This window comes from Salmo salar, chromosome ssa11, assembly GCF_905237065.1.
Source record: "Salmo salar chromosome ssa11, Ssal_v3.1, whole genome shotgun sequence".
NCBI classification, from domain to species: domain Eukaryota; kingdom Metazoa; phylum Chordata; class Actinopteri; order Salmoniformes; family Salmonidae; genus Salmo; species Salmo salar.
Window position 1 is genome coordinate 47,235,584 of NC_059452.1, and position 144,179 is coordinate 47,379,762.

General features: G+C 38.5%; 5 protein-coding genes across 6 annotated transcripts in view; 4 read left to right on the forward strand and 1 right to left on the reverse strand.

The window, feature by feature from the left end:
- LOC106592245 (photoreceptor-specific nuclear receptor-like) overlaps positions 1 to 8,804 on the forward strand; it is a 9,287-nt gene extending 483 nt beyond the window's left edge. Inside the window, exons 1-8 of the mRNA XM_045689680.1 lie at positions 1 to 192; positions 1,112 to 1,262; positions 4,258 to 4,361; positions 4,549 to 4,824; positions 5,039 to 5,217; positions 5,525 to 5,768; positions 6,029 to 6,134; positions 8,270 to 8,804. The exon at positions 1 to 192 is cut by the window's left edge and continues 483 nt beyond it. Coding sequence (XP_045545636.1) covers positions 102 to 192; positions 1,112 to 1,262; positions 4,258 to 4,361; positions 4,549 to 4,824; positions 5,039 to 5,217; positions 5,525 to 5,768; positions 6,029 to 6,134; positions 8,270 to 8,402 — 1,284 coding nt within the window. The 5' untranslated portion in view covers positions 1 to 101 and the 3' untranslated portion in view covers positions 8,403 to 8,804. The remainder of the gene's footprint in view (positions 193 to 1,111; positions 1,263 to 4,257; positions 4,362 to 4,548; positions 4,825 to 5,038; positions 5,218 to 5,524; positions 5,769 to 6,028; positions 6,135 to 8,269) is intronic.
- Positions 8,805 to 17,484: 8,680 nt separating this feature from the next.
- LOC106562793 (receptor for retinol uptake stra6) lies at positions 17,485 to 37,718 on the forward strand. The gene is made up of 18 exons (XM_045689681.1): positions 17,485 to 17,922; positions 19,810 to 19,876; positions 21,954 to 22,039; positions 22,544 to 22,683; positions 28,800 to 28,966; positions 29,165 to 29,278; positions 30,223 to 30,290; positions 32,224 to 32,306; positions 32,403 to 32,464; positions 32,650 to 32,812; positions 33,201 to 33,276; positions 34,021 to 34,154; positions 34,362 to 34,479; positions 34,732 to 34,833; positions 35,306 to 35,469; positions 36,261 to 36,395; positions 36,610 to 36,746; positions 36,854 to 37,718. The coding sequence occupies exons 1-18, from the start codon at positions 17,825 to 17,827 to the stop codon at positions 37,013 to 37,015; spliced, it is 2,076 nt and encodes a 691-aa protein (XP_045545637.1). The 5' UTR covers positions 17,485 to 17,824; the 3' UTR covers positions 37,016 to 37,718.
- Positions 37,719 to 38,326: 608 nt separating this feature from the next.
- LOC106587927 (immunoglobulin superfamily containing leucine-rich repeat protein 2-like) lies at positions 38,327 to 42,238 on the reverse strand. The gene is made up of 2 exons (XM_014176586.2): positions 41,985 to 42,238; positions 38,327 to 41,139 (listed from the first exon to the last, which is right to left on the reverse strand). Exon 2 carries the CDS (start codon positions 41,128 to 41,130, stop codon positions 38,959 to 38,961), a length of 2,172 nt encoding a protein of 723 aa, XP_014032061.2. The 5' UTR covers positions 41,131 to 41,139; positions 41,985 to 42,238; the 3' UTR covers positions 38,327 to 38,958.
- A 5,419-nt stretch (positions 42,239 to 47,657) lies between these two features.
- Positions 47,658 to 120,418, forward strand: LOC106562852 (gamma-secretase subunit Aph-1b). 2 transcript variants are annotated; one of them, XM_045689682.1, is made up of 6 exons: positions 47,658 to 48,008; positions 48,672 to 48,842; positions 114,140 to 114,213; positions 114,790 to 114,912; positions 116,896 to 117,023; positions 117,449 to 120,418. In XM_045689682.1, the coding sequence occupies exons 1-6, from the start codon at positions 47,896 to 47,898 to the stop codon at positions 117,614 to 117,616; spliced, it is 777 nt and encodes a 258-aa protein (XP_045545638.1). In that variant the 5' UTR covers positions 47,658 to 47,895; the 3' UTR covers positions 117,617 to 120,418. The 2 variants fall into 2 exon arrangements, with proteins under 2 accessions (XP_045545638.1, XP_045545639.1); XM_045689683.1 differs by lacking the exon at positions 48,672 to 48,842.
- A 6,216-nt stretch (positions 120,419 to 126,634) lies between these two features.
- otog (otogelin) overlaps positions 126,635 to 144,179 on the forward strand; it is a 108,997-nt gene continuing 91,452 nt past the window's right edge. The window contains exons 1-9 of the mRNA XM_045688871.1: positions 126,635 to 126,720; positions 130,236 to 130,375; positions 131,663 to 131,761; positions 131,999 to 132,156; positions 133,357 to 133,478; positions 138,326 to 138,534; positions 138,910 to 139,040; positions 143,428 to 143,534; positions 144,157 to 144,179. The exon at positions 144,157 to 144,179 is cut by the window's right edge and continues 87 nt beyond it. Of these exons, the coding sequence (XP_045544827.1) occupies positions 126,635 to 126,720; positions 130,236 to 130,375; positions 131,663 to 131,761; positions 131,999 to 132,156; positions 133,357 to 133,478; positions 138,326 to 138,534; positions 138,910 to 139,040; positions 143,428 to 143,534; positions 144,157 to 144,179 (1,075 nt within the window). The remainder of the gene's footprint in view (positions 126,721 to 130,235; positions 130,376 to 131,662; positions 131,762 to 131,998; positions 132,157 to 133,356; positions 133,479 to 138,325; positions 138,535 to 138,909; positions 139,041 to 143,427; positions 143,535 to 144,156) is intronic.

The window sequence follows — 144,179 nt, forward strand, 5'->3', positions numbered from 1 at the left end:
CAATATCAGAACTTTTAAAGCCGTTTACAGTAACCCTCTGATAGAGGTGGGGGGGAAAAGTGACCAGTCCACAAGACACCGTTAGGACATATTGAGAAACCATGATGGAGGAACACCTGTCTAACATCCATCCTTCCTCCTCTCCAAGTGAATCTTCAGGGAGCAGTGGCACCGACTGTGACAGCAGAGGAGGTAAATGTTTGGCTGATATGGATTTTTCTTAAAATCATCATTTCTAAAAACTGGTGCTCGGGCCAAAAGCTCAGAGAATAAAGGAAGTGAAACCCAGCGCATGGTAAATGCTGCTCCAGAGTTTCAGAAACCAAGTTGTATATTATTGATTGTGTTCCGTAATGAAGAGCTTGGGATTAGCATTTACCATGTGTGGGCGGTTTGCTTCTTTACTAGCAGAACAGGTACAGCCCTCAGTGCAGCCCTCAGTACAGCCCTCTCTCCCATTAGAAACAACAGGTTGCTGACCAGCTTGCTGGCAGCATGGTGAGCCTGATGGAGTTGTTACTGATAACAGTGCTTAGTTTGTGGCTCCACATTTCAAACATTTTAAACATGTCAAATGTTCTTTTTCTATCAGATCTGACATTTCACATGTATTTTATTTAATTGATCCAAATAATAATTTTCAATTAGTAGAACATATATTTTGGGGGAATATTAACCAGATCTTAGAAAAAAATATATTATTTATATTGGAGAGAAAAAAGTAATGCTGCTTAATTTAAATTGTAAATAATTTGATAGTTGGATCTTTAATGCAACACTACCCAGCATACAGCAGCCAGCAAGCATTCCTCGTACAGTCTCTACCTACCCCACCTCTCTCTCTCTGTTGTCCCCCAGCATACAGCAGCCAGCAAGCATTCCTCTGTTTCCCCAGCATACAGCAGCCAGCAAGCATTCCTCGTACAGTCTCTACCTACCCCACCTCTCTCTCTCTGTTGTCCCCCAGCATACAGCAGCCAGCAAGCATTCCTCGTACAGTCTCTACCTACCCCACCTCTCTCTCTCTGTTGTCCCCCAGCATACAGCAGCCAGCAAGCATTCCTCGTTCAGTCTCTAACTACCCCACCTCTCTCTCTCTGTTGTCCCCCAGCAAAGAGTCCATCCCCGGGTAAAGCCCTGAGTCCAGCACTGCTCTGTAAGGTCTGTGGGGACACCAGCAGTGGAAAACACTACGGCATCTACGCCTGTAACGGCTGCAGTGGATTCTTCAAACGCAGCGTCCGACGAAGACTCATATACAGGTGAGTTGAAGTGGTAACAGACACTCTAGCCCAGTGTATCGTCAGCGTCCGACGAAGACTCATATACAGGTGAGTTGAAGTGGTAACAGACACTCTAGCCCAGTGTATAGTCAGCGTCCCACAGAGACTCATATACAGGTGAGTTGAAGTGGTAACAGACACTCTAGCCCAGTGTATAGTCAGCGTCCCACGGAGACTCATATACAGGTGAGTTGAAGTGGTAACAGACACTCTAGCCCAGTGTATAGTCAGCGTCCCACAGAGACTCATATACAGGTGAGTTGGGGTGGTAACAGACACTCTAGCCCAGTGTATAGTCAGCGTCCCACAGAGACTCATATACAGGTGAGTTGGAGTGGTAACAGACACTCTAGCCCAGTGTATCGTCAGCGTCCGACGGAGACTCATATACAGGTGAGTTGAAGTGGTAACAGACACTCTAGCCCAGTGTATAGTCAGCGTCCCACAGAGACTCATATACAGGTGAGTTGAAGTGGTAACAGACACTCTAGCCCAGTGTATCGTCAGCGTCCGACGGAGACTCATATACAGGTGAGTTGAAGTGGTAACAGACACTCTAGCCCAGTGTATAGTCAGCGTCCCACAGAGACTCATATACAGGTGAGTTGAAGTGGTAACAGACACTCTAGCCCAGTGTATAGTCAGCGTCCCACAGAGACTCATATACAGGTGAGTTGAAGTGGTAACAGACACTCTAGCCCAGTGTATAGTCAGCGTCCCACAGAGACTCATATACAGGTGAGTTGGGGTGGTAACAGACACTCTAGCCCAGTGTATAGTCAGCGTCCCACAGAGACTCATATACAGGTGAGTTGGAGTGGTAACAGACACTCTAGCCCAGTGTATAGTCAGCGTCCCACAGAGACTCATATACAGGTGAGTTGGAGTGGTAACAGACACTCTAGCCCAGTGTATAGTCAGTGTCCCACAGAGACTCATATACAGGTGAGTTGGACTGGTAACAGACACTCTAGCCCAGTGTATAGTCAGCGTCCCACGGAGACTCATATACAGGTGAGTTGGAGTGGCAACAGACACTCTAGCCCAGTGTATAGTCAGCGTCCCACAGAGACTCATATACAGGTGAGTTGGACTGGTAACAGACACTCTAGCCCAGTGTATAGTCAGCGTCCCACGGAGACTCATATACAGGTGAGTTGGAGTGGCAACAGACACTCTAGCCCAGTGTATAGTCAGCGTCCCACAGAGACTCATATACAGGTGAGTTGGAGTGATATAACAGACACTCTAGCCCAGTGTATAGTCAGCGTCCCACAGAGACTCATATACAGGTGAGTTGGAGTGGCAACAGACACTCTAGCCCAGTGTATAGTCAGCGTCCCACAGAGACTCATATACAGGTGAGTTGGAGTGGTATAACAGACACTCTAGCCCAGTGTATAGTCAGCGTCCCACAGAGACTCATATACAGGTGAGTTGGAGTGGTATAACAGACACTCTAGCCCAGTGTATAGTCAGCGTCCCACGGAGACTCATATACAGGTGAGTTGGAGTGGCAACAGACACTCTAGCCCAGTGTATAGTCAGCGTCCCACAGAGACTCATATACAGGTGAGTTGGACTGGTAACAGACACTCTAGCCCAGTGTATAGTCAGCGTCCCACGGAGACTCATATACAGGTGATTTGGAGTGGCAACAGACACTCTAGCCCAGTGTATAGTCAGCGTCCCACAGAGACTCATATACAGGTGAGTTGGACTGGTAACAGACACTCTAGCCCAGTGTATAGTCAGCGTCCCACAGAGACTCATATACAGGTGAGTTGGAGTGGTATAACAGACACTCTAGCCCAGTGTATAGTCAGCGTCCCACAGAGACTCATATACAGGTTAGTTGGAGTGGTAACAGACACTCTAGCCCAGTGTATAGTCAGCGTCCCACGGAGACTCATATACAGGTGAGTTGGAGTGGTATAACAGACACTCTAGCCCAGTGTATAGTCAGTGTCCCACAGAGACTCATATACAGGTGAGTTGGAGTGGTAACAGACACTCTAGCCCAGTGTATAGTCAGCGTCCCACAGAGACTCATATACAGGTGAGTTGGAGTGGTAACAGACACTCTTGCCCAGTGTATAGTCTGCGTCCCACAGAGACTCATATACAGGTGAGTTGGAGTGGCAACAGACACTCTAGCCCAGTGTATAGTCAGCGTCCCACAGAGACTCATATACAGGTGAGTTGGAGTGGTAACAGACACTCTAGCCCAGTGTATAGTCAGCGTCCCACAGAGACTCATATACAGGTGAGTTGGAGTGGCAACAGACACTCTAGCCCAGTGTATAGTCAGCGTCCCACAGAGACTCATATACAGGTGAGTTGGAGTGGTATAACAGACACTCTAGCCCAGTGTATAGTCAGCGTCCCACAGAGACTCATATACAGGTGAGTTGGAGTGGTATAACAGACACTCTAGCCCAGTGTATAGTCAGCGTCCCACAGAGACTCATATACAGGTGAGTTGGAGTGGTATAACAGACACTCTAGCCCAGTGTATAGTCAGCGTCCCACAGAGACTCATATACAGGTGAGTTGGAGTGGTAACAGACACTCTAGCCCAGTGTATAGTCAGCGTCCCACAGAGACTCATATACAGGTGAGTTGGAGTGGTAACAGACACTCTAGCCCAGTGTATAGTCAGCGTCCCACAGAGACTCATATACAGGTGAGTTGGAGTGGTAACAGACACTCTAGCCCAGTGTATAGTCAGCGTCCCACAGAGACTCATATACAGGTGAGTTGGAGTGGTAACAGACACTCTAGCCCAGTGTATAGTCAACCTACCCACTGATAGATCGGCTAACTGTGTTATCACAACTTCACTTTTTTTTCTTTTTTTAACTATTTGTGAGTTTAATACATTTAAGTTTGAACCTGACTTCGTAGTTGATGTTTAAATCTCTAGAATAGTTCACATACTGTAAAATATGTTTTCCTCTGCTCATCCCAACAGGTGTCAGGCTGGTACGGGCATGTGCCCAGTGGATAAGGCCCATCGTAACCAGTGCCAAGCCTGTCGGCTGAAGAAGTGCCTACAGGCAGGCATGAACAAAGATGGTGAGTCAGTGAAATGTATTTATTTGAAGTCAAAGATAATAATCCGTTTTTTTCAGTATGAATAGATGTGAAAGTTTGTATAATTGAAGTTAGAGTTGGGATATGTTTGTTGAGGTAGTCTGTCTCCTTGGACAGTGAAGTGTAAAGGTGTAGCAGGAGTCTGAGCTGTGTCTGACCTTTCCCCCAGCTGTCCAGAACGAGCGCCAGCCCCGCAGCACGTCTCAGGTGCGTCTGGACTCCATCGACGTGGACACAGACAAGGAGCATCTGTCCACCACACGGGATCCCACTTCCTCTTCCTCTTCCTGCTCAGTGATCACCCGGCCTCACATCACCTCCACCTCAATCAGCTCGTCCTCTGCCCCACCGCAGCGCTGTGGACCTCCCAGCCCACAGAACAACCACCGCTTCATGGTCAGTCTCATGACCGCTGAGACCTGCGCTAAACTGGAGCCTGAGGATGGTGAGGAGGGCTTTATTATGGCTGTTCGTTGGTTTTCCTCTGTTTCTCTCTTTCTTTCTCTCTTTTCTTCTCTCTTTATTTCTCTCTCTCTCTTTCTTCATTTCCCTCTCTCTACTTCTTAATCTTTCTTCTCAAGTATTTACCATTTCTCTCCCAGTTTACATAATCTCCAGGTTTGATCTATTGTATTTAAATAATTCCACTTCTTTCCCAGTTGATGAGAACATTGATGTGACCAGTAACGAGCCAGAGAGGGAGTCCTCAGACTACCACATGTCCCTGTACCCTTCCAGTACAGAGAATGTGTACGAGACGTCAGCCCGGCTTCTCTTTATGTCTGTTAAATGGGCCAAGAACCTGCCAGTGTTCTCCAATCTCCCCTTCAGAGACCAGGTAAGACGGGATACTATGATAGGGTTTACTTACAGTATAAACTGCTTATTTTAAACATATTGCTACATTGTTTGGTAACTAATAGTTAGTCAATATGAACGCTTTCATATAGATCAAATGGGTAAACAAGGAGTTTTTTTTTACGGTGCAAAGAATAGTTTGAAAGAACTTTCATCTGTTTAAAGACCCTTGAACTGCTTCTAAAACATGTTTCTGCATAGTTTGTGATGTCATGTTTATGACCTGTCACCCTTGACCTCTAACCTTGTGTGACCCCCACTGATCTGACTTCCTTGTTACCCTCCAGGTAATCCTGCTGGAGGAGGCATGGTCTGAACTCTTCCTGCTGTGTGCCATCCAGTGGTCTCTCCCCCTGGACAGCTGTCCTCTGCTGTCCCTCCCCGACCTGTCCCCCCCCACCATGCAGAGTAAGACATCCTACACCAGCGTGGACCTGCGCCTGCTCCAGGAGGTCTTCAGTAGGTTCAAAGCCCTGGCCGTAGACCCCACTGAGTTTGCCTGCCTCAAGGCCATCGTCCTCTTCAAACCAGGTGGGTGTCTGGGGGTCAGGGGGACGTTGGTTTGGGATTTTTGTTGCTATGGTGTAATTTTTTGGCCAGATATAATCTGTGGTGATGTTTTTGTGACCAGAGCTGAATGTAATGCGATACATCTTTCTGTTTGATGTGGATTAGGGCTTTCTGTTTCTGGGGGTGTAAATTCTACTTCCCCAGATTCTGTCTGGCCATGTGGATAAGACATGAGACTAGCCTGTTTGACTGATCGTTCATTCTTCTCTTTGTTGTCACAGAGACCCGAGGTCTGAAGGACCCAGAGCAGGTAGAGAACCTACAGGATCAGTCCCAGGTGATGTTGGGACAACACATCAGATCACATTACTCCAGTCAGCCTGCCAGGTAGGACTACTACGACCTCCCTGCACAACCTCCCTGACCTCCCTGCACAACCTCACTTACCTCCCTACACAACCTCCCTGACCTCCCTACACAGCCTCCCTGACCTCCTGACACAGCCTCCCTGACCTCCCTACACAACCTCCCTGATCTCCCTACACAACCTCACTGACCTCCCTACACAGCCTCCCTGACCTCCCTGCACAACCTCCCTACACAACCTCCCTGACCTCCCTGCACAACCTCACTGACCTCCCTACACAGCCTCCCTGACCTCCCTACACAACCTCACTGACCTCCCTACACAGCCTCCCTGACCTCCCTACACAGCCTCCCTGACCTCCCTACACAACCTCCCTGATCTCCCTACACAACCTCACTGACCTCCCTACACAGCCTCCCTGACCTCCCTACACAACCTCCCTGTCCTCCCTCCACAACCTCACTGACCTCCCTACACAGCCTCACTGACCTCCCTACACAGCCTCCCTGACCTCCCTACACAGCCTTCCTGACCTCCCTACACAACCTCCCTGATCTCCCTACACAACCTCACTGACCTCCCTACACAGCCTCCCTGACCTCCCTGCACAACCTCCCTACACAACCTCCCTGACCTCTCTGCACAACCTCACTGACCTCCCTACACAGCCTCCCTGACCTCCCTACACAACCTCACTGACCTCCCTACCCAGCCTCCCTGACCTCCCTACACAACCTCCCTTATCTCCCTACACAACCTCACTGACCTCCCTGCACAACCTCCCTACACAACCTCCCTGCACAACCTCCCTGACCTCCCTGCACAGCCTCCCTGACCTCCCTGACCTCCCCGCACAACTCCCTGACCTCCCTACACAACCTCCCTGACCTCCCTACACAGCCTCCCTGACCTCCCTACCCAACCTCCCTGGCCTCCCTACACAACCTCCCTGACCTCCCTGCACAACCTCCCTGACCTCCCTACACAGCCTCCCTGACCTCCCTACACAGTCTTCCTGACCTCCCTACACAACCTCCCTGATCTCCCTACAAAACCTCACTGACCTCCCTACACAGCCTCCCTGATCTCCCTGCACAACCTCCCTACACAACCTCCCTGACCTCTCTGCACAACCTCACTGACCTCCCTACACAGCCTCCCTGACCTCCCTACACAACCTCACTGACCTCCCTACACAGCCTCCCTGACCTCCCTACACAACCTCCCTGATCTCCCTACACAACCTCACTGACCTCCCTACACAGCCTCCCTGACCTCCCTGCACAACCTCCCCGACCTCCCTACACAACCTCCCTGACCTCCCTGCACAACCTCCCTACACAACCTCCCTGACCTCCCTACACAACCTCCCTGACCTCCCTGCACAACCTCCCTGACCTCCCTGCACAGCCTCCCTGACCTCCCTGACCTCCCCGCACAACTCCCTGACCTCCATACACAACCTCCCTGACCTCCCTGCACAACCTCCCTGACCTCCCTACACAACCTCCCTGATCTCCCTACACAGCCTCCCTGACCTCCCTACACAGCCTCCCTGATCTCCCTACCCAACCTCCCTGGCCTCCCTACACAACCTCCCTGACCTCCCTGCACAATCTCCCTGACCTCCCTGCACAACCTCCCTGACCTCCCTACACAACCTCTCTGACCTCCCTACACAACCTCCCTGACCTCCCTACACAACCTCCCTGACCTCCCTACACAACCTCCCTGACCTCCCTACACAACCTCCCTGCTCTCAGACTCTTCCTTTATGGCCTTTAATCCACATGGATCTGGATTTCACTGTATGTATAGTTAGCTACTAACCTGAAGAATGAGAGGATGTTAAAATGGATCCACTGTATGTATATCTAGCTATTAACCTGAAGAATGAGAGAATGTTAAAATGGATCCACTGTATGTATAGCTAGCTACTAACCTGAAGAATGAGAGGATGTTAAAATGGCCGGTGAAATCAAATTTCACTCTTATGGATCTGTAAATGACTTGATCTTGATATTATTTTGATAGCTGGTAACAGAATTGGAATCAGTTTCATTTTCTGTTTTTAGACACTTCAGGACTTTGATGGAATCTCGTTGCTGTAAATTCAAAGTGTATAACTCCCGACCCTCTCTGTCTCTCTGTGTAGATTTGGGAAGCTCCTCCTGCTGTTGCCCTCTCTGCGTTTCGTCAGCTCTGAGCGGATCGAGCTCCTCTTCTTCCACAGGACCATCGGCAACACCCCCATGGAGAAACTTCTGTGTGACATGTTCAAGAACTAATACACACAAAAACAAAATGGACGCTCAGTAATACTGCACCAAGACACACTGCAAGTGAACATGCTGAAAGCTAACAAACTGATGTGTGTAACAGGATGTTGTAAATATCTTATTGCTGTGTGTAAGAAAACCATGTAAATTTGTCATTGCTGTAAGAGAGTGTTGAAAACAGGCCTGCTTTTGAGCTTGATAATGTGTTATAATGGATTTTGCTGTGTGTTGGACACCAGACTCAAAATGTCCTTTACTGTGGACAGAATGTTTGTGTCTCATATCTTCAGTTACATTTCTGTCTAGCCGTCCATGGTCTATATTTTTCACGATGTAATGTAATATATTTATATAAAATCTGTTTCGTGTTAGATACTGTACATTTCTGCTATCATAAACATGTGTGCTGTATTTATGATTTCATGCCTTGATCAATTTAAACTTGTATTTTTCTTCTATCTGTTAACTGAAGGGGATGAGTAGAAACCAGGTTTACACCAAGCTATCTGTTAACTGAAGAGGATGAGTAGAAACCAGGTTTACACCAAGCTATCTGTTAACTGAAGGGGATGAGTAGAAACCAGGTTTACACCAAGCTATCTGTTAACTGAAGGGGATGAGTAGAAACCAGGTTTACACCAAGCTATCTGTTAACTGAAGAGGATGAGTAGAAACCAGGTTTACACCAAGCTATCTGTTAACTGAAGAGGATGAGTAGAAACCAGGTTTACACCAAGCTGTCTATTAACTGAAGGGGATGAGTAGAAACCAGGTTTACACCAAGCTGTCTATTAACTGAAGGGGATGAGTAGAAACCAGGTTTACACCAAGCTATCATACACCAGCTCAGAGGAAGAGAAAACAAGCTTCCCATCAGAGTATAGATGCAGTGGCAACTTCCAACAGTGAGCAAAGACAAAGTATAAATCAAATGAACAGCGCTACCTTCTGTCCACTACTAACAACAACACCAGTTACTCTTTCCTACCACTAGAGGTCCTCCCAGTCTGGCTGTCAACACTACTTGGACAATAGACTGGACTTCATCAGTATCCACATGTCATGGCAACCACTGTATGACAGCAGGGTGTATATGTCCCAGCCATTTCTCAGACTACAGTTCACCACTGTATGACAGCAGGGTGTATATGTCCCAGCCATTTCTCAGACTACAGTTCACCACTGTATGACAGCAGGGTGTATATGTCCCAGCCATTTCTCAGACTACAGTTCACCACTGTATGACAGCAGGGTGTATATGTCCCAACCATTTCTCAGACTACAGTTCACCACTGTATATTCAGTCTCTTCCGGAGGACTTGTAGGTCTTAGAATAAATGGGTTCCAACAGGTAAAGTTCATTATCTTGTATTAGTTCTCTAATCACAACAACACCGTCAAGTAGGAATCCCATCAACACCCTTCTCTTTCCCTCTGGACACACACACAGGTGCCTTCTGGGAATAATGAAGTGCTTCACAATAAAAGTCTTAAAAATGGTACTGTCAGTAATATTGACATAGTTTCAGAAGAAACGTATAATACTAGCCTAGGCTACAACAGTATGGGTTTATACAGCACAGGAGGTTGGTGGCATCTTAATCAGGGAGGACAGGCTCGTGGTAATGACTGGAGAGTTATCAGTGGAATGCTATCAAATACATCAAACACATGGTTTCCATGGTTTCTATGTGTTCCGATCCATTCGCTCCGTTCCAGCCATTATTATGGGCCGTCCTCCCCTCAGCAGCCTCCACTGGTATACAGTATGCCCCAGCCATTTCTCAGAGGATTACAGGCCTTGGTTATACCATAGATTCATTCATGATCATGTCCCAAATGGAACCTATTGCCTTTATAGTGGACTACCTTTTGACCAGTGCCCTTTGGGAATGGAGTGCCATTTTGGGACACAGATATAGCTCTTATTAGATGTGGGCTGTGGAGAAAGGGACATGGTACAGAAAATAAATAACAGAATAAATAACAGGATATAACAAGGCTCCATTTCGGAAACAATTTAAACCTCAGAATGACAAGAAGGTTTCATACTCTGTCTGCTTTATTCCTCCAATGACTGAAGGGACATTGGGAGGCCAGGTAGACAGCTGCAGGGAACATACAGTAATAATAATAATTAGTGAGTTGGGAGAGAGAGAGAGAGAGAGAGAGAGAGAGAGAGAGAGAGAGAGAGAGAGAGAGAGAGGGAGAGAGAGAGAGAGAGGGAGAGAGAGAGGGAGAGAGAGAGAAATACGTGAGTTGGGAGAGAGAGAGAGAGTAATACGTGAGTAGGAAGAGAGAGAGAGAGAGAGAGAGAGAGAGAGAGAGAGAGAGAGAGAGAGAGAGAGAGAGTAATAAGTAAGTTGGGAGAGAGAGAGAGAGAGAGAGAGAGTAATAAGTGAGTTGGAAGAGAGAGAGAGAGAGAGAGAGAGAGAGAGAGAGAGAGAGAGAGAGAAATTGTAATGTTATATTCTACACATTGTCACTGTCTGTAATGTTATATTCTACACATTGTCACTGTCTGTAATGTTATATTCTACACATTGTCACTGTAATGTTATATTCTACACATTGTCACTGTCTGTAATGTTATATTCTACACATTGTCACTGTCTGTAATGTTCGTCTGAAAAGGAGTTACTGTTCTCAGCAGTATTGATATTGATATTGACTTTGACTTTATTGATTCTTGCTCACAGTTTACAAAAAACTGAAGAAATGCTAAATTAATATCATAAACAGTTACATAGAAAATAGCATTGGGACACACATGTATGTAATGAAATCAGTAGTATTTATTTTAGTCCTTATCTCATAAAACATATGTTAACCTTTCACACATTCTGCAAAGCTGAAATATAAACTAAAATATCAGAGAGTCAGAGAGTTCAACCTTCAGCCCTCAGCAAACGAGTGTGAATTCCCATCAGACTTTCTGAGTCTTTTAGTCTCCGTCCCAAATGGAACCCTGTTCCCTATCTAGTGCACTACTATAGACCAGAGTCCTATTCCCTGTATAGTGCACTACTATAGACCAGGGGTTTTCTTGTCCACAAACTGGCCTAGTTTCTTACCTTTACAAAATGAAACACCTAAACATTGAGAAGTAGTTTGAGCCAGTTGTGGCCGTCTGGCCGAGCTCCCAGAATGCCAGCTAGATAAGGAATGCCACTCAGTATTAGTGGTCTAACACCAGCAGAAGGGCCTTTTGAAATAGTTCAGAAACAGGACGACACATCAGGGGCTATCCTGGACACCTGTGAGGAGACATCAAACAAGTGTTTTAGAAGCAGCTTAGCTCAGCGGCAGCAGCCAATGGTTAAGTCCCAAAATGGCACCCTATCCCCTGCATAGTGCACTACTTTTGACAAGATCCCTATGGGTCCTGGCCACAAGTAGTGCACTACATAGGGAATAGGGTGCCATTTGGGACAAAACCAATTGGAATACAGCACTGTCTCTGATACACACACACACACACACACACACACACACACACACACACACACACACACACACACACACACACACACACACACACACACACACACACACACACACACAGAGTATATTCTAGCAATGCTTAACCACTATTTTGAGTTCCACCTTCCTGCTCTGGTCATAGACACTATAAGCAGTACAGTAGCTTGGTGTGGGAACAGTATCACGTGTTACATTAAATACATTGAGACAACCATTACAATGCCACATGAAAACAACCAGTGTTGAAATCTACCACAATTTGAAAGCTTGGACAAACACATTGATCAGCTTGAGAGTCATTTGGCTCTCAAATGAACCAATGAACCCCATTGGCCCCTCAGGCCCTATCAGACCTTGTTTAACAAGCGGTTTCTCCTCCTCCAGAGGCCTAAGCCTTCTTAGCAGTGTCTGAAGGAACAGATATAGCACCCTTCTCAGCCTTCAGCCACAACCCTTAGCCATTAGCCTGCTGCGTGCCAAGGCCTTGTGAGACCTTCATCATCTAATCCACAAAGCAGAAAAGCTTAGGCTCTCCATCCTACCCTCCCCCTGCCCCTATCCTTCCTCTCTCCTCCCTCCACCTCTCCTTCCTCCCCCCTCTCCTCCCTCCCTCTCCTCCCTCTCCTCCTTCCCCTTCTCCTTCCTCCCCTCTCCCTCCCTCTCCTCCCTCCCACTCCTCCCTCTCCTCCTTCCTCCTCTCCCTCCCTCTCCTCCCTCCCTCTCCTCCCTCCCACTCCTCCCTCCCCTCCTCCCTCCCTTCCTTCTCCTCCCTCGCTCCCTCTCCTTCCTCTCCTCCTTCCCCCTCTCCTTCCCCCCTCTCCTCCCTCCCCCCTCTCCTTCCTCTCTCCTCCCTCTCCCACTCCTTCCTCCCTTTCCCTCTCCTCCCTTCCTCCCCCTCTCCTTCCTCTCCTCCCTCTCCCTCTCCTTCTTCTCTTATTGTATGAGCTGGCTCACAGGTTGAGATTATGGAACTCTGAACCCCTCTAACCAAACAACCCTCCTTTTGTCCTGAGTTGGAGAGAGTACACTGCTTTCTTCTTCAATGAGGGGAGAAAATGATGCTGCAGGAAAATCAACTAATTGATGTGTTTGATGTTTTATGGGAACCCAAAACGTAGATGTCTGACCCGGTTCCATTCATTAAAACAGCAGAGACAGCGGTAGATGTTCTGACCCGGTTCCATTCATTAAAACAGCAGAGACAGCGGTAGATGTTCTGACCCGGTTCCATTCATTAAAACAGCAGAGACAGCGGTAGATGTTCTGACCCGGTTCCATTCATTAAAACAGCAGAGACAGCGGTAGATGTTCTAGCTGCTTCTTTCCGTTGTCTGCTAGTAGTAGACCATTAAATACACAACTAGTAAACCATGGACTACAACCGCTATATTCTGGATGTAATAAATAATGACAGTTAATATTGCAGAAACCTCAGAAACAACGCTAACAGGATGCCATCATTTTCAGTGCAAAAATAAGTGAGTGTTTCAGAACCTTTCTCTCACGTATAAACTGTTAAACATTCTCTCTCTCCCCTTGCCCTGAGACCAATCCCCACAGCACAAAGCTAGCCCCTGTTAGAATAAGAGACTTTCAACCAGTGATTTTTCATCATATTAAAAGCTAAGCTCTTTGAGTAACAGGCAGTGTGAAGCGAGCAGGTTAAACCACGTTGCAGCACAGTCGTGACGTATTTCTCAATCTCACTGAGAGATCTGGTCAGCTGGAACATGTTGATTTTCAGAACTGTTTTTCTGAGCTGTTGTTCAATGTTGTCCGTCAGATAGAGCAACACAGGTACAGCCTTAGGTTGCCCGTCAGATAGAGCAACACAGGTACAGCCTTAGGTTGCCCGTCAGATAGAGCAACACAGGTACAGCCTTAGGTTGCCCGTCAGATAGAGCAACACAGGTACAGCCTTAGGTTGCCCGTCAGATAGAGCAACACAGGTACAGCCTTAGGTTGCCCGTCAGATAGAGCAACACAGGTACAGCCTTAGGTTGCCCGTCAGATAGAGCAACACAGGTACAGCCTTAGGTTGCCCGTCAGATAGAGCAACACAGGTACAGCCTTAGGTTGCCTGTCAGATAGAGCAACACAGGTACAGCCTTAGGTTGCCCGTCAGATAGAGCAACACAGGTACAGCCTTAGGTTGCCCGTCAGATAGAGCAACATAGGTACAGCCTTAGGTTGCCTGTCAGATAGAGCAACACAGGTACAGCCTTAGGTTGCCCGTCAGATAGAGCAACACAGGTACAGCCTTAGGTTGCCCGTCAGATAGAGCAACACAGGTACAGCCTTAGGTTGCCTGTCAGATAGAGTAACACAGGTACAGCCTTAGGTTGCCCGTCAGATAGAGCAACACAGGTACAGCCTTAGGTTGCCCGATGAATTTATATCAACTTTATATTTATATAAACTTTATATTTATATAAACTTTATATTTATATTAACTTTATATTTATATTAACTTTATATTTATATTAACTTTATATTTATGTAAACTTTATATTTATATTAACTTTATATTTATGTAGACTTTATATTTATATTAACTTTATATTTATATTAACTTTATATTTATGTAAACTTTATATTTATATTAACTTTATATTTATGTAGACTTTATATTTATATTAACTTTATATTTATGTAAACTTTATATTTATATTAACTTTATATTTATGTAAACTTTATATTTATGTAAACTTTATATTTATATTAACTTTATATTTATGTAAACTTTATATTTATGTAAACTTTATATTTATATTAACTTTATATTTATGTAAACTTTATATTTATGTAAACTTTATATTTATATTAACTTTATATTTATGTAAACTTTATATTTATGTAGACTTTATATTTATATTAACTTTATATTTATGTAAACTTTATATTTATATTAACTTTATATTTATGTAAACTTTATATTTATGTAAACTTTATATTTATATTAACTTTATATTTATGTAAACTTTATATTTATGTAAACTTTATATTTATATTAACTTTATATTTATGTAAACTTTATATTTATGTAGACTTTATATTTATATTAACTTTATATTTATGTAAACTTTATATTTATATTAACTTTATATTTATGTAAACTTTATATTTATATTAACTTTATATTTATGTAAACTTTATATTTATATTAACTTTATATTTATGTAAACTTTATATTTATATTAACTTTATATTTATGTAGACTTTATATTTATGTAGACTTTATATTTATATTAACTTTATATTTATATTAACTTTATATTTCTGTTGACTTTATATTTATATTAACTTTATATTTATATTAACTTTATATTTATGTAAACTTTATATTTATGTAGACTTTATATTTATGTAAACTTTATATTTATATTACCCTGTTAGGGCTAGGGGGCAGCATTGACACGGCTGGATAAAAAACATACCCGATTTAATCTGGTTACCACTCCTACTCAGTAACTAGAATATGCATATACTTATTACATATGGATAGAAAACACCCTAAATTTTCTAAAACTGTTTGAATGGTGTCTGTGAGTATAACAGAACTCAAATGGCAGGTCAAAACCTGAGAGATTCCTTTACAGGAAGTTGCCTGTCTGACCATTTGTTGAACTTCTTTTCCATCTCTATCATTTACTAAGGATCTCTGCTCTAACGTGACACTTCCCACGTCGTCCATAGGCTCTCAGAGTCCGGGAAAAAACAGAATGTCGTCATTCCAGCCCCAGGCTGAAACACATTATCGCCTTTCTCAAGTGGCCGATCAGGGGACACTGGGCTTATGCGCGTGACCCCGACCGCCCCCGCCTTTGGGATTTTTTCCTCTGTTTGCCGAAAAGGAGATTCCCTGTCGGCATATTATCGCTTTTCTACGAGAAAAATGTCGTAAAAATTGATTTTAAACAGCGGTTGACATGCTTCGACGTACGGTAATGGAATACTTAGAATTTTATTGTCACGAATTGCGCCAAGCGCGTGACACTTCTTTACTATTTCGGATAGTGTCTGGAACGCACGAACAAAACGCCGCTATTCGGATATAACGATGGATTATTTTGGACCAAACCAACATTTGTTATTGAAGTAGCTGTCCTGGGTGTGTATTCTGACGAAGACAACAAAAGGTAATGACATTTTTATAATAGTAAATATGATTATGGTGAGTGCTAAACTTGCCGGGTGTCTAAATAGCGAGCCCGTGATGCCTGGGCTATGTACTTAGAATATTGCAAAATGTGCTTTCACCAAAAAGCTATTTTAAAATCGGACATATCGAGTGCATAGAGGAGGTCTGTATCTATAATTCTTAAAATAATTGTTATGCTTTTTGTGAACGTTTATCGTGAGTAATTTAGTAAAATGTTAGCGAATTCCCCGGAAGTTTGCGGGGGTATGCTAGTTCTGAACGTCACATGCTAATGTAAAAAGCTGGTTTTTGATATAAATATGAACTTGATTGAACAAAACATGCATGTATTGTATAACATAATGTCCTAGGGTTGTCATCTGATGAAGATCATCAAAGGTGAGTGCTGCATTTAGCTGTCTTCTGGGTTTTGGTGACATTATATGCTGGCTTGAAAAATGGGTGTCTGATTATTTCTGGCTTGGTACTCTGCTGACATAATCTAATGTTTTGCTTTCGTTGTAAAGCCTTTTTGAAATCGGACAGTGTGGTTAGATTAACGAGAGTCTTATCTTTAAATGGCTGTAAAATAGTCATATGTTTGAGAAATTGAAGTAATAGGATTTTTAAGGTTTTGAAAATCGCGCCACAGGATAGCCGTGGCTGTTACGTAGGTGGGACGAATTCGTCCCGCCTAGCCTTTATATTTATGTAAACTTTATATTTATATTAACTTTATATTTATGTAAACTTTATATTTATATTAACTTTATATTTATGTAAACTTTATATTTATGTAGACTTTATATTTATATTAACTTTATATTTATATTAACTTTATATTTATATTAACTTTATATTTATGTAAACTTTATATATATGTAGACTTTATATTTATATTAACTTTATATTTATGTAAACTTTATATTTATGTAAACTTTATATTTATGTTGACTTTATATTTATGTTGACTTTATATAAAGTGAACTATCATTCATCATTATGACAGGAAGTACAGGACATAAGCAGGCTCTTCTTAGGTCTCGTGTGGCTCAGTTGGTAGAGGATGGTGTTTGCAACGCCAGGGTTGTGGGTTTGATTCCCACGGGGGACCAGTATGGAGAAAAAATGTATGAAATGTATGCATTCACTACTGTAAGTCGCTCTGGATAAGAGCGTCTGCTAAATGACTATAATGTAAATGTAAAATGTTCTAGCACCACATATGCCTGTCTTCCTGCTGCAGGAGGACCAACCTCCACTAAAACAACACCAACCCTGACGGAAACATTATCATTGGCTCCCTACTTCAATCATGAAACTGAGGTCACTAGAGGTCAAAAGGGTTTTCACCTTCATCCCTCTCGCCATCCTTCTCACACCCCTTGGCCCTGGTCTCCCTCCCTCCTGTCTTTGTGTGCTGTAGTAATCTGGGGTGTTATGTGGTTAGTGTGTGTGTGGAATGTATTGGGGTAAGGGTGCATGTTAGACTCTGTTAGGGTGTGAACTAAACTCCTACAGCAGGGACAACACAATTCGACACCTGACCAGAGTTCTCTCTCTGTACCTCAGATGCTGCACAACCTGAACTCTAAGCTACCCAACACACAGTGGAGAAAGCTACAACTCTCAATACAATTACAAACGGTCAATATTTACTGATCGGGAAGTGCTGCGCTGCGTTGGGACATAGCTGCGTTGGGACATAGCTGCGTTGGAGAGACAGTTGATGATCGAGAGGGGCTAGGTAGATTTCCCCTGGTTTTCACCCGTCAACGTGGACTATAGCAACTGAGACGAGGTCAAGATGAACCAGACTAAGGTGGTAGAAGAGGAAACTTATAACTACTATGACTACTCAGACTGGTACTCAAACAATATGGAACCCACCAGACCTCCAAAAGAGTAAGTATGGGGGTCAGTAAATAGTATACTATTTAACCGAACGCTTTTTTATCCAAAGCGACTTACAGTAATACATACATTTTCGTATAGGTGGCCACAGCACAGCGGGAATCACATCTTTCAATCCTGATGTTGCATTTGTCGTGTCTTTGGGTTACCATTAAACGGAAGATATGTTTATCAATTAGCTCCCTGTAATTATTATCACGCGATTAAACTGATTAATCGTTTAATTGTAATTAACTAGGAGATCGGGGCACCAAGGAGAATATTCAGATTACAAAGCTATAATTTTCCTAATATAACTTTCCTGTACTATAATATTATATTCTATTATAGTATAGGTCGATTATCTTCTAGTTTAAATGGTGTATTTACCTCTAGTCCAGTCTCATTCCAAAACATCGTAAATTGTTGTATCTGCACGAACCCAGTCTTTACTAAAATCATCCATACATCAATTGTCTTAAAATCATTTATTTACTACCCTAAGTAATTAACAGAAAAACATACAAACAGTAATTATCGTCACAAAGGATTGGTATCGGAATGTGCCCTACTGGCTAAACAGGCAGGTCGGCCTGTTGAACAATGGATCATAAAAGGTCGGCTGAGAAGTTACACAGGGTTCATTAATATTAACAATTGACAATTGAAGGCTCACTCATTCGGGAACAATTGCAATCAATATATATTTACGCTCAGTGTGTCGTTCTGATTCTTGTTGGAGAGTAGTTCTGTTGGGGAGTTTTGTCCGCGTTCTCTCTCTCTCTCTCGGTTAGAATGGATCTTTCAGAGCGACATTCATTAATGTCGTCATAGAATGGTTGTTTCGTCGGTCTTCGCGTTCAATGATATAATTTACTTAGCTGCAGACTAATAATTAATATCAAAGACTTGTTCTTATTCTGTCAGTATCGATAGTCTAAAAGTTAACCACGTGGTATGGTTCACTTTCAGTAGAGGAATTGGAAGGTAAAACCTATTAGCCAACGGAGTGTAGGCCTGGTCTGGGGAAATGTAAATCAGGGGGTGTTTTATAGTGCCCATAGAACAGCTTGTCAAATGACGCCTGGTCCTGTATAGGTCCCTGGGGGCGTGCCTATGACTGAGTTAGATTTGGTTACAGAATTACAATTCTATCACATTACATCTCAATGTCTTACAAAAGCTTTATCCTTATTAATACATTCCATACACCCATATGATGCAAATCTTAAACTGAGTCTATTATATAAACAGTTTTATGGTAATATGGCTATATTGTCTCTTCTGAGTATCACAAAATGGTACCAAGCGGATCAGTTCGTAGCTGGATTCTTCACCAATCTTCCATACCTTCTCCAGAACACAAAATGTCGCTTGGCTCTCCAATTCTATGAGTTGGAAGAATTTCCTGTGTCTCTCTATGGGCCATGTGGCCAGAGACTCTCCTGGAATTTTAGAGTTTTTACGACCCTTTACACACAGGGTCGATTGGGTGCAAAAGGGAGGGGTCAACTGTCCTCCCTGTACCAAAAGAGGCCAACGTCATGACACATTATCATGCTCTACCAACTGAGCCACACAGGATCAGTGCAATGAATTATGGGGGACTGTGTCATAATGTTATGTTATTTTGATTTAATTTAATCTAAGATCAGGGTTTCTCAATCACTGACCTGCAAGGGCCAAAGTATAGCTGGTTTTCAATGCTTCCAGTTTTTCCCATCTATGATTGAATGATCTATTACAAATGGCATATATTCAGTTCTTAGGTGAAACTCTTGTCAGATTCGCTACTGAGAGCACAGTCAAGATGAACAGGATTTCTAGGGAGTTTGTTTTTACTCTGCGCAAATGGTTTCTGACGGTCATTGCTCAGCTTGTGTTACATTACTGTTTCAGAGTTATTCTCCCATGTGACCCCACAGCAGATGACCAGCTGTTTCACATATGTATCGCTTCAGTATCTGTAAGTATCGGGCCTACTGACTATTTTCAATATTTACACCTGGTGAAAACATTTTATTGAACCTTGAACAGGAAGTCATGTTGAGACCAAGGTCTCTTTTACTAAGGAGCCATGTAATTACAGAGATAAACATCCAGTACACATTTACCAACAACAATAGGGGTCACAGGTCAAACGAATATCAAATATGAATGTTTGGAATGAATGAAGACAGTGAATGTTTATATAGGCCATGTTCTAAAGGGGATGTTCAGTCAGTACAGATGACTGTAGGCCATGTTCTAAAGGGGATGTTCAGTCAGTACATTGGTGCTACCCTCTATGACCTCAGAAAGCCATCTCCCTCAACATCCTCAGTGATACATGCCATCGTTAGGCCTTGTCCAATTTGTGGTAGAGTGCTCGCTCCACTTTTGAATTATAATTGAACTGACATACTGTAGGACTATTCACTTTGGGATTCTGTCAAAATAGAGGACACTCAGAGCACTATGTAGGGTCAACCTGGACTCAGGGGTACACGTAACATAGTAAATGTAAATCAGTGACACTCAAATTGGTATGATATGTTAAGTTTGGTATGGTATGTATTCATTTGTGGCAGTCCATTTTGTATGATATGTTCCGAATTACAATTCGTATGATATCTTACAAATTCCAATTTGTTTTGGCTAACGCTAGCTAGGTGGCTAATTGGGGGAAGGGTTAGCTAACATGCTAAATAGTTGCAAAGTAGCTAAAAATGTGTAAATAGTTCTAATTAGATAATTAGATAAAATGCTAAAGTTGTCTGTGATGAAATTCAAACACGCAATATTTTGGATGCTAGACATTCGTGTTCAAATCAAATTAAAATCAAATCAAATCAAATGTTAACCATACCCATGTTTAGCAGACGTTATTGGTCACATACACATGGTTAACAGATGTTAATGCGAGTGTAGCAAAATGCTTGTGCTTCTAGTTCCAACAGTGCAGTAATATCTAACAAGTAATCTAACAATTCCCCAACTACTACCTAATACACACAATCTAAAGGGGTGAATGAGAATATGTACATATAAGTATATGGATGAGCGATGGCCGTGCGGCATAGGCAAGGTGCAGTAGATGGTATAAAATACATTATATACTGTACATGTGATGTGAGTAATGTAAGATATGTAAACATTATTTAAAGTGGCTAGTGATCCATTTATTAAAGTGTCCAGTGATTGGGTCTCAATGTAGGCAGCAGCCTCTCTGAGTTAGTGATGGCTATTTAGAAGCTGTTTTTCAATCTCTCGGTCCCAGCCTTGATGCACCTGTACTGGCCTCGCCTTCTGGATGATAGCGGGGTGAACAGGCAGTGGCTCGGGTGGTTGATGTCCTTGATGATCTTTTTGGCCTTCCTGTGACATCGGGTGCTGTAGATGTCCTGGAGGGCAGGTAGTTTGCCCCCGGTGATATGTTGTGCAGACCGCACCACCCTCTGGAGAGCCTTGCGGTTGAGGGGGGTGCAGTTGCCATACCAGGCGGTGATACAGCCCGACAGGATGCTCTCGATTGTGCATCTGTAAAAGTTTGTCAGGGTTTTGGGTGACAGGCCAAATTTCTTCAGCCTCCTGAGGTTGAAGAGGCGCTGTTGCGCCTTCACCACTCTGTCAGTGTGGGTGGACCATTTCAGCTTGTCTGTGATGTGTACGCCCACGTTATATACGCCCATGTTATACATCCAAACACCCTCCTTCCTTCTTGCTGTAAGCAACCTTCTGTCCTACGTAACCATACCAAACGTAACATATCATACTCATTTGAGTGTGCCAGGTTTTTTAAGGTTTCCTATGTTAAGTCTAGTCTATGAGATCAGGCTGGAAGGGTGGGTCAGCGTCTCCACTTACCAGAGCTCATCAAAAATAATGAGACAATGTTGAGGTAGCATTCAGAGGGTTCTTTCCTAGGAGTATCCCCGCCATATTATTTCATGCCCTCTGGCTTGACAACAAGGTACATTAGATGATTTTTTTAGTTGTACTGTAGTTAAGGAGAGGAATTAGAGTTCCTATTGTATCACTTTATGGAATATCTTGTCTCCTAGCTCGTTGTGGTGCTGATTCTAGCAGTCCTGAAGAGGAGAAAGACTCAATGTGAGGGTTTTGCCAGTGGATCAACTGGTATCTCAAGGTAAAGTGCAGGTTCATTTACCAAACATATCAACATGAAGCAACCAGGAACTCTTGTCAACATGTGACAACCCAGTGGGCAAATACTGGTTGAATCAGCGTTGTTTCAATGTCATTTCAACACTAAAATTAAATGTGATGACATTGAATCAACGTGGAAAACTAATTGGATTTGAAAAAAGAAAGGGAACGTGGGGGAATTTCCTATTTTTTTCACCCAAACTTTAACATAAAATCCAATGACATGGTGAAATTCTTTGGTGATTTCATGTTGAATTCATGTTAGTTGACAACTCAGCCAAATGTATATCAAAACTAGACGTTGAACTGACGTCTGTGCCGAGCGGGAAACCTTACAAAACACACTGTTACAAGAACAACTCAGGCTGCCTCATCGCAATAACATACTATGAGACAATTTATAACAATGAAACATGTTACCATTGATTTGCGGGTGTTTGGTTGGTCTTATCTCTGGTCTCTTCCCGCTGTGTGCCCCCACCAGTCCAGTGAACTTCCTGGACCAGACGCAGCACAAAGCCCTAGCAGTAACTGTGTTTGGGCTGGTCTTCAGCAAGCTGTCTGTATTGGTCCTGGCTCCAGATCCCCTGCCCTTCTCCAAAGACACCCCTCAGGAAATCAAAGGTGAGCAGCTGTGTCCCTGTCCCATTAAAACCTCTTGAATGTAAAGTCCCCATATTTGGTGACCCTTTTTTAAAATGTTTTATTCAATTCAGTCTGGTATGAGAACGGTAGCCCCTATTGTCACGTCCTGACCAGAAATAGGGGTTATTTGTTATTATAGTTTGGTTAGGACGTGGCAGGGGGTGTTTGTTTCATGTGGTTTGGGCTATGTATTTAGGAAGAGGGGTGTTTGGTTTATGTGGTTCGGGGTTTTTTAGTCTATGTTCTATGTTAGTACATTTTCTATGTTCTATCTAGTCTTTTGTATTTCTATGTGTAGTTAATTGGGGTTGGACCTTCAATTGGAGGCAGCTGGTTATTGTTGCCTCTGATTGAGGGTCCTATAATTAGGAGTTTGTTTTCATGGGTTTTTGTGGGAGATTGTGCTTGTTTAGCTGTGTGCCTGACAAGACTGTCCAGTTTGTTTGTGTTTTGTATACGTTTATTGTGTTTCTCCTTCTTCACCAAATAAAAAGAAGATGAGTATATATTTTCCCGCTGCGTCTTGGTCTAAACCCTACGACACCCGTGACAGAATCTCCCACCTACCACGGACCAAGCAGCGGAGAAGGGAGCAGCAACAGTGCCCAGTAGAATCATGGACATGGGAGGAAATTCTGGACGGGGCTGGACCTTGGCATCAGGCTGGGGAATATCGACGCCCACCGGAGGAGATAGAGGCAGCCAGGGCGGAGTGGCGCTGGTATGAAGCCTTGTACGCGCCGAAGGGGAAGCACGAGAGGCACCCCCAATAATTTTTTGGGGTTGGGCACACGGGTAGTTTGGCGAAGCCAGGATTGAGCCGCAAGCCAACTCCCCATGCTTATTATGGGAAGCAACTGGAGGGGAGAGCGCCGGAGTATGCGGATGTGCGCACGATCTCGCCTATGCGCACGCACAGTCCGGTGCGAGCAATCCCAGCCCCTCGCAAGTGCCGTGCTAGAGTAGGCATCCAGCCTGGAAGGAGGATGCCTGCACAACGCATCTGGCCACCAGTGCGCCTCCTAGGCCCAGGCTACCCTACGCCTGCTCTACGCACGGCAACCATCAGGCCTCTGCACAGCCCAGTTCGCCCTGTACCAGCACTCCGCTTGTGCAGGGCTGCTATTTCTATCCAGCCAGGACGGGTTGTGCAAGAGGTGCGCTCCAGACCTCGAGTGCTTACCCATGGCCCGGTATATCCAGTTCCTGCTTCTCATGCTGACCCTGAGGTGTGTAGTCTGGCGTCTCCTAAGCCAGCACCACGCACCAGGCTTCCAGTGCATCAGCCCCGTCCAACTCATCCTGTTCCTGCTCCCCGCACTAGCCCTGAGGTGCATGTCCCCAGTCTGGTACCTCCACTACCAGCCCCACGCATTAGGCTTCCAGTGCGTCAGCCCAGTCCCAGTCCAGAGTGTCCGGCAACAGTACCTCGTCCAGAGTGTCCGGCAACAGTACCTCGTCCAGAGTGTCCGGCAACAGTACCTCGTCCAGAGTGTCCGGCAACAGTACCTCGTCCAGAGTGTCCGGCAACAGTACCTCGTCCAGAGTGTCCGGCAACAGTACCTCGTCCAGAGTGTCCGGCAACAGTACCTCGTCCAGAGTGTCCGGCAACAGTACCTCGTCCAGAGTGTCCGGTAACAGTGTCTAGTCGGGCACCGAGTGAGACGGCCTACAGTCCGGCACCGAGTGAGACGGCCTACAGTCCGGCACCGAGTGAGACGGCCTACAGTCCGGCACCGAGTGAGACGGCCTACAGTCCAGAGCTCCTAGAGTCGGTCTACAGTCCAGAGCTCCTAGAGTCACCCTACAGTCCAGAGCTCCCAGAGCCCAGTCCAGGGTCTTCAGTGACTGGCCTCAGGCAGAGGTATGCAGTGGGGGTGGTTTGGTCCGGTACGGGATTAAGGCCTGAGCCTAAGCCACCTCCACTGTAGGAGGTTTGGAGAGGGGGGGTGTAGTACAGGAGCCGTCGGTGACGGCAGCCACCCTCCCTTCCCTCCCTTTAGATTTGGGATTTATTTTTTGGGGGGGTTATTTTTGGTTATTTGTGTGAGGTGCATCCGGGGTCTGCACCTTTGGGGGGCTACTGTCACGTCCTGACCAGTAATAGGGGTTATTTGTTATTATAGTTTGGTCAGGACGTGGCAGGGGGTGTTTGTTTCATGTGGTTTGGGCTATGTATTTAGGTAGAGGGGTGTTTGGTTTATGTGGTTCGGGGTTTTTTAGTCTATGTTCTATGTTAGTATATTGTCTATGTTCTATCTAGTCTTTTGTATTTCTATGTGTAGTTAATTGGGGTTGGACCTTCAATTGGAGGCAGCTGGTTATTGTTGCCTCTGATTGTCCTATATTTAGGAGTTTGTTTTTCATGGGTTTTTGTGGGAGATTGTGCTTGTTTAGCTGTGTGCCTGACAAGACTGTCCAGTTGTTTGTGTTTTGTATACGTTTATTGTGTTTCCCTTCTTCACCAAATAAAAAGAAGATGAGTATATATTTTCCCGCTGCGTCTTGGTCTAAACCCTATGACACCTGTGACACCTATCTGCAAAAGCAGGGTGTCTGCAGTCAGCTGAGTATCTTGGCTGTTGATCGGTGCCTTCAAATCTTCGGTGTGACTTGCTACCATATATGGGCATACAAATTTATAAGCGCAGGTCGAGCCGATGACCTCATTTCAAGATGGCTGCTACCTACATGTCGGTTAGCGTTGTGAAGCATAAACGACATAATCACGGAATACGTCGATAGACACCGAAAGCCGGGACTCCACAGATCATGAGGATGTCTTATTTGTCTGTCTGTGACCTACCGTTATCGATCACCAGCCTATTGCCATGTTATCTGATGATGTATGACTTAAGGGCAACATCCAATGTCCACCGAGTGACTAGATATATGATGTTGCCATCCATTACACAGGGGATTGGCTACTATGGCACTTTGATAGTATTGTAGCCAATGAGAGAAGCTTTCCAGAGATATGCAGTTGACCTGAGTGGGACAAAGCAATGCCTAGAACCTTTAAACATCCAACGTGCAAAAACAGTGTAATTACCCCATTCTGACACTTTGGAGAGGTTGAAAGGACACTTAAATACACCCTGGATACCCCATAACACCACCACAATGTTGGAGTGAGGTTGATATGGAAGAAACTGTGTTTTCATTCTGAACAAATAGCATTTAGGGATTGCAAATATGTAACAGCACTGGAATGATCTAATTTACAGACATATGTCACTTTGGAGAGGTTTAGGGACACTTGGAAACGTCCCGTGACCACACCTGACGCCACTTACTAAAAACATCTGCCCATTTCTTGTTGTTAGATCTATCAATCCCATTTTCCCCCTGATGTTTTTCACATGTTGTGGAAGCCATCTGATGTGTTTCCAGGTCTAGTCATCAATTATTCAGTTCTAGCTTGTCAATGAAAGATGACTTTTTTTTTAAAACATTAAAAAAAACAGTTATTGTGTGTGTTTGATATTGTGTATTCTGAACTATAACTCCTATCTATCTTCTGATCATTTCTTCAGATGTCTTCTTTCCAAATATACCCAAGTTCTTGCATGTCAGAATCATGTAATTACAGATGAATAGCAGTTACTTTTGGGTATGTCTATTTTGGCGGAAATCTACATTTTGCCATTACATTTCAGAGGTTTTAAACAGTGACCCTCTTTATTGGCCTTTTATTTCTCTATGCACACTGTTGCCCTACACACTCACACACACTTTCACTCCTACACACACACAAACACTCACTCCATCATCTGCTCACTCACACACAACATGCACATACATTGGTACTGACTCTACACACGTGCACACACACTCACATACAGGCAGCTGATACTTAAAAACATTTTTTTTATCCTGTTGCCTAGTTACCTTACTCCTATACATACAGTGCCAGTCAAAAGTTTGGACACACCTACTCATTCAAGGGTTTTTCTTAATTTTTTACTATTTTCTACATTGTAGAATAATAGTGAAGACATCAAAACTATGAAATAACACATATGGAATCATGTAGTAACCAAAAGTGTTAAATCAAAATATATTTTATATTGATTCTTCAAAGTAGCCACCCTTTGCCTTGATGACAGCTTTGCACACTCTTGTCATTCTCTCAACCAGCTTCATGAGGAATGCTTTTTCAACAGTCTTGAAGGAGTTCCCACATATGCTGAGCACTTGTTGGCTGCTTTTCCTTCACTCTGCGATTTAACTCATCATGTAATACAATGAGGGAAAAAAGTATTTGATCCCCTGCTGATTTGGTACATTTGCCCACTGACAAAGAAATTATCAGTCTATAATTTTAATGGTAGGTTTATTTGAACAGTGAGAGACAGAATAACAACAAAAAAATCCAGAAAACGCATGTCAAAAATGTTATAAATTGATTTGCATTTTAATGAGGGAAATAAGTATTTGACCCCTCTGCAAAACATGACTTAGTACTTGGTGGCAAAACCCTTGTTGGCAATCACAGAGGTCAGACTTTTCTTGTAGTTGGCCACCAGGTTTGCACACATCTCAGGAGGGATTTTGTCCCTCTCCTCTTTGCAGATCTTCTCCAAGTCATTAAGGTCCAATTTTCTATTGGATTAAGGTCTGGAGACTGGCTAGGCCACTCCAGGACCTTAATGTGCTTCTTCTTGAGCCACTCCTTTGTTGCCTTGGCTGTGTGTTTTGGGTCATTGTCATGCTGGAATACCCATCCACGACCCATTTTCAATGCTCTGGCTGAGGGAAGGATGTTCTCACCCAAGATTTGACGGTACATGGCCCCGTCCATCGTCCCTTTGATGCGGTGAAGTTGTCCTGTCCCCTTAGCAGAAAAACACCCCCAAAGCATAATGTTTCCACCTCCATGTTTGACGGTGGGGATGACGTTCTTGGGGTCATAGGCAGCATTCCTCCTCCTCCAAACACGTCGAGTTGAGTTGATGCCAAAGAGCTCCATTTTGGTCTCATCTGACCACAACACTTTCACCCAGTTGTCCTCTGAATCATTCAGATGTTCATTGGCAAACTTCAGATGGGCATGTATATGTGCTTTCTTGAGCAGGGGGACCTTGCGGGCGCTGCAGGATTTCAGTCCTTCACGGCGTAGTGTTACCAATTGTTTTCTTGGTGACTATGGTCCCAGCTGCCTTGAGATCATTGACAAGATCCTCCCGTGTAGTTCTGGGCTGATTCCTCACCATTCTCATGATCATTGCAACTCCACGAGGTGAGATCTTGCATGGAGCCCCAGGCCGAGGGAGATTGACAGTTCTTCTGTGGACAGGTGTCTTTTATACAGGTAACAAACTGAGATTAGGAGCACTCCCTCTAAGAGTGTGCTCCTAATCTCAGCTCGTTACCTGTATAAAAGACACCTGGGAGCCAGAAATCTTTCTGATTGAGAGGGGGTCAAATACTTATTTCCCTCATTAAAATGCAAATGTCATCGGCGTCGTAAGGGACAGACCAAGGCGCAGCGGGTATAGTGCTCATCTTCTTTCTTTATTTAGAGAGAACACTCAAACAAAATAAACAAACGACAAAACAGTTCCGTAAGGCACACAGGCTATACAGAAAACAACCACCCACAAACCCAAAGGAAAAAAAGGTCTGCCTAAGTATGGCTTCCAATCAGAGACAACGAAAGACACCTGCCTCTGATTGGAAACCATACTCGGCCACACATAGAAACTGATCATAGAAAATGAAAACTAGAACAAATCCCCTCTAAACAAACCAACCCCAAAACACACAAAACCAACACCCCCAGCCACGCCCTGACCATACTACAATGACAAATAACCCCTTTTACTGGTCAGGACGTGACAGCAAATCATTTTATAACATTTTTGACATGCGTTTTCTGGATTTTTTGTTGTTATTCTGTCTCTCACTGTTTAAATAAACCTACCATTAAAATTATAGACTGATCATTTCTTTGTCAGTGGGCAAATGTACCAAATCAGCAGGGGATCAAATACTTTTTTCCCTCACTGTAACTTCTGGAACAGTATAAACACATTGAAGGATGAACTGGTGTGATACTAAATATAGACTGTGTGTGTTCCTACTCCTTCCAGAGTATATGAAGCTCATCGCCATCTTCTACTGGCCTGCCCTGTACTACCCACTCCTGGCCTGTGGTACGCTTCACAGTAAACTGGGCTATGTGCTGGGCAGTCTATTCTCCTGGACTCACTTTGCTGTCCTCTTCTGGCAGAAGATTGACTGTCCCAAAACACCAGAGGTAATATCATCTGATATTTAAAGTGGGGAAAAAAGGGGGCACATCTTTTTTTGTTGCGTCATATTTAACAGAATTCATATCTCAAGCTTGAAATGTTCTATAATACATTATCTTAAAATGTTGTATCTACCATAACAAACTGGTAAAAAAATCTGTACGTTTTGTATTGATATGTTTTCCATTCTCTTGTCTTCACAGCTGTATAAGTACTATTCCCTGCTGGCCAGTCTCCCACAGATAGGCTGTCTGGGATTCCTCTGTATCAAGTACCCAATACTGTTTCTCAAAGGTGCTAAGGCTAATGGTTCTGAGGTGAGGGAAGACTGCTTTTTGACCAATGAGTGTATAGTCATGAACCTACCATCCGTTGTAGTCTCTCTTTAAGGTTTTGATAAGAACAATATCAAAGTTTCATGATCCCTGCCTGCATTTAGACATTTACATTTACATTTTAGTCATTTAGCAGACGCTCTTATCCAGAGCGACTTACAGTAGTGAATGCATACATTTCATACAATTTCATACATTTTTTTTTTTCTGTGCTGGCCCCCCGTGGGAATCGAACCCACAACCCTGGTGTTGCAAACACCATGCTCTACCAACTGAGCTACAGGGAAGGCTGGGGTTATTGTCCTGCTCGTCAAATATCTGGATGAGAACTGCCTGTATTTAGGTTGTCAAAACGCTGGGGGACTGTCCTGCTCGTCAAATATCTGGATGAGAACTGCCTGTATTTAGGTTGTCAAAACGCTGGGGTTACTGTCCTGCTCGTCAAATATCTGGATGAGAACTGCCCCTTGATGCTTATGGGATATCTATGTAAAAAACTAAACGTAGCCCTTCAAGAGATTTAAAGTTATGAAACTACATCAACCACGTAACTTGTAACCAAAGGTCTGATTACGTAAACAGCTTGGATGGAATTGATTTAGTATAATATCCCAGCACAGATTATGACCCAGGAATGTTATTTCTCTCAAGGTTTACACAATGCAGTGTTTATTTCACTGTAATCTGTGGATTGCCACGCTGTAAACTGTCGGTGACAGTGAGATCATGTGAGGTGTTTAATCTGTCTGTGTTGTAATCACATTTACAGTTCTAACGACATCACAGAATCTTTTTATGTGAATTTTCTGCATCCAAATCATTGATTCTATACAGTGTTGCAGGTGGTCAGTGTTGCCACATCATGCAACCATAATGTTTATGTGTTAATAATTAAACAGTTTGATTCTGATACTATTTGGCTTCAGGACCTGGACAGCAGCTACTACACAGACTACGTGAAATTAATTCTAAAGAAGAAAAAGTCAAACATCAGGTGGGGTTTATGAGGAAAAACAGGATACTAAAACTGAATGACCAGTCTGTTTAATTATGAGAGAAACAAGATACTAAACTGAATGACCCGACTGTTTTATTATGAGAGAAACCAGATACTAAACTGAATGACCAGACTGTTTTATTATGAGAGAAACAAGATACTAAACTGAATGACCAGACTGTTTTATTATGAGAGAAACAAGATACTAAACTGAATGACCAGACTGTTTTATTATGAGAGAAACAAGATACTAAACTGAATGACCAGACTGTTTTATTATGAGAGAAACAAGATACTAAACTGAATGACCAGACTGTTTTATTATGAGAGAAACAAGATACTAAACTGAATGACCAGACTGTTTTATTATGAGAGAAACAAGATACTAAACTGAATGACCAGACTGTTTTATTATGAGAGAAACAAGATACTAAACTGAATGACCAGACTGTTTTATTATGAGAGAAACAAGATACTAAACTGAATGACCAGACTGTTTTATTATGAGAGAAACAAGATACTAAACTGAATGACCAGACTGTTTTATTATGAGAGAAACAAGATACTAAACTGAATGACCAGACTGTTTTATTATGAGAGAAACAAGATACTAAACTGAATGACCAGACTGTTTTATTATGAGAGAAACAAGATACTAAACTGAATGACCAGACTGTTTTATTATGAGAGAAACAAGATACTAAACTGAATGACCAGACTGTTTTATTATGAGAGAAACAAGATACTAAACTGAATGACCAGACTGTGTTTTATTATGAGAAACAAGATACTAAACTGAATGACCAGACTGTGTTTTATTATGAGAGAAACAAGATACTAAACTGAATGACCAGACTGTTTTATTATGAGAGAAACAAGATACTAAACTGAATGACCAGACTGTGTTTTATTATGAGAAACAAGATACTAAACTGAATGACCAGACTGTGTTTTATTATGAGAGAAACAAGATACTAAACTGAATGACCAGACTGTTTTATTATGAGAGAAACAAGATACTAAACTGAATGACCAGACTGTTTTATTATGAGAGAAACAAGATACTAAACTGAATGACCAGACTGTTTTATTATGAGAGAAACAAGATACTAAACTGAATGACCAGACTGTGTTTATTTTGAGAGAAACAAGATACTAAACTGAATGACCAGACTGTTTTATTATGAGAGAAACAAGATACTAAACTGAATGACCAGACTGTTTTATTATGAGAGAAACAAGATACTAAACTGAATGACCAGACTGTTTTATTATGAGAGAAACAAGATACTAAACTGAATGACCAGACTGTGTTTATTATGAGAGAAACAAGATACTAAACTGAATGACCAGACTGTGTTTATTATGAGAGAAACAAGATACTAAACTGAATGACCAGACTGTTTTATTATGAGAGAAACAAGATACTAAACTGAATGACCAGACTGTTTTATTATGAGAGAAACAAGATACTAAACTGAATGACCAGACTGTTTTATTATGAGAGAAACAAGATACTAAACTGAATGACCAGACTGTTTTATTATGAGAGAAACAAGATACTAAACTGAATGACCAGACTGTTTTATTATGAGAGAAACAAGATACTAAACTGAATGACCAGACTGTTTTATTATGAGAGAAACAAGATACTAAACTGAATGACCAGACTGTTTTATTATGAGAGAAACAAGATACTAAACTGAATGACCAGACTGTTTTATTATGAGAGAAACAAGATACTAAACTGAATGACCAGACTGTTTTATTATGAGAGAAACAAGATACTAAACTGAATGACCAGACTGTGTTTATTTTGAGAGAAACAAGATACTAAACTGAATGACCAGACTGTGTTTTATTCTATGAGAAAAACTAAGTAATGATGACTGCAGCCTGCAGTTATTGACATCATTGTGTTTTTGTTCAGTACCTCTATCAGATCAGATAAACCCAAACTGTTGGAGACAGTAAAAGACACAGTCAAGTCCTATATCTACACACCACAGAAAGGTAAGCCTGGAGGGTTTTGACAATTTGTCTCCTAATCTTTTTTTTTTTGTACAAAATATCCTAATGATACCATTGTTTCACCATGATTTTTTGTAGTATTCCGGTTTCCACTAAAGCTGGCGATCTCAGCATTTGTGTCCTGCATAGCAGTTTATCAGGTAAGAAATACTGCAGTTAATTAGCAATCCATCACATTTCAGCAAAACAACAATAATCAAAGGAACATAACAACAATCCACATCAAAGGTTGGTTGTGAACTTGGCTGCTTTCAGATAACTTGACAAGATGCCATTTTTTTTAATAGAAATAACTCTAACAGCCATGTGGTCATCCATCCCCTAGGTGGCGCTGCTGCTGGTAATACTGGTGATCCCCACCCTCCATATAGTCCGTGCTGGTATAGATGACAAGTTCCCCTTCCTTCTGGAGAGCTTTGGTATCGTCCTATCAGAGGACAGGATGGAGGTGGTCCAGATAGTTATTCACTATACCTGGTGTCTGGAAGGTGGGTGTCTGTCCTGTATTTACTGAGATGAGCTGCAGCATTGGGTGATAAGACAGTTTCCTGTGTGGGTTGACCCTGGCCTGTTCGTTATGTTGTGTAGTGTGTTACCTGTGTGGGTTGATCCTGGCCTGTTTATTATGTTGTGTAGTGTGTTACCTGTGTGGGTTGATCCTGGCCTGTTCGTTATGTTGTGTAGTGTGTTACCTGTGTGGGTTGATCCTGGCCTGTTCGTTATGTTTTGTAGTGTGTTACCTGTGTGGGTTGATCCTGGCCTGTTCGTTATGTTTTGTAGTGTGTTACCTGTGTGGGTTGATCCTAGCCTGTTCGTTATGTTGTGTAGTGTGTTACCTGTGTGGGTTGACCCTGGCCTGTTCGTTATGTTTTGTAGTGTGTTACCTGTGTGGATTGACCCTGGCCTGTTCGCTCACCCTGATCATGCTCATGAGGTCCATGATCCTTCACAGGTAAATACTTTTGATCAGCCAACACAGTAACACAGTATCACACTAACACAGTATCACACTAATACAGTATCACACTATCACACTAACACAGTATCACAGTATCACACTAACACAGTATCACACTAACACAGTATCACAGTATCACACTAACACAGTATCACACTAACACACTAACACAGTATCACAGTATCACAGTATCACACTAACACAGTATCACACTAACACAGTATCACACTAACACACTAACACAGTAACATAGTATCACAGTAACACAGTAACACAGTAACACAGTATCACAGTAACACACTAACACAGTATCACAGTATCACACTAACACAGTATCACACTAACACAGTATCACACTAACACAGTATCACACTAACACAGTAACACAGTATCACAGTATCACACTAACACACGTATCACACTAACACAGTATCACACTAACACAGTATCACACTAACACAGTATCACACTAACACAGTAACACAGTATCACAGTATCACACTAACACACTAACACAGTATCACAGTATCACAGTATCACACTAACACACTAACACACTAACACACTAACACACTAACACAGTTACACAGTTACACAGTATCACAGTTACACAGTATCACAGTAACACAGTAACTCTATCAGTGCACCAAACATTGTGTTCTTTTGTACGTTCAAGAAACAATGGCAAAATACAATACATGCATAAGTAATTCTATTTCTTCATGTTTCTACCATCAGATGGAACCTTCAGGGCTTGTACAGAGGAGATATTTACAACGTGTATAATTGCCAGAAGAGCATCCGTCCATCTCAGACAGGCCTAGTGTGTTGGATGGGCTTCACTGGATATCAGGCTGCTGTCATCTCTTTAGGTAGGCTGACCTGACACGGTGGTTTTAATTCCTAATTAAATGATTATCCAATTACCATTTTACCATATAGTTCTTCAGTAAATACTTGGTCATTTCTGTGTGCTACCAACCTCAATTCCTTTTAAAACTTCCTTTTAAAAATGAATTTTATGAAAGATATATTCTTATTCTAGATTCCTCTCTTACTATTTCATATTATTTGGTCAGGAATGGTCCTCCAGACTTTGGTCTTCTTCATCTGTTTTGTGTGGTTGGTGTTCCTCATCATCATCCCCATCTTGTATGGCCAGAACCTCATACTTTTCCAGGTCGCTGCCAAGGCCTGGTGAGTGCATCTTAAATGTAACAAAATTTGGTTCTGCCTGCTTATATGGAATCATATTCTTGCCATGAAGCCTTGATCTGATTTTCAAGCACCATCTTATAGAAATATTTTGACCAGCTAGCTTATCACCACAATACACTTTGAATTAATTAAGATATTCAACAGTTGATAAGAGCCTATTATTTTCATATTGTGTGGATTATTTTTATATTGTGTGGATTATTTTCCCATTGTGGTATCTGATCTCACCAGGCCTGTGTGGGTGACGTTGATACTGACTATTACTCTACAACACGTGACAGCCAGGTTTGCTTTCATCAAAAAGGATGCTGGGACTAGAGACTTGAACAACAGGTACTAAGATTCTAGAACGCTATAAATGATTTATTTTATGTATTTGTTTATTTTTAACTTTTTTCTCAGAACTAGTGACATCATAGATTACACCAGGGTTTCCCAAACTCAGACTTCGTGACCCCAAGGGGTGCACGTTTTGGTTTTTGCCCTAGGAATACACAGCTGATTCAAATAATCAAGCGTTGATCATTTGAATCAGCTGTGTAGTGTTAGGGCAAAAACCAAAACGTGCACCCCTTGGGGTCCCGAGGACCGATTTTGAGGAAAAGCTGGATTACACACTTCTTGAGTTGAAAGAGGGGTTTCTTTTCTTTTTGGTATATTTCATGTTAACACGAAAAATGACAAAAAATTCTAATGAGTTTTTTTTTTCAAGGGGGACATGCCCCCGGACCCCCTGTACTTTCTTAACACCATTGATCCATCCAAAGTAGAACTAACTAGATGTATATTGGCTGTGTTGTTCCAGAGGCAGTCTGTTCCTGCTTACCTACCTGCTCTTCCTGATCAACATTGTGGTGGGGTTGATAGCAGCCATCTGGAGGATAGTCATCACTGCCCTCTATAACATCATCCACATGGGGCGCATGGACATCAGCCTCCTCAACCGCGCTGCTGAAACTTACGACCCGGGTATGTCAACATACAGTTCAGGGAATTATATAGTAACTGTTTTGAAAGGCCTGCCACTGGTAGATTTGTTACAAAACGGATATTGTCTAGGGGTCCTAGGCCTAGTTACATTGTCTGTAACCTGAATGAATGTGTGCGTTTCTGTGAGAAATAAGGGTTTGAGGACCTTGTTGGCTGGACATATGCCTAGGGAGACAGCAACCTTACCTTGGTCCAGTGCCAGCCAGCCCTGTCTCTCTTGACCTCTTGGTTGGCCAGTCCAAGCAGATTATTTGTTCAGATGGTGATGAAACATAAATATGTAAAAAATTGAAAAATACCAAAGGCATGCCCAAACTAAAGACTCCAAAAACCCACAAAAGGCATCATGGCCACCAAACAAAACCAGCAGCCTCACGGTTTGCCAGCTGGGACACTGACTGACCATCACCTAATTGGCAGCACCTGGTGTGCTTATCAACCAGGCTCAGCACTTAAACAAGGTTGCTACTGCCCCCTGGGGGATGTAGTGTGGAAATGGTAGTGACTTGTTGTGGGCTGTCTAAACTACCTAACCTATTCCATAACAAATGAATGTGAAGTATTCTCACGTATGGTGACCACGTTCATTAGCAATCATCTAACAATAACCCATGTAATTGAAAAACATTTCTGAAATATGTCCCTGATGCAATTCCATCAATGTTTTACCTGCTCTGAAATACACAGGTGAACAGGTTAAACCTAACACATTGGTTTATGAATATGAGCCCTCAATATGTCTGACTCCCTGACCTCTGACCTTCATACAGCTTATTGTTACTACACCCACTACCTGAAGGTAGAGGTCAGCCAATCCCACCCTGTGATGAAGGCCTTCTGTGGGCTGGCACTGCGGGCTGCCTCGGCTGGAGGTGCTGGGCAGAAGATGCGAGACGCGGAGGAAGGTTGTTATAGACATACACACTCATACACGGATTTGCACAAAGGGTGTGGCCTTTTATGTCCCTCAGACACTTCCCAGACATGACATTGACTAAACCTACTATTACACAATGTGGAATTTATATCACCAAATAATTCCATCCATCCATCCAGTGTCAGTCTCTTTCTCTGCCCTGACAGCCTGCTCCTCCTCCTCCTCATTCTCCATGCTTTCAGGGATCCAGCTGGTGAATCAGGAGAAGAGACAGGACAAGGTGGTTAACAGCAGGAGGGTGCGGGCACGCTGGCAGTTACTCTACACACTGGTCAACAACCCATCTCTACTGGGGTCCAGAAAACACTACCAGCTGCAGGTCGGTCGCCAAAATAGAGAGTAGAAAAGAAGGCCAGCAACCTGTGTGTGTTTGTGTGTGTGACAATTTCCTGTACTCTACAAGACAAAGTCTTTTTCATTCTCCAGCCCTCTGACAGCTTTGTGAATGGAACGAACCGTAGTGCCGCGGCAGGAAGCAAGAAAGACGCCAGCAGCAAAGACGCCAGCAGCAAACCCACCGCTGCTGAGGCAGGCGCTGCCACACCCACTGCCACTGCCACCGACGCTGCTGCTGCTGCTGCTAACTGAGACCATGACACACGGTCATGACTGATGTCATGTGGTTTACGGGGTACTGACGCTCTGCTGCTCTCTATAGAACCCAATGTTCCATCTGCTTGGTCTTCAGGGTAGCAGTTGACTGTAGCAGTTGAGGCCTGTATTTCTGTGGGTTGCAGTCAGGTGCCTTGGCTTGTTCAGCTCCACATGAAGTGAATCTCTATGTATGTTGCTTTCTGTGTCATATTGTTGTCTGCAATGTCGATTTCAAAAATTTCGGGTCTATTATTTAGTTTTTGTAAAGGTCGTTATGGTGAAATAGTACAAAATCTCAACGGTTGCATGTGTTTGGTTATGATGCACAGAATACATCCTGTTTTAGCATCCACTATCCACCCCTTAATTTAATGTATTGCCCTTTATCAGTTGTTTCGGTAAGTTTTCAGAGGTTGAGATATTTGCTATCAAAATATATGCAAGAACAATGATACAACATTTACACAAGAAATAAATGTAACTGACATCACAATCCAGTGTGAAAAAATCTACTGTTTTTCTCCTAGGTTGGAGTATGTGATTAAGACTCTTATTTTGAAAGAGAGACTTCTTTTCAAACAAATAAAACAGTTTTAAAGTAAATACAGGGGAACAACAAACGTGTAAGCATGTTTTCAAGAACCATGATGACTGCGTATGGAAACCCATTTTACAGAAGCCAACATTCAGACAGTTCATTCGTAATACAACAACCCCTTTTTTGGCATTTCACTATAGATGGAATAACACGCCATGTCAGGAAGCTGCAAATCAATAATGAACAAGCATTCCTTGTCAATACTTTATTACTTCAGGCACATATAGCAGAGGATGAACACTGAGGCAATTTACACATCTTAACACTTACATTTAATCATACGCTATCAAAATGTAACACTTATCTTACTGTCAAAATGTAAGAGTTGCGTAACAGTGGGGGTTTTAATGGATATGAGATAGAGACATACGGATCATATATATTATTGACACAATACCAGATTAAAGGTTACTGTGAAATGACTTACAACAATAGCTTGTGACACACAGCTTAAGGGTTTGTTGGCAACAGTGAAGTGGACATTCACTCTAGATTTAAAAACAACAAATCGTGTGCACAGCTGTCATCATGGCAAAGGGGGGAGGGGCTACTTTGAAGAATCTAAAATCTAAAATATATTTTAAATTGGTTAATTGTTTTTTTTGGTTACTACATGATTCAATATGTGTTATTTCATAGTTTTGATGTCCTCACTATTATTCTACAATGTAGAAAATAGTAAAGAATAAATAAAGACCTACTCATTCAAGGGTTTTTGTGTCCAAACTTTTGTCTGGTACTGTATATTATTGACACAATAGCAGATTAAAGGTTACTGTAAAATGACTTTGAACAATAGCTTGTGACACACAGCTTAAGGGTTTGTTGGCAACAGTGAAGCGGACATTCACTCTAGATAAAAAATAGCATTGATAGCCTACAATAGATTAACATAGACATTCATAAGTGCATCTGTTACTTTAAGAAGAGACATTTTAGATACAGTTAAAAGCTTCTCGCCTTCGTGCCTGTGACAGACTACACTGAATAACTGTCACAAGTCTCAGGAAACGTCACTGTTAAGAGCACACCGGAGGGGTCTATTTTTAGAATAGGCTTACATATTTTACTACAGAGATGTTTTTTTTTTACTTCATCTTCACAGCATACATAAACTACCTTCTTTACTTTTCAATTCAAAAGCGGAAGCACCTATGACTTTGTCTACACTGTATCCAGGCCATTGATATGGCAGCCATTTTGAAAAACGACAGGTCACAGGTTCTTCTCTCATGGATCGATAAACAGTTACTGTGAGACTTACATGTGATCATGACTGAAGATGACTAGAACCTGTCTAGTCAAGACGATCTATCAAATACTAACAACAACAACAGGATCAGTGGTGTGGCTCTTTGAACTGCCCAGAGATATTAACAGCCTCCGCCCCTAGTGGTAACCTATCGCTGAACTCTGACCCCATCTCACACTCATCCAGATTCCATCTGTACTGAGACAGAGTGAACGACTCGGTCACCACACTCCCCTCCACGTCCTCCTCTCTCTCTCCCGCACTCTCCGATTCCCCGTCCTCTCCCTCCCCCATCTCGCTGGCTGTGATCTGCGTCTGTGACTCGGCGTACGAGTTCCTCAGGTTGAAGTTGACCACTAGGTTCCTCTCCATGTGATGCTGGTGGTCTTTAGCCTTCATGATGAGCTTGTAGGTCTTGTTCCTGTATTTGTAGACCAGGTGGAAGCAGGTGGCCCCCAGCAGGGGCACGGTGGAGACGGTGAGGAGACAGATACTGACGACTATAATGATCAACAGGTTAGGAACTCTCTTCCTGGTGGTGAAGAGGACCTGCACCTCACAGTCCTCTCCTCTGTAGGTGAGACAGAGGGAGTAGTTGGCGCCGGGGCGTAGGTCCTGGAACAGATAGGTGTTGATGCCATCCTCCATCCTGGACCACTGGATGGCTGAGTGTCTGTGGTCTGAGGTGACACACAGATACAGCCCTGAGTCCACCTGGGCTCTCCTGGTTACCTCTGATTGGTTGGGAGGCTCTTTGTTGATGGAATGGAACCCTTCTGAGGTGCTGAGATGGATGTCTGTGTTCTCTTTAGGAAGGAGGAGAGGATTGAGTCTAACTTTAGCCTCAGTCTCTGACACCCCTAAGGCTATGACTCCAAAGTCAAAGGTATACTGCCTGACATCTTCCAGGCTTATATTGAAGGCCTGGTTGGAGATGTACTGTGTCTCACTGGTCAAGGTACATTTGCTAGTTGCACGGGACGGATATTTGGGCACTTGCTCCGTACGCTCAGTGTCAACTTCAATGGGAGGAAGGGTTGGGAAGATATTGTACTTTCCTTCCAAATGGGGAATATTGAATGGTTTGAAAGGGTTTTTAATGGAGGTTTTGATCACAGGTTGAAGTACTGAGGGGATTTTCTCCCCATTAATAATAACTGGTGGGTCAGTCACTTTTCCAACAGGTTGAGGTGGTGGTGGTTTTGGTACTACCACTACTATTGATAGTGAATCGTCATCTTCACCAAACTCATTGGTGGCGGAACAGCTGTAGTTGCCATTGTCCTTTTTACTAAGGCGCGGTATGACTAGACTGCCGTTATGGAACATTTCAAATGGATTGTCTGCCGTTTTAGAATCCTCATTAGATTCATTGGATTCTGCTAATTCTTTATCTTTGGTGGACAGAGGGTACTCTACACTTTGATGGTTTGTGTGGATTTTCCAGATAACTTCTGGCTTTGGGTTCCCTTTGATCTCACAGTTCAGGATCAACACTGTGCCTTCATAGAGTGTTGTATTCTCAACGTTAGGCTCAGCCGTTATGCTAACATTAGGGGCCATGCACTTTGACTCAGACAGTTTCACGATCACCGCTTCTCTCAACTGCTCTGGACTGTCACAGACAATCGAGTTCTGTTCTGGGACCGATATGGTGGTCTTTAGAATCCAGTCCCTCAGCCAGTCCATCCTACAGTGGCATGTGAATGGGTTGTTATAGAGCTGTAGATGAGACAGGGAGATCAGGCTGTCGAAAGTCCCCTCCGCTATAGTGGTGAACCTGTTGTTGTTGATGCGGAGAGACCTCAGGTCCTTGAGGTTAGAGAAGGAGTCTTTAGGCAGACTGACCATCTCATTGTGGTTCATCTTCAGCAGCTGCAGGGCTGTGAGGTGATGGAGATCCTCCCAAGGGAAGTCCACCATCTTGTTGTGACTGACATCAAAGTTCCGCAGCTGGACCAGGGGAGCCAGGGTGCCCGGTTCGATGGTGACTATCTCGTTATTGGCCATCCATAAGGACGTGACATGGGTCACATTGTCGAAGCTGCCTGACTCCACCAAAGATATTTTGTTGGCAGAGAGACTCAGAGTGGTCACGTTGGGAGGCAACCTTTCAGGGATGTCAACCAAGTCTTTGTAGGAACATTCAGCGAAGTGGCGTCCGTACTTGTCGGAGCAGTCGCATAGTTCAGGGCAGCCGTGTCCGACTCCAATAACAGAGCTCCACAAGGAGAGGAAGAACACGTAGGAACGAGACATTTTCTCTTCCTGCAAAACAAATGTCACTGTGTCACTAGATATCTGTTTTAATTGTAAATGTCAAAGCTGTTTACAATTCACATTGCACACTCTCAGTCACCATTCATAAACAGTACCTGGAGAAAAAGATACCTCAACATTCTCTTGAGTGTAAATGCAGCAATGAAAATATGAATATTGATGAATAGGCTAATAAATATTGCAACTGCCAACCCCTGACTTTGAAATCCATTTACAGGATTTCCATATTAAGTGTAATACTTTATATTTGTCCGATAGCCTACTATGCGTTAGGAATTCTGCTTAAATTAGAACAAAAATATTGATGGTTACATTTTTTACCAGAATGATTCGTTTCGATATCCATTGACAATAATAATGTACTGTTATAAAAATATAGAAAGATTGATTTATTAAATTCGAAATTTCAACAACCAAGCTGATCAGTTCAACTAAACCAGAGAGCTTGTGAAAAAGGTTGCCACCTTTTTGGAGCGCATGCAATTTGTTTTTAAACTACGCCACAGCGACTGTGCCCGAGCCCTGTCCTTGGTGCTGAGACGGACAGCACCGGCACCGCTTATGATGTTGTTAACCGCGGAATCAGTTCATGCGTGCAGCTGGTGTAGAATGCTATGGTCATGCATCAATCAAGGCGACATTTCACTGCAAAAAATCACAACTAAATGTAAAACCTTTAGGAAGTAAATGTTAGTTATATTTCACGATGACTCAGGTGTCCTTAGAGGTCAAAACGCAATTAAAAGAGCAATGCTACATTCTACAAATTCCAATTTCTAAGCAAACATAAACACATTCAACCTCGCCATCAAAAGCCACATAACACATCTTACCAGTGTGATGTTTTCCCCAGCGCAATGGAAGCAACGGATATTCTTGCTATTGAAAGGAGTGGTCTCTTATTTGAACCCCATAAAGCTGGCTACATGATGAGTTGGGAGCAAGTTTTTAAAGGTGTGCACGTATGGCATTGCTCTTACATGATTGCTGAAACATATGTGGGTCCCTTTCCTGGTCGGATGCTGATATGTCTGTGCGTTGCGATGGGATTTTGCAGAGAGTCACAGCACACTCCCGCCTCTGGAAAGTAGACGTTGCAAAAATAAAAGTGATGCGCCCTCCCTCTTCCATGGCTTCTGTTATCTTCCATGACAACAGTGTAGGAGACCCACCCAGCCAATTATTGATGGACTGTTAATAACTGTTATGTAGGCCTAGATGTGACAAGCTGGAAAAGTGCCCGGTTCTAGGGTGTGGATTGAGCAGGCAGAGTGATGCAGAGGCAGACAACAAAAAGGACAGTTTTTTTTACAGTTACTTTAATAAGGCATGGTTTTCAATCGTCACCGTTTCAGTAATCAAGTTAACACATTGTCCTTTCCTCTTCACAATTCAGTTGTTTTATGTCTGTATACTAATTGCTTCTTTACTTTTAACTTAAAAACCATGCTACTAAAAAACCAAACAAACATACAAACCAAAGGAACAAAGGGGCGCAGGAAGCGGACAAGGCCAATAGACATCTGTCCATATTTTCACGCAGGTTAGCGTTTATTGTCATGAATGTTGTTCTGGAGGCAGCACTGCAAAGTGGTCACTAGCTGGCACAGCCACAAAGTCATAAAATCACATTTTAAACGTAACCCTAACCTTAACCACACTGCTAACTCGAATGCCTAACTATAACCTTAAATTCATTTAATTTTTTACAATATAGCTAATTTTGACTTTGCAGCTGGCCCATCTAGCAGAAATCGCCCAGTTCTGCCTCAAGGACAAGACTCATCCCTATAAACGTCGACATGTGATTTTTTTAAACTTCATACCAGAGAGGAAGAGGTGAAGCAAGAGGTTTTACTCCGTCCAAAATCTGTGTAGATCATCAACGATTAAGCAAGTGAAGAGTTTTGTATGGTGGGAAATGAGAGACTGTCGAATTTAGTAAAGATACAAATGAATTGCCATTTTGATACAAGAGGCTTATTTGATCTAATATAAGTTTGGTAATGCTTAGGCAGTTAGGAGTGTACTGATATAAGTGTGACGCAGCTAGCAGCTCTTCCACACAGTGTCCTGAGGCAGCCAGCTAGCCAGCAGCTCTCCCACACTGTGTCCTGAGGCAGCCAGCTAGCTAGCAGCTCTCCCACACAGTGTCCTGAGGCAGCCAGCTAGCCAGCAGCTCTCCCACACTGTGTCCTGAGGCAGCCGGCTAGCCAGCAGCTCTCCCACACTGTGTCCTGAGGCAGCCAGCTAGCCAGCAGCTCTCCCACGCGGTGTCCTGAAGCAGCCAGCTAGCTAGCAGCTCTCCCACATGGTGTCCTGAGGCAGCCGGCTAGCTAGCAGCTCTCCCACACGGTGTCCTGAAGCAGCCAGCTAGCTAGCAGCTCTCCCACGCGGTGTCCTGAAGCAGCCAGCTAGCTAGCAGCTCTCCCACACGGTGTCCTGAGGCAGCCGGCTAGCTAGCAGCTCTCCCACGCGGTGTCCTGAAGCAGCCAGCTAGCTAGCAGCTCTCCCACACGGTGTCCTGAAGCAGCCAGCTAGCTAGCAGCTCTCCCACGCGGTGTCCTGAAGCAGCCAGCTAGCTAGCAGCTCTCCCACACGGTGTCCTGAGGCAGCCAGGGTCATTCTGGTAGTGTTCTCTATCCCCTGCTTCCTGTCTCCTGGTCGACCTGGGATATCAGGTTTCTGGTGACCAGACTTCGCTGGGCCGACGTCCTGACTGCCAGGCAACGACGGGTGTAACATCCAGCACTCCGCCCGTTTCCAGTCACCTCAGCCCCGTCGCTCATCCACTTTGAGTGGACCACTCCATCCGGCTGTCTGCGGGCTGCCATGGCAGTATTGGCCTGTCCTCTTAGCTTCACCATGCAGGCCACATACCTCCAGCTACGTCCACAGATCGGCTCAGCCTTCACCTGTATGGCACCTTAACACGCCACAAGGCCAGTTAGGACAGTCTCATAGACCAGCAGGGAGTGCCTCAGCTACCACCAGCACCACCCAGAGAGAGACGGCAGAACCTGGGAGAACAGAAACACAAGAGAGTAAAAGAAAAACTGTCCCTGCTCCACAACTGTCCCTGCTCCACAACTGTCCCCTGCTCCACAACTGTCCCCTGCTCCACAACTGTCCCTGCTCCACAACTGTCCCTGCTCCACAACTGTCCCCTGCTCCACAACTGTCCCCTGCTCCACAACTGTCCCTGCTCCACAACTGTCCCCTGCTCCACAACTGTCCCCTGCTCCACAACTGTCCCTGCTCCACAACTGTCCCTGCTCCACAACTGTCCCCTGCTCCACAACTGTCCCCTGCTCCACAACTGTCCCCTGCTCCACAACTGTCCCCTGCTCCACAACTGTCCCCTGCTCCACAACTGTCCCTGCTCCACAACTGTCCCCTGCTCCACAACTGTCCCTGCTCCACAACTGTCCCTGCTCCACAACTGTCCCCTGCTCCACAACTGTCCCCTGCTCCACAACTGTCCCTGATCCACAACTGTCCCCTGCTCCACAACTGTCCCCTGCTCCACAACTGTCCCCTACTCCACAACTGCTCACTCAGTGGCCCAGACCCTGCCGACGCTACGCAAAGTGTCACAAGATGGAGAAGTGTCAGGTTTAAGGGTTGAGCAGGCAGAATGAAGCAGAGACAGACAAGATGGAGAAGTGTCAGGTTTAAGGTTTGAGCAGGCAGAGTGAAGCAGAGCCAGACAAGATGGAGAAGTGTCAGGTTTAAGGTTTGAGCAGGCAGAGTGAAGCAGAGGCAGACAAGATGGAGAAGTGTCAGGTTTAAGGCTTGAGCAGGCAGAGTGAAGCAGAGACAGACAAGATGGAGAAGTGTCAGGTTTAAGGGTTGAGCAGGCAGAGTGAAGCAGAGCCAGACAAGATGGAGAAGTGTCAGGTTTAAGGGTTGAGCAGGCAGAGTGAAGCAGAGCCAGACAAGATGGAGAAGTGTCAGGTTTAAGGGTTGAGCAGGCAGAGTGAAGCAGAGACAGACAAGATGGAGAAGTGTCAGGTTTAAGGTTTGAGCAGGCAGAGTGAAGCAGAGACAGACAAGATGGAGAAGTGTCAGGTTTAAGGTTTGAGCAGGCAGAGTGAAGCAGAGACATACTAAAAAAGGGTCAGTTTTCAAAATTTATTTTCATGTTGCTATGGTTTCAATTGTCACCGTTTCAGTAATGACATTAACACATTCTTAATTAGTTTTCACAATTCAGTTAGAGTAACTGTCCAGTGAAAATCTCACTTTTAAAAGTTCATTTTCTGTTAACTCATAATGCTGCTGACTCGTCCTATAGTCCTATTTGTGGCCAAAGTATAAATTGGAAGGAAAAAGCCCTGTTAAAAATCCCACCTCAAATCTCAAACTCACCATTCTGTTGTTAGGGTACACCCTCACCATTCTGTTGTTGGGGTACACCCTCACCATTCTGTTGTTGGGGTACACCCTCACCATTCTGTTGTTGGGGTACGCCCTCACCATTCGGTTGTTGTGGTACACCCTCACCATTCTGTTGTTGGGGTACACCCTCACCATTCTGTTGTTGGGGTACACCCTCACCATTCTGTTGTGGGGGTACACCCTCACCATTCTGTTGTGGGGGTACACCCTCACCATTCTGTTGTTGGGGTACGCCATCACCATTCGGTTGTTGTGGTACACCCTCACCATTCTGTTGTTGGGGTACCGCCTCACCATTCTGCTGTTGTGGTACACCCTCACCATTCTGTTGTTGGGGTACACCCTCACCATTCTGTTGTGGGGGTACACCCTCACCATTCTGTTGTGGGGGTACACCCTCACCATTCTGTAGTTGGGGTACACCCTCACCATTCTGTTGTTGGGGTACACCCTCACCATTCTGTTGTTGGGGTACACCCTCACCATTCTGTTGTTGGGGTACACCCACACCATTCTGTTGTTGGGGTACACCCTCACCATTCTGTTGTTGGGGTACACCCTCACCATTCTGTTATTGGGGTACACCCTCACCATTCTGTTGTTGGGGTACGCCCTCACCATTCTGTTGTTAGGGTATACCCTCACCATTCTGTTGTTGGGGTACACCCTCACCATTCTGTTGTTGGGGTACACCCTCACCATTCTGTTGTTGGGGTACACCCTCACCATTCTGTTGTTGGGGTACACCCTCACCATTCTGTTGTGGGGGTACACCCTCACCATTCTGTTGTTGGGGTATACCCTCACCATTCTGTTGTTGGGGTACACCCTCACCATTCTGTTGTTGGGGTACACCCTCACCATTCTGTTGTTGGGGTACACCCTCACCATTCTGTTGTTGGGGTACACCAGTGCTTAGTGGGCAAAATTAAACCTGTCATCTAACTGGAAAGGTTTGGATTTTTTATTAGGCTATTTTTTATTAGGCTATTTTTTATTAGGCTAACTCAAGCTAGAATAATTGTCTGAAATGTTTTCAAATTGGTGTAAATGGTCTCTCTCTCTCAACAGCTAAACATATTCAAGAAAATACTTTCCCAGGTGGAATAAGTAATTAGCTGTGTGTGAGAGAGAGAGAGAGAGAGAGAGAGAGAGAGAGAGAGAGAGAGAGAGACACATCAAAGAGAGAGAGAGTCTGGGCTGATGTAACAGATGTTAGAGATAGAAAACATGTGTTAAAATTTCACTCCACAATGATATATTAGTTGAAAATACAAAATACAGATTTAAAAGCCACATTGTGGAACCACTCAAATAGAGTTGACACACTGCATGAAGTCATAGGCAAAACATAGTACATGATGTCATTTGGAATCAGCAGATGTGATCTTATGTATCTTGCTGATCTAGCCAGGCACTGAATGGTTTCTGTTACTCAGAGGTGGCTGTGACAGATGCACCATGACACATCATCTTGGCTTTAATGAACAGGGATAATTTACAGATACAGCAGCTAGTTGCTTCAGTCTGTATCTGGTAGAGAACAAATACCTCTGCTGTTAAATGTTGGTCAAACAGCTGTTCAAAAAAAAAATGCATCAAATATTTGTATTTAAATACACACGATAAGCCTACAATTTGACAAAGAAACCCACCCAATTTGATAAAACTACATTGTTGGTTAAGGGCTTGTAAGTAAGCATTTCACGGTAATGCGCCGAATACCATCTGTTGTATTCGGCACATGTGACAAAATGCAATTTGATTTGAATTTTGATTTGAGAGTGGATTGATAACATTGGTTAATACTATCCCAGAAAGTAATGCCGTATGAAGACTGTAGCTGTCGCTGTTGGGAGATTGAGCTTTGAGTCAAAGATAGTGAGGAAACGAGAAAGCCGACCTATTTATTTCTCTAAATTCGATAGCGGCACAGTCATAAATAATACTATTTTCATAAATCACACGTATACAACTAACGAATGAATAGCTATATTTAGAATTTAGGTGCGTCGTCTTGTCTGAAATCATTTATCATTGTCTGAAAGCAATTGCTGAATATTGGCTATGCCGGAATTTTTGTCGTTCGTCGAATATCTTTGCTCTTGCGGTCACGTGTCTACAAACAATTAAAACAGGAAGCGACACTGTAGCATCAAGGAACCAACAATAAAATAGACAACAATGAGATTATATAGATAGCTTCAGGCTTACTTCAGTTGTAAAGAAGCATCCAAGCTCTCGGGAAAGATACACTCTTTCGGCCATTGAAGAGAACAAGGGCCCTGCGGTGGAGGTTTTGTTAACAGGCTAACTTGAGTCGAAGTCGGACCAAGCCCCAAAATGACTGCATCTGTGTTCTTCGGGTGTACATTCATCGCTTTCGGCCCTGCCATTGCACTGTTCTTGTTTACTATTGCCAGGGACCCACTCCGAGTGATATTTCTTATCGCTGGGTAAGTAGTTAGCGTAACGTTAACTAAATAAATAACAAGCAAACCGTCTAGATTTGGATAGTGTAGCCATCTAGCTAACAGCAGTCAGCCGTATATGATAACCGATAACTAGCTAGCCCAAAGGCTAATGCTAAATCACAAACAAAACCTCTTTCTTATTGGTCACACATTTTCGGACATGTGCTTTTGCTGTATTAGAATTATTGACTCTGTTAAGTGTCTGCAAATGTTAAACCCAAACCACTGTTAGTTGGAGAGCTACTGGTCGCGCAAGGTTTTGTTCCAGACCAGCACTAAACCTAAATGGTTACACATGCGCGACTACAGGTACCCCCTGTTTTATTTTTACATTTTGTGGAGCACCCGTAGAATGTTTTATTTCACAGTACAGTAATTAATGCATGTACTAATAGTTCGCCAAATATTATTTATGAGAAGTGTACAATGTGTATGACAGGGGTACCTTGCTATGTATGTATTATGTTGACTGTGTATTGACCAGTTTCTATTTTGTATACAGCAGTACTATGTGTCTAAGACATCCTCTTTGGAGACAAGTTCATCCTAAACTCTGTCCATTTTAGTGTGTGTGTGTGATGGAACCTTATTTTATTTGAGTGTTTCTATACCTAGTGTTAAACTCGTGTGTTTTCTCTCTCCCAGAGCGTTCTTCTGGTTGTGTTCTCTGCTGCTGTCTTCACTAGTGTGGTTCATCACAGTTCAGATCAGTAACAAAGAGAGTTCCTCCCAGCAGAAAGGACTGCTCATATTCGGGGTGGTTCTCTCTGTGCTGCTGCAGGAGACTTTCCGCTTTGGCTACTACAAGCTGCTAAAGTAAGTAGCAGACCTGGGCTCAAAAACAGACCTGGGTTCAAAAACGAGTAGAGATTTGCTTTAGCCCGTGTGGAGTGCTACATAGTCAGCGATGGCAGTTAAGGTCATCTATTGGTCAATTAAGCCCGACAAGCTCAAGTCAAACCCAGATAAAATATTTGAAATGATTTCAAATATTATTTGAACCCAGGTGTGGTGAGTAGTAAGCCTATCCCATGACCTGCTCAGCGCTGCTGCTGCTCTACATTCTGGTCTTGTATCCTTCAGGGGTTTTCCAGACTGTAACAGAGAAGAAGTACATTGTTGAGAGGAATATCAGTGTTTTCAGAAAGTATTCACACCCTTTGAATTATTCCACATTTTGTTTTAAAATGGATAACATTTATATTATTTGTCACTGGCCTTGTGGAGATGTGGATTTATGCCCACTCGTCACGAATGCGCATACTAAACTTCTGTTAGAACGCGCTATTTTATATACGGCCTATTTCCCTTATGCATTCTGCCATTTCTTCCTAGAAGCATTATATTGCACGGCTATATTATTCTATAGCTCCTGTGTTAGCAGTTAGCATTATACTCTTAGTAATGTTATAGTGTAATAGGTGTGTCTGTATCATGTAATATCTCTTAGTAATGTTATAGTGTATAACAGGTGAGTCTGTATCATGTCCTGTCTCTTAGTAATGTTATAGTGTATAATAGGTGGGTCTGTATCATGTAATATCTCTTAGTAATGTTATAGTGTATAATAGGTGAGTCTGTATCATGTAATATCTCTTAGTAATGTTATAGTCTATAATAGTGTGAGTCTGTATCATGTAATATCTCTTAGTAATGTTATAGTGTATAATAGGTGAGTCTGTATCATGTCCTGTCTCTTAGTAATGTTATAGTGTATAATAGGTGTCTGTATCATGTAATATCTCTTAGTAATGTTATAGTGTATAATAGGTGAGTCTGTATCATGTAATATCTCTTAGTAATGTTATAGTGTAATAGGTGTGTCTTCATCATGTAATATCTCTTAGTAATGTTATAGTGTATAATAGGTGAGTCTGTATCCTGTAATATCTCTTAGTAATGTTATAGTGTATAATAGGTGAGTCTGTATCATGTCCTGTCTCTTAGTAATGTTATAGTGTATAATAGGTGAGTCTGTATCATGTAATATCTCTTAGTAATGTTATAGTGTATAATAGGTGAGTCTGTATCATGTAATATCTCTTTGTAATGTTATAGTGTATAATAGGTGAGTCTGTATCATGTAATATCTCTTAGTAATGTTATAGTGTAATAGGTGTGTCTTCATCATGTCCTGTCTCTTAGTAATGTTATAGTGTATAATAGGTGAGTCTGAATCATGTAATATCTCTTATTAATGTTATAGTGTATAATAGGTGAGTCTGTATCATGTCCTGTCTCTGTAATGTTATAGTGTATAATAGGTGAGTCTGTATCATGTAATATATCTTAGTAATGTTATAGTGTATATTAGGTGAGTCTGTATCATGTAATATCTCTTAGTAATGTTATAGTGTATAATAGGTGAGTCTGTATCATGTAATATCTCTTAGTAATGTTATAGTGTAATAGGTGTGTCTGTATCATGTCCTGTCTCTTAGTAATGTTATAGTGTATAATAGGTGAGTCTGTATCATGTCCTGTCTCTTAGTAATGTTATAGTGTATAATAGGTGAGTCTGTATCATGTAATATCTCTTAGTAATGTTATAGTTTATAATAGGTGAGTCTGTATCATGTCCTGTCTCTTTGTAATGTTATAGTGTATAATAGGTGAGTCTGTATCATGTCCTGTCTCTTAGTAATGTTATAGTGTATAATAGGTGTGGCTGTATCATGTAATATCTATTAGTTATGTTATAGTGTATAATAGGTGAGTCTGTATCATGTAATATCTCTTAGTAATGTTATAGTGTAATAGGTGTGTCTGTATCATGTCCTGTCTCTTAGTAATATTATAGTGTATAATAGGTGAGTCTGAATCATGTAATATCTCTTAGTAATGTTATAGTGTATAATAGGTGAGTCTGTATCATATCCTGTCTCTTAGTAATGTTATAGTGTATAATAGGTGAGTCTGTATCATGTCCTGTCTCTTAGTAATGTTATAGTGTATAATAGGTGAGTCTGTATCATGTCCTGTCTGTTAGTAATGTTATAGTGTATAATAGGTGAGTCTGTATCATGTAATATCTCTTAGTAATGTTATAGTGTATATTAGGTGAGTCTGTATCATGTAATATCTCTTAGTAATGTTATAGTGTAATAGGTGTGTCTGTATCATGTCCTGTCTCTTAGTAATGTTATAGTGTATAATAGGTGAGTCTGAATCATGTAATATCTCTTAGTAATGTTATAGTGTATAATAGGTGAGTCTGTATCATATCCTGTCTCTTTGTAATGTTATAGTGTATAATAGGTGAGTCTGTATCATGTCCTGTCTCTTAGTAATGTTATAGTGTATAATAGGTGAGTCTGTATCATGTCCTGTCTCTTAGTAATGTTATAGTGTATAATAGGTGAGTCTGTATCATGTAATATCTCTTAGTAATGTTATAGTGTATAATAGGTGAGTCTGTATCATGTAATATCTCTTAGTAATGTTATAGTGTAATAGGTGTGTCTTCATCATGTCCTGTCTCTTAGTAATGTTATAGTGTATAATAGGTGAGTCTGAATCATGTAATATCTCTTATTAATGTTATAGTGTATAATAGGTGAGTCTGTATCATGTCCTGTCTCTGTAATGTTATAGTGTATAATAGGTGAGTCTGTATCATATCCTGTCTCTTAGTAATGTTATAGTGTATAATAGGTGAGTCTGTATCATGTCCTGTCTCTTAGTAATGTTATAGTGTATAATAGGTGAGTCTGTATCATGTCCTGTCTCTTAGTAATGTTATAGTGTATAATAGGTGAGTCTGTATCATGTAATATCTCTTAGTAATGTTATAGTGTATAATAGGTGAGTCTGTATCATGTAATATCTCTTAGTAATGTTATAGTGTATAATAGGTGAGTCTGTATCATGTAATATCTCTTAGTAATGTTATAGTGTAATAGGTGTGTCTTCATCATGTCCTGTCTCTTAGTAATGTTATAGTGTATAATAGGTGAGTCTGAATCATGTAATATCTCTTATTAATGTTATAGTGTATAATAGGTGAGTCTGTATCATGTCCGGTCTCTTAGTAATGTTATAGTGTATAATAGGTGAGTCTGTATCATGTAATATATCTTAGTAATGTTATAGTGTATATTAGGTGAGTCTGTATCATGTAATATCTCTTAGTAATGTTATAGTGTATAATAGGTGAGTCTGTATCATGTCCTGTCTCTTAGTAATGTTATAGTGTATAATAGGTGAGTCTGTATCATGTAATATCTCTTAGTAATGTTATAGTGTATAATAGGTGTGTCTGTATCATGTAATATCTCTTTGTAATGTTATAGTTTATAATAGGTGAGTCTGTATCATGTCCTGTCTCTTAGTAATGTTATAGTGTACAATAGGTGATTCTGTGTCATGTCCTGTCTCTTAGTAATGTTATAGTGTATAATAGGTGAGTCTGTATCATGTCCTGTCTCTTAGTAATGTTATAGTGTATAATATGTGAGTCTGTATCATGTCCTGTCTCTTTGTAATGTTATAGTGTATAATAGGTGAGTCTGTATCATGTCCTGTCTCTTAGTAATGTTATAGTGTATAATAGGTGAGTCTGTATCATGTAATATCTCTTAGTAATGTTATAGTGTATAATAGGTGAGTCTGTATCATGTCCTGTCTCTTAGTAATGTTATAGTGTATAATAGGTGAGTCTGTATCATGTAATATCTCTTAGTAATGTTATAGTTTATAATAGGTGAGTCTGTATCATGTCCTGTCTCTTTGTAATGTTATAGTGTATAATAGGTGAGTCTGTATCATGTCCTGTCTCTTAGTAATGTTATAGTGTATAATAGGTGTGGCTGTATCATGTAATATCTATTAGTTATGTTATAGTGTATAATAGGTGAGTCTGTATCATGTAATATCTCTTAGTAATGTTATAGTGTAATAGGTGTGTCTGTATCATGTCCTGTCTCTTAGTAATATTATAGTGTATAATAGGTGAGTCTGTATCATGTCCTGTCTCTTAGTAATGTTATAGTGTATAATAGGTGAGTCTGTATCATGTAATATCTCTTAGTAATGTTATAGTGTATAATAGGTGAGTCTGTATCATGTAATATCTCTTAGTAATGTTATAGTGTAATAGGTGTGTCTGTATCATGTCCTGTCTCTTAGTAATGTTATAGTGTATAATAGGTGAGTCTGAATCATGTAATATCTCTTAGTAATGTTATAGTGTATAATAGGTGAGTCTGTATCATGTCCTGTCTCTTTGTAATGTTATAGTGTATAATAGGTGAGTCTGTATCATGTCCTGTCTCTTAGTAATGTTATAGTGTATAATAGGTGAGTCTGTATCATGTCCTGTCTCTTAGTAATGTTATAGTGTATAATAGGTGAGTCTGTATCATGTAATATCTCTTAGTAATGTTATAGTGTATAATAGGTGAGTCTGTATCATGTAATATCTCTTAGTAATGTTATAGTGTATATAGGTGTGTCTTCATCATGTCCTGTCTCTTAGTAATGTTATAGTGTATAATAGGTGAGTCTGTATCATGTAATATCTCTTATTAATGTTATAGTGTATAATAGGTGAGTCTGTATCATGTCCTGTCTCTGTAATGTTATAGTGTATAATAGGTGAGTCTGTATCATGTCCTGTCTCTTAGTAATGTTATAGTGTATAATAGGTGAGTCTGTATCATGTCCTGTCTCTTAGTAATGTTATAGTGTATAATAGGTGAGTCTGTATCATGTCCTGTCTCTTAGTAATGTTATAGTGTATAATAGGTGAGTCTGTATCATGTAATATCTCTTAGTAATGTTATAGTGTATAATAGGTGAGTCTGTATCATGTAATATCTCTTAGTAATGTTATAGTGTATAATAGGTGAGTCTGTATCATGTAATATCTCTTAGTAATGTTATAGTGTAATAGGTGTGTCTTCATCATGTCCTGTCTCTTAGTAATGTTATAGTGTATAATAGGTGAGTCTGTATCATGTAATATCTCTTATTAATGTTATAGTGTATAATAGGTGAGTCTGTATCATGTCCGGTCTCTTAGTAATGTTATAGTGTATAATAGGTGAGTCTGTATCATGTAATATCTCTTAGTAATGTTATAGTGTATATTAGGTGAGTCTGTATCATGTAATATCTCTTAGTAATGTTATAGTGTATAATAGGTGAGTCTGTATCATGTCCTGTCTCTTAGTAATGTTATAGTGTATAATAGGTGAGTCTGTATCATGTAATATCTCTTAGTAATGTTATAGTGTATAATAGGTGTGTCTGTATCATGTAATATCTCTTAGTAATGTTATAGTGTATAATAGGTGAGTCTGTATCATGTCCTGTCTCTTAGTAATGTTATAGTGTACAATAGGTGATTCTGTGTCATGTCCTGTCTCTTAGTAATGTTATAGTGTATAATAGGTGAGTCTGTATCATGTCCTGTCTCTTAGTAATGTTATAGTGTATAATATGTGAGTCTGTATCATGTCCTGTCTCTTAGTAATGTTATAGTGTATAATAGGTGAGTCTGTATCATGTCCTGTCTCTTAGTAATGTTATAGTGTATAATAGGTGAGTCTGTATCATGTAATATCTCTTAGTAATGTTATAGTGTATAATAGGTGAGTCTGTATCATGTCCTGTCTCTTAGTAATGTTATAGTGTATAATAGGTGAGTCTGTATCATGTAATATCTCTTAGTAATGTTATAGTGTATAATAGGTGAGTCTGTATCATGTCCTGTCTCTTTGTAATGTTATAGTGTATAATAGGTGAGTCTGTATCATGTCCTGTCTCTTAGTAATGTTATAGTGTATAATAGGTGTGTCTGTATCATGTAATATCTATTAGTTATGTTATAGTGTATAATAGGTGAGTCTGTATCATGTAATATCTCTTAGTAATGTTATAGTGTAATAGGTGTGTCTGTATCATGTCCTGTCTCTTAGTAATGTTATAGTGTATAATAGGTGAGTCTGTATCATGTAATATCTCTTAGTAATGTTATAGTGTATAATAGGTGAGTCTGTATCATGTAATATCTCTTAGTAATGTTATAGTGTAATAGGTGTGTCTGTATCATGTCCTGTCTCTTAGTAATGTTATAGTGTATAATAGGTGAGTCTGAATCATGTAATATCTCTTAGTAATGTTATAGTGTATAATAGGTGAGTCTGTATCATATCCTGTCTCTTAGTAATGTTATAGTGTATAATAGGTGAGTCTGTATCATGTCCTGTCTCTTAGTAATGTTATAGTGTATAATAGGTGAGTCTGTATCATGTAATATCTCTTAGTAATGTTATAGTTTATAATAGGTGAGTCTGTATCATGTCCTGTCTCTTTGTAATGTTATAGTGTATAATAGGTGTGGCTGTATCATGTAATATCTATTAGTTATGTTATAGTGTATAATAGGTGAGTGTGTTTCATGTAATATCTCTTAGTAATGTTATAGTGTATAATAGGTGAGTCTGTATCATGTAATATCTTTTAGTAATGTTATAGTGTATAATAGGTGAGTCTGTATCATGTAATATCTCTTAGTAATGTTATAGTGTATAATAGGTGAGTCTGTTTCATGTATAATATCTCTTAGTAATGTTATAGTGTATAATAGGTGAGTCTGTATCATGTAATATCTCTTAGTAATGTTATAGTGTATAATAGGTGAGTCTGTATCATGTAATATCTCTTAGTAATGTTAGTGTAATAGGTGTGTCTGTATCATGTAATATCTCTTAGTTATGTTATAGTGTATAATAGGTGAGTCTGTATCATGTAATATCTCTTAGTAATGTTATAGTGTATAATAGGTGAGTGTGTTTCATGTAATATCTCTTAGTAATGTTATAGTGTATAATAGGTGAGTCTGTATCATGTAATATCTTTTAGTAATGTTATAGTGTATAATAGGTGAGTCTGTATCATGTAATATCTCTTAGTAATGTTATAGTGTATAATAGGTGAGTCTGTTTCATGTATAATATCTCTTAGTAATGTTATAGTGTATAATAGGTGAGTCTGTATCATGTAATATCTCTTAGTAATGTTATAGTGTATAATAGGTGAGTCTGTATCATTCCTGTCTCTTAGTAATGTTATAGTGTATAATAGGTGAGTCTGTATCATGTAATATCTCTTAGTAATGTTAGTGTAATAGGTGTGTCTGTATCATGTAATATCTCTTAGTTATGTTATAGTGTATAATAGGTGAGTCTGTATCATGTAATGTTATAGTTTATAATAGGTGAGTCTGTATCATGTCCTGTCTCTTAGTAATGTTATAGTTTATAATAGGTTAGTCTGTATCATGTCCTGTCTCTTAGTAATGTTATAGTTTATAATAGGTGAGTCTGTATCATGTCCTGTCTCTTTGTAATGTTATAGTGTATAATAGGTGAGTCTGTATCATTCCTGTCTCTTAGTAATGTTATAGTGTATAATAGGTGTGGCTGTATCATGTAATATCTATTAGTTATGTTATAGTGTATAATAGGTGAGTCTGTTTCATGTAATATCTCTTAGTAATGTTATAGTGTATAATAGGTGAGTCTGTATCATGTAATATCTTTTAGTAATGTTATAGTGTATAATATGTGAGTCTGTATCATGTAATATCTCTTAGTAATGTTATAGTGTATAATAGGTGAGTCTGTTTCATGTATAATATCTCTTAGTAATGTTATAGTGTATAATAGGTGAGTCTGTATCATGTAATATCTCTTAGTAATGTTATAGTGTATAATAGGTGAGTCTGTTTCATGTATAATATCTCTTAGTAATGTTATAGTGTATAATAGGTGAGTCTGTATCATGTAATATCTCTTAGTAATGTTATAGTGTATAATAGGTGAGTCTGTATCATTCCTGTCTCTTAGTAATGTTATAGTGTATAATAGGTGAGTCTGTATCATGTAATATCTCTTAGTAATGTTATAGTTTATAATAGGTGAGTCTGTATCATGTCCTGTCTCTTTGTAATGTTATAGTGTATAATAGGTGTGGCTGTATCATGTAATATCTATTAGTTATGTTATAGTGTATAATAGGTGAGTCTGTATCATGTAATATCTCTTAGTAATGTTATAGTGTATAATAGGTGAGTCTGTATCATGTAATATCTCTTAGTAATGTTATAGTGTATAATAGGTGAGTCTGTATCATGTAATATCTCTTAGTAATGTTATAGTGTATAATAGGTGAGTCTGTTTCATGTAATATCTCTTAGTAATGTTATAGTGTATAATAGGTGAGTCTGTATCATGTAATATCTCTTAGTAATGTTATAGTGTATAATAGGTGAGTCTGTATCATTCCTGTCTCTTAGTAATGTTATAGTGTATAATAGGTGAGTCTGTATCATGTAATATCTCTTAGTAATGTTAGTGTAATAGGTGTGTCTGTATCATGTAATATCTCTTAGTTATGTTATAGTGTATAATAGGTGAGTCTGTATCATGTCCTGTCTCTTAGTAATGTTATAGTGTATAATAGGTGAGTCTGTATCATGTCCTGTCTCTTAGTAATGTTATAGTTTATAATAGGTTAGTCTGTATCATGTCCTGTCTCTTAGTAATGTTATAGTGTATAATAGGTGAGTCTGTATCATGTAATATCTCTTAGTAATGTTATAGTTTATAATAGGTGAGTCTGTATCATGTCCTGTCTCTTTGTAATGTTATAGTGTATAATAGGTGTGGCTGTATCATGTAATATCTATTAGTAATGTTATAGTGTATAATAGGTGAGTCTGTATCATATCCTGTCTCTTAGTAATGTTATAGTGTATAATAGGTGAGTCTGTATCATGTCCTGTCTCTTAGTAATGTTATAGTGTATAATAGGTGAGTCTGTATCATGTAATATCTCTTAGTAATGTTATAGTGTATAATAGGTGAGTCTGTATCATTCCTGTCTCTTAGTAATGTTATAGTGTATAATAGGTGAGTCTGTATCATGTAATATCTCTTAGTAATGTTAGTGTAATAGGTGTGTCTGTATCATGTAATATCTCTTAGTTATGTTATAGTGTATAATGTCCTGTCTCTTAGTAATGTTATAGTGTATAATAGGTGAGTCTGTATCATGTAATATCTCTTAGTAATGTTATAGTGTATAATAGGTGATTCTGTATCATGTAATATCTCTTAGTAATGTTATAGTGTATAATAGGTGAGTCTGTATCATGTCCTGTCTCTTAGTAATGTTATAGTGTATAATAGGTGTGTCTGTATCATGTAATATCTCTTAGTAATGTTATAGTGTATAATAGGTGAGTCTGTATCATGTAATATCTCTTAGTAATGTTATAGTGTATAATAGGTGTGTCTGTATCATGTAATATCTCTTAGTAATGTTATAGTGTATAATAGGTGTGTCTGTATCATGTAATATCTCTTAGTAATGTTATAGTTTATAATAGGTGAGTCTGTATCATGTCCTGTCTCTTAGTAATGTTATAGTGTATAATAGGTGAGTCTGTATCATGTCCTGTCTCTTAGTAATGTTATAGTGTATAATAGGTGAGTCTGTATCATGTCCTGTCTCTTAGTAATGTTATAGTGTATAATAGGTGAGTCTGTATCATGTAATGTCTCTTAGTAATGTTATAGTGTATAATAGGTGAGTCTGTATCATGTAATATCTCTTAGTAATGTTACAGTGTATAATAGGTGTGTCTGTATCATGTAATATCTCTTAGTAATGTTATAGTGTATAATAGGTGTGTCTGTATCATGTAATATCTCTTAGTAATGTTATAGTTTATAATAGGTGAGTCTGTATCATGTCCTGTCTCTTAGTAATGTTAGTGTACAATAGGTGATTCTGTATCATGTCCTGTCTCTTAGTAATGTTATAGTGTATAATAGGTGTGGCTGTATCATGTAATATCTATTAGTTATGTTATAGTGTAATAGGTGTGTCTTCATCATGTCCTGTCTCTTAGTAATGTTATAGTGTATAATAGGTGAGTCTGAATCATGTAATATCTCTTATTAATGTTATAGTGTATAATAGGTGAGTCTGTTTCATGTAATATCTCTTAGTAATGTTATAGTGTATAATAGGTGAGTCTGTATCATGTAATATCTCTTAGTAATGTTATAGTGTATAATAGGTGAGTCTGTATCATGTAATATCTCTTTGTAATGTTATAGTGTATAATAGGTGAGTCTGTTTCATGTAATATCTCTTAGTAATGTTATAGTGTATAATAGGTGAGTCTGTATCATGTAATATCTCTTAGTAATGTTATAGTGTATAATAGGTGAGTCTGTATCATTCCTGTCTCTTAGTAATGTTATAGTGTATAATAGGTGAGTCTGTATCATGTAATATCTCTTAGTAATGTTAGTGTAATAGGTGTGTCTGTATCATGTAATATCTCTTAGTTATGTTATAGTGTATAATAGGTGAGTCTGTATCATGTCCTGTCTCTTAGTAATGTTATAGTGTATAATAGGTGAGTCTGTATCATGTAATATCTCTTAGTAATGTTATAGTGTATAATAGGTGAGTCTGTATCATGTAATATCTCTTAGTAATGTTATAGTGTATAATATGTGAGTCTGTATCATGTCCTTTCTCTTAGTAATGTTATAGTGTATAATAGGTGAGTCTGTATCATGTAATATCTCTTAGTAATGTTATAGTGTATAATAGGTGAGTCTGTATCATGTAATATCTCTTAGTAATGTTATAGTGTATAATAGGTGAGTCTGTATCATGTAATATCTCTTAGTAATGTTATAGTGTATAATAGGTGAGTCTGTATCATGTAATATCTCTTAGTAATGTTATAGTGTATAATAGGTGTGTCTGTATCATGTAATATCTCTTAGTAATGTTATAGTGTATAATAGGTGTGTCTGTATCATGTACTATCTCTTAGTAATGTTATAGTTTATAATAGGTGAGTCTGTATCATGTCCTGTCTCTTAGTAATGTTATAGTGTATAATAGGTGAGTCTGTATCATGTCCTGTCTCTTAGTAATGTTATAGTGTATAATAGGTGAGTCTGTATCATGTCCTGTCTCTTAGTAATGTTATAGTGTATAATAGGTGAGTCTGTATCATGTCCTGTCTCTTAGTAATGTTATAGTGTATAATAGGTGAGTCTGTATCATGTAATGTCTCTTAGTAATGTTATAGTGTATAATAGGTGAGTCTGTATCATGTAATATCTCTTAGTAATGTTACAGTGTATAATAGGTGTGTCTGTATCATGTAATATCTCTTAGTAATGTTATAGTGTATAATAGGTGTGTCTGTATCATGTAATATCTCTTAGTAATGTTATAGTGTATAATAGGTGAGTCTGTATCATGTCCTGTCTCTTAGTAATGTTATGTGTACAATAGGTGATTCTGTATCATGTCCTGTCTCTTAGTAATGTTATAGTGTATAATAGGTGTGGCTGTATCATGTAATATCTATTAGTTATGTTATAGTGTAATAGGTGTGTCTTCATCATGTCCTGTCTCTTAGTAATGTTATAGTGTATAATAGGTGAGTCTGTATCATGTAATATCTCTTAGTAATGTTATAGTGTATAATAGGTGAGTCTGTATCATGTAATATCTCTTAGTAATGTTATAGTGTATAATAGGTGAGTCTGTATCATGTAATATCTCTTAGTAATGTTATAGTGTATAATAGGTGAGTCTGTATCATGTAATATCTCTTAGTAATGTTATAGTGTATAATAGGTGAGTCTGTTTCATGTAATATCTCTTAGTAATGTTATAGTGTATAATAGGTGAGTCTGTATCATGTAATATCTCTTAGTAATGTTATAGTGTATAATAGGTGAGTCTGTATCATTCCTGTCTCTTAGTAATGTTATAGTGTATAATAGGTGAGTCTGTATCATGTAATATCTCTTAGTAATGTTAGTGTAATAGGTGTGTCTGTATCATGTAATATCTCTTAGTTATGTTATAGTGTATAATAGGTGAGTCTGTATCATGTCCTGTCTCTTAGTAATGTTATAGTGTATAATAGGTGAGTCTGTATCATGTAATATCTCTTAGTAATGTTATAGTGTATAATAGGTGATTCTGTATCATGTAATATCTCTTAGTAATGTTATAGTGTATAATAGGTGAGTCTGTATCATGTCCTTTCTCTTAGTAATGTTATAGTGTATAATAGGTGAGTCTGTATCATGTAATATCTCTTAGTAATGTTATAGTGTATAATAGGTGAGTCTGTATCATGTAATATCTCTTAGTAATGTTATAGTGTATAATAGGTGAGTCTGTATCATGTAATATCTCTTAGTAATGTTATAGTGTATAATAGGTGAGTCTGTATCATGTAATATCTCTTAGTAATGTTATAGTGTATAATAGGTGTGTCTGTATCATGTAATATCTCTTAGTAATGTTATAGTGTATAATAGGTGTGTCTGTATCATGTAATATCTCTTAGTAATGTTATAGTTTATAATAGGTGAGTCTGTATCATGTCCTGTCTCTTAGTAATGTTATAGTGTATAATAGGTGAGTCTGTATCATGTCCTGTCTCTTAGTAATGTTATAGTGTATAATAGGTGAGTCTGTATCATGTCCTGTCTCTTAGTAATGTTATAGTGTATAATAGGTGAGTCTGTATCATGTCCTGTCTCTTAGTAATGTTATAGTGTATAATAGGTGAGTCTGTATCATGTCCTGTCTCTTAGTAATGTTATAGTGTATAATAGGTGTGTCTGTATCATGTAATATCTCTTAGTAATGTTATAGTGTATAATAGGTGAGTCTGTATCATGTCCTGTCTCTTAGTAATGTTATAGTGTATAATAGGTGAGTCTGTATCATGTAATATCTCTTAGTAATGTTATAGTGTATAATAGGTGTGTCTGTATCATGTATATATCTCTTAGTTATGTTATAGTGTATAATAGGTGAGTCTGTATCATGTAATATCTCTTAGTAATGTTATAGTGTATAATAGGTGAGTCTGTATCATGTCCTGTCTCTTAGTAATGTTATAGTGTATAATAGGTGAGTCTGTATCATGTAATATCTCTTAGTAATGTTATAGTGTATATAGGTGTGTCTGTATCATGTACTGTCTCTTAGTAATGTTATAGTGTATAATAGGTGAGTCTGTATCATGTCCTGTCTCTTAGTAATGTTATAGTGTATAATAGGTGAGTCTGTATCATGTCCTGTCTCTTAGTAATGTTATAGTGTATAATAGGTGAGTCTGTATCATGTCCTGTCTCTTAGTAATGTTATAGTGTATAATAGGTGAGTCTGTATCATGTAATATCTCTTAGTAATGTTATAGTGTAATAGGTGTGTCTTCATCATGTCCTGTCTCTTAGTAATGTTATAGTGTATAATAGGTGAGTCTGAATCATGTAATATCTCTTATTAATGTTATAGTGTATAATAGGTGAGTCTGTATCATGTCCTGTCTCTTAGTAATGTTATAGTGTATAATAGGTGAGTCTGTATCATGTCCTGTCTCTTAGTAATGTTATAGTGTATAATAGGTGTGGCTGTATCATGTAATATCTATTAGTTATGTTATAGTGTATAATAGGTGAGTCTGTTTCATGTAATATCTCTTAGTAATGTTATAGTGTATAATAGGTGAGTCTGTATCATGTAATATCTCTTAGTAATGTTATAGTGTATAATAGGTGAGTCTGTATCATGTAATATCTCTTAGTAATGTTATAGTGTATAATAGGTGAGTCTGTTTCATGTAATATCTCTTAGTAATGTTATAGTGTATAATAGGTGAGTCTGTATCATGTAATATCTCTTAGTAATGTTATAGTGTATAATAGGTGAGTCTGTATCATTCCTGTCTCTTAGTAATGTTATAGTGTATAATAGGTGAGTCTGTATCATGTAATATCTCTTAGTAATGTTAGTGTAATAGGTGTGTCTGTATCATGTAATATCTTTTAGTAATGTTATAGTGTATAATATGTGAGTCTGTATCATGTCCTTTCTCTTAGTAATGTTATAGTGTATAATAGGTGAGTCTGTATCATGTAATATCTCTTAGTAATGTTATAGTGTATAATAGGTGAGTCTGTATCATGTCCTGTCTCTTAGTAATGTTATAGTGTATAATAGGTGTGTCTGTATCATGTAATATCTCTTAGTAATGTTATAGTGTATAATAGGTGAGTCTGTATCATGTAATATCTCTTAGTAATGTTATAGTGTATAATAGGTGTGTCTGTATCATGTAATATCTCTTAGTAATGTTATAGTGTATAATAGGTGTGTCTGTATCATGTAATATCTCTTAGTAATGTTATAGTTTATAATAGGTGAGTCTGTATCATGTCCTGTCTCTTAGTAATGTTATAGTGTATAATAGGTGAGTCTGTATCATGTCCTGTCTCTTAGTAATGTTATAGTGTATAATAGGTGAGTCTGTATCATGTAATATCTCTTAGTAATGTTATAGTGTATAATAGGTGAGTCTGTATCATGTAATATCTCTTAGTAATGTTACAGTGTATAATAGGTGAGTCTGTATCATGTCCTGTCTCTTAGTAATGTTATAGTGTAATAGGTGAGTCTGTATCATGTCCTGTCTCTTAGTAATGTTATAGTGTATAATATGTGATTCTGTATCATGTCCTGTCTCTTAGTAATGTTATAGTGTATAATAGGTGTGGCTGTATCATGTAATATCTATTAGTTATGTTAGTGTAATAGGTGAGTCTGTTTCATGTATAATATCTCTTAGTAATGTTATAGTGTATAATAGGTGAGTCTGAATCATGTAATATCTCTTAGTAATGTTATAGTGTATAATAGGTGAGTCTGTATCATGTCCTGTCTCTTAGTAATGTTAGTGTACAATAGGTGATTCTGTATCATGTCCTGTCTCTTAGTAATGTTATAGTGTATAATAGGTGTGGCTGTATCATGTAATATCTATTAGTTATGTTATAGTGTAATAGGTGAGTCTGTTTCATGTATATATCTCTTAGTAATGTTATAGTGTATAATAGGTGAGTCTGAATCATGTAATATCTCTTAGTAATGTTATAGTGTATAATAGGTGAGTCTGTATCATGTCCTGTCTCTTAGTAATGTTAGTGTACAATAGGTGATTCTGTATCATGTCCTGTCTCTTAGTAATGTTATAGTGTATAATAGGTGTGGCTGTATCATGTAATATCTATTAGTTATGTTATAGTGTAATAGGTGTGTCTTCATCATGTCCTGTCTCTTAGTAATGTTATAGTGTATAATAGGTGAGTCTGTATCATGTAATATCTCTTATTAATGTTATAGTGTATAATAGGTGAGTCTGTATCATGTAATATCTCTTAGTAATGTTATAGTGTATAATAGGTGAGTCTGTATCATGTAATATCTCTTAGTAATGTTATAGTGTATAATAGGTGAGTCTGTATCATGTAATATCTCTTAGTAATGTTATAGTGTATAATAGGTGAGTCTGTTTCATGTAATATCTCTTAGTAATGTTATAGTGTATAATAGGTGAGTCTGTATCATGTAATATCTCTTAGTAATGTTATAGTGTATAATAGGTGAGTCTGTATCATTCCTGTCTCTTAGTAATGTTATAGTGTATAATAGGTGAGTCTGTATCATGTAATATCTCTTAGTAATGTTAGTGTAATAGGTGTGTCTGTATCATGTAATATCTCTTAGTTATGTTATAGTGTATAATAGGTGAGTCTGTATCATGTCCTGTCTCTTAGTAATGTTATAGTGTATAATAGGTGAGTCTGTATCATGTAATATCTCTTAGTAATGTTATAGTGTATAATATGTGAGTCTGTATCATGTCCTTTCTCTTAGTAATGTTATAGTGTATAATAGGTGAGTCTGTATCATGTAATATCTCTTAGTAATGTTATAGTGTATAATAGGTGAGTCTGTATCATGTCCTGTCTCTTAGTAATGTTATAGTGTATAATAGGTGTGTCTGTATCATGTAATATCTCTTAGTAATGTTATAGTGTATAATAGGTGAGTCTGTATCATGTAATATCTCTTAGTAATGTTATAGTGTATAATAGGTGTGTCTGTATCATGTAATATCTCTTAGTAATGTTATAGTGTATAATAGGTGTGTCTGTATCATGTAATATCTCTTAGTAATGTTATAGTTTATAATAGGTGAGTCTGTATCATGTCCTGTCTCTTAGTAATGTTATAGTGTATAATAGGTGAGTCTGTATCATGTCCTGTCTCTTAGTAATGTTATAGTGTATAATAGGTGAGTCTGTATCATGTCCTGTCTCTTAGTAATGTTATAGTGTATAATAGGTGAGTCTGTATCATGTCCTGTCTCTTAGTAATGTTATAGTGTATAATAGGTGTGGCTGTATCATGTAATATCTCTTAGTAATGTTATAGTGTATAATAGGTGAGTCTGTATCATGTAATATCTCTTAGTAATGTTATAGTGTATAATAGGTGAGTCTGTATCATGTAATATCTCTTAGTAATGTTATAGTGTATAATAGGTGAGTCTGTTTCATGTATAATATCTCTTAGTAATGTTATAGTGTATAATAGGTGAGTCTGTATCATGTAATATCTCTTAGTAATGTTATAGTGTATAATAGGTGAGTCTGTATCATTCCTGTCTCTTAGTAATGTTATAGTGTATAATAGGTGAGTCTGTATCATGTAATATCTCTTAGTAATGTTAGTGTAATAGGTGTGTCTGTATCATGTAATATCTCTTAGTTATGTTATAGTGTATAATAGGTGAGTCTGTATCATGTAATATCTCTTAGTAATGTTATAGTGTAATAGGTGTGTCTGTATCATGTCCTGTCTCTTAGTAATGTTATAGTGTATAATAGGTGAGTCTGAATCATGTAATATCTCTTAGTAATGTTATAGTGTATAATAGGTGAGTCTGTATCATGTCCTGTCTCTTAGTAATGTTATAGTGTATAATAGGTGAGTCTGTATCATGTCCTGTCTCTTAGTAATGTTATAGTGTATAATAGGTGAGTCTGTATCATGTCCTGTCTCTTAGTAATGTTATAGTGTATAATAGGTGAGTCTGTATCATGTCCTGTCTCTTAGTAATGTTATAGTGTATAATAGGTGAGTCTGTATCATGTAATATCTCTTAGTAATGTTATAGTGTAATAGGTGTGTCTTCATCATGTCCTGTCTCTTAGTAATGTTATAGTGTATAATAGGTGTGGCTGTATCATGTAATATCTCTTAGTAATGTTATAGTGTATAATAGGTGAGTCTGTATCATGTAATATCTTTTAGTAATGTTATAGTGTATAATAGGTGAGTCTGTATCATGTAATATCTCTTAGTAATGTTATAGTGTATAATAGGTGAGTCTGTTTCATGTATAATATCTCTTAGTAATGTTATAGTGTATAATAGGTGAGTCTGTATCATGTAATATCTCTTAGTAATGTTATAGTGTATAATAGGTGAGTCTGTATCATGTCCTGTCTCTTAGTAATGTTATAGTGTATAATAGGTGAGTCTGTATCATGTAATATCTCTTAGTAATGTTAGTGTAATAGGTGTGTCTGTATCATGTAATATCTCTTAGTTATGTTATAGTGTATAATAGGTGAGTCTGTATCATGTAATATCTCTTAGTAATGTTATAGTGTAATAGGTGTGTCTGTATCATGTCCTGTCTCTTAGTAATGTTATAGTGTATAATAGGTGAGTCTGAATCATGTAATATCTCTTAGTAATGTTATAGTGTATAATAGGTGAGTCTGTATCATATCCTGTCTCTTAGTAATGTTATAGTGTATAATAGGTGAGTCTGTATCATGTCCTGTCTCTTAGTAATGTTATAGTGTATAATAGGTGAGTCTGTATCATGTCCTGTCTCTTAGTAATGTTATAGTGTATAATAGGTGAGTCTGTATCATGTCCTGTCTCTTAGTAATGTTATAGTGTATAATAGGTGAGTCTGTATCATGTAATATCTCTTAGTAATGTTATAGTGTAATAGGTGTGTCTTCATCATGTCCTGTCTCTTAGTAATGTTATAGTGTATAATAGGTGAGTCTGAATCATGTAATATCTCTTATTAATGTTATAGTGTATAATAGGTGAGTCTGTATCATGTCCTGTCTCTTAGTAATGTTATAGTGTATAATAGGTGAGTCTGTATCATGTCCTGTCTCTTAGTAATGTTATAGTGTATAATAGGTGTGGCTGTATCATGTAATATCTATTAGTTATGTTATAGTGTATAATAGGTGAGTCTGTTTCATGTAATATCTCTTAGTAATGTTATAGTGTATAATAGGTGAGTCTGTATCATGTAATGTTATAGTGTATAATAGGTGAGTCTGTATCATGTAATATCTCTTAGTAATGTTATAGTGTATAATAGGTGAGTCTGTTTCATGTAATATCTCTTAGTAATGTTATAGTGTGTAATAGGTGAGTCTGTATCATGTAATATCTCTTAGTAATGTTATAGTGTATAATAGGTGAGTCTGTATCATGTCCTGTCTCTTAGTAATGTTATAGTGTATAATAGGTGAGTCTGTATCATGTAATATCTCTTAGTAATGTTAGTGTATATAGGTGTGTCTGTATCATGTAATATCTTTTAGTAATGTTATAGTGTATAATATGTGAGTCTGTATCATGTCCTTTCTCTTAGTAATGTTATAGTGTATAATAGGTGAGTCTGTATCATGTAATATCTCTTAGTAATGTTATAGTGTATAATAGGTGAGTCTGTATCATGTCCTGTCTCTTAGTAATGTTATAGTGTATAATAGGTGTGTCTGTATCATGTAATATCTCTTAGTAATGTTATAGTGTATAATAGGTGAGTCTGTATCATGTAATATCTCTTAGTAATGTTATAGTGTATAATAGGTGTGTCTGTATCATGTAATATCTCTTAGTAATGTTATAGTGTATAATAGGTGTGTCTGTATCATGTAATATCTCTTAGTAATGTTATAGTGTATAATAGGTGAGTCTGTATCATGTCCTGTCTCTTAGTAATGTTATAGTGTATAATAGGTGAGTCTGTATCATGTCCTGTCTCTTAGTAATGTTATAGTGTATAATAGGTGAGTCTGTATCATGTAATATCTCTTAGTAATGTTATAGTGTATAATAGGTGAGTCTGTATCATGTAATATCTCTTAGTAATGTTACAGTGTATAATAGGTGAGTCTGTATCATGTCCTGTCTCTTAGTAATGTTATAGTGTATATAGGTGAGTCTGTATCATGTCCTGTCTCTTAGTAATGTTATAGTGTATAATATGTGATTCTGTATCATGTCCTGTCTCTTAGTAATGTTATAGTGTATAATAGGTGTGGCTGTATCATGTAATATCTATTAGTTATGTTAGTGTAATAGGTGAGTCTGTTTCATGTATAATATCTCTTAGTAATGTTATAGTGTATAATAGGTGAGTCTGAATCATGTAATATCTCTTAGTAATGTTATAGTGTATAATAGGTGAGTCTGTATCATGTCCTGTCTCTTAGTAATGTTAGTGTACAATAGGTGATTCTGTATCATGTCCTGTCTCTTAGTAATGTTATAGTGTATAATAGGTGTGGCTGTATCATGTAATATCTATTAGTTATGTTATAGTGTAATAGGTGTGTCTTCATCATGTCCTGTCTCTTAGTAATGTTATAGTGTATAATAGGTGAGTCTGTATCATGTAATATCTCTTAGTAATGTTATAGTGTATAATAGGTGAGTCTGTTTCATGTAATATCTCTTTGTAATGTTATAGTGTATAATAGGTGAGTCTGTATCATGTAATATCTCTTAGTAATGTTATAGTGTATAATAGGTGAGTCTGTATCATGTAATATCTCTTTGTAATGTTATAGTGTATAATAGGTGAGTCTGTTTCATGTAATATCTCTTAGTAATGTTAGTGTAATAGGTGTGTCTGTATCATGTAATATCTCTTAGTTATGTTATAGTGTATAATAGGTGAGTCTGTATCATGTCCTGTCTCTTAGTAATGTTATAGTGTATAATAGGTGAGTCTGTATCATGTAATATCTCTTAGTAATGTTATAGTGTATAATAGGTGAGTCTGTATCATGTAATATCTCTTAGTAATGTTATAGTGTATAATATGTGAGTCTGTATCATGTCCTTTCTCTTAGTAATGTTATAGTGTATAATAGGTGAGTCTGTATCATGTAATATCTCTTAGTAATGTTATAGTGTATAATAGGTGAGTCTGTATCATGTCCTGTCTCTTAGTAATGTTATAGTGTATAATAGGTGTGTCTGTATCATGTAATATCTCTAGTAATGTTATAGTGTATAATAGGTGAGTCTGTATCATGTAATATCTCTTAGTAATGTTATAGTGTATAATAGGTGTGTCTGTATCATGTAATATCTCTTAGTAATGTTATAGTGTATAATAGGTGTGTCTGTATCATGTAATATCTCTTAGTAATGTTATAGTGTATAATAGGTGAGTCTGTATCATGTCCTGTCTCTTAGTAATGTTATAGTGTATAATAGGTGAGTCTGTATCATGTCCTGTCTCTAAGTAATGTTATAGTGTATAATAGGTGAGTCTGTATCATGTCCTGTCTCTTAGTAATGTTATAGTGTATAATAGGTGAGTCTGTATCATGTCCTGTCTCTTAGTAATGTTATAGTGTAATAGGTGAGTCTGTATCATGTCCTGTCTCTTAGTAATGTTATAGTGTATAATAGGTGTGTCTGTATCATGTAATATCTCTTAGTAATGTTATAGTGTATAATAGGTGAGTCTGTATCATGTAATATCTCTTAGTAATGTTATAGTGTATAATAGGTGAGTCTGTATCATGTAATATCTCTTAGTAATGTTATAGTGTATAATAGGTGAGTCTGTATCATGTCCTGTCTCTTAGTAATGTTATAGTGTATAATAGGTGAGTCTGTATCATGTCCTGTCTCTTAGTAATGTTATAGTGTATAATAGGTGAGTCTGTATCATGTCCTGTCTCTTAGTAATGTTATAGTGTATAATAGGTGAGTCTGTATCATGTCCTGTCTCTTAGTAATGTTATAGTGTATAATAGGTGAGTCTGTATCATGTAATATCTCTTAGTAATGTTATAGTGTAATAGGTGTGTCTTCATCATGTCCTGTCTCTTAGTAATGTTATAGTGTATAATAGGTGAGTCTGAATCATGTAATATCTCTTATTAATGTTATAGTGTATAATAGGTGAGTCTGTATCATGTCCTGTCTCTTAGTAATGTTATAGTGTATAATAGGTGAGTCTGTATCATGTCCTGTCTCTTAGTAATGTTATAGTGTATAATAGGTGTGGCTGTATCATGTAATATCTATTAGTTATGTTATAGTGTATAATAGGTGAGTCTGTATCATGTAATATCTCTTAGTAATGTTATAGTGTATAATAGGTGAGTCTGTATCATGTAATATCTCTTAGTAATGTTATAGTGTATAATAGGTGAGTCTGTATCATGTAATATCTCTTAGTAATGTTATAGTGTATAATAGGTGAGTCTGTTTCATGTAATATCTCTTAGTAATGTTATAGTGTATAATAGGTGAGTCTGTATCATGTAATATCTCTTAGTAATGTTATAGTGTATAATAGGTGAGTCTGTATCATTCCTGTCTCTTAGTAATGTTATAGTGTATAATAGGTGAGTCTGTATCATGTAATATCTCTTAGTAATGTTATGTGTAATAGGTGTGTCTGTATCATGTAATATCTCTTAGTTATGTTATAGTGTATAATATGTGAGTCTGTATCATGTAATATCTCTTAGTAATGTTATAGTGTAATAGGTGTGTCTGTATCATGTCCTGTCTCTTAGTAATGTTATAGTGTATAATAGGTGAGTCTGTATCATGTAATATCTCTTAGTAATGTTATAGTGTATAATAGGTGAGTCTGTATCATATCCTGTCTCTTAGTAATGTTATAGTGTATAATAGGTGAGTCTGTATCATGTCCTGTCTCTTAGTAATGTTATAGTGTATAATAGGTGAGTCTGTATCATGTCCTGTCTCTTAGTAATGTTATAGTGTATAATAGGTGAGTCTGTATCATGTCCTGTCTCTTAGTAATGTTATAGTGTATAATAGGTGAGTCTGTATCATGTAATATCTCTTAGTAATGTTATAGTGTAATAGGTGTGTCTTCATCATGTCCTGTCTCTTAGTAATGTTATAGTGTATAATAGGTGTGGCTGTATCATGTAATATCTCTTAGTAATGTTATAGTGTATAATAGGTGAGTCTGTATCATGTAATATCTTTTAGTAATGTTATAGTGTATAATAGGTGAGTCTGTATCATGTAATATCTCTTAGTAATGTTATAGTGTATAATAGGTGAGTCTGTTTCATGTATAATATCTCTTAGTAATGTTATAGTGTATAATAGGTGAGTCTGTATCATGTAATATCTCTTAGTAATGTTATAGTGTATAATAGGTGAGTCTGTATCATTCCTGTCTCTTAGTAATGTTATAGTGTATAATAGGTGAGTCTGTATCATGTAATATCTCTTAGTAATGTTATAGTGTAATAGGTGTGTCTGTATCATGTAATATCTCTTAGTTATGTTATAGTGTATAATAGGTGAGTCTGTATCATGTAATATCTCTTAGTAATGTTATAGTGTAATAGGTGTGTCTGTATCATGTCCTGTCTCTTAGTAATGTTATAGTGTATAATAGGTGAGTCTGAATCATGTAATATCTCTTAGTAATGTTATAGTGTATAATAGGTGAGTCTGTATCATATCCTGTCTCTTAGTAATGTTATAGTGTATAATAGGTGAGTCTGTATCATGTCCTGTCTCTTAGTAATGTTATAGTGTATAATAGGTGAGTCTGTATCATGTCCTGTCTCTTAGTAATGTTATAGTGTATAATAGGTGAGTCTGTATCATGTCCTGTCTCTTAGTAATGTTATAGTGTATAATAGGTGAGTCTGTATCATGTAATATCTCTTAGTAATGTTATAGTGTATATAGGTGTGTCTTCATCATGTCCTGTCTCTTAGTAATGTTATAGTGTATAATAGGTGAGTCTGAATCATGTAATATCTCTTATTAATGTTATAGTGTATAATAGGTGAGTCTGTATCATGTCCTGTCTCTTAGTAATGTTATAGTGTATAATAGGTGAGTCTGTATCATGTCCTGTCTCTTAGTAATGTTATAGTGTATAATAGGTGTGGCTGTATCATGTAATATCTATTAGTTATGTTATAGTGTATAATAGGTGAGTCTGTTTCATGTAATATCTCTTAGTAATGTTATAGTGTATAATAGGTGAGTCTGTATCATGTAATGTTATAGTGTATAATAGGTGAGTCTGTATCATGTAATATCTCTTAGTAATGTTATAGTGTATAATAGGTGAGTCTGTTTCATGTAATATCTCTTAGTAATGTTATAGTGTGTAATAGGTGAGTCTGTATCATGTAATATCTCTTAGTAATGTTATAGTGTATAATAGGTGAGTCTGTATCATTCCTGTCTCTTAGTAATGTTATAGTGTATAATAGGTGAGTCTGTATCATGTAATATCTCTTAGTAATGTTAGTGTAATAGGTGTGTCTGTATCATGTAATATCTTTTAGTAATGTTATAGTGTATAATATGTGAGTCTGTATCATGTCCTTTCTCTTAGTAATGTTATAGTGTATAATAGGTGAGTCTGTATCATGTAATATCTCTTAGTAATGTTATAGTGTATAATAGGTGAGTCTGTATCATGTCCTGTCTCTTAGTAATGTTATAGTGTATAATAGGTGTGTCTGTATCATGTAATATCTCTTAGTAATGTTATAGTGTATAATAGGTGAGTCTGTATCATGTAATATCTCTTAGTAATGTTATAGTGTATAATAGGTGTGTCTGTATCATGTAATATCTCTTAGTAATGTTATAGTGTATAATAGGTGTGTCTGTATCATGTAATATCTCTTAGTAATGTTATAGTTTATAATAGGTGAGTCTGTATCATGTCCTGTCTCTTAGTAATGTTATAGTGTATAATAGGTGAGTCTGTATCATGTCCTGTCTCTTAGTAATGTTATAGTGTATAATAGGTGAGTCTGTATCATGTAATATCTCTTAGTAATGTTATAGTGTATAATAGGTGAGTCTGTATCATGTAATATCTCTTAGTAATGTTATAGTGTATAATAGGTGAGTCTGTATCATGTCCTGTCTCTTAGTAATGTTATAGTGTATAATAGGTGTGTCTGTATCATGTAATATCTATTAGTTATGTTAGTGTAATAGGTGAGTCTGTATCATGTAATATCTCTTAGTAATGTTATAGTGTATAATAGGTGAGTCTGAATCATGTAATATCTCTTAGTAATGTTATAGTGTATAATAGGTGAGTCTGTATCATGTCCTGTCTCTTAGTAATGTTAGTGTACAATAGGTGATTCTGTATCATGTCCTGTCTCTTAGTAATGTTATAGTGTATAATAGGTGTGGCTGTATCATGTAATATCTATTAGTTATGTTATAGTGTAATAGGTGTGTCTTCATCATGTCCTGTCTCTTAGTAATGTTATAGTGTATAATAGGTGAGTCTGAATCATGTAATATCTCTTATTAATGTTATAGTGTATAATAGGTGAGTCTGTTTCATGTAATATCTCTTAGTAATGTTATAGTGTATAATAGGTGAGTCTGTATCATGTAATATCTCTTAGTAATGTTATAGTGTATAATAGGTGAGTCTGTATCATGTAATATCTCTTTGTAATGTTATAGTGTATAATAGGTGAGTCTGTTTCATGTAATATCTCTTAGTAATGTTAGTGTAATAGGTGTGTCTGTATCATGTAATATCTCTTAGTTATGTTATAGTGTATAATAGGTGAGTCTGTATCATGTCCTGTCTCTTAGTAATGTTATAGTGTATAATAGGTGAGTCTGTATCATGTAATATCTCTTAGTAATGTTATAGTGTATAATAGGTGATTCTGTATCATGTAATATCTCTTAGTAATGTTATAGTGTATAATATGTGAGTCTGTATCATGTCCTTTCTCTTAGTAATGTTATAGTGTATAATAGGTGAGTCTGTATCATGTAATATCTCTTAGTAATGTTATAGTGTATAATAGGTGAGTCTGTATCATGTCCTGTCTCTTAGTAATGTTATAGTGTATAATAGGTGTGTCTGTATCATGTAATATCTCAGTAATGTTATAGTGTATAATAGGTGAGTCTGTATCATGTAATATCTCTTAGTAATGTTATAGTGTATAATAGGTGTGTCTGTATCATGTAATATCTCTTAGTAATGTTATAGTGTATAATAGGTGTGTCTGTATCATGTAATATCTCTTAGTAATGTTATAGTTTATAATAGGTGAGTCTGTATCATGTCCTGTCTCTTAGTAATGTTATAGTGTATAATAGGTGAGTCTGTATCATGTCCTGTCTCTAAGTAATGTTATAGTGTATAATAGGTGAGTCTGTATCATGTCCTGTCTCTTAGTAATGTTATAGTGTATAATAGGTGAGTCTGTATCATGTCCTGTCTCTTAGTAATGTTATAGTGTAATAGGTGAGTCTGTATCATGTCCTGTCTCTTAGTAATGTTATAGTGTATAATAGGTGTGGCTGTATCATGTAATATCTCTTAGTAATGTTATAGTGTATAATAGGTGAGTCTGTATCATGTAATATCTCTTAGTAATGTTATAGTGTATAATAGGTGAGTCTGTATCATGTAATATCTCTTAGTAATGTTATAGTGTATAATAGGTGAGTCTGTATCATGTCCTGTCTCTTAGTAATGTTATAGTGTATAATAGGTGAGTCTGTATCATGTCCTGTCTCTTAGTAATGTTATAGTGTATAATAGGTGAGTCTGTATCATGTCCTGTCTCTTAGTAATGTTATAGTGTATAATAGGTGAGTCTGTATCATGTCCTGTCTCTTAGTAATGTTATAGTGTATAATAGGTGAGTCTGTATCATGTAATATCTCTTAGTAATGTTATAGTGTATATAGGTGTGTCTTCATCATGTCCTGTCTCTTAGTAATGTTATAGTGTATAATAGGTGAGTCTGTATCATGTAATATCTCTTATTAATGTTATAGTGTATAATAGGTGAGTCTGTATCATGTCCTGTCTCTTAGTAATGTTATAGTGTATAATAGGTGAGTCTGTATCATGTCCTGTCTCTTAGTAATGTTATAGTGTATAATAGGTGTGTCTGTATCATGTAATATCTCTTAGTAATGTTATAGTGTATAATAGGTGAGTCTGTTTCATGTACTATCTCTTAGTAATGTTATAGTGTATAATAGGTGAGTCTGTATCATGTAATATCTCTTAGTAATGTTATAGTGTATAATAGGTGAGTCTGTATCATGTAATATCTCTTAGTAATGTTATAGTGTATAATAGGTGAGTCTGTTTCATGTAATATCTCTTAGTAATGTTATAGTGTATAATAGGTGAGTCTGTATCATGTAATATCTCTTAGTAATGTTATAGTGTATAATAGGTGAGTCTGTATCATTCCTGTCTCTTAGTAATGTTATAGTGTATAATAGGTGAGTCTGTATCATGTAATATCTCTTAGTAATGTTATGTGTATATAGGTGTGTCTGTATCATGTAATATCTCTTAGTAATGTTATAGTGTATAATATGTGAGTCTGTATCATGTCCTTTCTCTTAGTAATGTTATAGTGTATAATAGGTGAGTCTGTATCATGTAATATCTCTTAGTAATGTTATAGTGTATAATAGGTGAGTCTGTATCATGTCCTGTCTCTTAGTAATGTTATAGTGTATAATAGGTGTGTCTGTATCATGTAATATCTCTTAGTAATGTTATAGTGTATAATAGGTGAGTCTGTATCATGTAATATCTCTTAGTAATGTTATAGTGTATAATAGGTGTGTCTGTATCATGTAATATCTCTTAGTAATGTTATAGTGTATAATAGGTGTGTCTGTATCATGTAATATCTCTTAGTAATGTTATAGTTTATAATAGGTGAGTCTGTATCATGTCCTGTCTCTTAGTAATGTTATAGTGTATAATAGGTGAGTCTGTATCATGTCCTGTCTCTTAGTAATGTTATAGTGTATAATAGGTGAGTCTGTATCATGTAATATCTCTTAGTAATGTTATAGTGTATAATAGGTGAGTCTGTATCATGTAATATCTCTTAGTAATGTTACAGTGTATAATAGGTGAGTCTGTATCATGTCCTGTCTCTTAGTAATGTTATAGTGTAATAGGTGAGTCTGTATCATGTCCTGTCTCTTAGTAATGTTATAGTGTATAATAGGTGAGTCTGTATCATGTCCTGTCTCTTAGTAATGTTATAGTGTATAATAGGTGATTCTGTATCATGTCCTGTCTCTTAGTAATGTTATAGTGTATAATAGGTGAGTCTGTATCATGTCCTGTCTCTTAGTAATGTTATAGTGTATAATAGGTGAGTCTGTATCATGTCCTGTCTCTTAGTAATGTTATAGTGTATAATAGGTGTGGCTGTATCATGTAATATCTATTAGTTATGTTATAGTGTATAATAGGTGAGTCTGTTTCATGTAATATCTCTTAGTAATGTTATAGTGTATAATAGGTGAGTCTGTATCATGTAATATCTCTTAGTAATGTTATAGTGTATAATAGGTGAGTCTGTATCATGTAATATCTCTTAGTAATGTTATAGTGTATAATAGGTGAGTCTGTATCATGTAATATCTCTTAGTAATGTTATAGTGTATAATAGGTGAGTCTGTATCATGTAATATCTCTTAGTAATGTTATAGTGTATAATAGGTGAGTCTGTATCATGTCCTGTCTCTTAGTAATGTTATAGTGTATAATAGGTGAGTCTGTATCATGTAATATCTCTTAGTAATGTTATAGTGTATAATAGGTGATTCTGTATCATGTAATATCTCTTAGTAATGTTATAGTGTATAATAGGTGAGTCTGTATCATGTCCTGTCTCTTAGTAATGTTATAGTGTATAATAGGTGAGTCTGTATCATGTAATATCTCTTAGTAATGTTATAGTGTATAATAGGTGAGTCTGTATCATGTCCTGTCTCTTAGTAATGTTATAGTGTATAATAGGTGAGTCTGTATCGTGTCCTGTCTCTTAGTAATGTTATAGTGTATAATAGGTGAGTCTGTATCATGTAATATCTCTTAGTAATGTTATAGTGTATAATAGGTGAGTCTGTATCATGTCCTGTCTCTTAGTAATGTTATAGTGTATAATAGGTGAGTCTGTATCATGTAATATCTCTTAGTAATGTTATAGTGTATAATAGGTGTGTCTGTATCATGTAATATCTGTTAGTTATGTTATAGTGTATAATAGGTGAGTCTGTATCATGTCCTGTCTCTTAGTAATGTTATAGTGTATAATAGGTGAGTCTGTATCATGTAATATCTCTTAGTAATGTTATAGTGTAATAGGTGTGTCTGTATCATGTAATATCTCTTAGTTATGTTATAGTGTATAATAGGTGAGTCTGTATCATGTCCTGTCTCTTAGTAATGTTATAGTGTATAATAGGTGAGTCTGTATCATGTAATATCTCTTAGTAATGTTATAGTGTATAATAGGTGATTCTGTATCATGTAATATCTCTTAGTAATGTTATAGTGTATAATAGGTGAGTCTGTATCATGTCCTGTCTCTTAGTAATGTTATAGTGTATAATAGGTGTGGCTGTATCATGTAATATCTATTAGTTATGTTATAGTGTATAATAGGTGAGTCTGTTTCATGTAATATCTCTTAGTAATGTTATAGTGTATAATAGGTGAGTCTGTATCATGTCCTGTCTCTTAGTAATGTTATAGTGTATAATAGGTGTGTCTGTATCATGTAATATCTCTTAGTAATGTTATAGTGTATAATAGGTGAGTCTGTATCATGTAATATCTCTTAGTAATGTTATAGTGTATAATAGGTGTGTCTGTATCATGTAATATCTCTTAGTAATGTTATAGTGTATAATAGGTGTGTCTGTATCATGTAATATCTCTTAGTAATGTTATAGTGTATAATAGGTGAGTCTGTATCATGTCCTGTCTCTTAGTAATGTTATAGTGTATAATAGGTGAGTCTGTATCATGTCCTGTCTCTTAGTAATGTTATAGTGTATAATAGGTGAGTCTGTATCATGTCCTGTCTCTTAGTAATGTTATAGTGTATAATAGGTGAGTCTGTATCATGTAATATCTCTTAGTAATGTTATAGTGTATAATAGGTGAGTCTGTATCATGTAATATCTCTTAGTAATGTTACAGTGTATAATAGGTGAGTCTGTATCATGTCCTGTCTCTTAGTAATGTTATAGTGTAATAGGTGAGTCTGTATCATGTCCTGTCTCTTAGTAATGTTATAGTGTATAATATGTGAGTCTGTATCATGTCCTGTCTCTTAGTAATTTTATAGTGTATAATAGGTGAGTCTGTATCATGTCCTGTCTCTTAGTAATGTTAGTGTACAATAGGTGATTCTGTATCATGTCCTGTCTCTTAGTAATGTTAGTGTATAATAGGTGTGGCTGTATCATGTAATATCTATTAGTTATGTTATAGTGTATAATAGGTGAGTCTGTTTCATGTAATATCTCTTAGTAATGTTATAGTGTATAATAGGTGAGTCTGTATCATGTAATATCTTTTAGTAATGTTATAGTGTATAATAGGTGAGTCTGTATCATGTAATATCTCTTAGTAATGTTATAGTGTATAATAGGTGAGTCTGTTTCATGTATAATATCTCTTAGTAATGTTATAGTGTATAATAGGTGAGTCTGTATCATGTAATATCTCTTAGTAATGTTATAGTGTATAATAGGTGAGTCTGTATCATTCCTGTCTCTTAGTAATGTTATAGTGTATAATAGGTGAGTCTGTATCATGTAATATCTCTTAGTAATGTTAGTGTAATAGGTGTGTCTGTATCATGTAATATCTCTTAGTTATGTTATAGTGTATAATAGGTGAGTCTGTATCATGTAATATCTCTTAGTAATGTTATAGTGTAATAGGTGTGTCTGTATCATGTCCTGTCTCTTAGTAATGTTATAGTGTATAATAGGTGAGTCTGAATCATGTAATATCTCTTAGTAATGTTATAGTGTATAATAGGTGAGTCTGTATCATGTCCTGTCTCTTAGTAATGTTATAGTGTATAATAGGTGAGTCTGTATCATGTCCTGTCTCTTAGTAATGTTATAGTGTATAATAGGTGAGTCTGTATCATGTAATATCTCTTAGTAATGTTATAGTGTAATAGGTGTGTCTTCATCATGTCCTGTCTCTTAGTAATGTTATAGTGTATAATAGGTGAGTCTGTATCATGTAATATCTCTTAGTAATGTTATAGTGTATAATAGGTGAGTCTGTATCATGTAATATCTCTTAGTAATGTTATAGTGTATAATAGGTGATTCTGTATCATGTAATATCTCTTTGTAATGTTATAGTGTATAATAGGTGAGTCTGTTTCATGTAATATCTCTTAGTAATGTTATAGTGTATAATAGGTGAGTCTGTATCATGTAATATCTCTTAGTAATGTTATAGTGTATAATAGGTGAGTCTGTATCATTCCTGTCTCTTAGTAATGTTATAGTGTATAATAGGTGAGTCTGTATCATGTAATATCTCTTAGTAATGTTAGTGTAATATGTGACTCTGTATCATGTCCTTTCTCTTAGTAATGTTATAGTGTATAATAGGTGAGTCTGTATCATGTAATATCTCTTAGTAATGTTATAGTGTATAATAGGTGAGTCTGTATCATGTCCTGTCTCTTAGTAATGTTATAGTGTATAATAGGTGTGTCTGTATCATGTAATATCTCAGTAATGTTATAGTGTATAATAGGTGAGTCTGTATCATGTAATATCTCTTAGTAATGTTATAGTGTATAATAGGTGTGTCTGTATCATGTAATATCTCTTAGTAATGTTATAGTGTATAATAGGTGTGTCTGTATCATGTAATATCTCTTAGTAATGTTATAGTTTATAATAGGTGAGTCTGTATCATGTCCTGTCTCTTAGTAATGTTATAGTGTATAATAGGTGAGTCTGTATCATGTCCTGTCTCTAAGTAATGTTATAGTGTATAATAGGTGAGTCTGTATCATGTCCTGTCTCTTAGTAATGTTATAGTGTATAATAGGTGAGTCTGTATCATGTCCTGTCTCTTAGTAATGTTATAGTGTAATAGGTGAGTCTGTATCATGTCCTGTCTCTTAGTAATGTTATAGTGTATAATAGGTGAGTCTGTATCATATCCTGTCTCTTAGTAATGTTATAGTGTATAATAGGTGAGTCTGTATCATGTCCTGTCTCTTAGTAATGTTATAGTGTATAATAGGTGAGTCTGTATCATGTCCTGTCTCTTAGTAATGTTATAGTGTATAATAGGTGAGTCTGTATCATGTAATATCTCTTATTAATGTTACAGTGTATAATAGGTGAGTCTGTATCATGTCCTGTCTCTTAGTAATGTTATAGTGTAATAGGTGAGTCTGTATCATGTCCTGTCTCTTAGTAATGTTATAGTGTATAATATGTGAGTCTGTATCATGTCCTGTCTCTTAGTAATGTTATAGTGTATAATAGGTGAGTCTGTATCATGTCCTGTCTCTTAGTAATGTTAGTGTACAATAGGTGATTCTGTATCATGTCCTGTCTCTTAGTAATGTTATAGTGTATAATAGGTGTGGCTGTATCATGTAATATCTCTTAGTAATGTTATAGTGTATAATAGGTGAGTCTGTATCATGTAATATCTCTTAGTAATGTTATAGTGTATAATAGGTGAGTCTGTATCATGTAATATCTCTTAGTAATGTTATAGTGTATAATAGGTGAGTCTGTATCATGTAATATCTCTTAGTAATGTTATAGTGTATAATAGGTGAGTCTGTATCATTCCTGTCTCTTAGTAATGTTATAGTGTATAATAGGTGAGTCTGTATCATGTAATATCTCTTAGTAATGTTATAGTGTATATAGGTGTGTCTGTATCATGTAATATCTTTTAGTAATGTTATAGTGTATAATATGTGAGTCTGTATCATGTCCTTTCTCTTAGTAATGTTATAGTGTATAATAGGTGAGTCTGTATCATGTAATATCTCTTAGTAATGTTATAGTGTATAATAGGTGAGTCTGTATCATGTCCTGTCTCTTAGTAATGTTATAGTGTATAATAGGTGTGTCTGTATCATGTAATATCTCTTAGTAATGTTATAGTGTATAATAGGTGAGTCTGTATCATGTAATATCTCTTAGTAATGTTATAGTGTATAATAGGTGTGTCTGTATCATGTAATATCTCTTAGTAATGTTATAGTGTATAATAGGTGTGTCTGTATCATGTAATATCTCTTAGTAATGTTATAGTTTATAATAGGTGAGTCTGTATCATGTCCTGTCTCTTAGTAATGTTATAGTGTATAATAGGTGAGTCTGTATCATGTCCTGTCTCTTAGTAATGTTATAGTGTATAATAGGTGAGTCTGTATCATGTCCTGTCTCTTAGTAATGTTATAGTGTATAATAGGTGAGTCTGTATCATGTAATATCTCTTAGTAATGTTATAGTGTATAATAGGTGAGTCTGTATCATGTAATATCTCTTAGTAATGTTACAGTGTATAATAGGTGAGTCTGTATCATGTCCTGTCTCTTAGTAATGTTATAGTGTAATAGGTGAGTCTGTATCATGTCCTGTCTCTTAGTAATGTTATAGTGTATAATAGGTGAGTCTGTATCATGTCCTGTCTCTTAGTAATGTTAGTGTACAATAGGTGATTCTGTATCATGTCCTGTCTCTTAGTAATGTTATAGTGTATAATAGGTGAGTCTGTATCATGTCCTGTCTCTTAGTAATGTTATAGTGTATAATAGGTGTGGCTGTATCATGTAATATCTATTAGTTATGTTATAGTGTATAATAGGTGAGTCTGTTTCATGTAATATCTCTTAGTAATGTTATAGTGTATAATAGGTGAGTCTGTATCATGTAATATCTCTTAGTAATGTTATAGTGTATAATAGGTGAGTCTGTATCATGTAATATCTCTTAGTAATGTTATAGTGTATAATAGGTGAGTCTGTTTCATGTAATATCTCTTAGTAATGTTATAGTGTATAATAGGTGAGTCTGTATCATGTAATATCTCTTAGTAATGTTATAGTGTATAATAGGTGAGTCTGTATCATGTCCTGTCTCTTAGTAATGTTATAGTGTATAATAGGTGAGTCTGTATCATGTAATATCTCTTAGTAATGTTATAGTGTATAATAGGTGATTCTGTATCATGTAATATCTCTTAGTAATGTTATAGTGTATAATAGGTGAGTCTGTATCATGTCCTGTCTCTTAGTAATGTTATAGTGTATAATAGGTGAGTCTGTATCATGTAATATCTCTTAGTAATGTTATAGTGTATAATAGGTGAGTCTGTATCGTGTCCTGTCTCTTAGTAATGTTATAGTGTATAATAGGTGAGTCTGTATCATGTCCTGTCTCTTAGTAATGTTATAGTGTATAATAGGTGAGTCTGTATCATGTAATATCTCTTAGTAATGTTATAGTGTATAATAGGTGAGTCTGTATCATGTCCTGTCTCTTAGTAATGTTATAGTGTATAATAGGTGAGTCTGTATCATGTAATATCTCTTAGTAATGTTATAGTGTATAATAGGTGTGTCTGTATCATGTAATATCTATTAGTTATGTTATAGTGTATAATAGGTGAGTCTGTATCATTCCTGTCTCTTAGTAATGTTATAGTGTATAATAGGTGAGTCTGTATCATGTAATATCTCTTAGTAATGTTAGTGTAATAGGTGTGTCTGTATCATGTAATATCTCTTTTATGTTATAGTGTATAATAGGTGAGTCTGTATCATGTCCTGTCTCTTAGTAATGTTATAGTGTATAATAGGTGAGTCTGTATCATGTAATATCTCTTAGTAATGTTATAGTGTATAATAGGTGATTCTGTATCATGTAATATCTCTTAGTAATGTTATAGTGTATAATAGGTGAGTCTGTATCATGTCCTGTCTCTTAGTAATGTTATAGTGTATAATAGGTGTGGCTGTATCATGTAATATCTATTAGTTATGTTATAGTGTATAATAGGTGAGTCTGTTTCATGTAATATCTCTTAGTTATGTTATAGTGTATAATAGGTGAGTCTGTATCATGTCCTGTCTCTTAGTAATGTTATAGTGTATAATAGGTGAGTCTGTATCATGTCCTGTCTCTTAGTAATGTTATAGTGTATAATAGGTGAGTCTGTATCATGTCCTGTCTCTTAGTAATGTTATAGTGTATAATAGGTGAGTCTGTATCATGTAATGTCTCTTAGTAATGTTATAGTGTATAATAGGTGAGTCTGTATCATGTAATATCTCTTAGTAATGTTACAGTGTATAATAGGTGAGTCTGTATCATGTCCTGTCTCTTAGTAATGTTATAGTGTAATAGGTGAGTCTGTATCATGTCCTGTCTCTTAGTAATGTTATAGTGTATAATATGTGAGTCTGTATCATGTCCTGTCTCTTAGTAATTTTATAGTGTATAATAGGTGAGTCTGTATCATGTCCTGTCTCTTAGTAATGTTAGTGTACAATAGGTGATTCTGTATCATGTCCTGTCTCTTAGTAATGTTATAGTGTATAATAGGTGTGGCTGTATCATGTAATATCTCTTAGTAATGTTATAGTGTATAATAGGTGAGTCTGTATCATGTAATATCTCTTAGTAATGTTATAGTGTATAATAGGTGAGTCTGTATCATGTAATATCTCTTAGTAATGTTATAGTGTATAATAGGTGAGTCTGTATCATGTAATATCTCTTAGTAATGTTATAGTGTATAATAGGTGAGTCTGTTTCATGTATATATCTCTTAGTAATGTTATAGTGTATAATAGGTGAGTCTGTATCATGTAATATCTCTTAGTAATGTTATAGTGTATAATAGGTGAGTCTGTATCATTCCTGTCTCTTAGTAATGTTATAGTGTATAATAGGTGAGTCTGTATCATGTAATATCTCTTAGTAATGTTAGTGTAATAGGTGTGTCTGTATCATGTCCTGTCTCTTAGTAATGTTATAGTGTATAATAGGTGAGTCTGAATCATGTAATATCTCTTAGTAATGTTATAGTGTATAATAGGTGAGTCTGTATCATATCCTGTCTCTTAGTAATGTTATAGTGTATAATAGGTGAGTCTGTATCATGTCCTGTCTCTTAGTAATGTTATAGTGTATAATAGGTGAGTCTGTATCATGTAATATCTCTTAGTAATGTTATAGTGTAATAGGTGTGTCTTCATCATGTCCTGTCTCTTAGTAATGTTATAGTGTATAATAGGTGAGTCTGAATCATGTAATATCTCTTATTAATGTTATAGTGTATAATAGGTGAGTCTGTTTCATGTAATATCTCTTAGTAATGTTATAGTGTATAATAGGTGAGTCTGTATCATGTAATATCTCTTAGTAATGTTATAGTGTATAATAGGTGATTCTGTATCATGTAATATCTCTTTGTAATGTTATAGTGTATAATAGGTGAGTCTGTTTCATGTAATATCTCTTAGTAATGTTAGTGTAATATGTGAGTCTGTATCATGTCCTTTCTCTTAGTAATGTTATAGTGTATAATAGGTGAGTCTGTATCATGTAATATCTCTTAGTAATGTTATAGTGTATAATAGGTGAGTCTGTATCATGTAATATCTCTTAGTAATGTTATAGTGTATAATAGGTGTGTCTGTATCATGTAATATCTCTTAGTAATGTTATAGTGTATAATAGGTGTGTCTGTATCATGTAATATCTCTTAGTAATGTTATAGTTTATAATAGGTGAGTCTGTATCATGTCCTGTCTCTTAGTAATGTTATAGTGTATAATAGGTGAGTCTGTATCATGTCCTGTCTCTTAGTAATGTTATAGTGTATAATAGGTGAGTCTGTATCATGTCCTGTCTCTTAGTAATGTTATAGTGTATAATAGGTGAGTCTGTATCATGTCCTGTCTCTTAGTAATGTTATAGTGTATATAGGTGAGTCTGTATCATGTCCTGTCTCTTAGTAATGTTATAGTGTATAATAGGTGAGTCTGTATCATGTCCTGTCTCTTAGTAATGTTATAGTGTATAATAGGTGAGTCTGTATCATGTCCTGTCTCTTAGTAATGTTATAGTGTATAATAGGTGAGTCTGTATCATGTCCTGTCTCTTAGTAATGTTATAGTGTATAATAGGTGAGTCTGTATCATGTAATATCTCTTATTAATGTTACAGTGTATAATAGGTGAGTCTGTATCATGTCCTGTCTCTTAGTAATGTTATAGTGTAATAGGTGAGTCTGTATCATGTCCTGTCTCTTAGTAATGTTATAGTGTATAATATGTGAGTCTGTATCATGTCCTGTCTCTTAGTAATGTTATAGTGTATAATAGGTGAGTCTGTATCATGTCCTGTCTCTTAGTAATGTTATAGTGTACAATAGGTGATTCTGTATCATGTCCTGTCTCTTAGTAATGTTATAGTGTATAATAGGTGTGGCTGTATCATGTAATATCTCTTAGTAATGTTATAGTGTATAATAGGTGAGTCTGTATCATGTAATATCTCTTAGTAATGTTATAGTGTATAATAGGTGAGTCTGTATCATGTAATATCTCTTAGTAATGTTATAGTGTATAATAGGTGAGTCTGTATCATGTAATATCTCTTAGTAATGTTATAGTGTATAATAGGTGAGTCTGTATCATGTAATATCTCTTAGTAATGTTATAGTGTATAATAGGTGAGTCTGTTTCATGTATAATATCTCTTAGTAATGTTATAGTGTATAATAGGTGAGTCTGTATCATGTAATATCTCTTAGTAATGTTATAGTGTATAATAGGTGAGTCTGTATCATTCCTGTCTCTTAGTAATGTTATAGTGTATAATAGGTGAGTCTGTATCATGTAATATCTCTTAGTAATGTTATAGTGTATATAGGTGTGTCTGTATCATGTAATATCTCTTAGTAATGTTATAGTGTATAATAGGTGAGTCTGTATCATGTAATATCTCTTAGTAATGTTATAGTGTATAATAGGTGTGTCTGTATCATGTCCTGTCTCTTAGTAATGTTATAGTGTATAATAGGTGAGTCTGTATCATGTAATATCTCTTAGTAATGTTATAGTGTATAATAGGTGAGTCTGTATCATGTCCTGTCTCTTAGTAATGTTATAGTGTATAATAGGTGAGTCTGTATCATGTCCTGTCTCTTAGTAATGTTATAGTGTATAATAGGTGAGTCTGTATCATGTCCTGTCTCTTAGTAATGTTATAGTGTATAATAGGTGAGTCTGTATCATGTCCTGTCTCTTAGTAATGTTATAGTGTATAATAGGTGAGTCTGTATCATGTAATATCTCTTAGTAATGTTATAGTGTAATAGGTGTGTCTTCATCATGTCCTGTCTCTTAGTAATGTTATAGTGTATAATAGGTGAGTCTGAATCATGTAATATCTCTTATTAATGTTATAGTGTATAATAGGTGAGTCTGTATCATGTCCTGTCTCTTAGTAATGTTATAGTGTATAATAGGTGAGTCTGTTTCATGTAATATCTCTTAGTAATGTTATAGTGTATAATAGGTGAGTCTGTATCATGTAATATCTCTTAGTAATGTTATAGTGTATAATAGGTGAGTCTGTTTCATGTAATATCTCTTAGTAATGTTATAGTGTATAATAGGTGAGTCTGTATCATGTAATATCTCTTAGTAATGTTAGTGTAATAGGTGTGTCTGTATCATGTAATATCTTTTAGTAATGTTATAGTGTATAATATGTGAGTCTGTATCATGTCCTTTCTCTTAGTAATGTTATAGTGTATAATAGGTGAGTCTGTATCATGTAATATCTCTTAGTAATGTTATAGTGTATAATAGGTGAGTCTGTATCATGTCCTGTCTCTTAGTAATGTTATAGTGTATAATAGGTGTGTCTGTATCATGTAATATCTCTTAGTAATGTTATAGTGTATAATAGGTGAGTCTGTATCATGTAATATCTCTTAGTAATGTTATAGTGTATAATAGGTGTGTCTGTATCATGTAATATCTCTTAGTAATGTTATAGTGTATAATAGGTGTGTCTGTATCATGTAATATCTCTTAGTAATGTTATAGTGTATAATAGGTGAGTCTGTATCATGTCCTGTCTCTTAGTAATGTTATAGTGTATAATAGGTGAGTCTGTATCATGTCCTGTCTCTTAGTAATGTTATAGTGTATAATAGGTGAGTCTGTATCATGTCCTGTCTCTTAGTAATGTTATAGTGTATAATAGGTGAGTCTGTATCATGTAATATCTCTTAGTAATGTTATAGTGTATAATAGGTGAGTCTGTATCATGTAATATCTCTTAGTAATGTTACAGTGTATAATAGGTGAGTCTGTATCATGTCCTGTCTCTTAGTAATGTTATAGTGTATATAGGTGAGTCTGTATCATGTCCTGTCTCTTAGTAATGTTATAGTGTATAATAGGTGAGTCTGTATCATGTCCTGTCTCTTAGTAATGTTATAGTGTACAATAGGTGATTCTGTATCATGTCCTGTCTCTTAGTAATGTTATAGTGTATAATAGGTGAGTCTGTATCATGTCCTGTCTCTTAGTAATGTTATAGTGTATAATAGGTGAGTCTGTATCATGTAATATCTCTTAGTAATGTTATAGTGTATAATAGGTGAGTCTGTATCATGTCCTGTCTCTTAGTAATGTTATAGTGTATAATAGGTGAGTCTGTATCATGTAATATCTTTTAGTAATGTTACAGTGTATAATAGGTGAGTCTGTATCATGTCCTGTCTCTTAGTAATGTTATAGTGTAATAGGTGAGTCTGTATCATGTCCTGTCTCTTAGTAATGTTATAGTGTATAATATGTGAGTCTGTATCATGTCCTGTCTCTTAGTAATGTTATAGTGTATAATAGGTGAGTCTGTATCATGTCCTGTCTCTTAGTAATGTTAGTGTACAATAGGTGATTCTGTATCATGTCCTGTCTCTTAGTAATGTTATAGTGTATAATAGGTGTGGCTGTATCATGTAATATCTCTTAGTAATGTTATAGTGTATAATAGGTGTGTCTGTATCATGTAATATCTCTTAGTAATGTTATAGTTTATAATAGGTGAGTCTGTATCATGTCCTGTCTCTTAGTAATGTTATAGTGTATAATAGGTGAGTCTGTATCATGTCCTGTCTCTTAGTAATGTTATAGTGTATAATAGGTGAGTCTGTATCATGTCCTGTCTCTTAGTAATGTTATAGTGTATAATAGGTGAGTCTGTATCATGTAATATCTCTTAGTAATGTTATAGTGTATAATAGGTGAGTCTGTATCATGTAATATCTCTTAGTAATGTTACAGTGTATAATAGGTGAGTCTGTATCATGTCCTGTCTCTTAGTAATGTTATAGTGTAATAGGTGAGTCTGTATCATGTCCTGTCTCTTAGTAATGTTATAGTGTACAATAGGTGAGTCTGTATCATGTCCTGTCTCTTAGTAATGTTATAGTGTATAATAGGTGAGTCTGTATCATGTCCTGTCTCTTAGTAATGTTATAGTGTATAATAGGTGAGTCTGTATCATGTCCTGTCTCTTAGTAATGTTATAGTGTATAATAGGTGAGTCTGTATCATGTCCTGTCTCTTAGTAATGTTATAGTGTATAATAGGTGAGTCTGTATCATGTCCTGTCTCTTAGTAATGTTAGTGTACAATAGGTGATTCTGTATCATGTCCTGTCTCTTAGTAATGTTATAGTGTATAATAGGTGTGGCTGTATCATGTAATATCTCTTAGTAATGTTATAGTGTATAATAGGTGAGTCTGTATCATGTAATATCTTTTAGTAATGTTATAGTGTATAATAGGTGAGTCTGTATCATGTAATATCTCTTAGTAATGTTATAGTGTATAATAGGTGAGTCTGTTTCATGTATAATATCTCTTAGTAATGTTATAGTGTATAATAGGTGAGTCTGTATCATGTAATATCTCTTAGTAATGTTATAGTGTATAATAGGTGAGTCTGTATCATGTAATATCTTTTAGTAATGTTATAGTGTATAATAGGTGAGTCTGTATCATGTAATATCTCTTAGTAATGTTATAGTGTATAATAGGTGAGTCTGTTTCATGTATAATATCTCTTAGTAATGTTATAGTGTATAATAGGTGAGTCTGTATCATGTAATATCTCTTAGTAATGTTATAGTGTATAATAGGTGAGTCTGTATCATTCCTGTCTCTTAGTAATGTTATAGTGTATAATAGGTGAGTCTGTATCATGTAATATCTCTTAGTAATGTTAGTGTAATAGGTGTGTCTGTATCATGTAATATCTCTTAGTTATGTTATAGTGTATAATAGGTGAGTCTGTATCATGTAATATCTCTTAGTAATGTTATAGTGTAATAGGTGTGTCTGTATCATGTCCTGTCTCTTAGTAATGTTATAGTGTATAATAGGTGAGTCTGAATCATGTAATATCTCTTAGTAATGTTATAGTGTATAATAGGTGAGTCTGTATCATGTCCTGTCTCTTAGTAATGTTATAGTGTATAATAGGTGAGTCTGTATCATGTCCTGTCTCTTAGTAATGTTATAGTGTATAATAGGTGAGTCTGTATCATGTCCTGTCTCTTAGTAATGTTATAGTGTATAATAGGTGAGTCTGTATCATGTCCTGTCTCTTAGTAATGTTATAGTGTATAATAGGTGAGTCTGTATCATGTAATATCTCTTAGTAATGTTATAGTGTAATAGGTGTGTCTTCATCATGTCCTGTCTCTTAGTAATGTTATAGTGTATAATAGGTGAGTCTGTATCATGTAATATCTCTTATTAATGTTATAGTGTATAATAGGTGAGTCTGTATCATGTCCTGTCTCTTAGTAATGTTATAGTGTATAATAGGTGAGTCTGTATCATGTCCTGTCTCTTAGTAATGTTAGTGTATAATAGGTGTGGCTGTATCATGTAATATCTATTAGTTATGTTATAGTGTATAATAGGTGAGTCTGTTTCATGTAATATCTCTTAGTAATGTTATAGTGTATAATAGGTGAGTCTGTATCATGTAATATCTCTTAGTAATGTTATATTGTATAATAGGTGAGTCTGTATCATGTAATATCTCTTAGTAATGTTATAGTGTATAATAGGTGAGTCTGTATCATTCATGTCTCTTAGTAATGTTATAGTGTATAATAGGTGAGTCTGTATCATGTAATATCTCTTAGTAATGTTATAGTGTATAATAGGTGAGTCTGTATCATGTCCTGACTCTTAGTAATGTTAGTGTACAATAGGTGATTCTGTATCATGTCCTGTCTCTTAGTAATGTTATAGTGTATAATAGGTGAGTCTGTATCATGTCCTGTCTCTTAGTAATGTTATAGTGTATAATAGGTGAGTCTGTATCATGTCCTGTCTCTTAGTAATGTTATAGTGTATAATAGGTGTGTCTGTATCATGTAATATCTCTTAGTTATGTTATAGTGTATAATAGGTGAGTCTGTATCATGTAATATCTCTTAGTAATGTTATAGTGTATAATAGGTGAGTCTGTATCATGTAATATCTCTTAGTAATGTTATAGTGTATAATAGGTGAGTCTGTATCATGTAATATCTTTTAGTAATGTTATAGTGTATAATAGGTGAGTCTGTATCATGTAATATCTCTTAGTAATGTTATAGTGTATAATAGGTGAGTCTGTTTCATGTATAATATCTCTTAGTAATGTTATAGTGTATAATAGGTGAGTCTGTATCATGTAATATCTCTTAGTAATGTTATAGTGTATAATAGGTGAGTCTGTATCATTCCTGTCTCTTAGTAATGTTATAGTGTATAATAGGTGAGTCTGTATCATGTAATATCTCTTAGTAATGTTATGTGTAATAGGTGTGTCTGTATCATGTAATATCTCTTAGTTATGTTATAGTGTATAATAGGTGAGTCTGTATCATGTAATATCTCTTAGTAATGTTATAGTGTATAATAGGTGTGTCTGTATCATGTCCTGTCTCTTAGTAATGTTATAGTGTATAATAGGTGAGTCTGTATCATGTAATATCTCTTAGTAATGTTATAGTGTATAATAGGTGAGTCTGTATCATGTCCTGTCTCTTAGTAATGTTATAGTGTATAATAGGTGAGTCTGTATCATGTCCTGTCTCTTAGTAATGTTATAGTGTAATAGGTGAGTCTGTATCATGTCCTGTCTCTTAGTAATGTTATAGTGTATAATAGGTGAGTCTGTATCATGTCCTGTCTCTTAGTAATGTTAGTGTACAATAGGTGATTCTGTATCATGTCCTGTCTCTTAGTAATGTTATAGTGTATAATAGGTGAGTCTGTATCATGTCCTGTCTCTTAGTAATGTTATAGTGTATAATAGGTGAGTCTGTATCATGTCCTGTCTCTTAGTAATGTTATAGTGTATAATAGGTGTGGCTGTATCATGTAATATCTATTAGTTATGTTATAGTGTATAATAGGTGAGTCTGTTTCATGTAATATCTCTTAGTAATGTTATAGTGTATAATAGGTGAGTCTGTATCATGTAATATCTCTTAGTAATGTTATAGTGTATAATAGGTGAGTCTGTATCATGTAATATCTCTTAGTAATGTTATAGTGTATAATAGGTGAGTCTGTATCATGTAATATCTCTTAGTAATGTTATGTGTAATAGGTGTGTCTGTATCATGTAATATCTCTTAGTTATGTTATAGTGTATAATAGGTGAGTCTGTATCATGTAATATCTCTTAGTAATGTTATAGTGTATATAGGTGTGTCTGTATCATGTCCTGTCTCTTAGTAATGTTATAGTGTATAATAGGTGAGTCTGTATCATGTAATATCTCTTAGTAATGTTATAGTGTATAATAGGTGAGTCTGTATCATGTCCTGTCTCTTAGTAATGTTATAGTGTATAATAGGTGAGTCTGTATCCTGTAATATCTCTTAGTAATGTTATAGTGTATAATAGGTGAGTCTGTATCATGTCCTGTCTCTTAGTAATGTTATAGTGTATAATAGGTGAGTCTGTATCATGTCCTGTCTCTTAGTAATGTTATATTGTATAATAGGTGAGTCTGTATCATGTCCTGTCTCTTAGTAATGTTATAGTGTATAATAGGTGAGTCTGTATCATGTAATATCTCTTAGTAATGTTATAGTGTATAATAGGTGATTCTGTATCATGTAATATCTCTTAGTAATGTTATAGTGTATAATAGGTGAGTCTGTATCATGTCCTGTCTCTTAGTAATGTTATAGTGTATAATAGGTGAGTCTGTATCATGTAATATCTCTTAGTAATGTTATAGTGTATAATAGGTGAGTCTGTATCGTGTCCTGTCTCTTAGTAATGTTATAGTGTATAATAGGTGAGTCTGTATCGTGTCCTGTCTCTTAGTAATGTTATAGTGTATAATAGGTGAGTCTGTATCATGTAATATCTCTTAGTAATGTTATAGTGTATAATAGGTGAGTCTGTATCATGTCCTGTCTCTTAGTAATGTTATAGTGTATAATAGGTGAGTCTGTATCATGTAATATCTCTTAGTAATGTTATAGTGTATAATAGGTGTGTCTGTATCATGTAATATCTATTAGTAATGTTATAGTGTATAATAGGTGAGTCTGTTTCATGTAATATCTCTTAGTAATGTTATAGTGTATAATAGGTGAGTCTGTATCATGTAATATCTCTTAGTAATGTTATAGTGTATAATAGGTGAGTCTGTATCATGTAATATCTCTTAGTAATGTTATAGTGTATAATAGGTGAGTCTGTTTCATGTAATATCTCTTAGTAATGTTATAGTGTATAATAGGTGAGTCTGTATCATGTAATATCTCTTAGTAATGTTATAGTGTATAATAGGTGAGTCTATCATTCCTGTCTCTTAGTAATGTTATAGTGTATAATAGGTGAGTCTGTATCATGTAATATCTCTTAGTAATGTTAGTGTAATAGGTGTGTCTGTATCATGTAATATCTCTTAGTTATGTTATAGTGTATAATAGGTGAGTCTGTATCATGTAATATCTCTTAGTAATGTTATAGTGTATAATAGGTGAGTCTGTATCATGTCCTGTCTCTTAGTAATGTTATAGTGTATAATAGGTGAGTCTGTATCATGTAATATCTCTTAGTAATGTTATAGTGTATAATAGGTGAGTCTGTATCATGTCCTGTCTCTTAGTAATGTTATAGTGTATAATAGGTGAGTCTGTATCATGTAATATCTCTTAGTAATGTTATAGTGTATAATAGGTGAGTCTGTATCATGTAATATCTCTTAGTAATGTTATAGTGTATAATAGGTGAGTCTGTATCATGTCCTGTCTCTTAGTAATGTTAGTGTACAATAGGTGATTCTGTATCATGTCCTGTCTCTTAGTAATGTTATAGTGTATAATAGGTGAGTCTGTATCATGTCCTGTCTCTTAGTAATGTTATAGTGTATAATAGGTGAGTCTGTATCATGTCCTGTCTCTTAGTAATGTTATAGTGTAATAGGTGAGTCTGTATCATGTCCTGTCTCTTAGTAATGTTATAGTGTATAATAGGTGAGTCTGTATCATGTAATATCTCTTAGTAATGTTATAGTGTATAATAGGTGAGTCTGTATCATGTCCTGTCTCTTAGTAATGTTATAGTGTATAATAGGTGAGTCTGTATCATGTAATATCTTTTAGTAATGTTAGTGTATAATAGGTGAGTCTGTATCATGTCCTGTCTCTTAGTAATGTTATAGTGTAATAGGTGAGTCTGTATCATGTCCTGTCTCTTAGTAATGTTATAGTGTATAATAGGTGAGTCTGTATCATGTCCTGTCTCTTAGTAATGTTATAGTGTATAATAGGTGAGTCTGTATCATGTCCTGTCTCTTAGTAATGTTAGTGTACAATAGGTGATTCTGTATCATGTCCTGTCTCTTAGTAATGTTATAGTGTATAATAGGTGTGGCTGTATCATGTAATATCTCTTAGTAATGTTATAGTGTATAATAGGTGTGTCTGTATCATGTAATATCTCTTAGTAATGTTATAGTTTATAATAGGTGAGTCTGTATCATGTCCTGTCTCTTAGTAATGTTATAGTGTAATAGGTGAGTCTGTATCATGTCCTGTCTCTTAGTAATGTTATAGTGTACAATAGGTGATTCTGTATCATGTCCTGTCTCTTAGTAATGTTATAGTGTATAATAGGTGAGTCTGTATCATGTCCTGTCTCTTAGTAATGTTATAGTGTATAATAGGTGAGTCTGTATCATGTCCTGTCTCTTAGTAATGTTATAGTGTATAATAGGTGAGTCTGTATCATGTCCTGTCTCTTAGTAATGTTATAGTGTATAATAGGTGAGTCTGTATCATGTCCTGTCTCTTAGTAATGTTAGTGTACAATAGGTGATTCTGTATCATGTCCTGTCTCTTAGTAATGTTATAGTGTATAATAGGTGAGTCTGTTTCATGTATAATATCTCTTAGTAATGTTATAGTGTATAATAGGTGAGTCTGTATCATGTAATATCTCTTAGTAATGTTATAGTGTATAATAGGTGAGTCTGTATCATGTAATATCTCTTAGTAATGTTATAGTGTATAATAGGTGAGTCTGTTTCATGTATAATATCTCTTAGTAATGTTATAGTGTATAATAGGTGAGTCTGTATCATGTAATATCTCTTAGTAATGTTATAGTGTATAATAGGTGAGTCTGTATCATTCCTGTCTCTTAGTAATGTTATAGTGTATAATAGGTGAGTCTGTATCATGTAATATCTCTTAGTAATGTTAGTGTAATAGGTGTGTCTGTATCATGTAATATCTCTTAGTTATGTTATAGTGTATAATAGGTGAGTCTGTATCATGTAATATCTCTTAGTAATGTTATAGTGTAATAGGTGTGTCTGTATCATGTCCTGTCTCTTAGTAATGTTATAGTGTATAATAGGTGAGTCTGTATCAGGGCCTGTCTCTTAGTAATGTTATAGTGTATAATAGGTGAGTCTGTATCATGTAATATCTCTTAGTAATGTTATAGTGTATAATAGGTGAGTCTGAATCATGTAATATCTCTTAGTAATGTTATAGTGTATAATAGGTGAGTCTGTATCATATCCTGTCTCTTAGTAATGTTATAGTGTATAATAGGTGAGTCTGTATCATGTCCTGTCTCTTAGTAATGTTATAGTGTATAATAGGTGAGTCTGTATCATGTAATATCTCTTAGTAATGTTATAGTGTATATAGGTGTGTCTTCATCATGTCCTGTCTCTTAGTAATGTTATAGTGTATAATAGGTGAGTCTGTATCATGTAATATCTCTTATTAATGTTATAGTGTATAATAGGTGAGTCTGTATCATGTCCTGTCTCTTAGTAATGTTATAGTGTATAATAGGTGAGTCTGTATCATGTCCTGTCTCTTAGTAATGTTATAGTGTATAATAGGTGTGGCTGTATCATGTAATATCTCTTAGTTATGTTATAGTGTATAATAGGTGAGTCTGTTTCATGTAATATCTCTTAGTAATGTTATAGTGTATAATAGGTGAGTCTGTATCATGTAATATCTCTTAGTAATGTTATATTGTATAATAGGTGAGTCTGTATCATGTAATATCTCTTAGTAATGTTATAGTGTATAATAGGTGAGTCTGTATCATTCATGTCTCTTAGTAATGTTATAGTGTATAATAGGTGAGTCTGTATCATGTAATATCTCTTAGTAATGTTATATTGTATAATAGGTGAGTCTGTATCATGTAATATCTCTTAGTAATGTTATAGTGTATAATAGGTGAGTCTGTATCATTCATGTCTCTTTGTAATGTTATAGTGTATAACAGGTGAGTCTGTATCATGTCCTGTCTCTTAGTAATGTTATAGTGTATAATAGGTGTGTCTGTATCATGTAATATCTTTTAGTAATGTTATAGTGTATAATATGTGAGTCTGTATCATGTCCTTTCTCTTAGTAATGTTATAGTGTATAATAGGTGAGTCTGTATCATGTAATATCTCTTAGTAATGTTATAGTGTATAATAGGTGAGTCTGTATCATGTCCTGTCTCTTAGTAATGTTATAGTGTATAATAGGTGTGTCTGTATCATGTAATATCTCTTAGTAATGTTATAGTGTATAATAGGTGAGTCTGTATCATGTAATATCTCTTAGTAATGTTATAGTGTATAATAGGTGTGTCTGTATCATGTAATATCTCTTAGTAATGTTATAGTGTATAATAGGTGTGTCTGTATCATGTAATATCTCTTAGTAATGTTATAGTTTATAATAGGTGAGTCTGTATCATGTCCTGTCTCTTAGTAATGTTATAGTGTAATAGGTGAGTCTGTATCATGTCCTGTCTCTTAGTAATGTTATAGTGTATAATAGGTGAGTCTGTATCATGTCCTGTCTCTTAGTAATGTTATAGTGTACAATAGGTGATTCTGTATCATGTCCTGTCTCTTAGTAATGTTATAGTGTATAATAGGTGAGTCTGTATCATGTCCTGTCTCTTAGTAATGTTATAGTGTATAATAGGTGTGGCTGTATCATGTAATATCTATTAGTTATGTTATAGTGTATAATAGGTGAGTCTGTTTCATGTAATATCTCTTAGTAATGTTATAGTGTATAATAGGTGAGTCTGTATCATGTAATATCTCTTAGTAATGTTATAGTGTATAATAGGTGAGTCTGTATCATGTAATATCTTTTAGTAATGTTATAGTGTATAATAGGTGTGTCTGTATCATGTAATATCTCTTAGTAATGTTATAGTGTATAATAGGTGAGTCTGTTTCATGTATAATATCTCTTAGTAATGTTATAGTGTATAATAGGTGAGTCTGTATCATGTAATATCTCTTAGTAATGTTAGTGTAATAGGTGTGTCTGTATCATGTAATATCTCTTAGTTATGTTATAGTGTATAATAGGTGAGTCTGTATCATGTAATATCTCTTAGTAATGTTATAGTGTAATAGGTGTGTCTGTATCATGTCCTGTCTCTTAGTAATGTTATAGTGTATAATAGGTGAGTCTGAATCATGTAATATCTCTTAGTAATGTTATAGTGTATAATAGGTGAGTCTGTATCATGTCCTGTCTCTTAGTAATGTTATAGTGTATAATAGGTGAGTCTGTATCATGTCCTGTCTCTTAGTAATGTTATAGTGTATAATAGGTGAGTCTGTATCATGTCCTGTCTCTTAGTAATGTTATAGTGTATAATAGGTGAGTCTGTATCATGTCCTGTCTCTTAGTAATGTTATAGTGTATAATAGGTGAGTCTGTATCATGTAATATCTCTTAGTTATGTTATAGTGTATAATAGGTGAGTCTGTTTCATGTAATATCTCTTAGTAATGTTATAGTGTATAATAGGTGAGTCTGTATCATGTAATATCTCTTAGTAATGTTATATTGTATAATAGGTGAGTCTGTATCATGTAATATCTCTTAGTAATGTTATAGTGTATAATAGGTGAGTCTGTATCATGTCATGTCTCTTAGTAATGTTATAGTGTATAATAGGTGAGTCTGTATCATGTAATATCTCTTAGTAATGTTAGTGTAATAGGTGTGTCTGTATCATGTAATATCTTTTAGTAATGTTATAGTGTATAATATGTGAGTCTGTATCATGTCCTTTCTCTTAGTAATGTTATAGTGTATAATAGGTGAGTCTGTATCATGTAATATCTCTTAGTAATGTTATAGTGTATAATAGGTGAGTCTGTATCATGTCCTGTCTCTTAGTAATGTTATAGTGTATAATAGGTGAGTCTGTATCATGTCCTGTCTCTTAGTAATGTTATAGTGTATAATAGGTGAGTCTGTATCATGTCCTGTCTCTTAGTAATGTTATAGTGTATAATAGGTGAGTCTGTATCATGTAATATCTCTTAGTAATGTTATAGTGTATAATAGGTGAGTCTGTATCATGTAATATCTCTTAGTAATGTTACAGTGTATAATAGGTGAGTCTGTATCATGTCCTGTCTCTTAGTAATGTTATAGTGTAATAGGTGAGTCTGTATCATGTCCTGTCTCTTAGTAATGTTATAGTGTATAATAGGTGAGTCTGTATCATGTCCTGTCTCTTAGTAATGTTAGTGTACAATAGGTGATTCTGTATCATGTCCTGTCTCTTAGTAATGTTATAGTGTATAATAGGTGAGTCTATCATTCCTGTCTCTTAGTAATGTTATAGTGTATAATAGGTGAGTCTGTATCATGTAATATCTCTTAGTAATGTTATAGTGTATAATAGGTGTGTCTGTATCATGTAATATCTCTTAGTAATGTTATAGTGTATAATAGGTGAGTCTGTATCATGTAATATCTCTTAGTAATGTTATAGTGTATAATAGGTGTGTCTGTATCATGTCCTGTCTCTTAGTAATGTTATAGTGTATAATAGGTGAGTCTGTATCATGTAATATCTCTTAGTAATGTTATAGTGTATAATAGGTGAGTCTGTATCATGTCCTGTCTCTTAGTAATGTTATAGTGTATAATAGGTGAGTCTGTATCCTGTAATATCTCTTAGTAATGTTATAGTGTATAATAGGTGAGTCTGTATCATGTAATATCTCTTAGTAATGTTATAGTGTATATAGGTGTGTCTGTATCATGTCCTGTCTCTTAGTAATGTTATAGTGTATAATAGGTGAGTCTGTATCATGTAATATCTCTTAGTAATGTTATAGTGTATAATAGGTGAGTCTGTATCATGTCCTGTCTCTTAGTAATGTTATAGTGTATAATAGGTGAGTCTGTATCATGTAATATCTCTTAGTAATGTTATAGTGTATAATAGGTGAGTCTGTATCATGTCCTGTCTCTTAGTAATGTTATAGTGTATAATAGGTGAGTCTGTATCATGTCCTGTCTCTTAGTAATGTTATAGTGTATAATAGGTGAGTCTGTATCATGTCCTGTCTCTTAGTAATGTTATAGTGTATAATAGGTGAGTCTGTATCATGTCCTGTCTCTTAGTAATGTTATAGTGTATAATAGGTGAGTCTGTATCATGTAATATCTCTTAGTAATGTTATAGTGTATAATAGGTGAGTCTGTATCATGTCCTGTCTCTTAGTAATGTTATATTGTATAATAGGTGAGTCTGTATCGTGTCCTGTCTCTTAGTAATGTTATAGTGTATAATAGGTGAGTCTGTATCATGTAATATCTCTTAGTAATGTTATAGTGTATAATAGGTGAGTCTGTATCATGTCCTGTCTCTTAGTAATGTTATAGTGTATAATAGGTGAGTCTGTATCATGTAATATCTCTTAGTAATGTTATAGTGTATAATAGGTGTGTCTGTATCATGTAATATCTATTAGTTATGTTATAGTGTATAATAGGTGAGTCTGTTTCATGTAATATCTCTTAGTAATGTTATAGTGTATAATAGGTGAGTCTGTATCATGTAATATCTCTTAGTAATGTTATAGTGTATAATAGGTGAGTCTGTATCATGTAATATCTCTTAGTAATGTTATAGTGTATAATAGGTGAGTCTGTTTCATGTAATATCTCTTAGTAATGTTATAGTGTATAATAGGTGAGTCTGTATCATGTAATATCTCTTAGTAATGTTATAGTGTATAATAGGTGAGTCTGTATCATTCCTGTCTCTTAGTAATGTTATAGTGTATAATAGGTGAGTCTGTATCATGTAATATCTCTTAGTAATGTTAGTGTAATAGGTGTGTCTGTATCATGTAATATCTCTTAGTTATGTTATAGTGTATAATAGGTGAGTCTGTATCATGTAATATCTCTTAGTAATGTTATAGTGTATAATAGGTGTGTCTGTATCATGTCCTGTCTCTTAGTAATGTTATAGTGTATAATAGGTGAGTCTGAATCATGTAATATCTCTTAGTAATGTTATAGTGTATAATAGGTGAGTCTGTATCATGTCCTGTCTCTTAGTAATGTTATAGTGTATAATAGGTGAGTCTGTATCATGTCCTGTCTCTTAGTAATGTTATAGTGTATAATAGGTGAGTCTGTATCATGTCCTGTCTCTTAGTAATGTTATAGTGTATAATAGGTGAGTCTGTATCATGTAATATCTCTTAGTAATGTTATAGTGTATAATAGGTGAGTCTGTATCATGTAATATCTCTTAGTAATGTTATAGTGTATAATAGGTGAGTCTGTATCATGTAATATCTCTTAGTAATGTTATAGTGTAATAGGTGTGTCTTCATCATGTCCTGTCTCTTAGTGATGTTATAGTGTATAATAGGTGAGTCTGTATCATGTCCTGTCTCTTAGTAATGTTATTGTGTATAATAGGTGAGTCTGTATCATGTCCTGTCTCTTAGTAATGTTATAGTGTATAATAGGTGAGTCTGTATCATGTAATATCTCTTAGTAATGTTATAGTGTATAATAGGTGATTCTGTATCATGTAATATCTCTTAGTAATGTTATAGTGTATAATAGGTGAGTCTGTATCATGTCCTGTCTCTTAGTAATGTTATAGTGTATAATAGGTGAGTCTGTATCATGTCCTGTCTCTTAGTAATGTTATAGTGTATAATAGGTGAGTCTGTATCATGTAATATCTCTTAGTAATGTTATAGTGTATAATAGGTGAGTCTGTATCATGTCCTGTCTCTTAGTAATGTTACAGTGTATAATAGGTGAGTCTGTATCATGTAATATCTCTTAGTAATGTTATAGTGTATAATAGGTGAGTCTGTATCATGTCCTGTCTCTTAGTAATGTTATAGTGTATAATAGGTGAGTCTGTATCATGTAATATCTCTTAGTAATGTTATAGTGTATAATAGGTGAGTCTGTATCATGTAATATCTCTTAGTAATGTTAGTGTAATAGGTGTGTCTGTATCATGTAATATCTCTTAGTTATGTTAGTGTATAATAGGTGAGTCTGTATCATGTAATATCTCTTAGTAATGTTATAGTGTAATAGGTGTGTCTGTATCATGTCCTGTCTCTTAGTAATGTTATAGTGTATAATAGGTGAGTCTGAATCATGTAATATCTCTTAGTAATGTTATAGTGTATAATAGGTGAGTCTGTATCATGTCCTGTCTCTTAGTAATGTTATAGTGTATAATAGGTGAGTCTGTATCATGTCCTGTCTCTTAGTAATGTTATAGTGTATAATAGGTGAGTCTGTATCATGTCCTGTCTCTTAGTAATGTTATAGTGTATAATAGGTGAGTCTGTATCATGTCCTGTCTCTTAGTAATGTTATAGTGTATAATAGGTGAGTCTGTATCATGTAATATCTCTTAGTAATGTTATAGTGTATATAGGTGTGTCTTCATCATGTCCTGTCTCTTAGTAATGTTATAGTGTATAATAGGTGAGTCTGAATCATGTAATATCTCTTATTAATGTTATAGTGTATAATAGGTGAGTCTGTATCATGTCCTGTCTCTTAGTAATGTTATAGTGTATAATAGGTGAGTCTGTATCATGTCCTGTCTCTTAGTAATGTTATAGTGTATAATAGGTGTGGCTGTATCATGTAATATCTATTAGTTATGTTATAGTGTATAATAGGTGAGTCTGTTTCATGTAATATCTCTTAGTAATGTTATAGTGTATAATAGGTGTGTCTGTATCATGTAATATCTCTTAGTAATGTTATAGTGTATAATAGGTGAGTCTGTATCATGTAATATCTCTTAGTAATGTTAGTGTAATAGGTGTGTCTGTATCATGTAATATCTCTTAGTTATGTTAGTGTATAATAGGTGAGTCTGTATCATGTAATATCTCTTAGTAATGTTATAGTGTAATAGGTGTGTCTGTATCATGTCCTGTCTCTTAGTAATGTTATAGTGTATAATAGGTGAGTCTGTATCATGTAATATCTCTTAGTAATGTTATAGTGTATAATAGGTGAGTCTGTATCATGTCCTGTCTCTTAGTAATGTTATAGTGTATAATAGGTGAGTCTGTATCATGTCCTGTCTCTTAGTAATGTTATAGTGTATAATAGGTGAGTCTGTATCATGTCCTGTCTCTTAGTAATGTTATAGTGTATAATAGGTGAGTCTGTATCATGTCCTGTCTCTTAGTAATGTTATAGTGTATAATAGGTGAGTCTGTATCATGTAATATCTCTTAGTAATGTTATAGTGTATATAGGTGTGTCTTCATCATGTCCTGTCTCTTAGTAATGTTATAGTGTATAATAGGTGAGTCTGTATCATGTAATATCTCTTATTAATGTTATAGTGTATAATAGGTGAGTCTGTATCATGTCCTGTCTCTTAGTAATGTTATAGTGTATAATAGGTGAGTCTGTATCATGTCCTGTCTCTTAGTAATGTTATAGTGTAATAGGTGAGTCTGTATCATGTCCTGTCTCTTAGTAATGTTATAGTGTATAATAGGTGAGTCTGTATCATGTCCTGTCTCTTAGTCATGTTAGTGTACAATAGGTGATTCTGTATCATGTCCTGTCTCTTAGTAATGTTATAGTGTATAATAGGTGAGTCTGTATCATGTCCTGTCTCTTAGTAATGTTATAGTGTATAATAGGTGAGTCTGTATCATGTCCTGTCTCTTAGTAATGTTATAGTGTATAATAGGTGTGGCTGTATCATGTAATATCTCTTAGTAATGTTATAGTGTATAATAGGTGAGTCTGTTTCATGTAATATCTCTTAGTAATGTTATAGTGTATAATAGGTGAGTCTGTATCATGTAATATCTCTTAGTAATGTTATAGTGTATAATAGGTGAGTCTGTATCATGTAATATCTCTTAGTAATGTTATAGTGTATAATAGGTGTGTCTGTATCATGTAATATCTCTTAGTTATGTTATAGTGTATAATAGGTGAGTCTGTATCATGTAATATCTCTTAGTAATGTTATAGTGTATAATAGGTGTGTCTGTATCATGTCCTTTCTCTTAGTAATGTTATAGTGTATAATAGGTATGTCTGTATCATGTCCTGTCTCTTAGTAATGTTATAGTGTATAATAGGTGAGTCTGTATCCTGTAATATCTCTTAGTAATGTTATAGTGTATAATAGGTGAGTCTGTATCATGTCCTGTCTCTTAGTAATGTTATAGTGTATAATAGGTGAGTCTGTATCATGTAATATCTCTTAGTAATGTTATAGTGTATAATAGGTGAGTCTGTATCATGTAATGTCTCTTAGTAATGTTATAGTGTATAATAGGTGAGTCTGTATCATGTCCTGTCTCTTAGTAATGTTATAGTGTATAATAGGTGAGTCTGTATCATGTAATATCTCTTAGTAATGTTAGTGTAATAGGTGTGTCTGTATCATGTAATATCTCTTAGTTATGTTATAGTGTATAATAGGTGTGTCTGTATCATGTAATATCTCTTAGTAATGTTATAGTGTATAATAGGTGAGTCTGTATCATGTAATATCTCTTAGTAATGTTATAGTGTATAATAGGTGTGTCTGTATCATGTCCTGTCTCTTAGTAATGTTATAGTGTATAATAGGTGAGTCTGTATCATGTAATATCTCTTAGTAATGTTATAGTGTATAATAGGTGAGTCTGTATCATGTCCTGTCTCTTAGTAATGTTATAGTGTATAATAGGTGAGTCTGTATCCTGTAATATCTCTTAGTAATGTTATAGTGTATAATAGGTGAGTCTGTATCATGTAATATCTCTTAGTAATGTTATAGTGTATATAGGTGTGTCTGTATCATGTCCTGTCTCTTAGTAATGTTATAGTGTATAATAGGTGAGTCTGAATCATGTAATATCTCTTAGTAATGTTATAGTGTATAATAGGTGAGTCTGTATCATGTCCTGTCTCTTAGTAATGTTATAGTGTATAATAGGTGAGTCTGTATCATGTCCTGTCTCTTAGTAATGTTATAGTGTATAATAGGTGAGTCTGTATCATGTCCTGTCTCTTAGTAATGTTATAGTGTATAATAGGTGAGTCTGTATCATGTCCTGTCTCTTAGTAATGTTATAGTGTATAATAGGTGAGTCTGTATCATGTAATATCTCTTAGTAATGTTATAGTGTATATAGGTGTGTCTTCATCATGTCCTGTCTCTTAGTAATGTTATAGTGTATAATAGGTGAGTCTGAATCATGTAATATCTCTTATTAATGTTATAGTGTATAATAGGTGAGTCTGTATCATGTCCTGTCTCTTAGTAATGTTATAGTGTATAATAGGTGAGTCTGTATCATGTCCTGTCTCTTAGTAATGTTATAGTGTATAATAGGTGTGGCTGTATCATGTAATATCTCTTAGTTATGTTATAGTGTATAATAGGTGAGTCTGTTTCATGTAATATCTCTTAGTAATGTTATAGTGTATAATAGGTGAGTCTGTATCATGTAATATCTCTTAGTAATGTTATAGTGTATAATAGGTGAGTCTGTATCATGTAATATCTCTTAGTAATGTTATAGTGTATAATAGGTGAGTCTGTTTCATGTAATATCTCTTAGTAATGTTATAGTGTATAATAGGTGAGTCTGTATCATGTAATATCTCTTAGTAATGTTATAGTGTATAATAGGTGAGTCTGTATCATTCCTGTCTCTTAGTAATGTTATAGTGTATAATAGGTGAGTCTGTATCATGTAATATCTCTTAGTAATGTTATAGTGTATAATATGTGAGTCTGTATCATGTCCTTTCTCTTAGTAATGTTATAGTGTATAATAGGTGAGTCTGTATCATGTAATATCTCTTAGTAATGTTATAGTGTATAATAGGTGAGTCTGTATCATGTCCTGTCTCTTAGTAATGTTATAGTGTATAATAGGTGAGTCTGTATCATGTAATATCTCTTAGTAATGTTATAGTGTATAATAGGTGTGTCTGTATCATGTAATATCTCTTAGTAATGTTATAGTGTATAATAGGTGTGTCTGTATCATGTAATATCTCTTAGTAATGTTATAGTTTATAATAGGTGAGTCTGTATCATGTCCTGTCTCTTAGTAATGTTATAGTGTATAATAGGTGAGTCTGTATCATGTCCTGTCTCTTAGTAATGTTATAGTGTATAATAGGTGAGTCTGTATCATGTCCTGTCTCTTAGTAATGTTATAGTGTATAATAGGTGAGTCTGTATCATGTAATATCTCTTAGTAATGTTATAGTGTATAATAGGTGAGTCTGTATCATGTAATATCTCTTAGTAATGTTATAGTGTATAATAGGTGAGTCTGTATCATGTCCTGTCTCTTAGTAATGTTATATTGTATAATAGGTGAGTCTGTATCATGTCCTGTCTCTTAGTAATGTTATAGTGTATAATAGGTGAGTCTGTATCATGTAATATCTCTTAGTAATGTTATAGTGTATAATAGGTGAGTCTGTATCATGTCCTGTCTCTTAGTAATGTTATAGTGTATAATAGGTGAGTCTGTATCATGTAATATCTCTTAGTAATGTTATAGTGTATAATAGGTGTGTCTGTATCATGTAATATCTATTAGTTATGTTATAGTGTATAATAGGTGAGTCTGTATCATGTAATATCTCTTAGTAATGTTATAGTGTATAATAGGTGAGTCTGTATCATGTAATATCTCTTAGTAATGTTATAGTGTATAATAGGTGAGTCTGTTTCATGTAATATCTCTTAGTAATGTTATAGTGTATAATAGGTGAGTCTGTATCATGTAATATCTCTTAGTAATGTTATAGTGTATAATAGGTGAGTCTGTATCATTCCTGTCTCTTAGTAATGTTATAGTGTATAATAGGTGAGTCTGTATCATGTAATATCTCTTAGTAATGTTAGTGTAATAGGTGTGTCTGTATCATGTAATATCTCTTAGTTATGTTATAGTGTAATAGGTGTGTCTGTATCATGTCCTGTCTCTTAGTAATGTTATAGTGTATAATAGGTGAGTCTGAATCATGTAATATCTCTTAGTAATGTTATAGTGTATAATAGGTGAGTCTGTATCATATCCTGTCTCTTAGTAATGTTATAGTGTATAATAGGTGAGTCTGTATCATGTCCTGTCTCTTAGTAATGTTATAGTGTATAATAGGTGAGTCTGTATCATGTCCTGTCTCTTAGTAATGTTATAGTGTATAATAGGTGAGTCTGTATCATGTAATATCTCTTAGTAATGTTATAGTGTATAATAGGTGAGTCTGTATCATGTAATATCTCTTAGTAATGTTATAGTGTATAATAGGTGAGTCTGTATCATGTAATATCTCTTAGTAATGTTATAGTGTAATAGGTGTGTCTTCATCATGTCCTGTCTCTTAGTGATGTTATAGTGTATAATAGGTGAGTCTGTATCATGTCCTGTCTCTTAGTAATGTTATAGTGTATAATAGGTGAGTCTGTATCATGTCCTGTCTCTTAGTAATGTTATAGTGTATAATAGGTGAGTCTGTATCATGTAATATCTCTTAGTAATGTTATAGTGTATAATAGGTGAGTCTGTATCATGTAATATCTCTTAGTAATGTTATAGTGTATAATAGGTGAGTCTGTATCATGTCCTGTCTCTTAGTAATGTTATAGTGTATAATAGGTGAGTCTGTATCGTGTCCTGTCTCTTAGTAATGTTATAGTGTATAATAGGTGAGTCTGTATCATGTAATATCTCTTAGTAATGTTATAGTGTATAATAGGTGAGTCTGTATCATGTCCTGTCTCTTAGTAATGTTACAGTGTATAATAGGTGAGTCTGTATCATGTAATATCTCTTAGTAATGTTATAGTGTATAATAGGTGAGTCTGTATCATGTCCTGTCTCTTAGTAATGTTATAGTGTATAATAGGTGTGTCTGTATCATGTAATATCTCTTAGTAATGTTATAGTGTATAATAGGTGAGTCTGTATCATGTAATATCTCTTAGTAATGTTAGTGTAATAGGTGTGTCTGTATCATGTAATATCTCTTAGTTATGTTAGTGTATAATAGGTGAGTCTGTATCATGTAATATCTCTTAGTAATGTTATAGTGTAATAGGTGTGTCTGTATCATGTCCTGTCTCTTAGTAATGTTATAGTGTATAATAGGTGAGTCTGAATCATGTAATATCTCTTAGTAATGTTATAGTGTATAATAGGTGAGTCTGTATCATATCCTGTCTCTTAGTAATGTTATAGTGTATAATAGGTGAGTCTGTATCATGTCCTGTCTCTTAGTAATGTTATAGTGTATAATAGGTGAGTCTGTATCATGTCCTGTCTCTTAGTAATGTTATAGTGTATAATAGGTGAGTCTGTATCATGTCCTGTCTCTTAGTAATGTTATAGTGTATAATAGGTGAGTCTGTATCATGTAATATCTCTTAGTAATGTTATAGTGTAATAGGTGTGTCTTCATCATGTCCTGTCTCTTAGTAATGTTATAGTGTATAATAGGTGAGTCTGAATCATGTAATATCTCTTATTAATGTTATAGTGTATAATAGGTGAGTCTGTATCATGTCCTGTCTCTTAGTAATGTTATAGTGTATAATAGGTGAGTCTGTATCATGTCCTGTCTCTTAGTAATGTTATAGTGTAATAGGTGAGTCTGTATCATGTCCTGTCTCTTAGTAATGTTATAGTGTATAATAGGTGAGTCTGTATCATGTCCTGTCTCTTAGTAATGTTAGTGTACAATAGGTGATTCTGTATCATGTCCTGTCTCTTAGTAATGTTATAGTGTATAATAGGTGAGTCTGTATCATGTCCTGTCTCTTAGTAATGTTATAGTGTATAATAGGTGTGGCTGTATCATGTAATATCTATTAGTTATGTTATAGTGTATAATAGGTGAGTCTGTTTCATGTAATATCTCTTAGTAATGTTATAGTGTATAATAGGTGAGTCTGTATCATGTAATATCTCTTAGTAATGTTATAGTGTATAATAGGTGAGTCTGTTTCATGTAATATCTCTTAGTAATGTTATAGTGTATAATAGGTGAGTCTGTATCATGTAATATCTCTTAGTAATGTTAGTGTAATAGGTGTGTCTGTATCATGTAATATCTCTTAGTTATGTTATAGTGTATAATAGGTGAGTCTGTATCATGTAATATCTCTTAGTAATGTTATAGTGTAATAGGTGTGTCTGTATCATGTCCTGTCTCTTAGTAATGTTATAGTGTATAATAGGTGAGTCTGAATCATGTAATATCTCTTAGTAATGTTATAGTGTATAATAGGTGAGTCTGTATCATGTCCTGTCTCTTAGTAATGTTATAGTGTATAATAGGTGAGTCTGTATCCTGTAATATCTCTTAGTAATGTTATAGTGTATAATAGGTGAGTCTGTATCATGTCCTGTCTCTTAGTAATGTTATAGTGTATAATAGGTGAGTCTGTATCATGTCCTGTCTCTTAGTAATGTTATAGTGTATAATAGGTGAGTCTGTATCATGTCCTGTCTCTTAGTAATGTTATAGTGTATAATAGGTGAGTCTGTATCATGTAATATCTCTTAGTAATGTTATAGTGTATAATAGGTGATTCTGTATCATGTAATATCTCTTAGTAATGTTATAGTGTATAATAGGTGAGTCTGTATCATGTCCTGTCTCTTAGTAATGTTATAGTGTATAATAGGTGAGTCTGTATCATGTAATATCTCTTAGTAATGTTAGTGTAATAGGTGTGTCTGTATCATGTAATATCTCTTAGTTATGTTATAGTGTATAATAGGTGAGTCTGTATCATGTAATATCTCTTAGTAATGTTATAGTGTATAATAGGTGTGTCTGTATCATGTCCTGTCTCTTAGTAATGTTATAGTGTATAATAGGTGAGTCTGAATCATGTAATATCTCTTAGTAATGTTATAGTGTATAATAGGTGAGTCTGTATCATGTCCTGTCTCTTAGTAATGTTATAGTGTATAATAGGTGAGTCTGTATCATGTAATATCTCTTAGTAATGTTATAGTGTATAATAGGTGAGTCTGTATCATGTAATATCTCTTAGTAATGTTATAGTGTAATAGGTGTGTCTGTATCATGTCCTGTCTCTTAGTAATGTTATAGTGTATAATAGGTGAGTCTGAATCATGTAATATCTCTTAGTAATGTTATAGTGTATAATAGGTGAGTCTGTATCATGTCCTGTCTCTTAGTAATGTTATAGTGTATAATAGGTGAGTCTGTATCATGTCCTGTCTCTTAGTAATGTTATAGTGTATAATAGGTGAGTCTGTATCATGTCCTGTCTCTTAGTAATGTTATAGTGTATAATAGGTGAGTCTGTATCATGTAATATCTCTTAGTAATGTTATAGTGTATAATAGGTGAGTCTGTATCATGTCCTGTCTCTTAGTAATGTTATATTGTATAATAGGTGAGTCTGTATCGTGTCCTGTCTCTTAGTAATGTTATAGTGTATAATAGCTGAGTCTGTATCATGTAATATCTCTTAGTAATGTTATAGTGTATAATAGGTGAGTCTGTATCATGTCCTGTCTCTTAGTAATGTTATAGTGTATAATAGGTGAGTCTGTATCATGTAATATCTCTTAGTAATGTTATAGTGTATAATAGGTGTGTCTGTATCATGTAATATCTATTAGTTATGTTATAGTGTATAATAGGTGAGTCTGTTTCATGTAATATCTCTTAGTAATGTTATAGTGTATAATAGGTGAGTCTGTATCATGTAATATCTCTTAGTAATGTTATAGTGTATAATAGGTGAGTCTGTATCATGTAATATCTCTTAGTAATGTTATAGTGTATAATAGGTGAGTCTGTTTCATGTAATATCTCTTAGTAATGTTATAGTGTATAATAGGTGAGTCTGTATCATGTAATATCTCTTAGTAATGTTATAGTGTATAATAGGTGAGTCTGTATCATTCCTGTCTCTTAGTAATGTTATAGTGTATAATAGGTGAGTCTGTATCATGTAATATCTCTTAGTAATGTTAGTGTAATAGGTGTGTCTGTATCATGTAATATCTCTTAGTTATGTTATAGTGTATAATAGGTGAGTCTGTATCATGTAATATCTCTTAGTAATGTTATAGTGTAATAGGTGTGTCTGTATCATGTCCTGTCTCTTAGTAATGTTATAGTGTATAATAGGTGAGTCTGAATCATGTAATATCTCTTAGTAATGTTATAGTGTATAATAGGTGAGTCTGTATCATATCCTGTCTCTTAGTAATGTTATAGTGTATAATAGGTGAGTCTGTATCATGTCCTGTCTCTTAGTAATGTTATAGTGTATAATAGGTGAGTCTGTATCATGTCCTGTCTCTTAGTAATGTTATAGTGTATAATAGGTGAGTCTGTATCATGTAATATCTCTTAGTAATGTTATAGTGTATAATAGGTGAGTCTGTATCATGTAATATCTCTTAGTAATGTTATAGTGTATAATAGGTGAGTCTGTATCATGTAATATCTCTTAGTAATGTTATAGTGTAATAGGTGTGTCTTCATCATGTCCTGTCTCTTAGTGATGTTATAGTGTATAATAGGTGAGTCTGTATCATGTCCTGTCTCTTAGTAATGTTATAGTGTATAATAGGTGAGTCTGTATCATGTCCTGTCTCTTAGTAATGTTATAGTGTATAATAGGTGAGTCTGTATCATGTAATATCTCTTAGTAATGTTATAGTGTATAATAGGTGATTCTGTATCATGTAATATCTCTTAGTAATGTTATAGTGTATAATAGGTGAGTCTGTATCATGTCCTGTCTCTTAGTAATGTTATAGTGTATAATAGGTGAGTCTGTATCGTGTCCTGTCTCTTAGTAATGTTATAGTGTATAATAGGTGAGTCTGTATCATGTAATATCTCTTAGTAATGTTATAGTGTATAATAGGTGAGTCTGTATCATGTCCTGTCTCTTAGTAATGTTATAGTGTATAATAGGTGAGTCTGTATCATGTAATATCTCTTAGTAATGTTATAGTGTATAATAGGTGAGTCTGTATCATGTCCTGTCTCTTAGTAATGTTATAGTGTATAATAGGTGTGTCTGTATCATGTAATATCTCTTAGTAATGTTATAGTGTATAATAGGTGAGTCTGTATCATGTAATATCTCTTAGTAATGTTATAGTGTATACTTCAGCACTATATTATTCTATAGCTCCTGTGTTAGCAGTTAGCATTATACTGCAGCACTATATTATTCTATAGCTCCTGTGTTAGCAGTTAGCATTATACTGCACGGCTATATTATTCTATAGCTCCTGTGTTAGCAGTTAGCATTATACTGCACGGCTATATTGTTCTATAGCTCCTGTGTTAGCAGTTAGCATTATACTGCACGGCTATATTATTCTATAGCTCCTGTGTTAGCAGTTAGCATTATACCGCACGGCTATATTATTCTATAGCTCCGGTGTTAGCAGTTAGCATTATACTGCAGCACTATATTATTCTATAGCTCCTGTGTTAGCAGTTAGCATTATACTGCAGCATTATATTATTCTAACTGCTAACACAGGAGCTATAGAATAATATAGTGCTGCAGTATAATGCTATAGCTCCTGTGTTAGCATTATACTGCAGCACTATATTCTTCTATAGCTCCTGTGTTAGCAGTTAGCATTATACTGCAGCACTATATTATTCTATAGCTCCTGTGTTAGCAGTAAACTACTGTTTATCTGTCATGCCCAGTTCGGTAAGAAAAGGTTTGAAAGGTATTTTGGGAAAATCGTTTCCACACATAAAGGTGGTTATTTTCCTGTCTCTAGCCGGCCAGAGTGAAACGTTGTTTCGGTCCACAGAATCATCGTAACACTCACGAGTTAGAGACTCTGTGTTTGTTTCATTCTGTTAATGCTTGCCTTTATTCAGACTTCCCACGTTGTGTCGGAGCTCCGTGTGTCCTGTCTTGTCTGTCATTTGATTTGTGAAGCAGGAATACAAAGGCGAGCTCGCACCACTATATGTTTACTGGGTTGCTGTCATTCGTTCATGTAAGAATTCATGATTGATGTTTAACGTGTGCCCAATTTTTAAAGTTTACATGGAAGTGGTCATGTCTGTTTTAGACGGAATGTAGTAATTGGGTAGATTTACATTTTGTTTACCAGTTATGTGCTTACTTGTCATTGGACATGGGTATGGCCCAGTGAGGGGCTAGAGCATATAAGCGCCAGTTTTGGGGTTTCTGGGTAGATTGGGGAGGCTGCTTGAGCCAGATCCACCCTCTACCTATAAGAGCTATGGAAGCTACAGGGTAAGCCAGTTTATTTAGTTTGAGAAGTCTATTGTCTACCTGTTTGTGTTGTAAATATGAATTGCTGGCTATCACACCTTTGCACCAGAACCTTCTGCATCCTTCTGAATATCTGCCCTTAAGACCGCATCTCTACGTTACCCATGTCACAGGCCTACACACAATACCTCATTTCAAAATGGAATTATGTTTTTCAATTATTTATTTTTTTACAAATTAATAAAAAAAATGCAAAGCTAAAATGTCTTGATTCAATAAGTTTTCAACCCCTTTATGACAAGCCATTCAGGAGTAACAATGGGTTTAAATAAGTTGCATGGACTCACTCTGTGTGCAATAATAGTGTTTAAGAAGATTTTTCAATGAATACCTCATCTCTCTACCCCACACATACGATTATCTGTAAGGTCCCTCAGTTGAGCAGTGAATTTCAAACACAGATTCAACCACAAAGACCAGGGAGGTTTTCCAAACCCTCACAAAGGGCACCAATTAGTAGATGGGTAAAAAAACAAACAGACATTGAATATCCCTTCGAGCATTGTGAAGTTCTTAATTACACTTTGGATGTGCACCCAGTCACTACAAAGATACAGGTGTCCTTCCTAACTCAGTTGCCAGAGAGGAAGGAAACTGCTCAGGGATTTCACCATGAGGCCAATGGTGACTTTAAAACAGTTAGTTTAATGCCTGTGATAGGAGAACTGAGGATGGATCAACAACATTGTAGTTACTCCACAATACTAACCTAATTGACAGAGTGAAAAGAAGGAAGCCTGTACAGAATAATAAATATTCCAAAACATGCATCCTGTTTGCAATAAGGCACTAAAGTAATACTGCAAAAAAATGTGGCAAAACGCTCAACTTTTTGTCCTGAAAACAAAGTGTTATGTTTGGGGCAAATACAACACATTACTGAGTACCACTCTCCATGTTTTCAAGCATAGTGGTGGCTGCATCATGTTATGGGTATGGCTTGTAATTGTTAAGGACTGGAGTTTTTCAGGGTAAAAAAGAAATGGAATGGCACTAAGCACAGGCAAAATCCTAGAGGAAAACCTGGTTCAGTCTGCTTTCCACCAGACACTGGGAGATGAATTCACCTTTCAGCAGGACAATAACCTAAAACACAAGGCCAAATCTACACTGGAGTTGCTTATCAAGAAGACGGTGAATGTTCCTGAATGGCCAAGTTACAGTTTTGACTTAAGTCCACTTTGAAAATCTATGACCTTAAAAGACCTGAAAATGAGTGGTTATGTAGCAATGATCAGCAACCAATCTGACAGAGCTTGGAAGCATTTTGAAAATAATAATGGGCACAGGTGCGTAAAGCTCTTAGAGACTTACCCAGAAACACTCACAGCTGTAAATCACTGCCAACGGTGCTTCTACAAAGTATTCACTCAGGGGTTTGAATACTTATGTAAATGAGATATTTCTGTATTTTAATTTTCTATACATTTGCAAATATATCTAGAAACATCTTTTTCATTTTGTTATTTTGGGGTATTGTGTGTAGATGGGTGAGAATCAATTTTTTTTTTTTTTTAATCAATTATGAATTCAGGCTGTAACACAACAAAATGTGGAATAAGTCAAGGGGTATGAATACTTTCTGAAGGCGCTGTATATTCCAGTAGCTGACAGATTCATAGATTTTGTTGTAAGAGAAACTTGGACACATAATGATAGTGGATGGACACTGGGATTTGATGATTGTTTGACTGTTTTCTTTGTCTTTAGATGTTAAAGAAACGTCGAAACTGTAGTATAATTAAGGGTGGGTTTGGTGCTACTATATTTGATACTGTAGTTTGATTGTTGTGCTATTTCTTTGTTTTACAGGAAGGCAAACGAAGGCTTGCTCATGTTGAGTGCAGAGGAAACGATGCCGATCTCCATACGGCAACTAGCCTATGGTATGTGGAGGAAGACAGAAAATTACCTTGTGCATAACATTATGAATAGAAGCATAGGGAAGATATTAGAGATTATGAATGGAAGCAGATGGAAGATATTAGAGATTATGAATGGAAGCAGATGGGGGATATTAGCTTTGAGGCAGAGTTATGTAGGCCCTTGCCTTTCTCTCTGTGGTAGAAGTTAGTTATCATGGTTCATATTACATTACAATAAAACCCACATAGCTGTTATTTTAGACCATAGAGTGCCCTTACATCTTTCCCTGTTGTCTGGTTTTCCCTAGTGTCTGATAGTGTCTCTCTGGTTTTTCCCCCCAGTGTCTGATAGTGTCTCTCTGTTTTTTTTCCCCCAGTGTCTGATAGTGTCTCTCTGGTTTTTTTCCCCCCAGTGTCTGGTAGTGTCTCTCTGGTTTTTTTCCCCCCCAGTGTCTGGTAGTGTCTCTCTGGTTTTTTTTCCCCCCAGTGTCTGATAGTGTCTCTCTGGTTTTTTTTCCCCCCAGTGTCTGATAGTGTCTCTCTGGTTTTTTTTCCCCCCAGTGTCTGATAGTGTCTCTCTGTTTTTTTCCCCCCCAGTGTCTGGACTGGGGTTCGGCTTCATGAGTGGAGCGTTCTCAATGGTCAATATCCTGGCCGATTCTGTTGGCCCCGGCACCATTGGTATCCATGGAGACTCCCAACACTACTTCCTGTCCTCAGGTACTGTATGAGTCTCCCATGTTTTAAAATGTACTTAATAATCTGAAACCACACGGGAAGACATGTTTTATTTCACTAACTTTCCTGAAAGTAGTCATTTATTTTTGTATTTTACCCCCTTTTTCTCCCCAATTTCGTGAGATCCAATTTTGATCTTGCCTCATTGCTGCAACTCCCCAACGGGCTCGGGAGAGGCGAATGTCGAGACATGTGTCCTCCGAAACATGACCCACCAAACCGTGCTTCTTAATACACGCCCACTTAACCCGGAAGCCAGCCGCTCCAATGTGTCGGAGGAAACGCAGTTCAACTGACGACCGAAGTCAGCCTGCAGGCGCCCGGCACGCCACAAGAAGTCGCTAGAGCGCGATGAGCCAAGTAAAGCCCCCCCCGGCCAAACCCTCCCATAACCCGGACGACGCTGGGCCAATTGTGCGCTGCCCTATGGGACTCCCGGTCATGGCCGGTTGTGACACAGCCTGGGATCAAACTCGGGTCTGTAGTGACACCTCAAGCACTGCAATGCAGTGCCAAATACCCTGACTACACCGCTTGCATCGCGTGTGCGCGCGTTGCAAAATAAGTATAGAAATCTAGATTATTCAATTATTGCACCCACACTGCTCGCGCACCCCAACGAGCGTCTGCGTTGCCAAGGGCTAAAATAGAAGTCCTTTCTATTTCTGACGCAGTTCGCGCTGCAAGTCCTGCCTCTCCCATCTCCACATTGGTTTATAGAAGCAGGTACCCAAGTTCCATCTCCTCATTGGTTATACCCACGTGGGTGACTGAAAGACGAACGAGGTCGGTGGCGGTAATGCACCTAATTTATGAAAGTGTCAATTCGCAAAATAACGTCCAGAGAAGAAAAAGCCTGGAAGGAGGAGAGATGACTAGAAACGATTCGGTTGACTGTTTTATGTGTGGATTATCGGAGTAGAGGACCTTGTGCATTTCAGGTAAAATAACAACTCAATGTTTATATCCCAGGATAAATTAGCTAGCAACAGCAAGCTAGCTAAGTAGAACAAATTAGCTAGCTAGCTAAATTGCCATAAATGTTTAATGCTTTTCGACCTGTCCCCAAATTAATTGGTTCAGAGTTTGTTTTGATATTTTAACCTGCGTGTCATGATCGCGTTTGGTGTGGGGGGACAAAATACATTTATGCATGATGGCGCACGCGCGCAGCCGGTTTGGGTTCTGTGTTAGACACTTGCACCACCAGGGAGGCCTAGTTGTCATTTTTCTGATTGTCCTGAGGCTAACTCTGTCTCCCCTATAGCCTTCATGGCCATCATCCTGAAGCTAACTCTGTCTCTGTCTCCCCTATAGCCTTCATGACCATGGCCATCATCCTGAGGCTAACTCTGTCTCTGTCTCCTCTAAAGCCTTCATGACCATGACCATCGTCCTGAGGCTAACTCTGTCTCTGTCTCCTCTAAAGCCTTCATGACCATCGTCCTGAGGCTAACTCTGTCTCTGTCTCCCCTATAGCCTTCATGACCATGGCCATCGTCCTGAGGCTTACTCTGTCTCTGTCTCCCCTATAGCCTTCATGACCATGGCCATCATCCTGAGGCTTACTCTGTCTCTGTCTCCCCTATAGCCTTCATGACCATCGTCCTGAGGCTAACTCTGTCTCTGTCTCCCCTATAGCCTTCATGACCATGGCCATCATCCTGAGGCTTACTCTGTCTCTGTCTCCCCTATAGCCTCCATGGCCATCGTCCTGAGGCTTACTCTGTCTCTGTCTCCCCTATAGCCTTCATGACCATGGCCATCGTCCTGAGGCTTACTCTGTCTCTGTCTCCCCTATAGCCTTCATGACCATCGTCCTGAGGCTAACTCTGTCTCTGTCTCCCCTATAGCCTTCATGACCATGGCCATCATCCTGAGGCTTACTCTGTCTCTGTCTCCCCTATAGCCTTCATGACCATGGCCATCGTCCTGAGGCTAACTCTGTCTCTGTCTCCTCTATAGCCTTCATGACCATGGCCATCATCCTGCTCCACATGTTCTGGGGGGTGGTGTTCTTTGATTCCTGTGAGAAACAACACTGGTGGTCTCTGGCTGTGGTCGTCATCAGCCACCTCCTCGTCTCCTGTCTGGTAAGTCAGAAAAGAGACAGAAAGGATGGCTGGATGGATAGACAGATACAGTAGATCAATGTGTTCATGCAGTAGGTGGACTTGACTGATGGGTTGATGAATAAATACTCAGAAGTAAATGTGTGTTGGCAGTAGTCTTACAGGACAACAGCCTAGTACTTTTACTTACTCAGTAACGTCTTCATCCCCATTGGGACATAATGTCACAAAGGCTCCTCCACTGATTCCTGTTCTTCACCGCAGCACTTCAAATGGGACAAAACATGTCCCCAAAGGTCCTTAACTCAGCCTTTGTTGTCATGTCTCTCCCCAGACGTTCTAGAACCCTCAGTATTTTTTCTCCCAGAGGTTCCTGAACCAGAACCTTCTGTATGAATTTCCCCCAGAGATCCATAACTCATCAGTCTTTGTTATTTCTCTCCTAGACATTCCAGAACCCTCAGTACGTGGGCAGCCTGGTTCCCACCTATATCATCGTGTTCCTCGTGGGTCTCTGGGCGTTCTTCTGCGCCGGGGGATCTCTCCGGAACCTTAAACTCTGCCTTACCTGCAAAGACAAGGACTTCCTGTTGGCCAACCACCGGCCCAGATAACAGAACACCACTAAAGACACACACACTGTATGGGGACGCTATCCTACAGGACACACACCACACAAACAAATAAATAAATTAAAGATAAACTGGGTCAATGATATGTCTCTCCCCTCCCCCCTATGTGTTCTGTGTATCATTGTTTCAGTGGTGCTGGGGACTGGAAATAGGCTCCAGGGATTTAGTCCACAGAGTAAATATTGTTTAAACACCTTTTTATTTTGTGAGCAGCATTTCCAGATGTATTACAGTGCATTAGTAATAGAATAACCTAGAGGATCCTTTTGTTACCACTTCATCCCTGGCTGACACTGCACGGAATGGTTGATAAACTGTTTACAACTGGGGGGGATGGTGACAAACACATTTTATCAGTGTGTAGTTTTAAAATGTAGGGTATGTAGTTCCTTAATGAGATGGTACCTATTTGACACCAGATGGGTCTCTCTTTCTCTCTGGATCTGTGCCTTCTACAGTAATGATGAGGTAGCTAGTGTTTTGGCCCTGTATTCATAAAGCATCTGAGTAGAAGCGCTGATCTAGGATCAGACCCCCCCATGTCCATGTAATCTTATTCATTATAATCTAGGATCAGACCCCCCCCCCATGTCCATGTAATCTTATTCATTATAATCTAGGATCAGATCCCACCCCATGTCCATGTAATCTTATTCATTATAATCTAGGATCAGACCCCCCCCCATGTCCATGTACTCTTATTCATTATAATCTAGGATCAGATCCCCCCCCATGTCCATGTACTCTTATTCATTATAATCTAGGATCAGACCCCCCCCCATGTCCATGTAATCTTATTCATTATAATCTAGGATCAGACCCCCCCATGTCCATGTACTCTTATTCATTATAATCTAGGATCAGACCCCCCCCATGTCCATGTAATCTTATTCATTATAATCTAGGATCAGACCCCCCCCCATGTCCATGTACTCTTATTCATTATAATCTAGGATCAGATCCCCCCCATGTCCATGTAATCTTATTCATTATAATCTAGGATCAGACCCCCCCATGTCCATGTACTCTTATTCATTATAATCTAGGATCAGATCCCCCCCATGTCCATGTAATTTTATTATAATCTAGGATCAGACCCCCCCATGTCCATGTAATCTTATTCATTATAATCTAGGATCAGACCCCCCCCATGTCCATGTAATCTTATTCATTATAATCTAGGATCAGATCTCCCCCCATGTCCATGTAATGTTATTCATTATAATCTAGGATCAGATCTCCCCCATGTCCATGTAATCTTATTCATTATAATCTAGGATCAGATCGATTTCTTCCCCCCCCCATGTCCATGGTTCTGATCTGAAAGGCAAAACTGATCCCACTGTAGATCGCAGGTCTACTATGAGATGCTTTATAAATATACGGCCCTGGATTGTCTTTGTAAATGGACCTTTAGTGTTTAATCTATATCAGACCTGTGATGTTTTTTTATCACGTTCATGTTTCTGTCTCCTGCTGTGTTAGTTGACAGTCTGGCAGGCAGCTGTATTGTTCTCCTGTTTTAGAAAGGTTGGTACAACAGTGTTTGCATATCAACAACTTACTTTTCACTAAATTACCAAACAAAAGCAAATCCCTTTGGAGAACGGAAGCAGCATATTAGGATAACATTGGGTTAGGATAAATAAAGTCATGAGCTGTTTCAAAAGGAAGTTCTGATTCAAACTGAAAATATGTAAAATGTGGTGTGTTTGTTTTGATAGTCCAGATGAATATATTTGGCCTAAACCTGATGAATATAAATATTGACCTGATGATGATAATACTGTTTTTATATGAATGATGTGCTTTACATACTGATTAGTGCTGCTAAGCTTTGCTTCAGCTAAATGTTTTGTTTTTATAATCATCACACTGACCTCAAGGGTTGGTCTGAACTATTTGGCTTTAGGACGGGTTTTATGGGTTGGACGTACAGGGGGAGGTTTCCCAGACCCAGATGAAACTTATTCCTGGACTGAAAAGCACTTTTAACTAAAAAAATTCTCAACTGAGAATGCTTTTTAGAAGTGGCTTAACCTTTTGTCTGAGTAAACCGACCCAAACTGTAGCACCCTTTTTAGTCCTGACTTCCATTTTAGTTAAATATTCCCATTGACATCAATGCAAACTGATGACTAAGTGAAAATTGGAAAATGCGGATTCTCCCTTTTAAAAGAGGACATGCCCTTGAGGAACAAATGATTGAATATATACATGTACCACGTTGTTGTTGATGAATTAGCTGATTTTTCTAGGCAGTGAGTAAGACCTGTGGAAACCAACTCCTATAGAGAGCTCAACGGAAGTTAGTTTAGACTAGGCTGAAATAATTTAGTGTCAAAATTAACTTAGTCACCTCACTTGTCATGGTTTTTAATGTTTTTCTCTGACCTGTGTCGTGTATGGAGCTGTACAGCTTTAACATAATAGTCGAGAACTCCCAGCCAATAGTATCAGCCTCTCAGGGTTGAAGGTCACTGATATGCAAATGAGCTGTATGTTCCTGTTTTGACGTGTGCCTGCGTGCACCCTGTTATTTCCCCATGCTTCTGTATTGATATAAAGTTAAAAGTAGTAGCACTTCATTCTCCATTGTCAAGTTAATTCTACCATGCCATCAAGAGCACAACAATCTGTATGTACATAGGTGATGACAAACTGTTCCCTCTGATTTTTTTGAAATGTGTATATAATATTGTTTCTAAATGACTATTTAACCTTCTATGATGTTACATCTTCTAGGTTCCATTGTACATAGGAAAATAAAACGGTTAAACAAAAGTGTGAGGTCCTTTAACTTCTGATGGAGTTGGGTCTTGTGTTGGGCTGATGAGGTCCTTTAACTTCTGCTGGAGTTGGGTCTTGTGTTGGGCTGATGAGGTCCTTTAACTTCTGATGGAGTTGGGTCTTGTGTTGGGCTGATGAGGTCCTTTAACTTCTGCTGGAGTTGGGTCTTGTGTTGGGCTGATGAGGTCCTTTAACTTCTGCTGGAGTTGGGTCTTGTGTTGGGCCAAGGTCCTATAACCATCTGAGTGAACTCTACTCTCACCATTGTAGAGTCAGGTTCATCATAACCAACCTGAGTGAACTCTACGCTCACCATTGTAGAGTCAGGTTCATCATAACCAACCTGAGTGAACTCTACGCTCACCATTGTAGTCAGGTTCATCATAACCAACCTGAGTGAACTCTACGCTCACCATTGTAGAGTCAGGTTCATCATAACCAACCTGAGTGAACTCTACGCTCACCATTGTAGAGTCAGGTTCATCATAACCAACCTGAGTGAACTCTACTCTCACCATTGTAGAGTCAGGTTCATCATAACCAACCTGAGTGAACTCTACGCTCACCATTGTAGTCAGGTTCATCATAACCAACCTGAGTGAACTCTACGCTCACCATTGTAGAGTCAGGTTCATCATAACCAACCTGAGTGAACTCTACTCTCACCATTGTAGAGTCAGGTTCATCATAACCAACCTGAGTGAACTCTACGCTCACCATTGTAGTCAGGTTCATCATAACCAACCTGAGTGAACTCAACTCTCACCATTGTAGTCAGGTTCATCATAACCAACCTGAGTGAACTCTACTCTCACCATTGTAGTCAGGTTCATCATAACCAACCTAAGTGAACTCTACTCTCACCATTGTAGAGTCAGGTTCATCATAACCAACCTGAGTGAACTCAACTCTCACCATTGTAGTCAGGTTCATCATAACCAACCTGAGTGAACTCTCTACTCTCACCGCTGTAGAGTCAGGTTCATCATAACCAACCTGAGTGAATTCTCTACTCTCACCACTGTAGAGTCAGGTTCATCATAACCAACCTGAGTGAACTACTCTGCTCATTGCATAGTGGGCACAAAGCGGGCGCCAGGCTTTCAGCAGGGCCAGGGGAGATAACAAAAGCCTGTAGCACACAGGGAGGGATGAAACCACACCCACTACGGGGGGATGCCTTCAGCCCCCTTATATGAGAGAGAGAGATGGAGAGGGAAGGAGAGGAAAGGAGAGGGCTAGAGAGATGGAGAGGGCTAGAGAGAGGGAGAGGGCTAGAGAGAGGGAGATGGCTAGAGAGGGAAGGAGAGGGCTAGAGAGAGGGAGAGGGCTAGAGAGAGGGAGAGGGCTAGAGAGAGGGAGATGGCTAGAGAGGGAAGGAGAGGGCTAGAGAGAGGGAGAGGGCTAGAGAGAGGGAGAGGGCTAGAGAGAGGGAGAGGGCTAGAGAGAGGGAGATGGCTAGAGAGGGAAGGAGAGGGCTAGAGAGATGGAGAGGGCTAGAGAGAGGGAGAGGGCTAGAGAGAGGGAGATGGCTAGAGAGGGAAGGAGAGGGCTAGAGAGAGGGAGAGGGCTAGAGAGAGGGAGAGGGCTAGAGAGAGGGAGAGGGCTAGAGAGAGGGAGATGGCTAGAGAGGGAAGGAGAGGGCTAGAGAGATGGAGAGGGCTAGAGAGAGGGAGAGGGCTAGAGAGAGGGAGATGGCTAGAGAGGGAAGGAGAGGGCTAGAGAGGGAGAGGGCTAGAGAGAGGGAGAGGGCTAGAGAGAGGGAGATGGCTAGAGAGGGAAGGAGAGGGCTAGAGAGAGGGAGAGGGCTAGAGAGGGAAGGGAGTGTGAGAGAGAGAGCGGGGGAGGGAAGGGAATCTGGTTTGTGTGTGTTGATGTTCATCTCCATCATAAAGTTTCTAATCTGACGTAACAAAGCCTCTGTCCCCTCCGCCTGTCTGTCCCCCTGCTCCCCCTGTCCACAGTTTCCTCCTCCCTATGCTCACGTCTCCTTACAACTGATGAAACTAGACACACAATGGTGGAATGGCACAAAGCGGCCGTGGGACATGGGAGCGCCCCAGGAACTCTCTGAGGGGATTTGGTCAAAGCCCTCTTCTCTCTGTGAGAGTCAGTCACACATAGGCCCACTTCCTCTCTCTGTAACCAGAGCCCTCTGTGTGAGAAGCATCCGATTCACATTCAAATCCTACACTTGAGATCATGGCCACCAGACCACCACTACTCCACATTCTTAATGTTTTACTCATTGGGTATTGAGTTTCATTTGAACAATTGCCCAACCTTGGCGGGATTACTACCTCTGAACTTGCCTGGCTAGCCAGAGAGAGAAGAGGATTGGTTCCTTCCCTAGGGTCTAGTTCCTCTCAAGGTTTCTTTCTTCCTATAGGTTTTTTCTCCACTGTTACCCTAGACTGGCTCTTTAGTGTTCAGGTCCATGTTGAGGCTGGCTCTTTAGGGTGTTCAGGTCCGTGTTGAGGCTGGCTCTTTAGAGTGTTCAGGTCTGTGTTGAGGCTGGCTCTTTAGAGTGTTCAGGTCCATGTTGAGGCTGGCTCTTTAGGGTGTTCAGGTCCATGTTGAGGCTGGCTCTTTAGAGTGTTCAGGTCCATGTTGAGGCTGGCTCTTTAGGGTGTTCAGGTCCATGTTGAGGCTGGCTCTTTAGAGTGTTCAGGTCCATGTTGAGGCTGGCTCTTTAGGGTGTTCAGGTCCATGTTGAGGCTGGCTCTTTAGAGTGTTCAGGTCCATGTTGAGGCTGGCTCTTTAGGGTGTTCAGGTCCATGTTGAGGCTGGCTCTTTAGGGTGTTCAGGTCCATGTTGAGGCTGGCTCTTTAGGGTGTTCAGGTCCATGTTGAGGCTGGCTCTTTAGAGTGTTCAGGTCCATGTTGAGGCTGGCTCTTTAGGGTGTTCAGGTCCATGTTGAGGCTGGCTCTTTAGGGTGTTCAGGTCCATGTTGAGGCTGGCTCTTTAGGGTGTTCAGGTCCATGTTGAGGCTGGCTCTTTAGGGTGTTCAGGTCCATGTTGAGGCTGGCTCTTTAGGGTGTTCAGGTCCATGTTGAGGCTGGCTCTTTAGAGTGTTCAGGTCCATGTTGAGGCTGGCTCTTTAGGGTGTTCAGGTCCATGTTGAGGCTGGCTCTTTAGAGTGTTCAGGTCCATGTTGAGACTGGCTCTTTAGAGTGTTCAGGTCCATGTTGAGGCTGGCTCTTTAGGGTGTTCAGGTCCATGTTGAGGCTGGCTCTTTAGAGTGTTCAGGTCCATGTTGAGGCTGGCTCTTTAGGGTGTTCAGGTCCATGTTGAGGCTGGCTCTTTAGGGTGTTCAGGTCCATGTTGAGGCTGGCTCTTTAGGGTTTTCAGGTCCCCGTTTTACTAAAGCTTTGTAAAAAGTATGTTCAAATGAAATCTGATTGATGGATTTTTGTTTTGCAATGTACAATTCAATTTCTCTCCCACTCTCTCCCCCCTATCTACCTCTCTCTCTCCCTCTCCCCCTTCTCTTCCAATCTCTCCCCCTCTCTCTATCTCTCTCCCCCTCTATCTCCCCTTCCCCCTCTCTCTCTCTGTCTATCGCTCTCTCTAACTCTCTCTCCCTCTGCATGTTGTCCAGTAGTAATATAATAGACTGACATATGGAACACATGAGGGCGCTGTCGAGGCAGTAGATGAGTGTCTACCGGTAGGAATACCTGTAGACGTTTCAGATGTGCAACACCATCAGGTGTAAAATCAAATGTCAAGTGCCTTAATTACATGTAACATTTAGAAACACATTTAGCCTCGATTTAAAACAAAAACACGTTCCTATGGTTTGTGATACAAATTATTTTTGATTTGTTGAATGTTTACTTTTCCAAAATTAGGCATACTGAATTTATAGCCTGGGCCCTATAGGCGATCTATGAAAAATCACAATTAGAAGCACATTTAACCATACTTTCCCACTGGATGTTAAAGTGGTTTACAAAACATGTCCACCTAAGTGGAAATATTGCACCACATCAGAACCCGGGTCATCTCTGTCCTCGCGCCTCCAGTTTACCTGCCATCCTTGCATATATTATGCAAATAGGCGGAGCGGCTGGTGCCTATCCAAGGAGCAAGGATGCTCCTCCGGAATAACCCGAATGGAAAAAGAGAGAGAAGGAGAGGAAATCTGTGAGGAGGAAATTATCCACATGGTATCAGAAAAAATGTATCGATGGTGCAGCTAAATTCCATTTTACCTGGCAGGGGAGAAAACGATTCCACTGACCGTGGGTTGTATGAATCACGAATGGATCCTAATTTAATTTTGAGCAGGAAAAGATTTTTGCATTTTTTATCGTTCTATTTTATTCTTATTTATCAAGGTAAGTCCCGTGTTCATTATTGAATTGGCTTAGCCTACTGTCCTACTATTTGAATAAACTACATAGACTATTCATGTTTATATATTTTGATTTATTCGTTAAGTATTTTTTTTTCGTTTCTTACCATTTAATCATTCATTTACATTACTTTTTTTGTTGTTGTTGCAGGAATACAACCAGCCAGTTGTTTTCTATATCATAGATGCGGAATATTGTAATTCACTACTATGGACGCTATTTTTGCGCACCTGTTATATGTGTAGAACTGTACTTTGTCGGTGATTGTTGTCACATTCTGATATTCTGATTTCGTATTATTGATTTATTCAGAAATGTTTTATTTTTCCTTTTAATCATTTTGATCACTCATCACTTCCCTTAATTGTTTTACTCATTTATTTCAGCGCATATTTCGTGGGGCATAGACGCGGTGAATATAACACACTGGCATGTTAAGTGAGTTTCATAAATCATGTATCATTCATTTGTAAAATGATGTATTATTATTATGTTATATGAAGACGTTATTACACTGTCATTTTTGAAGATGATTTTCATTGCGAATGTATTGAGTGTTGTGTTTATTGTCTGAGTTGTAGTCACACAGTAGTCATTTTCAGCCTCGTATTCTGTTGATGTCAGAGAAAAGGTCCTAGTCTTTTTGCGCAGTGGTTCTTTTTCCTGACCAACACAAGTGCTGATTACCTGCTAGGAACAAACCTTTCCTTGTTCTCTCTTTCTCCCAACAGCAAAAGCAGCAGTATAATGCTGGCGAAATGGGATACCGCTTCCCAAAGAGGACAGGTAGGAGAGCGGAGCCGCTGTTTTGAAACGCAGCATTGATAGAGCACGTTAAATATGTCAGGCACAGACACCAGAAATCACAACTCATGACCCTGAGCTTTTCATTCCCAGAAAAATACAGAACTTATACCTGGATTTCTTTCAGTACATAAAGACCCCAAGCTCGTTTTGTAGTGTCTGTGCATTAGATTAAATTGGAGGAAATATGTTAAAATATGTTTCTATATGTATTACCTGTTTGTTTTATATAAAATTGCATTTCTTTACGTTGTAACATTAGTAGTGTACCTATGGTCAAGTAGAACAAAACGCATGCAATTTGTTCATGATCTGTACACTTCATTAGAGGCACAAGATGTCTTACCCATATCTGCAAACTACTCCCATTAGAAAATATCTTCCATAACAGTGTTTCTCTGTGAGAAACCATAGTTTAGGCTTCTATATAGGTTAGTAAACAATGTAGAAAACTCACACTAGCTGGGGTCACACAGGTCTCATACTGTCCCTTGGTCCTAAAGACCATTTCTTTTCAATCCAAACCCAGCTACATCCCAAGAGCCTAACATGCAGCAGTTCTATCTGTTCTATAATCTGTAGTTCCTGTCCTAATCAGCATTGTTTCAGTTTGCTGACATTACGTGTTCCATCATTGAGGTGCAACATGATAACTGCATGTTGTTGAGAGTCATTACAAAGGGACAGATACATCTGCTGTTGTACGATCAGTAATTCTCACTCAGCTCTCTGTTCACAATGACGGTCCTAATAATCAATGGTTAATAATGCAGACGCAGCTCAGCCCCTCCTCTCTCCTCTCTCCTCTCTCCTCTCTCCTCTCTCCTCCCTCCTCTCTCCTCTCTCCTCTCTCCTCTCTCCTCTCTCTCTGTGCCTTTGTCCCTGGTCTGGTCTGGTCTGGTCTGGGAGATGAAAGCAGAGGTTGGAGGGCTCAGGTGTCTGGGCTGGGAATGAGGCTGGGTAGAAGCTGGGGCTGGGGTAGAGGTGGAGGCTGGAGCTGGGGATAGGGATGGGGTGGAGGCTGGATTTGGGGATAGGGGTAGAGATGGAGGCTGGGGCTGAGGCTGGGGAGAAGCTGAGTCGGGATGGTGTAGAGGTGGAGGCTGGGGAGAAGCTGAGACTGGGGACGGGGTAGAGGTGGAGGCTAGGTAGAAGCTGAGGCTGGGGACGGGGTAGAGGTGGAGGCTGGGTAGAAGCTGAGTCTGGGGATGGGGTAGAGGTGGGGGCTGGGGAGAAGCTGAGGCTGGAGACGGGGTAGAGGTGGAGGCTGGGTAGAAGCTGAGGCTGGGGATGGGATAGAGGTGGAGGCTGGGTAGAAGCTGAGGCTGGGGATGGGGTAGAGGTGGAGGCTGGGTAGAAGCTGAGGCTGGGGATGGGGTAGAGGTGGAGGCTGGGTAGAAGCTGAGGCTGGGGATGGGGTAGAGGTGGAGGCTGGGGAGAAGCTGAGGCTGGGGACAGGGTAGAGGTGGAGGCTGGGGAGAAGCTGAGGCTGGGGATGGGGTAGAGGTTGAGGCTGGGTAGAAGCTGAGGCTGGCTATGGGGTAGAGGTGGAGGCTGGGTAGAAGCTGAGGCTGGGGATGGGGTAGAGGTGGAGGCTGGGTAGAAGCTGAGTCTGGGGATGGGGTAGAGGTGGAGGCTGGGTAGAAGCTGAGGCTGGAGACGGGGTAGAGGTGAAGGCTGGGTAGAAGCTGAGGCTGGGAATGGGATAGAGGTGGAGGCTGGGTAGAAGCTGAGGCTGGGGGTGGGGTAGAGGTGGAGGCTGGGTAGAAGCTGAGGCTGGGGGTGGGGTAGAGGTGGAGGCTGGGGAGAAGCTGAGGCTGGGGACGGGGTAGAGGTGAAGGCTGGGTAGAAGCTGAGGCTGGGGTGGGGTAGAGGTGGAGGCTGGGTAGAAGCTGAGGCTGGGGATGGGGTAGAGGTGGAGTCTGGGTAGAAGCTGAGTCTGGCGACGGGGTAGAGGTGGAAGCTGGGTAGAAGCTGAGGCTGGCGACGGGGTGGAGGTGGAGGCTGGGTAGAAGCTGAGGCTGGGGATGGGGTAGAGGTAGGGGCTGGGTAGAAGCTGAGGCTGGGGATGGGGTAGAGGTGGAGGCTGGGTGGAAGCTGAGGCTGGGGACGGGGTAGAGGTGAAGGCTGGGGAGAAGCTGAGGCTGGGGATGGGGTAGAGGTGGAGGCTGGGTAGAAGCTGAGGTGGAGACTGAGGCTGGGTAGAGGTGGAGGCTGGGTAGAAGCTGAGGCTGGGTAGAAGCTGAGGCTGGGGACGGGGTAGAGGTGGAGGCTGGGTAGAAGCTGAGGCTGGCGATGGGGTAGAGATGGAGGCTGGGTAGAAGCTGAGGCTGGGGACAGGGTAGAGGTGGAGACTGGGTAGAAGCTGAGGCTGGGGACGAGGTAGAGGTGGAGGCTGGGTAGAAGCTGAGGCTGGGGATGGGGTAGAGGTTGAGGCTGGGTAGAAGCTGAGGCTGGCGATGGGGTAGAGGTGGAGGCTGGGTAGAAGCTGAGGCTGGGGATGGGGTAGAGGTGGATCTGGGGAGAAGCTGAGCCTGGGGACGGGGTAGAGGTGGAGGCTGGGTAGAAGCTGAGTCTGGGGATGGGGTAGAGGTGGAGGCTGGGTAGAAGCTGAGGCTGGAGACGGGGTAGAGGTGGAGAATGGGTAGAAGCTGAGGCTGGGGGTGGGGTAGAGGTGGAGGCTGGGTAGAAGCTGAGGCTGGGGATGGGGTAGAGGTGGAGGCTGGGTAGAAGCTGAGGCTGGGGATGGGGTAGAGGTGGAGGCTGGGTAGAAGCTGAGGCTGGGGACCGGGTAGAGGTGGAGGATTGGTAACACAGGTGGTGGAGTCCTGAGTTCCAGGGTGGAATAATAAGCCTATGTGCTGCATCTACAGCGACTGGGTTAGAATTTATAGGAGGGAACGCCACATTCTGGGGCAGAAAGGACAGACTGACTCCTTCCCTGACTAACTTTGATCATTCTTAAACTGTTAAAACCTCTTAAGGATCAGACCCTTTTTTTTCAATTTCCACCTAAAATGACATACCCAAATCTAACTGCCTTCCAGCCCAGGCGCAAACCTGTCTAGAGTGACCAAACTCTGTCATATTGTGGTCTAACTCAAGTGGGAGAACACCCAACACTTAGAGCCTGGTTAGGGAGTCGCAACGTGACAGCAACATCCACTACCCCTTTAGCAAGAAAGTTCTTTACAACCATTCAGACAGCATAATACCTAAAGAAAACTATCTCCAAGACAACTGCTCTTTGAGTAGAAACAGTGCTACTCAGATTCAGTGGTGTCAAGTACTTAAGTGAAAATACTTTAAAGTACTACTTAAGTCGTTTTTTTGGAGTATCTGTACTTTTTACTGTATATATATATTTTACAACTTTTACTTTTACTTCACTACATTCCTAAAGGAAATCATGTACTTTTTTACTCCATACATTTTCCCTGACACCCAAAAGTACTCCTTACATTTTTAATGGCTAGCAGGACCGGAAAATTGTTAAGTTCACTAACACAAATGCTTCATTCATAAATGATGCCTGAGTGTTGGAGTGTGCCCCTGGCTATCTGTATAAACAAAATAAAATTATGCCGTCTGGTTTGCTTAATATAAGAAATTAGAAAATATTTATACTTTTACTTTTAATACTCATGTATATTTTAGCAATTACATTTACTTTTGATACTTAAGTATACTTAAAACCAAATACTATCTTTACTTTTACTCAAGTATTACAATTGGGTACTTATTCCACCACTGCATAGATTTTACTATTGCTCACTTCAAATAACCTCTCAATAGCCTTTTTTTCTATAAGAGTGTAGTGCTCTGTAGTTGTTATTGTGGGTGGATGACAGTTCTCTTCTCTCACCTCTAGTCATGAGGATTCTGCTTACCTGGAATTCTTTAACTCTTTATCATATCATTTTAGATTATCGATTTGAAGCCAAAGTTCTCTCAGCCCTTCTACTCATTCTAGAATTCTTCTACCTGGAATTTTGTATCTCTTTATCATATCACTCCAGACTCTGATTTGGCATGAATGTAGCCTACTGTAAATCTTATTGGAATTTTGTGAGACCAAAACGTATAATTGTACTATAAAACGTTTCGATGTCAAACATTTAATCAACTCAGTATTAAATCTGTCACCTGAGAGCATGGCAAGCTTCTCCAGATGATCGAGGCTTCACTGTATTCGTTATTAAACTCAGGAAACTTTAACACTGTTAATTAAAGCGAATCAGTTTCTGTTACAAAGAGCTTAGTTTTGGTTTGCTGGGAATAACCCATTCTTCACTCTCTCAAACACTGACTAGACACTCCATATGTAAATGATAACATTTAATATATTTGGTCAGGACTAGACTCTTTCAAACAGCTGCTGGGTCTGGCAAGCAGGACTCTGGTCAAGTCAGGACAGGCTCATACGGCTAGGATGAAATGATTGTCTCTTCTGAGTGCATGTTGAAGATAATTGTATTGTATTTACTTGTTCTTTCTTTTCAATCTTTCCCCATAGGAACTTCATAGAACTGCAGATACATTAGCAGCCAATGTATCATCAGCCAATGCATCACTAGCCAACACGTCAACCAATGTATCATCAGCAAATGCATCACTAGCCAACACGTCAACCAATGTCTCCTCAGTTCACTCATCTTCATCCAACTCTTCGTCCCTCCACCTATCATCCATCAAGCCATCTTCAGTTGGCAGATCTTCAGTCCACTACTTCAACACAACTGTAGTCGATTCATCTTCAGACTCAAAGGAAGCTCTGAGGTCATCAGTAGGCCTGCGTAGGCCAACAGGTAGGCTACTATATGTTTGGTGGGAAAAGCCATTTATGGACAGAAGAGATTGTGTGAACACCCGTAGGATGTTAGAGTCTAACTGTGTAGGGTTAACATCCCTCTCCCAAACTTCCCATCCTTTCCAAGAACAATTACCCCTCTGTCTGGCCTGAGTCACCTCTCTACAACAGACACTAAGAGAGGTGAGGCGGAGCCCCTTTCGTCCAGCCCAGCTTAGTCTAAGGGGATCTCTAATGTGTACGTTTTTAATACGGCTGGGTTAACAGGTTAACAGGGTCAGGTCCTACCACCACTCTCCATCTGTCCCTCTTTCCCTCCCTCCTCAGACCACTGGCCATATGTTGCCAGGGCAACATTAGGAGCTGCAGCTATTGGTGCTAGCCACTCAGGCTTAGCTCTGACATAAAGGTCAGGTGGAGGAAGAACTGACATAAAGGTCAGGTAGAGGAAGAACTGACATAAAGGTCAGGTAGAAGAAGAACTGACATAAAGGTCAGGTAGAAGAAGAACTGACATAAAGGTCAGGTAGAAGAAGAACTGACATAAAGGTCAGGTAGAGGAAGAACTGACATAAAGGTCAGGTAGAAGAAGAACTGACATAAAGGTCAGGTAGAAGAAGAACTGACATAAAGGTCAGGTAGAAGAAGAACTGACATAAAGGTCAGGTAGAAGAAGAACTGACATAAAGGTCAGGTAGAAGAAGAACTGACATAAAGGTCAGGTGGAAGAAGAACTGACATAAAGGTCAGGTAGAAGAAGAACTGACATAAAGGTCAGGTAGAAGAAGAACTGACATAAAGGTCAGGTAGAAGAAGAACTGACATAAAGGTCAGGTAGAAGAAGAACTGACATAAAGGTCAGGTAGAAGAAGAACTGACATAAAGGTCAGGTAGAAGAAGAACTGACATAAAGGTGGGGTAGAAGATGAAGGAGAAGAAGAGGAGGAGAAAGGGAAGAATGGAGGGGGAGGGAGGAAGGTGGAGGTGGGGACTTTCTCCAAAGCTGCCGTCATGGAAAGTTGTGACTTCCCAGGTATTTGATCTTGAACAGGCAACACAGCATGTGGTACAGCACAACGCTGGTTTCATTCTACTGTGGGATTGTTTATATATTTGGTTAAGAAGGAATTTATATTGCTATCATTAGAGAATTCATCAAATAATCTTCAATATCTTCATGGAAATAAAACTCTCTGTAGAGTTAGTGTATTTGGTATAAAGGTGAATAACATTTGTATGATACTGAATGTGACTGTGTTTCAGATCCCTGTTTGTTTCCTTGTCTGAATGGAGGTCAGTGTGTCCATCCTGAGTCATGTGACTGCAGTTTATACCAAGCTACTGGAACACGATGCCAAACAGGTTAACTGTCTTCTATTCAGAGCTTCATCTGGAGTGGGGTATAGATGGTGGAAGTGGGGGGATGACAGACAGCATAAATTGGGAATTGTATGGACTGTTCTACCAACACATTCCCCATTCACCCTCCAACTGTCTGTCTGTCTGTCTGTCTGTCTGTCTGTCTGTCTGTCTGTCTGTCTGTCTGTCTGTCTGTCTGTCTGTCTGTCTGTCTGTCTGTCTGTCTGTCTGTCTGTCCAGTTCCTAACCCAGGATTTGAGAGGGAGATGACGTGTCGGTCGTGGGGCCAGTATAACTACGAGACGTTTGATGGGCTGTACTATCACTTTCCTGGGAGATGTACCTACACTCTGCTGAGAGACTGTGAAGACACCAGCCAGGCCAGCATTCTCATACAGGTAATGCTGCTGCATGTTAATCAACATAGAGCATGACTCTCAGCAGCATATCACAGATCCATATCTGGTCTAGTAGGTGTATAAAGAATACAGGGTTGGAAAGGAAAGTGGGGAGTATGGCTTGATATGGAAGGCTCAACTTGGCTTTAAAGGAAAGTGGGGAGTATGGCTTGATATGGAAGGCTCAACTTGGCTTTAAAGGAAAGTGGGGAGTATGGCTTGATATGGAAGGCTCAACTTGACTTCAAAGGAAAGTAGAGACTATGACTTGATATAGTAGACCCAACTTGGCTTCAACAGTGAGCGCTTTGTATGAAATGTATCATTTCCCAGAGCTGCTCTTCATCTCACAGTGTTTCTAAGGGTTATCGGCTCTCAGTACAGTCTTAGAGTAGAAGAGTACAGTCTTGGCCTCAGGGTAATATTTGCTCTGAAGATTAACTGAAAGCCTTCTCATTACTAGACTAATTTATGTCAATTACCGTTAGGCTACAGCAATTACCCACAATGCATCTCAACCGTCCGCAACAAACCTTGACTTTGTTCCTGAAACAAGCTGAGTAACCGAGAGGAAGTCGCTCCAGGAGAAAACTAGAATAAGAAACAGCTTTACCTGGAACTTCCTTTTTCTTTGACTTCTAGCTGCGTTCCGTTTTGTGTGCATATGGAGTCCCCTGGGGGGCCACAACGGTCTATCCATCCAATCCACTCATTAGTTATTCATAGTAGTAAACAGGGACTGGTCTCGAAATTCAATTATCTGCTGCTTAAAATGACTAATAAACCAATCCCTTCCCGTGCCTCATGGACGAGAGACCTCTCCATGTGTAGTACTGTGACCTGATGGACCAGAGTTTGGTCCAACATATGAACTGAATCGAGCAACCTCGTAAAGTTTAACTGCACACCACACTAACCATTCAAGATGAAAGCTAGACAATCCCCAAATTGCTGACTGTGCCCTCAGGGGGGCTCCTGGCACATTTTTTCATATGATTTGGGAATGCCCTGGGGATTTACAACTGTTGGTCTTGTTTGCTCTGGTCACTTGTTTCTCGGTTCATGTTTTGTGTACGAAAGCAATGTCATTGATCTAAATGTCTCTGTATTTATTTATTGTATTTACTTATTTGTTATTATTAACTAACTAACTAAAATGTTTTCTAAATGAATAAATAGTCTATTCTGTTGATTTTACAGGTCCACAATGACCCAGACTGCGGCTCGTCTCCCTACTCCTGCACGCGGTCAGTTAGTCTCTTCCTGCCCTGGGAAGGAGAGATCAGGTTGCACAGGTCCAAAGTTACCTTCAAGGGACAGAGGTAATCGATTGATTTGATCGACTCATTGATTGGTTGATTGATTGATCACAGGTCTGTTTAATAAATGTTTCATAAGCAGATGTAAATGAAGAGTTCTCCGTTGTGTCTATGTAACTCAGGCAGTGTTGTAGTGAGTCTGGTCTCCGTTGTGTCTATGTAACTCAGGCAGTGTTGTAGTGAGTCTGGTCTCCGTTGTGTCTATGTAACTCAGGCAGTGTTGTAGTGAGTCTGGTCTCCGTTGTGTCTATGTAACTCAGGCAGTGTTGTAGTGAGTCTGGTCTCCGTTGTGTCTATGTAACTCAGGCAGTGTTGTAGTGAGTCTGGTCTCCGTTGTGTCTATGTAACTCAGGCAGTGTTGTAGTGAGTCTGGTCTCCGTTGTGTCTATGTAACTCAGGCAGTGTTGTAGTGAGTCTGGTCTCCGTTGTGTCTATGTAACTCAGGCAGTGTTGTAGTGAGTCTGGTCTCCGTTGTGTCTATGTAACTCAGGCAGTGTTGTAGTGAGTCTGGTCTCCGTTGTGTCTATGTAACTCAGGCAGTGTTGTAGTGAGTCTGGTCTCCGTTGTGTCTATGTAACTCAGGCAGTGTTGTAGTGAGTCTGGTCGCCGTTGTGTCTATGTAACTCAGGCAGTGTTGTAGTGAGTCTGGTCTCCGTTGTGTCTATGTAACTCAGGCAGTGTTGTAGTGAGTCTGGGGCCAGCGGAGTGAAAATGAAATAATTAGCAGCTGTCATTCAGTCAGCCCGTAAAACCGCTTCACCAGGCCAGATATCCACACTCCTTTCATGAAACAATATCTTATCGACTATTGAAACCTGCTTGGGCTTTCTACTTTACTCGTAACATTACTGTCCTTTACTTTTGTTGAAGAATATCCTCAAACTTTGTGATGCTGGTCAGGATTTCCTTGATTGGCTGGTAGATAAGAATAGGGGATATTGTTTCTCTATTTAGTTAGGGGAGACCGGGGGAAGTTGGAACATACTTAAGCCTTTTTATCTATTAGAGATCTGTTTGGGTTAGTGATTATGTGTAGAGTGTCTCTCTGTTTATCCTGCGCATCCATTTCATCACCATTCTGAATATCTAAAGAATCCATTTGTTCTTCTGAAATATGAACACAGAAATACTGGACATTTTGAGTTCCTGTTATTATGGTGATTTGACACATTTACAACCGTGGTCTTGAATTGGACTTGCATTGTTCTGGTCTCAGTCTTGACTTGTGGTACAATAATGCTAGTACGAACTCGAACCCAGGCGCAGAGAAACACAGCAAGTAGAGATAAGGATACATCCAGATCTTTTACTTAAAGTCTTGACAGAAAACAAGGCAAGAGTACACTAAACAAAACATGAGCCCTAAGCACAGATGCAGGCCAACAGAGGAACCTAAATAGCAAGGCAGCCAGGTGCACAGAGAAGGTAATTAACCGCAGGTGAAACCAATAAGTTATGATCAGGGTAACCTGGAACCTAGATAAGGGTGCCCTCCAGTGGTAACCAAAGGAAACAACAATTAAATCGAACAGAAACGGTGACAACTTGGTCTCGGACCCCTCGCCCCCCTCCCGGTCTTGGTCCTGACTCAGACTGGAAGAGAGGTACTGGGTGTGCAGGCTTTCAGGCGTCCAACCCTTGGTCTATCTCAACTAATTGAGGTCCAGAAAAAGAGTGAATGAAAAACCTATAGTCGTGGCCAAAAGTTTTGAGAATGACACAAATACTAATTTTCACAAAGTCTGCTGCCTCAGTTTGTATGATGGCAATTTGCATATACTCCAGAATGTTACGAAGAGTGATCAGATGAATTGCAATTAATTGCAAAGTCCCTCTTTGCCATGCAAATGAACTGAATCACCAAAAAACATTTCCACTGCATTTCAGCCCTGCCACAAAAGGACCAGCTGACATCATGTCAGTGATTCTCTCATTATCACAGGTGTGAGTGTTGACGAGGACAAGGCTGGAAATCACTCTGTCATGCTGATTGAGTTCTATAACAGACTGGAATCTTCAAAAGGAGTGTGGTGCTTGTAATCATTCATTGTTCTTCCTCTGTCATCCATGGTTACCTGCAAGGAAACACATGCCATCATCATTGCTTTGCACAAAAAGGGCTTCACAGGCAAGGATATTGCTGCCAGTACGATTGCACCTAAATCAACGATTTATCGGATCATCAAGAACTTCAAGGAGAGCGGTTCAATTGTTGTGAAGAAGGCTTCAGGGCGCCCAAGAAAGTCCAGCAAGCACCAGGACTGTCTCCTAAAGTTGATTCAGCTGCGGGATCGGGGCACCACCAGTACAGAGCTTGCTCAGGAATGGCAGCAGGCAGGTGTGAGTGCATCTGCATGCACAGTGAGGCGAAGACTTTTGGAGGATGGCCCGGTGTCAAGAAGGGCAGCAAAGAAGCCACTTCTCTCCAGGAAAAACATCAGGGACAGACTGGGCGGCAGGTAGCCTAGTGGTTAGAGTGTTGGACTTGTAACCGAAAGGTTGCAAGATTGAATCCCCGAGCTGACAAGGTAAAAATCTATCGTTCTGCCCCTGAACAAGGCAGTTAACCCACTGTTCCTAGGCCATCATTGAAAATAAGAATTTGTTCTTAACTGACTTGCCTAGTTAAATAAAGGTAAAAAATAAAAATATTCTGCAAAAGGTACAGGGATTGGACTGCTGAGGACTGGGGTAAAGTAATTTTCTCTGATGAATCCTTTTTCCGATTGTTTGGGGCTTCTGGAAAAAAGCCTGTCTGGAGAAGACAAGGTGAGCGCTACCATCAGTCCTGTGTCATGCCAACAGTAAAGCATCCTGAGACCATTCATGTGTGGGGTTGCTTCTCAGCCAAGGGAGTGGGCTCACTCACAATTTTGCCTAAGAACACAGCCATGAATAAAGAATGGTACCAACATATCCTCCGAGAGCAACTTCTCCCAACCATCCAGGAACAGTTTGGTGATGAACAATATCTTTTCCAGCATGATGGATCACCTTGCCATAAGGCAAAAGTGATAACTAAGTGGCTCTGGGAACAAAACAATTATATTTTGGGTCCATGGCCAGGAAACTCCCCAGATCTTCATCCTATTGAGAACTTGTGGTCAATCCTCAAGAGGCAGGTGGACAAACAAAAACCCACATATTCTGACAAACTCCAAGCATTGATTGTGCAAGAATGGGCTGCCATCAGTCAAGATGTGGCCCAGAAGTTAATTGACAGCATGCCAGGGAGGATTGCAGAGGTCTTGAAAAAGAAGGGTCAACACTGCAAATATTGACTCTTTGCATCAACTTCATGTAATTGTCAATAAAAGCCTTTGACACTTATGAAATGCTTGTAATTATACTTCAGTATTCCATAGTAACATCTGACAAAAATATCTAAAGACACTGAGGCAGCAGACTGTGAAAATTAATATTTGTGTCATTCTCAAAACTTTTGGCCACGACTGTAGACACTTAGAGAACCTGGTTGACTTATCTGACCTCTCCTCTCCTCCTCCTCTCCTCCTCCTCCTCCTCCTCCTCCCGTCCTCCTCTCCTCCTTCTCTCCTCCTCCCGTCCTTCTCTCCTCCTCCTCTCCTCCTCCTCCTCCCGTCCTCCTCTCCTCCTTCTCTCCTCCTCCCGTCCTCCTCTCCTCCTCCTCCCGTCCTCCTCTCCTCTCCTCCTCCCGTCCTCCTCTCCTCCTTCTCTCCTCTTCCCCGTCCTCCTCTCCTCTCCTCCATCCTCCTCTCCTCCTCCCGTCCTCCTCTCCTCCTTCTCTCCTCCTCCCGTCCTCCTCTCCTCTCCTCCTCCCATCCTCCTCTCCTCTCCTCCTCCTCCTGTCCTCCTCTCCTCCTCCTCCCGTCCTCCTCTCCTCCTTCTCTCCTCCTCCCGTCCTCCTCTCCTCCTTCTCCCGTCCTCCTCTCCTCTCCTCCTCCCGTCCTCCTCTCCTCCTTCTCTCCTCCTCCCGTCCTCCTCTCCTCTCCTCCCGTCCTCCTCTCCTCCTTCTCTCCTCCTCCCGTCCTCCTCTCCTCTCCTCCTCCCGTCCTCCTCTCCTCTCCTCCTCCGTCTGTCCTCCTCTCCTCCTCCTCCCGTCCTCCTCTCCTCCTTCTCTCCTCCTCCCGTCCTTCTCTCCTCCTCCCATCCTCCTCTCCTCCTTCTCTCCTCCTCTCCTCCTCCTCCTCTCCTCCTCCCCTCCTTCTCTCCTCCTTTCGTCCTCCTCTCCTCCCCCCGTCATCCTCCCCTCCTTCTCTCCTTCTCCCATCCTCCTCTCCTCCTCTCCTCGTCCCGCCCTCCTCTCCTCTGCCTCCCGTCCTCCTCTTCCCCTCCCATCCTTCTCATCTCCTCCCATCCGTCTCTCCACCTTCTCTCCTGCTCCTGTCCTCCTCTCCTCCTCCTCCCGTCCTCCTCTCCTCTTCCTCCCGTCCTCCTCTCCTCCTTCTCTCCTCCTCCCGTCCTTCTCTCCTCCTCCCATCCACCTCTCCTCCTTCTCTCCTCCTCTCCTCCTCCTCCTCTCCTCCTCCCCTCCTTCTCTCCTCCTTTCGTCCTCCTCTCCTCCCCCCGTCATCCTCCCCTCCTTCTCTCCTTCTCCCATCCTCCTCTCCTCCTCTCCTCGTCCCGCCCTCCTCTCCTCTGCCTCCCGTCCTCCTCTCCTCCTCCCATCCTTCTCTCCTCCTCCCATCCTTCTCTCCACCTTCTCTCCTGCTCCCGTCCTCCTCCTCTCCTCTCCTCGTCCTGTCATCCTCTCCTCCGCCTCCCGTCCTCCTCTCCTCCTCCCATCCTTCTCGCCTCCTCCTCTCCTCCTCCCGTCCTCCTCTCCTCCTCCCATCCTCCTCTCCTCCTTCTCTCCTTCTCCCCCCATGCAGTGTTCAGCTGCCTCACCACATCCATGACGTGGAGCTGGAGAGGATCTCCCGCTATGTCTTGGTGACCCAGCAACATGGCTTCACCCTGGCCTGGGACGGACACAGTGGCTCTGTCTACATCAAGCTGAGCCCAGAGTGGGTGGGCAGGACCTGCGGTCTGTGTGGCAACTTCAACGCTGACGTACAGGACGACCTGAAGACCAGCTACGGTAAGAACAGAGACAGAGAGAACAGTAGAGGAGGGACTGAAGACCAGCTACGGTAAGAACAGAGACAGAGAGAACAGTAGAGGAGGGACTGAAGACCAGCTACGGTAAGAACAGAAAAAGGGAGGACAGTCACAGGTCAGTTCCAGTAATGGTGGCCCCTCCCTTTGGAAAGCTCATAGGGGTGCAGTGCAAGCTTTTGCTCCATCTCTGCTGTAACACACCTGATTCAGTTGATCAAGGTCCTGAAGAACACCTTATGGCTACAATCAGGTGTGTTAGAAGTAGGGCTGGAACAAAACCTTGCCAGAGAGGACTGAAGCACTGTACTGTAATGGTGGTAACGTTCTGCGGTGCTCCTCCTGTCTTCCCATACAGATGTGGTGACGGAGGACCTGTCCATGTTTGGGAACAGCTGGGTGGAGGAGGAGCCTCACCAGGTCAGGTGTCCCATGGTGCCCTCCATGTTCCCCTCGCCCTGCGCCTCATGTGACCCACACATACTACTGGTGAGTAACCCTGACCCACACATACTACTGGTGAGTAACCCTGACACACATACTACTGGTGAGTAACCCTGACCCACACATACTACTGGTGAGTAACCCTGACCCACACATACTACTGGTGAGTAACCCTACCCCACACATACTACTGGTGAGTAACCCTACCCCACACATACTACTGGTGAGTAACCCTACCCCACACATACTACTGGTGAGTAACCCTGACCCACACATACTACTGGTGAGTAACCCTGACCCACACATACTACTGGTGAGTAACCCTACCCCACACATACTACTGGTGAGTAACCCTACCCCACACATACTACTGGTGAGTAACCCTACCCCACACATACTACTGGTGAGTAACCCTGACCCACACATACTACTGGTGAGTAACCCTGACCCACACATACTACTGGTGAGTAACCCTAACCCACACATACTACTGGTGAGTAACCCTGACCCACACATACTACTGGTGAGTAACCCTGACCCACACATACTACTGGTGAGTAACCCTGACCCACACATACTACTGGTGAGTAACCCTGACACACATACTACTGGTGAGTAACCCTGACCCACACATACTACTGGTGAGTAACCCTGACCCACACATACTACTGGTGAGTAACCCTGACCCACATACTACTGGTGAGTAACCCTGACCCACATACTACTGGTGAGTAACCCTGACCCACACATACTACTGGTGAGTAACCCTAACCCACACATACTACTGGTGAGTAACCCTAATCCACACATACTACTGGTGAGTAACCCTGACCCACGTACTACTGGTGAGTAACCCTGACCCACACATACTACTGGTGAGTAACCCTGACCCACACATACTACTGGTGAGTAACCCTACCCCACACATACTACTGGTGAGTAACCCTGACCCACATACTACTGGTGAGTAACCCTGACACACACATACTACTGGTGAGTAACCCTACCCCACACATACTACTGGTGAGTAACCCTGACCCACATACTACTGGTGAGTAACCCTGACCCACACATACTACTGGTGAGTAACCCTGACCCACATACTACTGGTGAGTAACCCTGACCCACACATACTACTGGTGAGTAACCCTGACACACATACTACTGGTGAGTAACCCTGACCCACACATACTACTGGTGAGTAACCCTGACCCACACATACTACTGGTGAGTAACCCTGACCCACACATACTACTGGTGAGTAACCCTACCCCACACATACTACTGGTGAGTAACCCTACCCCACACATACTACTGGTGAGTAACCCTGACCCACACATACTACTGGTGAGTAACCCTGACCCACACATACTACTGGTGAGTAACCCTACTCCACACATACTACTGGTGAGTAACCCTACCCCACACATACTACTGGTGAGTAACCCTACCCCACACATACTACTGGTGAGTAACCCTGACCCACACATACTACTGGTGAGTAACCCTGACCCACACATACTACTGGTGAGTAACCCTACCCACACATACTACTGGTGAGTAACCCTGACCCACACATACTACTGGTGAGTAACCCTGACCCACACATACTACTGGTGAGTAACCCTGACCCACACATACTACTGGTGAGTAACCCTGACACACATACTACTGGTGAGTAACCCTGACCCACACATACTACTGGTGAGTAACCCTGACCCACACATACTACTGGTGAGTAACCCTGACCCACATACTACTGGTGAGTAACCCTGACCCACATACTACTGGTGAGTAACCCTGACCCACACATACTACTGGTGAGTAACCCTAACCCACACATACTACTGGTGAGTAACCCTAATCCACACATACTACTGGTGAGTAACCCTGACCCACGTACTACTGGTGAGTAACCCTGACCCACACATACTACTGGTGAGTAACCCTGACCCACACATACTACTGGTGAGTAACCCTACCCCACACATACTACTGGTGAGTAACCCTGACCCACATACTACTGGTGAGTAACCCTGACACACACATACTACTGGTGAGTAACCCTACCCCACACATACTACTGGTGAGTAACCCTGACCCACATACTACTGGTGAGTAACCCTGACCCACACATACTACTGGTGAGTAACCCTGACCCACATACTACTGGTGAGTAACCCTGACCCACACATACTACTGGTGAGTAACCCTGACACACATACTACTGGTGAGTAACCCTGACCCACACATACTACTGGTGAGTAACCCTGACCCACACATACTACTGGTGAGTAACCCTGACCCACACATACTACTGGTGAGTAACCCTACCCCACACATACTACTGGTGAGTAACCCTGACCCACACATACTACTGGTGAGTAACCCTGACCTTAACCCTCACATACAGGTGGTGAATGACCCTGACCTTAACCCTCACATACAGGTGGGGAATAACCCTGACCTTAACCCTCACATACAGGTGGGGAATAACCCTGACCTTAACCCTCACATACAGGTGGTGAAAAACCCTGACCTTAACCCTCACATACAGGTGGTGAATAATCCTGACCTTAACCCTCACATACAGGTGGGGAATAACCCTGACCTTAACCCTCACATACAGGTGGTGAATAACCCTGACCTTAACCCTCACATAGAGGTAGGTGGTGAATAACCCTGACCTTAACCCTCACATACAGGTGGTGAATAACGCTGACCTTAACCCTCACATACAGGTGGTGAATAACCCTGAACTTTACCCTCACATACAGGTGGTGAATAACCCTGACCTTTACCCTCACATACAGGTGGTGAATAACCCTGACCTTTACCCTCACATACAGGTGGTGAATAACCCTGACCTTAACCCTCACATACAGGTGGTGAATAACCCTGACCTTTACCCTCACATACAGGTGGTGAATAACCCTGACCTTTACCCTCACATACAGGTGGTGAATAACCCTGACCTTAACTCTCACATACAGGTGGTGAATAACCCTGACCTTAACCCTCACATACAGGTGGGGAATAACCCTGACCTTAACCCTCACATACAGGTGGTGAATAACCCTGACCTTAACCCTCACATACGGGTGGGGAATAACCCTGACCTTAACCCTCACATACAGGTGGTGAATAACCCTGACCTTAACCCTCACATACAGGTGGTGAATAACCCTGACCTTTACCCTCACATACAGGTGGTGAATAACCCTGACCTTAACCCTCACATACAGGTGGGGAATAACCCTGACCTTTACTCTCACATACAGGTGGTGAATAACCCTGACCTTAACCCTCACATACAGGTGGGGAATAACCCTGACCTTAACCCTCACATACAGGTGGTGAATAACCCTGACCCTGACCTTTACCCTCACATACAGGTGGTGAATAACCCTGACCTTTACCCTCACATACAGGTGGTGAATAACCCTGACCTTAACCCTCACATACAGGTGGTGAATAACCCTGACCTTTACCCTCACATACAGGTGGTGAATAACCCTGACCTTTACCCTCACATACAGGTGGTGAATAACCCTGACCTTAACCCTCACATACAGGTGGTGAATAACCCTGACCTTAACCCTCACATAGAGGTAGGTGGTGAATAACCCTGACCTTAACCCTCACATACAGGTAGGTGGTGAATAACCCTGACCTTAACCCTCACATAGAGGTAGGTGGTGAATAACCCTGACCTTAATCCTCACATACAGGTAGGTGGTGAATAACCCTGACCCTGACCTTTACCCTCACATACAGGTGGTGAATAACCCTGACCTTAACTCTCACATACAGGTGGTGAATAACCCTGACCTTAACCCTCACATACAGGTGGGGAATAACCCTGACCTTAACCCTCACATACAGGTGGTGAATAACCCTGACCTTAACCCTCACATACAGGTGGTGAATAACCCTGACCTTAACCCTCACATACAGGTGGTGAATAACCCTGACCTTAACCCTCACATACAGGTGGTGAATAACCCTGACCTTTACCCTCACATACAGGTGGGGAATAACCCTGACCTTTACCCTCACATACAGGTGGGGAATAACCCTGACCTTAACCCTCACATACAGGTGGTGATTGAGTTTAGGAGACATCTATGGTGCTGCTAACTGCCAAGTCTCTGCTTGGACCAGTGGTTCTCAGTCTCTACCTGAGGGACCACAATCATTTCAAAAGGACATTTTTGAATCTTTCACACTTTTTAGATTTAATTCTCCTCAAAATAGCTACTCTAACTCTGTGTGTGTTCTTTATTATCCTGTTCTGGGTTTGTGTGATTCATTTCCTGTTCTGGGTTTGTGTGATTATTATCCTGTTCTGGGTTTGTGTGATTCATTTCCTGTTCTGGGTTTGTGTGAGGTAAACTTGGACCTTGTGCTTACTTTGTTTTCACCGTGACAGAAAGTGGAGGAGGTGTGTGCAATGCTTCTGGAGGAACCTTTTGCAGGCTGTCATGAGTTTGTCAGTCCTCTGTCTTACATGGCTAGCTGCTCCAACGACCTCTGTCTGTAAGTAAAAACTAGTCTCCAACGACCTGTCTGTTAGTAATAACTAGTCTACAACGACCTGTCTGTTAGTAATAACTAGTCTACTAGTAATAACTAGTCTACAACGACCTGTCTGTTAGTAATAACTAGTCTACAACGACCTCTGTCTGTTAGTAATAACTAGTCTACAACGACCTGTCTGTTAGTAATAACTAGCCTACAACGACCTGTCTTTAGTAATAACTAGTCTACAACGACCTCTCTGTTAGTAATAACTAGCCTACAACGACCTGTCTTTAGTAATAACTAGTCTACAACGACCTCTCTGTTAGTAATAACTAGTCTACAACGACCTCTGTCTGTTAGTAATAACTAGTCTACAACGACCTGTCTGTTAGTAATAACTAGTCTACAACGACCTCTGTCTGTTAGTAATAACTAGTCTACAACGACCTGTCTGTTAGTAATGACTAGTCTACAAATTCTCCAACTAGGAACATTTCTATAATCAATTTTGTACGTGATGAAAACAGCGATATGGATGCTTCTAAACATCAGGGAACATCCCTTCTTCCTGCCTACCTGTCTTTGGCTTCTCTTCAGTGAAAGAGTTGTATTCTGTTTTATCTTGCCCTGAATGAAGGTCGGGTCCCAACGGTGATGTGG

Coding starts and splice junctions, on each gene's coding strand:
- LOC106562793 (XM_045689681.1), top strand. CDS start 17,825: ATGAACCAGACTAAGGTGGTAGAAGAGGAAACTTATAACTACTATGAC. Junction 22,684..28,799: donor CACCCCTCAGGAAATCAAAG/GTGAGCAGCTGT, acceptor TACTCCTTCCAG/AGTATATGAAGCTCATCGCC. Junction 32,465..32,649: donor CCTGCATAGCAGTTTATCAG/GTAAGAAATACT, acceptor TCCATCCCCTAG/GTGGCGCTGCTGCTGGTAAT.
- LOC106587927 (XM_014176586.2), bottom strand. CDS start 41,130: ATGTCTCGTTCCTACGTGTTCTTCCTCTCCTTGTGGAGCTCTGTTATT.
- LOC106562852 (XM_045689682.1), top strand. CDS start 47,896: ATGACTGCATCTGTGTTCTTCGGGTGTACATTCATCGCTTTCGGCCCT. Junction 48,009..48,671: donor GTGATATTTCTTATCGCTGG/GTAAGTAGTTAG, acceptor TCTCTCTCCCAG/AGCGTTCTTCTGGTTGTGTT. Junction 117,024..117,448: donor ACCTCCTCGTCTCCTGTCTG/GTAAGTCAGAAA, acceptor TTTCTCTCCTAG/ACATTCCAGAACCCTCAGTA.